The sequence below is a fragment of the Macaca thibetana genome, chromosome 1 (assembly GCF_024542745.1).
Source record: "Macaca thibetana thibetana isolate TM-01 chromosome 1, ASM2454274v1, whole genome shotgun sequence".
Classification (NCBI taxonomy): Eukaryota; Metazoa; Chordata; class Mammalia; order Primates; family Cercopithecidae; genus Macaca; species Macaca thibetana.
In genome coordinates this window covers 123,171,169-123,315,347 of record NC_065578.1, presented here as the reverse complement: position 1 = coordinate 123,315,347, position 144,179 = coordinate 123,171,169, and the positions used below count along the sequence as shown (strand labels likewise).

General features: G+C 42.0%; 3 protein-coding genes and 1 non-coding gene across 11 annotated transcripts; 3 read left to right on the top strand and 1 right to left on the bottom strand.

Annotated features, from left to right (window-relative positions):
- Positions 1 to 7,016: 7,016 nt before the first annotated feature.
- LOC126932751 (cytochrome c-like) lies at positions 7,017 to 7,334 on the bottom strand. Its single transcript, XM_050751882.1, has one exon. The coding sequence runs from the start codon at positions 7,332 to 7,334 to the stop codon at positions 7,017 to 7,019; it is 318 nt and encodes a 105-aa protein (XP_050607839.1).
- Positions 7,335 to 41,146: 33,812 nt separating this feature from the next.
- Positions 41,147 to 107,810, top strand: ARNT (aryl hydrocarbon receptor nuclear translocator). Of its 7 annotated transcripts, none has more exons than XM_050749957.1 (22): positions 41,147 to 41,366; positions 58,983 to 59,094; positions 64,360 to 64,404; positions 69,147 to 69,191; positions 73,644 to 73,688; positions 76,737 to 76,950; positions 79,902 to 80,115; positions 81,737 to 81,839; positions 83,969 to 84,034; positions 84,441 to 84,526; positions 86,382 to 86,458; positions 87,142 to 87,276; positions 89,750 to 89,824; positions 92,965 to 93,116; positions 98,877 to 98,987; positions 99,472 to 99,544; positions 99,703 to 99,823; positions 100,015 to 100,117; positions 100,499 to 100,646; positions 102,666 to 102,828; positions 103,892 to 104,058; positions 105,428 to 107,810. In XM_050749957.1, the coding sequence occupies exons 1-22, from the start codon at positions 41,342 to 41,344 to the stop codon at positions 105,515 to 105,517; spliced, it is 2,370 nt and encodes a 789-aa protein (XP_050605914.1). In that variant the 5' UTR covers positions 41,147 to 41,341; the 3' UTR covers positions 105,518 to 107,810. The 7 variants fall into 7 exon arrangements, with proteins under 7 accessions (XP_050605914.1, XP_050605907.1, XP_050605900.1 ...); XM_050749950.1 differs by having other exon boundaries at positions 81,713 to 81,839; positions 102,669 to 102,828; XM_050749943.1 differs by having other exon boundaries at positions 81,713 to 81,839.
- LOC126944632 (U6 spliceosomal RNA) lies at positions 104,843 to 104,950 on the top strand. Its single transcript, XR_007722142.1, has one exon. It is a non-coding gene; the product is annotated as a U6 spliceosomal RNA (small nuclear RNA).
- Positions 107,811 to 107,919: 109 nt separating the features above from the next.
- CTSK (cathepsin K) lies at positions 107,920 to 121,601 on the top strand. Of its 2 annotated transcripts, none has more exons than XM_050751013.1 (8): positions 107,920 to 109,309; positions 110,966 to 111,086; positions 111,549 to 111,671; positions 111,757 to 111,912; positions 113,530 to 113,748; positions 118,090 to 118,255; positions 118,523 to 118,628; positions 120,912 to 121,601. In XM_050751013.1, the coding sequence occupies exons 1-8, from the start codon at positions 109,254 to 109,256 to the stop codon at positions 121,009 to 121,011; spliced, it is 1,047 nt and encodes a 348-aa protein (XP_050606970.1). In that variant the 5' UTR covers positions 107,920 to 109,253; the 3' UTR covers positions 121,012 to 121,601. The 2 variants fall into 2 exon arrangements, with proteins under 2 accessions (XP_050606970.1, XP_050606974.1); XM_050751017.1 differs by lacking the exon at positions 107,920 to 109,309 and adding an exon at positions 110,431 to 110,648.
- The last annotated feature ends 22,578 nt before the right edge of the window (positions 121,602 to 144,179 follow it).

Here is a 144,179-nt window from a genome sequence, read left to right as displayed (position 1 = left end):
TGGGAGGCAAAAGTTGCAGTGAGCCGAGATCATGGCACTGCACTAGAGTCCAAAAAAAAAAAAAAAAAAGTGCTCGGGCACGGAAGATACAGAGAAGATTAGCATGGACTGTCTTCCATAAAAAAAAAAAAAAAAAAAAAAAAAAAAAAAAAAAAAAAAAAAAAAAAAAAAAAGAGTCCAGAAATAAACCCATATGTCTATGACCAAGTAATTTTTAACTAGGGTACCAAGAACATTCAGTGAGGAAAGAAAACAAATGGTGCTGGGACAGCTGGATCACCACATGCAAAAGAATTAAGTTAGACCCTTATTTTGAAATGAACCCAATAGTCTCATAGTTTTTTTTTGTATCAACAGAAATTGACCCTTCTTGCTGGGTGTGGCGGCTCATGCCTATAATACCAGCATTTTCAGAGGCCGAGGAGGGCAGATCACCTGAAGTCAGGAGTTCCAGATCAGCCTGGCCAACATGGCGAAACCCCATGTCTACTAAAAATATAAAAATTAGCTGGGTATGGTGGCACACACCTGTAATCCCAGCTACTCAGGAGGCTGAGGCAGGAAAATTGCTTGAACCCTGGAGGCAGAGGTTGCAGTGAGTTGAGATCAAGCCACTGCATTCCAGCCTGGGCGACAGAGGGAGACCTCGTCTCAAAAAAACAAACAAGCAAGCAAACAAAAGCAAAAACAAACAAACAAAAAACAGAAAAAAGAAAAAGAAATTGACCTTCTGGTCTTAAAGCTTAAAACTTACATTTGTTTTATTTTGAGTTCCTTCTTCAGGAAAGGACCACCAGGCCTCTCAAAAAAAGTATCAAGGAACTGAAACTCAACCAGATCATCCCATCCTGACAATGAAGTACAAGACCCCTCATTGGTCACGAGTGCTTTCTTGGCCTCCTGAGTTCCTGTTTTCCTATACATCGTTACATTTCTTCTTTACTATATAAACCTCTAATTTTAGTTGGTCAGGGAAATGGATTTGTGACTGAGCTGCAGCACCTGAGTAAAGCCTTCTTCCTTGGCAATACCTGTCGTCTCAGTGGCAGGTACTGCTCATCTTTCTGTGTGGTGAGCAACAGGACATAAACTGAACTCCTGGTGTTTTGGTAACAATTTCACACCACATAGAAAGATAAACTTAAAGTGAATCAAAGACCTAAATGTAAAGATTCTTAGATATGACACCAAAATCATGAGCAACAAAAAAGAGATAAACTGGACTTCATCAAAATTTAAGACTTTTTTTTTTGAGACAGGGTCTCACTCTGTCACCCAGGCTGGAGTGCTGTGGTGCCATCTGGGGTCACTGCAGCCTCTACTTCCCAGGCTAAATTGATCCTCCCATCTCAACCTCCCAAGTAGCTGGGACTATAGGTGCACATCATCATGCCTGGCTAATTGTTTTTTGTTTGTTTGTTTTGGTAGAGATGGAGTTTCACCATGTTGCCCAGGCTGGTCTCAAACTCCTGGGCTCAAGAGATCTGTCCTCTTTAGCCTCCGAAAGTATTAGGATTGTAGGCATGAGCTACTGTGCTTGGACAAAACTTGTGTACTTTTTTTTTTTTTTTTGAGACGGAGTCTTGCTCTGTCACCCAGGCTGGAGTGCAATGGCGTCATCTCGGCTCACTGCAACCTCCGCCTCCCAGGTTCAAGCGATTCTTCTGCCTCAGCCTCCCAAATAGCTGGGATTATAGGCGCCCCCCAGCATGCCCAGCTAATTTTTGTATTTTTAGTAGAGTCGGGGTTTCACCATGTTGCCCAGGTTGGTCTTGAACTTCTAGGCTAAAGTGATCCTCCACCCACCTTGGCCTCCCAAGGTGCTGGGATTACAGGCGTGACCCACCGCACCTGGCCAACTTTTGTACTTTAAGCAGAAGATTATTATCAAGAAAATGGGCTGGACGCAGTGGCTTACGCCTGGCCAGTACTTTGGGAGGATGAGGTGGGAGGATCACTTGAGGTCAGGAGTTTGAGACCAGCCTGGGTAGTATGGAGATACCTTGTTTCTTAATTTTTTTTTTTAATTAGCTAGGTGTGTGGCATGTGTGTGTGGTCCTAGCTACTGGAGAGGTGGAGGCAGAAGGATCCTTTGAGCCCAGGAGTTCAGGGTTATAGTGAGCTATGATCACACCACTGTAATCCAGCCTGGGTGACAGAGAGAGGCCTGGTAACCAAAGTTACAACGGAACAATGAAAAGACAAACAACTCAATTAAAAATTAGGCAAAGGATCTGAATAGAAATATCTTTTTCTGCATAAGGAATATATGCAAATGGCCAATAAACACATTTTTTAAATGGTCAACATAATTAATCATCAGGGAAATGGAAATAAAACTTCAAGATACCACTTCACACCTACTGGGATGACTAGAATCAAGTCAGATTAAGTGTTGGCAAGGGTATAAAGTAATTGAAACCCTCATTGACTGTTGGTGGGAATGTAAAGTAGTGAAGTTACTTTGGAAAACAGTCTGGAAGTTCCTTGAATTATTAAACATAAGAGTTACTGGCCAGGTACGGTGGCTCACGCCTACTATCCCAGCACTTTGGGCAGCCAAGGTGGGTGGAGGATCACTTTAGCCCAGGAGTTCAAGACCAACCTGGGCAACATGGCAAGCCTTCCTCTCTACAGAAAATACAAAAATTAGCTGGATGTAGTGGCACGCACCTGTAATCCCAGCTACTCAGGAGGCGGAGGTGGGAGGATCACCTGAGCCTGGGAGGCTGGGAGGCTGCAGTGAGCTTTGATCACACCACTACACTCCAGCCTGAGTGACAGAGTGAGACACTGTCTAAAAAAAAAAAAAAAAAAAAGCCACCATGTGACCTAGCAATTCCACTCCTATGGCTGTCCCCAGGAGAACTGAAAACATGTAACCACACAAAAACTTACACAGGAATGTTTGTAGTAGCATTATTCATCATAGCCAAAAGGTAGAAACAACCCAAAAGTCCATCAACTTACAAATGGATAAACAAAATATGGTATGTCTACACGATAGACATATTGGCCATAAAAAGGAAGTATTGATACATGCTACTTGGATGAAACTTTTTTTTTTTGGATGAACCCCAGAAGCATTAAGCTGAGTGAAAGAAACAAGTCACAAACTCCCCCAGCATATTATATAATTCTATTCATATGTAAGTCTAGAATAGAGAAATCTATAGAGACAGATTAGTGGTTGCTTAGAGCTGGAGGTGGGGGATGAGGGGTGAAAGTTAAATGGTACAGGGTTTCTTTTGGAGGTGATAAGAATGTTCTAAAATTGTGGTAGTGGGCCGGGCGCGGTGGCTCAAGCCTGTAATCCCAGCACTTTGGGAGGCCGAGACGGGCGGATCACAAGGTCAGGAGATCGAGACCATCCTGGCTAACACGGTGAAACCCCGTCTCTACTAAAAAATACAAAAAACTAGCCGGGTGAGGCGGCGGGCGCCTGTAGTCCCAGCTACTCGGGAGGCTGAGGCAGGAGAATGGCCTGAACCCGGGAGGCGGAGCTTGCAGTGAGCTGAGATCCGGCCACTGCACTCCAGCCTGGGCAACAGAGCAAGACTCCGTCTCAAAAAAAATAAATAAATAAAATAAATAAAATAAAAATAAAATAAAATTGTGGTAGTGGTTAAACGTTTCTGTGAATGTGCTAAAAACCATTCAATTGTACGTTTGAAATGTTTGAATTGTATATGATTATATCTCAATAGAGCTGATTTTTGTAAAGCCTTAGTTCAGTTTTAAATTCCTAATGTTATAGAGGATTCAGAGTTCAATAGCTCTTCTCCCTTTTCAGGCTGCTGCTTCTGCTTTGTATAGGATCAGGAAGAAAGAAAGGGGAAAATGTGAAGTGTTTCTCTATTTAATGAATAATTGTGGCCAACTGTGAGTAGGTGACCTTGTCTTACTCTGGTTAGATCTGGTGGTTTCAGAGTGAAGGATGTTTGTAGTTTTTTGAGTAGCGTTTATCTTCATTCTGGACTTTTCTGTCATTGAAGACCCCTTCGAATGGTGCTGCTTATCGTCTCTTCTCCAAACCTAAACTCAGGTTGGCTATCCCATGACTTGGTACAGTGGTCTCCTGGCACCTCCCACTGCTCCTGCTCCTTCGGAGACACCTGAAGTCCTTTAGGGGGAGTTGCCAGACTGTGATGGGTTGGTGGGATTGGCCACATTTTCTTCCTAGGCATACTTCACCAAGGTACATATAAACCCTGCCAGCACAGATTATTCCAGTGGGCCTTCCACTTTCAGAACTCTCTAGCCAAGAAACTGACATGATTTTTAATGTTTGCACAGGTTAAAAACTCACACCATGCTTTATTCCAACCTGACCAGAGTGGGTTGGCAGGTTCTACAGTTTAAAGCATCTGTCTAGGGAATGAAATATTGTTAGTCTCTCCTTGCTGGTGTCACCAATTGTACCAATGTCTCTCTTGGCATGCCCTCATCTTTGGCTTTGGGAGGAAGGGGAAGTACTTTTATCTTTTTTGCTTAGCATCACAAATACTGTACATCCCATAATGCCAATAATGAGAATTCCCAGTTGTCCTCCCAATTCATTCTTTTTGCTGTTGTTGTTTTTGAGACAGGGTCTCACTCTGCCACCCAGGCTGGAGTGCAGTGGCATGGTCATAGCTCACTGCAGCCTCAGCCTCTTGGGCTCAAGTGATCCTCCTGCCTGAGCCTCCTGGATAGCTGTGACTACAGGTGCCCACCACCATGCTTGGCTAATTTTTAAATTTTTTGTAGAGATGAGGTCTTACTATGATGCCCAGGCTGGTTTCAAACTCCTGGGCTCAAGCAACACTCTGCCCACCTCAGCCTCCCAAAGTGCTGGGATTACAAGCATGAGCCACTGTACCCAGCCCCAGTTCATTCTTTTTTTTTTTTTTTTTTTTTTTTTGAGATGGAATCTCGCTCTGTCCCCAGGCTGGAGTGCAGTGGCACGATCCCGGTTCACTGCAAGCTCCACCTCCTGAGTTCATGCCATTCTCCTGCCTCAGCCACCCTAGTAACTGGGACTATAGGCACCCGCCACCACTCCCGGCTAATGTTTTGTATTTTTAGTAGAGACAGGGTTTCACTGTGTTAACCAGGATGGTCTCGATCTCCTGACCTCGTGATCCACCTGCCTCGTCCTCCCAAAGTGCTGGGATTACAGGCATGAGCCACCGCGTCCGGCCTCATTCTTTATATATACTGTGGTGGGACAAGGAGTGGGAGTTGGTGGAGATATGATTGACTAAGCCAACTTCTCATGAGATTTGGAAGAGGTTCTGGCTCCAATTGTTAAAGCTTTCTTTAGATTATAAGTAGTATTGTGCCTTCAATAAGACTTGACCACAATTCTGGGGCAACAGGGTAAGTTGCACTCATATCTTTTACACTGGATTTTCATGCCACCTCCTGGACTCCACTCACATATGCAGATGGTATGGGCGGATAAGACCAGGTGCCATGGCTCACACCTATAATCCCAGCACTTTGGGAGGCCGAGGTGGGGTGGAATCACCTGAGGTCAGGAGTTGGAGACCAGCCTAGCCAACATGATGAAACCCTATCTCTACTAAAAATACAAAAACTAGCTGGGCATGGTGGCATGTGCCTGTAATCTCAGCTATTTGGGAGGCTGAGGCAGGAGAATCACTTGAATCCGGGAGGTGAAAGTTGCAGTGAGCCAAAATTGTACCACTGCACTCCAGCCTGGGTGACAGAATGAGACTCGGCCTCAAAAAAAAAAAAAAAAATGAAAAAAGAATGGGCAGATTTTGCAAGTTCCTCATGAAGGGTGATGTGTGTGTGTGTGTGTGTGTGTGTGTGTGTGTGTGTGTGTGTGTGGTTTATTTTTAATTATCATAAGTCTTATGATCACACATAATTTTATAATTTGTGTATATCTCCTCTACTTTAATCCTTTGAAGTTGGCAAAAGAATCATTCCCAATCACAAATACATAGCAGTTCTACAGTGTTATGTTTCTGAATGGCTGTTTAAAGACAATCCTAGCCGGGCGCGGTGGCTCAAGCCTGTAATCCCAGCACTTTGGGAGGCCGAGACGGGCGGATCACGAGGTCAGGAGATCGAGACCATCCTGGCTAACACAGTGAAACCCCGTCTCTACTAAAAAATACAAAAAAAAACTAGCCGGGCGAGGTGGCGGGCGCCTGTAGTCCCAGCTACTCGGGAGGCTGAGGCAGGAGAATGGCGTAAACCCGGGAGGCGGAGCTTGCAGTGAGCTGAGATCTGGCCACTGCACTCCAGCCTGGGCGACAGAGTAAGACTCCGTCTCAAAAAAAAAAAAAAAAAAAAAAAAGACAATCCTAAATTATAACTTAGTTTGACTTAGATTGTAAAGCATTCAAGAGTAAAGCTTAACTTGCTACTATTTTAAAAGCATGTGACCTTATAGATCATCTATAAAATGTGAGAAGTGTTAAATAATGTTTGATATTACACATAAAACACACTAAAATGCCTTTCAATAAGTAAAAGGAACCATTTTAAATACAGGGAATTCTAATTAGATTGGCATAGTTAAGGCCAAAAATATAAAGTAGACATGGCTACCTTATTTATTTTCAACCCTTGCCTTTATGAACACAAAACACAGGTGAATCTTGCTTGGTTCTGAGACAGTGAAGGAATTTCTCCAGTATTTAAATACATTCACATAACCAGTTATATAAATCTAAATATAAAACCAATCTCCAGTAAGTTTTAAGATGGCACTCACCATCTTTGTGAAAAGTTTAACATTACTAATGAAGTCTAATCATATCTTTAGAAGGGGTAAACAGTGATAGCATTTACTGAATTGGAATTACTATTAAAATTCAAACACTGAACATATTCATTTAACCACAAGCCAATCTTAGTTTTGAATCAGGACTGCCCAACAAAATATTCTGTCAGTCATTCATGATCTGAATTCTGTTGTATGAGCTCTATTAAAGTATGGTACACATAAACAATTCATGAGACATTTGTTTTGCAATAAATAAGGCAGTGGCCAATTATTACTCATTAGTAGCTTTTTTGAGATAAGCTGTCAAGTCGGCCTTTTCTACCTTATTTTTAATGCCGGCAAAGATCATTTTTGTTCCAGGGATGTACTTCTTGGGATTCTCCAAATACTCCATCAGTGTATCCTCTCCCCAGGTGATGCGTTTGTTCTTATTGGCATCTGTGTAAGAGAATCCAACGGCCTGACCTGTCTTCTGCCCAAAGAGACCATGGAGATTAGGCACAGTCTTGTGCTTGCCTCCCTTTTCCATGGTGAGACACTGGGCACACTTCTGAACAAAAATCTTCTTGCCTTTCTCAACATCACCCATATTTAATTCTCTTTGTCGTCACTGGCGCAATGAAGGTTCCCACTCTGAAGCCGGACATCCCACTCTCTCCATAAAGGGTGATTTTTTTTTTTTTTTTTTTTTGAGACAGAGTTTTGTACTGTCGCCCAGGCTGGAGTGCAATGGCGCAATCTCTGCTCACTGCAACCTCTGCCTCCCAGGTTCAGGCGATTCTCCTGCCTCAGCCTCCCAAGTAGCTGGGATTACAGGCGCCCACCACCATTCCAGCAAATTTTTTGTATTTTTAGTAGGGACGGGGTTTAACTATGTTGGCCAGGCTGGTCTTGAACTCCTGACCTCGTGATCCGCCCACCTCAGCCTCCCAAAGTGCTGGGATTACAGGCGTGAGCCACCATGTCTGGCCAGAAGGGTGATTTTTATGTTTTTTATTTTTTATTATTATTTTTTTCATGTCATACTGCTGTCTTTTAATTAAAAAAAAAAAAATCAAAGAAAACATCTGGCCAGGGCTAGGTTAAGACAAACAGGAACACTTCAGAATCCAAGGCAGGGAAAGGCTGTTGGCCTCCCTTCAGAGGACTGCAGAGGTGGGAAGAGGGAGGGACAGATCATGAACAAAAGTACTTACAAATTACAAACCCACCCCCCACCCCTCAATAAAAAGAGAAGAAAAAGCCCCATCACTTAACAGAAGGGTGATTTTTTAATAAAATATGTTGTTGTGACAGAATGATCAGATTTTCAAAACAAAACATAGGGATTGGCAGAACAGACGCATCAGGTTATTAAAAGGAGACTACTTCTGTTTCAATTACAGCTGTGCCATAAAGGCCAAAATAAAACAATAGATAGCAGGAACCCCATGTTCCAAAGAGGGATCTGATAACCAGGCATTGCAGAGCAAGTAGCTGGACAATTTTTGAAATATTTAGTTAAGTATTCACCTTGAGTGAATAAAAAGCGTTGACAGTAAAGAGGCAATAGGTTTTCTTGGGGAAAGTTGCTGGAATGTTGGTATTTTCCCTCTGTACTCTGTAGGAGAAAGGTGTACAGAGGGAAAATACCAAAGGTGACTGCTTTCCCTTCAAGCTTGATATATGTTCCCCGCAGTTTGTGGGACACAGTGGTCTGCTTTTTTGTCATTTTGTCTTGTTTATATTCCATTTTTAGAGTTTTTGCCCCTACTATTATTGCATTTATTTTTTTGAGTATGTGAAATATTAACATAGTTACCAGAACTATATACAAAAATTACACTCAAAGAGGTATCACCCCTCCCCGACCATTCTTTCCATTCCATTTCACCCACATCTCATCCTTCCCACCCCATTCCTACCTACCTCCTACAGGTGATGAATCTCATTCATTTCTGTCGGTCTGGCTGAGCTGGAGTGCAGTGGCACAATCTCGGCTCACTGCAACTTCTGTCTCCTGCCTCAGCCTCCTGAGTAGCTGGGATTACAGGCGTGTGCCACCACGCCCGGCAAATTTTTTTTTTTTTTTTGAGATGGAGTCTTGCTCTATCGCCCAGGCTAGAGTGCAGTGGAACAATCTTGGCTCACTGCAAGCTCTGCCTCCTGGGTTCATGCTATTCTCCTGCCTCAGCCTCCCGAGTAGCTGTGACTACAGGCACCCACCACCACACCCAGCTAATTTTTTTTTTTTGTAGATATTTTTAGTAGAGATGGGGTTTCACTGTGTTAGCCAGGATGGTCTCGATCTCCTGACCTCGTGATCTGCCTACTTTGGCCTTCCAAAGTGTTGGGATTACAGGTGTGAGCCATCGCGCCCGGTCAAATTTTTGTATTTTTAGTAGAGTCGGAGTTTCACCATGTTGGCCAGGCTGGTCTCGTGCTCCTGATCTCAGGTAATCCACCAGCCTCAGCCTCCCAAAGTGCTGGGATTACAAGTGTGAGCCACCGCGCCCGGCCTTTTTTTTTTTTTTTTTTTTTTAACATCTGCAGAATAGCACTCTATTGTGTGGATAACCACTCTTTTCATACAGGCATTTAATTCTTTTCAATATTTGCAATTATAAATAATGTTAGTGTATATTACTTTTTTTTTTTTTTTTTTTTTTAATTTTTGAGACAGGGTCTCATTCTGTTGCCCAGGCTGGAGTGCAGTGGTGTGATCATGGCCTACTGCAGTCTAGATTTCCTGGGCTCAAGTGATCCTTCCACCTCAGTCTCCCAAGGAGCTAGGACTACAGGCACAGGTCACCACACCTGGCCAAGTTTTGTAGTTTTTGTAGAGACAGGGTTTCTTTTTTTTTTTTTTTGAGACGGAGTCTCGCTCTGCCGCCCAGGCTGGAGTGCAGTGGCCAGATCTCGGCTCACTGCAAGCTCTGCCTCCCGGGTTCACGCCATTCTCCTGCCTCAGCCTCCTGAGTAGCTGGGACTACAGGCGCCCGCCACCTCGCCCGGCTAGTTTTTTTTTGTATTTTTTTAGTAGAGACGGGGTTTCACCGTGTCAGCCAGGATGGTCTCGATCTCCTGACCTCGTGATCCGCCCGTCTCGGCCTCCCAAAGTGCTGGGATTACAGGCTTGAGCCACCGCGCCTGGCCTAGACAGGGTTTCATTATGTTGCCCATGCTGGTCTCAAACTTCTGGGCTCAAGTGATCCTCTCACCTTGGCTTCCAAAAGTGCTGAGATTACAGACATGGGCCACTGGCTGCGGCCCAGTGTATCTTCTTGTGTACATGTATTTCTCTGTGGAAGTGTATCATCAGGGTAAATTCCTAGAAGTGGGAATTTCTGGTCAAAAGATTAATTAATTTGCAGTTTTAGTAGATATTGCTAAATTCTCCTCCACAATGGTTGTATGATTTTGAATTCCCATCAACAATTAATAAGAATGCCAGTTTCTCCACAGCTTTTCCAACAGAATGTATTGTCTGTCATAATTTATAATCTTCGTCAATCTGATGGATAAGACATTGTATACTGGCGTATGGTTTTTTTTTTTTGTTTGTTTGTTTGTTTTGACATAGTCTCGCTCTGTCGCCCAGGTTGGAGTGGAGTGGTGCGATCTCAGCTCACTGCAACCCCTGCCTCCTGGGTTCAAGCAATTCTCCTGCCTCAGCCTCCTGAGTAGCTGGGATTACAGGCCTGTGCCACCACGCCCAGCTAATTTTTGTATTTTTAGTAGAGACGGGGTTTCACCATGTTGGTCAGGCTGGTCTCGAACTCCTGACCTCATGATTCACCCACCTTGGCCTCCCAAAGTGTTGGGATTATAGGCATGAGCCACCGCGCCCGGCCCAAACGGCATAGTTTTAATTTGCATTTCTTTTATTATTATGAGTGATATGGAAGATCTCTTCCTGTATATAAGAGCCACTGTTATATCTTTGTTTTTGGTAACAGCTTTATTGAGATATAATTCACATACTATACAATTCACCCCTTGAAAGTGTACAATTTAATGGTTTTTAGTACATTTAGTACAGAAATGTGCAACCATTATCACAATCAACTTTTTTCTTCACTATCACCCCATGTTACTCCCCCAAGCAACCACTAATCTACTTTCTGTCTCTCTATCTAAATTTCTCATTCTGGATTTTTACAAATGGGATAATTACTTTTACATACACACATACATATATACATATACTTTTTTTTTTCTTTTTTTGAGGCGGAGTCTCACTCTGTCACCCAGGTTGGAGTGCAGTGGCACGATCTCAACTCACTGCAACCTCTGCCTCCCGGGCTCAAGCAATTCTCCTGCCTTAGCCTCCCCATTAGCTGGGATTACAGGTGCATGCCACCATGCTTGGCTAATTTTTGTATTTTTAGTACAGATGGGTTTTCACCATGTTGGCCAGGATAGTCTCGATCTCTTGACCTCAGGATCAGCCTTAGCCTCCCAAAGTGCTGGGACTACAGGTGTTAGCCACCATGCCTGGACTTGTATACATATTTAATATACGTATATGTGTGTGTGTGTATGCACACACACACACACACACATGTATTAGTTTGTTCTCACACTGCTATAAAGAACTACCTGAGACTGGGTAATTTATGAGGAGAAGAGGTCTAATTGACTCACAGTTGTGCAGGCTGTACAGGAAGCATGGCTGGGAGGCCTTAGGAAACTTATAATCACAGTGGAAAGTGAAGGGGAAGCAAGCACGTCTGACCATGGTGGAGCAGGAGAGACAGTGTGAAGGGTGAGGTGCTACACACTTTTAACTGGATCTCATGAGAATTATCATGAGACTAGGAGGATGGTGCTAAACCATTAGACACCACCCCCATGATCCAGTCATCTCCAACACTTGAGATCACAGTTCAACATGAGATTTGCGTGGGAGACAGAGCCAAACCATATCAACATATATATATATATATATAGAGAGAGAGAGAGAGAGAGAGAGTGACTGGCTTCTTTCACTTAGGATATTTTTACGGTTTATTGTGTTGTAAAATGTATCAGTACTTGTTTTCTTTTTATAGCTCTGTAACATTCCATCCTATGTATATATCACAATTTGTTTTTTTTTTTTTTTTTTTTTTTTTTTTTTTTTTTTTTTTTTTTTTTTTTTTTTGAGACGGAGTCTCGCTCTGTCGCCCGGGCTGGAGTGCAGTGGCGCGATCTCGGCTCACTGCAAGCTCCGCCTCCCGGGTTGACGCCATTCTCCTGCCTCAGCCTCCCGAGTAGCTGGGACTACAGGCGCCCGCCGCCTCGCCCGGCTAATTTTTTGCATTTTTAGTAGAGACGGGGTTTCACCGTGTTAGCCAGGATGGTCTCGATCTTCTGACCTCGTGATCCGCCCGCCTCGGCCTCCCAAAGTGCTGGGATTACAGGCGTGAGCCACCGCGCCCGGCCCACAATTTGTTTATTGACTCATCAGTTTATGTACATTTGGGTTGTTTCCACTTTTTGGCTATTACAAGTAATACTGCTATGAACACGAAGTTTTTGTGTGGATATATGTTTTAATTCATCTTGGGTAATACACCTAAGAGTGAAATTACTAGGTTACATAGTGACTCTGTGTTTAACCATTTAAAGAACTACAAAACATTGCTTCACACCTACTATGCTTCACATCTACTACATCGCTTCACACCTATCAGATAAATGTTGATAAGGATGTAGAGAAATCAGAATCCTCATCTACTGCTGGTGGAAACGTAAAATGGTGCAGCCACTTTGGAAAATGGTTTTGTAGTCTCTCAAACGATTACATAGAGAGTAACCATTTACATCTCTCTCTTTTTTTTTTTTGAGACGGAGTCTTGCTCTCTCTCCCAGTCTGGAGAGCAGTGGTGCAATCTCGGCTCACTGCAAGCTCCGCCTCCCAGGTTCACGCCATTCTCCTGCATCAGTCTCCCAAGTAGGTGGGACTACATGCGCTCGCCACCACATCCAGCTAATTTTCTGTATTTTTTAGTAGAGACGGGGTTTCATCGTGTTAGCCAGGATGGTCTCGATCTCCTGACCTCGTGATCCACCCACCTCGGCCTCCCAAAGTGCTGGGATTACAGGCGTGAGCCACCGTGCCCGGCCTTTTTTTTTTTTTTTTTTTAATACAGAGTCTTGCTCTGTCACACAGGCTGGAGTGCAATGGCATGATCATGGTTCACTGCAACCTCAACCTCCCTGGGCTCAAGTGATCCTCCCACCATAGCCTCTGGAGTAACTGGGACTACAGGTGTTCGCTACCACACCTGGCTAATTAAAAAAATTTTTTTGACAGGGTTTCACCATGTTGCCTAGGCTGGTCTTGAACTCCTTCCTCAGTCCCCCAAGGTGCTAAGATTATGAGCCACCAGGTCCGACCCATTTGCATATCTCTTTCTCTGTCTTTTTATTATCTTACAATAATAATAAAAAGACCAACTAACCAAAAGATTTGTAAAAATTTCCTCCCACTCTGTGGGCGGTCTTTTTACTTTCTTGATAGTGTCCTTTGAAGCACAAAAGTATTTGTCTATTTTTCCTTTGGTTGCTTGTGCTTTTCGTGTCACATCTAAGAATCCACTGCCAAATCCAAGGTAATAATGTTTTACCCCTATGTTTTCTTCTAGGAGTTTTGTGTTGAATAGCTTTGTCTCTTAAATTTAGGTCTTCATTCCATTTCAAGTTAATTTTTGTGTATAGTATGAGGTAAGGGTCCAACTTCATTTTTTTTTTGTATGTAGATATCCAGCTTTCCTAGCTTTATTTCTTATGTATGTATGTATGTACATATGTATGTATTTATTTATTGTGATACAGAGTCTCGCTCTGTTGCCCAGGCTGGAGTGCAGTGGTGTGATCTTGACTCACTTCACACTCAGCCTCCCAGGTTCATGCCATTCTCCTGCCTCAGCCTCCCGAGTAGCTGGGACTACAGGCACCCACCACCACGCCCAGCTAATTTTTTGTATTTTCAGTAGAGACGGGGTTTCATTGTGTTAGCCAGGATGGTCTCCATCTCCTGACCTCATGATCTGCCCATCTCGGCCTCCCAAAGTGCTGGGATTACAGGCGTGAGCCATCGCACTTGGCCTCTAGCATTATTTATTGAAAAGACTATTATTTCCCCATTTAATTTTTTATTTTTATTTTTATTTTAGATGGAGTCTCATTCTGTCGCCCAGGCTGGACTGCAGTGACTCAATCTTGGCTCACTGAAAGCTCCACCTCCCAGGTTCACACCATTCTCCTGCCTCAGCCTCCTAAGTAGCTGGGACTACAGGTGCCCTCCATCATGCCCAGCTAAGTGTTTTTGTATTTTAAGTACAGACACGGTTTCACCGTATTAGCCAGCATGGTCTTGATCTCCTGACCTCATGATCTGCCCACCTTGGCCTCCCGAAGTGCTGGGATTACAGGCATGAGCCACTGCGCCCAGCCCCACTGAATGTTCTTGACACCCTAGTTGAAAATCGCTTGGTCATAGATACATTTCTAAACTCTCAATTCTAGTCTGTTTATCTGTATATCTATCCTTACGCCAACATCACCCTGTCTTGGTTACTGTAGCTTTGTAGTAAGTTTTGAAATCAGGACATCTGAGCACCCCACCTTTCTTCATTTTCAAAAGTGGTTATTCAGGGTCCCCGAGTTTCCGCATGAATTTCAGAATTGGCTTGTCAGTTTTTATAAACAAATCAGATGGGATTCTGATACAGATTGTGTCGAATCTGTAGAGCAATTTGGAGAGTATTAACATCTTAACAATATTAAGTCTTCTGATCCGTGAGCATGGGATCTTTCCATTTGCTTAGGTCTTTTCAATTTTTTTCAACAGTGTTTCGTAACTTTCAGAGAATACATTTTGCATTGCTTTTGTTAAATGTATTCATATTTTATTCTTTTGTTATCTTAAATGGGATTGTTTTCGTTGTGTGTTTTTCTGAGACAGGGCCTCACTCTGTCACCCAGGCTGGAGTGCAGCGGCATGATCATGGCTCACTGCAGCCTCAACCTCCTGGGCTTGAGGGATCCTCCTGCCTCAGCCTCCCAAGCAACTGAGACTACAGGTGCATGCCACCATGCCCAACTAATTTGTTTTTATGTAGAGACAAGAGCTCACCATTTTGCCCAGGCTGGTCTCTAACTCCTGGACTTAAGTGATCCTCCCACCTTGGATTACAGGCGTGAGCCACCATGCCCCACCTGGAATTGTTTTCTTAACAGTTATATATTTTATGTAAATTGTTCATGTATTTTGTCTCTTTTTCTATTGAATTTTTGGTCTGCTCCTCCCCTCAATTTTTAAATATTGTTTACACACTAGGGATATTACTCCTTCATATATAATGCAAATATTTTCTCACAATTCGTCAGGGTTTTTTTTTTTGAGAAAGTCTTGCTGTTGCCCAGGCTGGAATGCAGTGGAGCAATCTCAGCTCACTGTAACCTCCACCTCCCGGGTTCAAGTGATTCTCCAGCCACAGCATCCCAAGTAGCTGGGATTACAGGTGCCTACCATTGTGTCCAGAATTGGTTCCTTCTGGTGTGTTCTTGGTCTCGCTGGCTTCAAGACTGAAGCCACAGACCCTCACGGTGAGTGTTACAGTTCTCAAAGATGGTGTGTCTGGAGTTCGTTCCTTCCAATGTTCAGATGAGTCCAGAGTTTCTTCCTTCCAGTGGGCTGGTAGTCTCACTTGATTTCAGGAGTGAAGCCACAGACCTTCACAGTGAGTGTTACATCTCTTAAACAGGGCGTGTCCGGAGTTGTTTGTTCCTCCCGGTGGGTTCATGGTCTCACTGACTTCAGGATCGAAGCCGCAGACCTTTGCCGTGAGCGTTACAGCTGATAAAGGTAGTGCAGACCCTGAGAGTGAGCAGCAGCAAAACTTAGGGTAAAGAGCAAAAGAAGAATGCTTCCACAGCATGGAAAAGAACCCGAGTGGATTGCTGCTGCTGGCTGAGGTGGCCAGCTTTTATTGCCTTATTTGTCCTGCCGATTGGTCCATTTTACAGAGTGCTGATTGGTCCGTTTTTACAGAGTGCTGATTGGTGTGTTTTTAAACCTTTAACTAGACACAGAGCGCTGATTGGTCTGTTTTTACAGAGTGCTGATTGGTGCATTTACAAACCTTTAGCTAGACACAGAGCACTGATTGGTGCATTTACAATCCTTTAGCTAGACAGAAAAGTTCTCCAAGTCCCCACTCCACCCAGGAAGTACAGCTGGCTTCACCTCTCACCATCACGCCTGGCTAGTGTTTTGTATTTTTGGTAGAGACAGGTTTCACCATGTTGGTCAGGCTGGTCTCAAACTCCTGACCTCAAGTAATCTGCCCACCCTGGCCTCCCAAAGTGTTGGGATTACATGCGTGAGCCACTGCGCGAGGCCGTGTTTTCTTTTTGTTTGTGGTGCATATTTTTGCCATGCAAAAAATTTTTATTTAACATAATGAAATTTATTTTTTTCTTTTATTACCTCTGAATTTGGAGTCGTTATTAGAAAAATTTTCTCCATATTCAGTCTATAGAATGCACCCATGTTCTTTTTTTATTATTTGTATGGTTTCATTATTTTCCATTTAGATCCCTGACCTATTTGGAATTTTTTAATTAAAAAAATTTTTTTTTTTTTTTTTTTTTTTTTGAGACAGAGTCTCGCTCTGTCACCCAGGCTGGAGTGCAGTGGCCGGATCTCAGCTCACTACAAGCTCTGCCTCCCAGGTTTACGCCATTCTCCTGCCTCAGCCTCCCAAATAGCTGGGACTACAGGCGCCCGCCACCTCGCCCGGCTAGTTTTATTTTGTATTTTTAGTAGAGACGGGGTTTCACCGTGTTAGCCAGGCTGGTCTCGATCTCCTGACCTCGTGATCCGCCCGTCTCGGCCTCCCAAAGTGCTGGGATTACAGGCTTGAGCCACCGTGCCCGGCCCCTAAAAAAATTTTTTTAATAGAGATAGAGTCTCACTGTGTTACCCAGGCTGGAGTGTAGTAATGCTATTATGCCTCACTGCAGCCTTGAACTCCTGGGCGCAAATGATCCTCTTGCTTCGGCTTCCCAAGTAGCTAGGACTACAGTCACATGCCAATATGCCTGGCTAAAATTTTTTTTAAAATGTGTAGAGATGGGGGTCTTTCTATGTTACCCAGACTGAAGCTCTGGCCTCAAGTGAGCCTCTCACCCAGCCCTCCCAAAGCACTGGGATTACAGGCATGAGTCACCATGCTTAGACTTTTTGGAGTTTATTATTATTTATTTATTTATTATTTTTTTTGAGATGGAGTTTTGCTCTGTCGCCCAGGCTGGAGTGCAGTGGCGTGATCTTGGCTCACTGCAAGTTCCACCTCCCGGGTTCATGCCATTCTGCCTCAGTCTCCCAAGTAGCTGGGACTACAGGCGTCTGCCACCACACCCGGCTAATTTTTTGTAGTTTTAGTAGAGACAGCGTTTTACCGTGTTAGCCCGGATGGTCTCTATCTCCTGACCTTGTGATCCGCCCACCTCAGCCTCCCAAAGTGCTGGAATTACAGGCGTGAGCCACCATGCCCGGCTTCCCCCTCCTCTTTTTATTTTTTGAGACGGAGTCTTGCTCTGTGGCCAGGCTGAAGTGCAGTGGCACGATCTCGGCTCACTACAACCTTTGCCTCCTGGGTTCAAGCAATTCTTCTGCCTCAGTCTCCTGAGTAGCTGGGACTACAGGTAGGCACCACCACACCTAGCTAATTTTTGTATTTTTAGTAGAGATGGGGTTTTGTCATGTTGGCTAGGATGGTCTTGATCTCTTGACCTTGTGATCCGCCTGCCTTGACCTCCCAAAATGCTGGGATTACAAGTGTGAGCCACCATGCCCGGCCAACAAGGGGGATTTTTTATATCTTGAGGGCCAGATATGGACTCCACAGATAGGGTCCAGACTGGGGTCATATAAAAAAAGATTCCACCCAAGAGGGCTTCCTGCTAGGATGTAGTTACTTTAACAGAATGTGGGCCGGGCGCGGTGGCTCAAGCCTGTAATCCCAGCACTTTGGGAGGCCGAGGCGGGTGGATCACGAGATCAGGAGATCGAGACTATCCTGGCTAACATGGTGAAACCCCGTCTCTACTAAAAATACAAAAAACTAGCCGGGCGTGGTGGCGGGCGCCTGTAGTCTCAGCTACTTGGGAGGCTGAGGCGGGAGAATGGCGTGAACCCGGGAGGCGGAGCTTGCAGTGAGCCGAGATCACGCCACTGCACTCCAGCCTGGGAGACACAGCGAGACTCCGTCTCAAAAAAAAAAAAAAAAAACAAAAAACAGAATGTGGCTAGAGGTAAATATATTAGACTCACCATTGTAAAGACCAATCAGAAGAAGGAGGACATTGACTCTGAGTTATCTGCGGATAGATAACCTTAATGGGGGAATTTCTGAGAAACCTATGAAAAGCATATCATGAGAGAAAGTGCCCTGAACATCGTCCTAGAAAGAGAGAGAGAGAAAAAAAAAACACCCCACATCTACAGTGCCAGCTACTTGGGAGGATTGCTTGAGCCCAGGAGTTTGAGGCTAGCCTGGGCAACAAAGCAAGACCCCATCTCGTAAATAGAAAAAAGCCAATAGATTTGTTTTGAAAAGTGGTTTAATGGCTGTTTTGGTTACACACAAGCAAAGCTAAAATCTTGTTTGGTAAAAAGTTAATTGGGATGATGCAGAGCTAAACTGCTCTGTGAAACAATATCACGAGTTGTGGTTATTATGGTACGGAGTTGTACCTTGCCAGAGAATTGCAAGGAAGTGGTCCTAAGACCTAGGATGAGAGAAAAGTGGTCCAGAGTTCCTCCCAATGGCTAAAAAATATGGAAATATTGGTAAATATTTGTACCACCCTTTGGGTATATGTATATTATTTATAGATATATCACATTGTTTATGTATCTTGTCCTTTCTACAGTGCTCTTTCAGAACAAGGTCATATGCATTTTTGCATTCAAAATTGCAGCAATTTCTCACTCCCTGTATCTATTAATATCCTTTTGGAGGCTGGCCTGTGACGGCTCATGCCTGTAATCCCAGCACTTGGGAGGCCAAGGCAGGTGGATCGCTTGAGCTTAGGAGTTCAAGACCAGCTTAGGCCACATGGAGAAAGCCCATTTCTACAAAACATACAAAAGTTAGCTGGTGTGGTGGCTCATGCCTAAAGACGCAGCTACTTGGGAGACTGAGGCTGGAGAATCACTTGAGCCTGGGAAGCAGAGGTTGCAGTGAGCCAATATTGTGCCACTGCACTCCAGCCTGGGCGACAGTGAGACCCTGTCTCAAAAAAAAAAAAAAAAAAAAAAAATTCTTTTGGGCTTATTTCCAAAATATTTCTCACGTAAATTTTCTTCTGTTTCTTTCCAGCCACCTCTGTACTCCAGGCCATCAAATGCCAGACTCCTGTAAATACACTCTGATTTCCTGAAAACACTCTTATTCCCCTCCAAACCGCAAAGAGATCTTTAATAACTGCAAATTAATCAGTGATCTGATCAAAATCCTTTTTCAGCTTCCCACTGTCTTAATGGGGGCTCTTGACAATTTATTCTAACCTTATTTCTTACCTCTCTATCCCTTGTACTTTCTGACTTGGCAATGGTGGGCTTCTCATAGTTCCATGAATTTTGCATGCCCCTCCCTTCCCCTTTGCCTTCAAGCCTTTTCCCTTAACATTCTCTTTGTGTTATTCTCTTCCCTCTATATTCAACTTCTAGGCTTTGCTTAAATATTAATTTTCTAGGGAGATCTTTCAGTAATAATCACTATAATTTATTATATTACTTTAGTCTGTACTGGCTGATAAAATTGTAATCCTTTTTTTTTTTTTTTTTTTTTTTTGAGACGGGGTCTCGCTCTGTCACCCAGGCTGGAGTGCAGTGGCCGGATCTCAGCTCACTGCAAGCTCCGCCTCCCGGGTTCACGCCATTCTCCTGCCTCAGCCTCCCGAGTAGCTGGGACTACAGGCGCCCGCCACCTCGCCCGGCTAGTTTTTTGTATTTTTTAGTAGAGACGGGGTTTCACCGGGTTAGCCAGGATGATCTCGATCTCCTGACCTTGTGATCCACCCGTCTCGGCCTCCCAAAGTGCTGGGATTACAGGCTTGAGCCACCGCGCCCGGCCTAAAATTGTAATCCTTTATGAGAGTAGGGATCATATAGAATTTGTTTATCCTAAAAGTCTGGGATATATTAGATGTTCAATAAATATTTGTTCAATGAATGAATGTAGCACTATATGTTTCTAAAGTGGGTATGTAAAACTGTTTGTTGAATGAATGAATGACTTTGAGATATGGTGTTGGCATTGAATTAAGACAGAAGACTACTGGTGATCTAAAAGGAAATAGTGTCAGCAGAGTAGTGAAAAATGAATCCAGATTTTAGTGGATAAAGCAGCAAAGGACAGTGAGGAAATGAAGACACTAAGATTTTAAATCATTTATGAGAAGTTCAACTAGGAAAGAAAGAAGATAAGTAGAATAGCAGCTGAAAGCCTATTGCAGAATTAAGTGAGGGATTCCTTTTCACAGGCAGAACAGAAAGGTATCAGGTAGGATACTTTTGGTTGCAAGTGACAGAAAAGCCCACTCACATGAGATTTAAAAATAAAATAGAATTTATTGACTCATATGACCAAAAAGTCTAGAGTGAGGCTACCTTTAGCTATGACTGAATCCAGAGATTCAGAGTATCAGGGTTCTGCCTTTATGTGTCTATGGCTTTTCTTAACCCTGCCTTTCTTCTACGTTGATTTAATCCCCAGTTTGGCTTCCTTTACGGTATCAAGAATGGCTTCAGCAAATTCAAACCTCACATATTCCCCCTACCTATCATCTCTCCTACACCTTTCCGGAGGAAAAAAGAACACTTTTATATCAGTTGAGGATTCTTGTTTGCAAGCAACAGGAATGGATTCTCCCTTAAATAGAAAATATATTTATTGTAAAGAGGTCAGATAGCTCTCAGAAAGAGAACTAGTCTTATAAACAGGCAGAAATCAAGAGAAGCCAGCCATCAGGAACCATAGCCAGGGAGAGCACAGGAAAAGTCTGATTAGGGCAACGCTGGTGTTAGATATTGCCACCACCGGACACTGCTGTTGCCGAGCACTGCTGCTACTGTCATTGGAAACTGCTGCCTCTGGCATGGCTGAATTATAAATTGTGTCATCTTTGTGTCACTCAATATTCCAATCTCTGGCTAGAGCATCTGACTGGTCAAGGCTGAGTCATGCACTAACACCTTGGCTGCCAGAGGGTGGAAGAGGGAATATTTGATTTCTCTAGGCCTCTGCAGCGGGAATTGTTTCTCACAGATTCATATAAAGAAAGATTTCTTCATGGCCGGGTGCAGTGGTTCATGCCTGTAATCCCAACACTTTGGGAGGTCGAGTCAGGTGGATCACTTGAGGTCAGGAGTTCAAGACCAGCTTAGTTAACATAGCGAAAGCCCACGTCTACAAAAAATACAAAAAATTAGCTGGGCGTAGTGGTGCGCACCTGTAATCCCAGATACTTGGGATGTTGAGGTGGGAAGATAACTTGAACCTGAGAGGTGGAAGTTGCAGTGAGCTGAGATCGCGTCTCTGCACTCCAGTCTAGGCAACAGAGAGACTTCATCACACAAAAGAAAAAAAAGGAAAAAGAATAAAAAAGAAAAAAAAAATTTCTCCAAACAGGAAGGGTAGTTGAATGTTGGGCAGACAAAAAATGACAAACCTCCATTCTTTGGTCTTGGCCCCAATCTAGCTATAGACTATTTTTTAAAAATTCACCTAAAATTTAAAGACATGGAAAGGTTGAGAATAAAAGGGATAGAAAAAGGCATATTTGGTAAAGACTAGCCAAAATAAAATTGAGGAGCTATATTAATATCAGACAAAATAGAACCAAATACAAAAAGCATTGTATATTTATGTCTTTTTTGTGGGGGGACGGAGTCTCACTCTGTTTCCCAGGCTGGGGTGCAGTGGCATGATCTTGGCTCACTACAACCTCCTCCTCCTGGGTTCAAGCAATCCTCCTGCCTCAGCCTCCTGAGTAGCTGGGACTACAGGCGTGCGCCACCACACCCACTAATTTTTTATTTTTAGTAGAGACGGGATTTCACCATGTTGGCCAGGCTGGTCTCAAACTCCTGATCTCAGGTGATCCACCTGCCTTGGCCTCCCAAAGTGCTGGGATTACAAGCATGAACCACTGTGCCCGGCCACAAAAAGCATTATTAAGGATAGAGAGGATTAGTAAGTAATGATCAAGGGTTCAATTCACTAGGAAGATATAACAGTTCTAAATTATATGTACCTTCTTGGGTACACTGAAAGTCCAGACTTTACCACATTGATATATGCGTGTGAGAAATCTGTACTTGTATCCACTAAATAAAATAAATAAAACAGTCTCAAGATAAACAAGAAAGCAATAGAACTCTAGAGAGAAATAGATATAAACCACCATTATGGTAGACAGAACACGTACTCTTCTCAAGTATTAATAGGTTGACTAGGCAAAAATCAGTGAAGATATAGAATATTTGAATAATACAATTAACAAGCTTGATTTATTGAACATCTATAGAACCTTGTGCCCTATAGTTAGCAAATTCGTATTTTTCCATTGTAGTCTTTAATCCCATTTGAGCTGGGCTTTTTGGTCATGTGTAACTAAGAATCCTACTTCTGTTTTAAATAACTAGAAAGTTTCTATTCCCTGCAAATAAATCCTGATTGACACAAATACCAAGCTGAGTTTTTTCCAGAAATGCAAGGGTAGTTTACATGTGAAAACCTGTAAGTGACATTTAGTATATAGATTAAATGAAAAAATTACCTCAATGATTACAGAAAAAGCATTTGATAAAACTTAATACTAGCCGGCCGGGTGTGGTGGCTCACACCTGTAATCCCAGCACTTTGGGAGGCCGAGGTGGGCAGATCACGAGGTCAGGAGATCGAGACCATCCTGGCTAACACGGTGAAACTCCGTCTCTACTAAAAATACAAAAAATTAGCCGGGTGTGGTGGCCTGTAGTCCCAGCTACTTGGGAGGCTGAGGCAGGAGAATGGCGTGAACCCAGGAGGTGGAGCTTGCAGTGAGCCGAGATTGCCCCACTGCACTCCAGCCTGGGCGACAGAGTGAGACTCCATCTCAAAAAAAAAAAAAAAAAAAATACTAGCCAAGGCAGGAGGATTGCCTGAGTCCAGGAGTTTGAGACCAGCCTGAGCAACATAGTGAGACCCCATCTGTATTTTAAAAAAAAAGAAAAGAAAAAGATACTAATATAAAACACCTATGTTAATATTCTTAGCAAAATAGGGATAGAAAGGAGCTCCTTTAACCCATTTATGCCTGAGGGTGCAATTTTTTGAATTTTTGCAATCAGACTTTGGTGATAACCTTGAGCAGTAGGACATAAACAACTCCCACATGCTTAGGGTTCCAATAATGGAACACTAGGCATAAGTGGGGTTATCCATAAAAAAATGTGTAGACTGGGTACGGTGGCTCATACCTGTAATCCCAGCATTTTGGGAGGCTGAGGCAGCAGGATTGCTTGAGGCTAGGAGTTTGAGACCAGCCGGGGCAACATAGTGAGACCCCTCTCTCTAAAAAAATTTAAAAATTAGCCAGGCAAGATGGTGCATGTCTGTACTTCCAGTTTCTCAGGAGGCTGAAGTGGGATGATCACTTGAATCCCAGAGGTCAAGGCTATAGTAAACCATGATAGCATCACTGTCTTCCAGCCTGGGTGACAGAGTGACACCCGGTCCAAACAACAAAAAAAAGTATAGCAAACCTACTACTTAATGGTCAACAGTTGAAAGATTTTCCTTTTAAAATCAGGAACCAGACAAAAATGTTCACTATATTAACTTTTATGTAACATAATTCTGGAAGTCCCAGCCAATGCAGGAAGATAAGATGAAAAAAAAGAAGAAAACAAAAGTTTGCTATTCACAGACGTCATTGCCCGCAGATGAGTCTAAAGAAAAATATGAGACAATTAGAGCTTAGCAAGGTGGCTGGATAAGATACATAAGTCAATTATATTTCTAAATACCAGCAACACACAAGAAAATGTAATTTTTTTAAAAGCATCATTTACAATGGCATTAAAAATACGTAAGATATTTACAAATAAGTCTAACAAAAGTTGAATAGGACCAGTTTGGAAATAATTACCAAACTTTACTGATAGTCATTAAAGAACGCTTAAGTAAATGAACGGATATACCATGTTTGTGGATTCAGCATAGAAGTTAGTTCTCCCCAGATTGGTCTAAGGATACAATTCAACTCCACCAAAATCCCATCAGGATTTTTTGAGAAAACTGACAAATCAATTTTCTTTTTTTTTTTTTTTTTTTTTGAGACAGAGTCTCGCTCTGTCGCCCAGGCTGGAGTGCAGTGGCGCAATCTCGGCTCACTGCAAGCTCCGCCTCCCGGGTTCACGCCATTCTCCTGCCTCAGCCTCCTGAGTAGCTGGGACTACAGGCGCCCGCCACCGCGCCCGGCTAATTTTTTGTATTTTTAGTAGAAACGGGGTTTCACCGTGGTCTCGATCTCCTGACCTTGTGATCCGCCCGCCTCGGCCTCCCAAAGTGCTGGGATTACAGGCGTGAGCCACCGCGCCCGGCCAGACAAATCAATTTTCTTAAACATATGTAGGAACTCAAAGGCTCAAGAATAGAGAAGATAGAAGCTGGGCATGGTGGCTCACGCCTGTAGTCCTAGCACTTTGGGAGGTTGAGGCTGGCAGATCTCCTGAGGTCAGGAGTTCAAGACCATCCTAAGCAACATGTTAAAACCCCATCTGTACAAAAAATACAAAATTTAGCTGGGTCTGGTGGTGGGCACCTGTAGTCCCAGCTACTTGGGAGGTTGAGGTGGGAGGATCTCTTAAGCCAGGGAGGTTGAGGCTGCAGTGAGCCGAGTTCATTTCATACCACTGCAATCCAGGCTGGATGATAAAGTGAGACCCTGTCTCAATAAAAAAAAAAAAAAAAAAAGACATTCTGAGGAAAAAGAATAGGGTAGAGAGATTTTCCTTATCAGCTATCAAGGTTTATTATAAGGCTATAGGGTTTATGACAACGGGGTAGGCATGTAGGCATAGATACCCCTCGAGAGCCCAGAGACAAATCACACATTTACAGAAACTTGAATTATAACACAGTGGGTATTGTTGGTCACAGGAAAAGCATGAACTATTCAATAAGTGATACTGGAAAATAGGATATTTATTTTTAAAATTGCATTTAGTTATATGTAAAAGGCAAACTTAAAAACCTTTGGAAGAAAATATGGCATATCTTTATAACTTCAGGCACATATTTTCTCATTATTCATCATTACATTCTTCCAAAAAAGACATCTTATTTTACCCTGGCACTTGCAGATCTCACTAGACCTCTTCAGCCTGAATATTTTATTTATTCTCCACCTTTTCTCAATTAGTGCATTTCAAGAGACATCCATCTTTCTTTGATTTCCTTTCATTTATTCTCCTTATCACAAATTTCTAGTATAATTTTATACTAAGTAAACTGTCTGAATCTTATAAAGTTAAAGAGAAAAATAAAAAAATATGTCCTTCCTGAAAGCAAATAATTCCAAAGCAATTTGCTGAGTAAAGTGGGAAAGGAGCCCAAAGGGAAGAATCAAGGGAGGCTTTATTGAAGAGGCCAACACATGAATTGAATTGAGGGCTAAGAATGAGTTTACCTGGCAGCTAAAAGCGGGAAAGGGAAGAAGGAAAGAAGATATTCCAAGTAAAGACATGAAGGTTTAAGGGAGGACAATATAGTATGTTTGAGAAACAGCTATTGTTCAGTAAGCCTTTGAGATTTATTTTACTGAATAGATAGGATTGGTAGCCAAGGCAGCTCACAAGGGACCTTGTGTTGCATATTAAACACTCAGGACTCAACTTTGTAATCAGTGGGGAGCCATTGGAAAGCTTGTAAACATGAAAATTACATCATTAGATGTTTGTGTTAGAAATATCAGATAGGGCCGGGTGCGGTGGCTCACGCCTGTAATCCCAGCACTTTGGGAGGCTGAGGCGGGCAGATCACGAGGTCAGGAGATCAAGACCATCCTGGCTAACATGGTGAAACCCCATCTCTACTAAAAATATAAAAAATTAGCCAGGCGTGGTGGCGGGCGCCTGTAATCCCAGCTACTTGGGAGGCTGAGGCAGGAGAATGGCATGAACCTGAGAGGCAGAGGCTACAGTGAGCTGAGATTGTGCCACTGTACTCCAGCCTGGGCAACAGAGTGAGACTGTCTTAAAAAAAAAAAAGAAAGAAAGAAAGAAAGAAAAGAAATATCAGATAGGCAGGAATATGTAGGGTACGTGAGGCAACAATTAACCTAATATTCTTCTATCAGTATGAGTTTCTACAGGGCGAACATTCATTTCCTGTAGGAAATGTTTGTCAATGTGGAAACTCAATGTCAGAAGGAACATGCTGCTTCTCTTGGGTGTAGGGTATGAACAGTACGACCTTCATCGATTAATAAACTCAGTTGGGAGTGGTATTAGTTACAGAAGTCTTTGTAGAGGTGATGGCTGAGCTCTACTTGAAACAAGAAAAGAGCACTCCAAATAAAGGAATAATGATGGAGACAGGAAGCACTGAAGCTTTTTGGAAAATGATGTTTAATTTAACATAGCAGAACTCACAATGCATGAAAGTGAGGGATATAAAATTTCACATTGGGCTGGGCGTGGTGGCTCATGCCTGTAATCCCAGCACTTGGTGTGCCAAGGTGGGTGGATCAAGACCCAGTTGGGGTCTTGGGACTTCAAGACCAGCCTAACCAACATGGAGAAACCCCATCTCTACTAAAAATACAAAATTAGCCAGGCGTGGTGGCACATGCCTATAATGTCAGCCACTTGGGAGGCTGAGGCAGGATAATTGCTTGAACCCGGGAGGTGGAGGTTGTAGTGAGCCAAGAACGCGTCATTGCACTCCAGCCTGTGCAACAAGAGCGAAATTCCCTCTCAATAAATAAATAAATAAATACATACATACATACATAAAATCTCACATTGGAAGGAAACTTTAAAGGTCACCTTTTACCACCTTCTAATCATTCCTGTAAAGCCCCTGCTTGAGCTCCTTGTGTGACAGGGGCTGGGCACTGACTATCTCCTGGCAGTCTTTCTATTTCAGAAGGTTCTGGAAGGCAGTAATTTTTTACCTTGAGCCAAATCTGTCTTCTTAGTACAGCTTCACTTTTAACTTAGGACTGTATGAGGCAACACATATCTTTTCCATACACAAGAGTTTCAGTAACTTAAAAATAGCTATTAAGTACGTTTGATTGGTTTCTCAGAGGATGTGGTCTACCACTCTACCCTTTTTCTACTGAAGATTTTCTAGTGTGTCTATATTCCTTTTAAAATGTGGTGCCTGATACAGAATACAAGATGCATGCAAACTCAAGATTATTCATCTAGGTACTATACTTCTGTTGCTTAAGGCAGGACCATACTGAACCTTGAAAGTCAGGGCAAGGACTTTGAATTTTGTTCTTTCAGGTATTGGGAAGCAATGGAAGGTTTTGAGCAGGTAAACATTTTGGGAGCGGGGGCCATATCTTACTATGTATATCCCATTGATTCTAACTGGAATGTAAGCTCTAGGTATCTGTCCCATTCATAGCATGGCTTCAGTACCTGGGGAGGGCTGGCATATTTTATGTATTTAATACACCTACATGAATGACTGAATACAAATCTCTATCAGTGTCTGGCACATAGTGTGTACAACAATTCATACTTGTTTAATTCAGGCAGGGAAATGATCAATGCCATACTTCAGGAGGATAACTGGCAAGAGTGCGTAAAAAGTATTGGAGATAACACACACTATAGGGTGAAAACAACAAGAGGAGTTTTAGCAGTCTCAACAAGGGGAAACAAGGGTTAGGATAACATAGTGAGTAACAGAAAAGAAAGAATGGATGTGAGATTGTAAAAGAGAATTTGTGACGACCTAGAAATTAAATGGTCATGTAGAAGGAGGAAGTGATAAAACTCTTGGGCTTGAATTTGGAAAGCTGAAAGAAAAATGTTGCCATTCATAGAAGTTATTTTAGGAGTTGCAGAGTTTTTTTTTTTTTAAATTTTATTATTATTATTATTATTTTTGAGACAGAGTCTTGCTCTGTCGCCCGGGCTGAAGTGCAGTGGTGCGATCTCAGCTCATTGTAAGCACTGTTTCCCGGGTTCACGCCATTCTCCTGCCTCGGCCTTCTGAGTAGCTGGGACTACAGGCACCTGCTGCCATGCCTGGCTAAGTTTTTGTATTTTTTAGTGGAGATGGGGTTTCACTGTGTTAGCCAGGATGGTCTCAATCTCCTGACCTTATGATCTACCCGCCTCGGCCTCCCAGAGTGCTGGGATTACAGGCGTAAACCACTGCGCCCGGAGGAGTGGCAGATATTTTAAGGTATTAGGATGAAATCAGTCTGGGGTAGGCTGAATTTAAATGCACTGACACAATATGCTCAGGAGGCTAAAATGTGGGACTGGAATTCAGAAGTAGAGTGATATCGGCTAGGCACCGTGACTCATTCCTATAATCCCAGCACTTTGAGAAGCTGAGGCAGGTGCTTGAGCCCAGGAATTCGAGACCAGTCTGGGCATCATAGCAAGACCCCATCTCTGCAAAAAAACAAAAACAAAAACAAATTAGCCCGCTGTGGTGGCACGCACCTGTAGTCCCTCCCAGCTACTCAGGAGGGTGATGTGGGAGGATCAGTTGAGCCCAGGAGATCAAGGCTGCAGTGAGCCATGATCGCACCACTGCATTCCAGCCTGGGTGACAAAGCAAACCCCTGTCTCAATAAATAAATAAATAAAATAAAATAAAATAAAAATACATTCTTATTAGAAAGAAAAATGTTGATGTTTTGTTTCTAAGTATGCCATGTATATTTTTTACTCATTTTCATATGCAGTGATCCAGATTTTGCATGGTCTAAAGTTTATACAACATGGGAGTCTTTCTTTAAGGAAAGAATAAAAGATTTAAAATACAAAATTAGGACCAGGTGCAGTGGCTCACCCCTGTAATCCCAGTACTTTGGGAGGCCGAGGTGGGGGGGATCACCTTCGGTCGGGAGTTTGAGACCAGCCTGGTCAACATGGTGAAACCCTGTCTCTACTAAAAAGCACAAAAAATTAGCCAGGTGTGGTGGTGCATGCCTGTAGTCCCTGCTACTCGGGAGGCTGAAGCAGGAGAATTGCTTGAACCTGGGAGGCAGAGGTTGCAGTGAGCCAAGATTGTGCCACTGCACTCCAGCCTAGGCGACAGAGACTCTGTCTCAAAAAATAAAATAAAATAAAATAAATTAGGTAAAATGTTTTCAAAATGGGGGGAAAAGTCACAACAAATTTACTTCTTAGGCAAAATAGCTTTTCTTGAGAAATACACTTTCAAAAATGGTAGAGCTAAAATCTGTTTTTCCAAAGAGAATATCTGTCCTATAATTTTTTTAAGTGGCTTTTAAGGTTCTTGTTTTGTTTGAGATGAGAAGCTGCACTTCTCGGGATTAGAGTAGGAGAAAGGAGGTGTGTTGTGAAGCTATTGGTTTATGTTAAATTTGGACCTACTACAGTAAGAATCAGAATAATGGCATTTACAAATCCTTGGCAACATCAATTCCACTTTCAGTTCCAGAAAGATCCATCACCTTTTCCTTTCTCTGTGTTCCTTTTCCACATCACTTCATTCTTCCCACCTGCAATGCCCTGCCATTCTTGAAGAAGACCAAAATACTAAAAAGACTCAGTTTTTCTCTCCTGGCCATAAGTTTAGTGCAAAGAGAGAGATGATGGTGAAGAAACACAATAATGCAGCTTTTTTACTATAATCCTTAAAAATCAAAGACACTCTCTGGCTAATTAGACTAATCAGAGGTCCCCCCAACTTTCCTCAAAAACAGACTATGCCCAAGACATCCCTTCTCAGATAAAAGTTTAACTTTTCCTAAAAGGCTCTAACGGAAAAGGTCTCAGGCTGAGACAGAAGGGTTGCTTGAGCCCAGGAGTTTGAGTTCAGTCTGGGCATCATAGCAAGATCCTCCTGCCTCTAAAAAAAAAAATAATAATAATAATAAAAAAACTCTTTACTTCCTTCAGTCATTTCCCCCATGATTTCCCAAGTTCATAGCAAGGTGTTATTACACTCAGAAGAATTGCTGGAATTTATCCCAGTGAAAACTCCACCAGGAAGGCCATGTGGGTAGTTACTTACCTTCTGAGAGCTGATATCCAAGGCTAGATTCACCTGTTGCCAGAGCAGTCTCCTCCTACTCAAGTACATCTCTTGTCAGTCTCTGTTTTTGTCAACCTCTTCTCACAAAGGGAGAGTGGTTGGTAGCTCTCTCTCTTCCCCACTCCCAAGCTGAACTCGGAAACTTCATGAATAGTTCAACTGAAACAGGATCAAGTTTCAGACACTCCCACACTGAGAAAATGATCCCACTAGATTAAATTGGAGCCTAGATCAGTGGAGGACTATTTCCACAACTCTGCCAGGGCTGGGACAGCCATCATTAAAAGCTCAGGTAAAAATTTCTTTCTTTCTTTCTTTTTTTTTTCTTTTTTTGAGACAGCATCTCGCTCTGTTGCCCAGGCTGGAGTGCAGTGGTGCGATCTTGGCTCACTGCAACCTCTACCTCCCGGGTTCAAGTGATCTTCTGCCTCAGCCTCCCAAGTAGCTGGGACTACAAGTGCATGCCACCATGCCCAGCTAATGTTTGTATTTTTAGTATAGACGGGGTTTCACCATATTGGCCAGGCTGGTCTCAAACTGCTGACCTTGTGTTCCGCCCTTCTTAGCCTCCCAAAGTGCTGGGATTACAGGTATGAGCCACCATGCCCGGCCTCAGGTAAAAACTTCTAAGTAGGATCATATGAGTGGTAGAGGATGGATTGGTAGCCAGCCTTTTGGTCTATGCAATGGGTCTCTGAATTAGCAGTATCTCCCAGGGACTTGTTAGAAATGCAAATCCTTGGACCCTTATCCTGGTCCTAATGAATAAGAAACATTGGGGGTGTTGGCCTGTGTGTGTGTGTGTGTGTGTGTGTGTGTGTGTATTTAAGAGATGGCATCTCACTATGTTGCCCAGGCTGGAGTGCAGTGGCTATTCACAGGTGAATCACAGTGCACTACAGCCTCAAACTCCTGGGCTCAAGTGATCCTCCTGCCTCAGCCTCCCGAGTAGCTGGGACTATTGGCATGCACCACCACTTCCTGCGGCATTTGTGTTTTAACCAGCTTCTCTAGGTGATTGTGATGTATGCTTAAGTTTGAGAACTACTTGTCAATAGGATTAGTGATGCTTTAAAATGTTTTCCCTCTTTCCTCAGAAGAATTTACTTGACACATTTGATTTAAAAAGTCAAAACTGGCCCAGTCATGGTGGCTCATGCCAGTAATCCCAGCACTTTCGGAGGCTGAGGTAGGTGGATCATTTGAGGTCGGGAGTTAGAGACCAGCCTGGCCATCATGGCAAAACTCTGTCTCTACTAAAAATACAAAAATTGGCCGGGTCTGGTGGTGTGCGCTTGTGGTCCCAGCTACTCAGGAGGCAGAGGTTGCAGTGAGCTGAGATCGCGCCACTGGACTCCAGCCTGGGCGACAGAGCCAGTCTCCATCTCAAAAAAAAAAAAAAAATCTGCTTTATTCTTTTTAATGGCTGCTAAGTACTCAAGTACTCCATTTTCTCTATTGGTAGGCTTTTGTATTGTTTCAAATATCTTATTATAGCAACATTGCAATAAATATCTGTGTGTGTGTGTGTGTGTGTGTGTGTGTGTGTATATATATATTTTTTTTTTTTTTTTGAGATAGAGTCTCACTCTGTCTACTCAGGCTGGAGTGACAGCCTTGTATATATATTTCTCTGTGCACTTGTGGAAATGTTTTTGTGGAATAAGTTCCTCCAAATATTAAAAATGTAAATGATAGGTTGCAGGATATGCACATTTGGAATTTTAATAGATATTACCAAATTACACACTAAAAAGGTTATAGTAATTTACACTCCCATCAAATAGGCATGAAAGTGCCTTTTCTTTTTTTTCACAGCTTCACCAGTATAAGTTACACAGAGTCTCTGAAATATTTGTTGAGCTAATTGGCTAAAAACAATATCTTAGTTTTTAGGCCAGGGATGGTGGCTCACGCCTGTCATCCCAGCACTTGGGGAGGCCGAGGCAGGTGGATTGCCTGAGGTTAGGAGTTCGAGATCAACCTGACCAACATGGTGAAACCCTGTCTCTACTAAAAATACAAAAAATTAGCTGGACATGGTGGCTTGCGCCTGTAATCCCAGCTACATGGGTGGCCGAAGCAGGAGAATCACTTGAACCTGGGAGGGTGATGTTGCGGTGAGCTGAGATCGCGCCACTGCACTCTAGCCTGGGTAACAGAATGAGAAATCGAGACTGTGTCTCAAGAAAAAACAAAACAAAACAAAACAAAACAAAAAAACAAAAAAAACCCACAATATATTTTTGTTTTGTTTCGTTTTTGTTTGTTTTTGTTTTTGTTTTTTTGAGATGGAGTCTTGCTCTGTCGCCCAGGCTGTGCAGTGGTGCGATCTCGGCTCACTGCAAACTCCACCTCCGGGGTTCAAGTGATTCTCCTACCTCAGCCTCCTGAGTAGCTGGGATTACAGGCACACACCACCATGCCTGGCTAATTTTTGTATTTTTAGTAGAGATGGGGTTTCACCATGTTGGTCAGGCTGGTCTTGAACTCCTGACCTCAGGTGATCCGCCTGCCTCGGCCTCCCAAAGTGCTGGGATTACAGGTATGAGCCACCACGCCTGGCCCAATATCTCAGTTTTTAAAAAATTGCATTTCTTTAATTACTATAGTTTTGAATCTCTATTGAGTTACATATTTTATAGATACATACAAACCTATCTTCACCTTACCTATCATTTTCCCTTTTGACTGAGCTATTAATCTTTCACTTACTGATTTGAAGATGTATATCTATCTACAAACATAAGTACACAGTTACATTTTTACACATTTTTTACATATTAATAACTTTTTGTGATATATATGGTTCCCAGTGCCTATCCTCTGCAACCCCAACGCTCTCATTTTTGAATTTGCTATCAACATCAGTTTCCAGAATTAAACCTCTCTTCTCAGTCCAATAACTTCTGACTTCATTTGTTTCCCAGATCAGTCTCATCCCCTTTCAGAGATGTTTAAACTAGGCTCTTCTGTAATTCTAGAATCTTCCATCTTCAAGATACTGATCAGTCCATCATCTCTCCAATTGTGGGCAAACTGTTCACTTTCCTCAGGTTCCTGAGTATTGACAGAAATTACAATGCTCCATAGTTTCATGAAAATTTATGCATTCTAACTTTGTTTAGTTCCCCAGAGCAATTGGTGATCATTTTTGTTTCCTTTTTCTACTCCTGTGGCAGATTATTCACAGTCATTTTGTTCATACCTAGTTGACTTCCCAACCAATTGTTTACAGTTGTGCAGCTACACCCAACCCCATTTCTACCTCTTATTCCCAGCAGAAGTTTTACCTGCTACTTTTCTTTGAGAATCAAAGTCATCACACATGAGTTCCCTTTCCTCCACTTCAAAATGTCTACACATTTTTAGAAAAAGGGTATCTTGGTTTTCTAAGAACACTTTCACATGCTGCCCCAACCCTGTCTCCTTCTCTCCCCTAGTACCAGTCTTGTTTTCTCAGGCATATGTATTTCTTGCATTTATTTATTTTTTATTTTTTGAGACAGACTCTTGCTCTGTCACTCAGGCTGGAGTGCAGTGGCGCAATCTGGGGTCACTGCAACTTCCAGCTCCCGGGCTCAAGTGATTCTCGTGCCTCAGCCTCCCGAGTAGGCAGGATTACAGGCGTGTAACACCACGCCTAGCTAGTTTTTATATTTTTAGTAGAGACGAGGTTTTGCCCTGTTGGCCAGGCTGGTCTCGAACTCCTGATCTCAGGTGATTCACCCACCTTGGCCTCCCAAAGTGCTGGAATTATAGGCGTGAGCCATCACGCCTGGATGTTTCTTGCATTTTTAGTTTGCTCCTTTCCACAAGCTCAGTCTATAGACATATTTTATTATTTCCACCCCTAGCCTAACCCCTATCACAGCCTACCATTTGATTATTTTTCTCTTCATTGTCATGTTTCTTGAAAAAGTAATCTGTGCTAACTAGCTGTGTCTACTTAGTTTCTACTCACTTCTCACCCACTTGCAATCTCGTTTCCATTCCTTAGATGTGCTCATAGGCTGGGCGTGGTGGCTCACGCCTGTAATCCCAGCACTTTGGGAGGCCAAGGTGGTGGTGAGGTGAGGAAATTACCTGAGGTGAGGAGTCCGAGACCAGCATCTGTGAAACCCCGTCTCTACTAAAAATACAATAATTAGCTAGGCATGGTGGCGGGCGCCTGTAATCCCAGCTAGTCGGGTGGCTGAGGCAGGAGAATTGCTTGAATCGGGGAGGCGGAGGTTGCGGTGAGCCAAGCTCATGCCATTGCACTCCAGTCTGGGCAACAAGAGCAAAACTCCATTTCCAAAAAAAAAAAAAAAAAATTATGTGTTGTTTATCCAGCATTCAAATCAAACTGGCTTACCTTTATTTTTATTTGCTAAATCTGGCAACCATACCCAGAGACACTTAATAAAACTTTGGAGGCTGGTCTGAGTGCCTTGGTGTTTACGACTAATTGATCCCAATCAGTTACAGATTTCTTTGTTCCTTCACTTGACTGGTCTTAAACACAAACAAACAAAAACTAAATAAACTAAATAATTAAAAACCAAAAAACTAAATAATTAAAAAACCAGTTTACCATAAAGACTTAACAGAAAAAAAACTGTAATTTTCTATTAATTTACAAATTAATATAAAAATAATAGTAATAGTATTAGTAATGGTTAAATATTGGTAAGCTGAAAATGTGTATAAAAACATGTAGGTCAGACTTCACAGTCAACTGATTTCTTAATTTTTTAAAATTTGCTAACTGGCATCCTGATCTGATCTGTTAATTTTTATTTCTACTAAAATTAGAAAATCTGTATTTACAGTGAGTTTGTCAGATATGGCAAGATGTGTTTGATGGTTACCAGATAATTCTGAATAGTTGGAGCTTACAAGGATCTATTGGAGAATTTCTAGTGAAAGCATTCAGTGGTTTGTCAGATTCTAAGCAGAAGAGCAAAGAGCCTCAAAAGTCAAATGCTTCAATTTGAGAGAGAGCAGGAGTTGTATTCAGTTGCATTGGCTACATTCAGCTCTGGGAAGCATTTACCCCCATTTGGTTGCAACATTTGGATGTGGTTTAGAATATGTTCAATAATGTGTCATTCATTTTTTTCCTCTGATGAAGAAAGAAAATTATCATGTGTTGGGAAATGAAATATTCTTGGCAGTCAAGGCATTTGCATCATAGTCTGGTTTTCTTACAAAATCCTGACCCTTTGTTCTTAACATTAAAAATGTTGGCTTTGTGATCCACCATCTGCAGTAGAACTGCTACCAAGATGCACATTTTTGTAATGCGGAAGTCATCACTGTCTTATTTGTTGGGGTTTATTGGTTGAACTCTCTAATACGATACAAAATGTAAAGCCCTGGCAGGATAAGAAAGGAATTCCTACTCATCAGCAGAGTGATCTTCGCTGGTAAGCAATTGGAAGATGGATGTACTTTGATGACAGTATTCAAAAGGAGTCTACTCTTCTTATTGTGCTGAGACTTTGTGGTGGTGCCAAGGAAGTATTACACCACTCCCAAGAAGAATAAGCACAAGAGAAAGAAGGTTAAGCTAACTGTCCTAAAATATTACAAGGTGGACAAAAATGGCAAAACTAGTTGCCTTTGTTGTGAGTGCCCTTCAGGTGAGTGTGGTGCTGGAGTTTTTATGGCCAGCCACTTTGAAAGACATTTTTGTGGCAAACGTTGTCTGACTTATGTTTCAACAAACCAGAAGAAAAGATGGGTTAATAAAAGGCATGAACTAAAAAGCAAAAACAGGCTGAGTGTGGTGGCTCATGGCTATAATCCCTGTGCTTTGGGAGGCTGAGGTGGGAGAATGGCTTAAGGCCAGGAGTTCGAGGTTGCAGTGAGCAATGATGGTGCCACTGCACTCTAGCCTGGGTGAAGGAGTGAGACTCTATCTCTAAAATGAAAACAAAACTCCAAACCATGACATTCAGAAGTTAAGGTAATATGTTCATGTTAATAAAAATATTGCTCAGATAAGCCATTTGAGCAATCCTACTTAAATCCTATTTATAATAATAAAAATGGTTTATGTTAGTATTATCTATATCATAAAGAAGAGCTTTTTACTTCAATCCTTATTAAAAACTGATAGCATCCCCCCACCCCATTGGCCTCCATACTTAACTGTGGAGAAAGCACCAATTTATCTATTTATTCTCAAAGATTGTGCTCACTGGATGACATTTTACTACATTTATGGTTTGTGCTAATTTGTTCAATGTCGAATCAAAATCAAGAGAAATTTTATTTTTTAGAAATGAGGTCTTGCTATGTTTCCCAGGTTGGCCTCAAACTCCTGGGCTCAAGTGATCCTCCCTCCTCAGCCTGTGGAGTAGCTAGGACTACAGGCATGCACTACTGAGCCTGGCTGGAATAAATATATTTTGGCTATGAACTGTTTTCTGAATAAAATGGAAAGTGGGCCAGGCGCAGTGGCTCATGCCTGTAATCCCAGCACTTTGGAAGGCCGAGGTGGGTGCATTGTCTGAGCTCAGGAGCCTGGGCAACATGGTGAAACTTCATTTCTAATAAGAGTACAAAAAAATTAGCTGGGCAGTGGTGGCAGGTACCTGTAATTCCAGCTACTGAGGATGCAGAGGCAGGAGAATAGCTTGAACCTGGGAGGCAGAGGTTGCAGTGAGCCATAATGCCACTGTACTCCAGCCTGGGCAATAAAGTGAGAGTCTGTCTTTAAAAAAACAAACAAACAAAAAAAGGGAAAGTGGACTGACATTTTTTTTGTAGGAACAGTGTGGAGTGCAGTGGCATGATCTCAGCTCACTGCAACTGCTGCCTCCCAGGTTCAAGTTATTCTCGTGCCTCAGCCTCCCGGGTAGCTGGGATTACAGTCATATGTCACCATGCCGGACTAATTTTTGTATTTTTAGTAGAGATGTGGTTTCGCCACTTTGATCAGGCTGGTCTCAAACTCCTGGGCTCAAGTGATCTGCCTGCCTCGGCCTCCCAAAGTGCTGGGATTACAGCTGTGAGCCACCATGCCTGGCCTGTAACTCCATCAGTTTTGATCCCAAGATATCTTTTTCAGACTTACTCATACCTCACAAAATAATTCTTATCTAAACGAAAAACGTTTTCTTTTGTATCTTGAATTTTTAATGATAAACCAAACAGGAAGTTTTGGGCATTTCTCCTTATGTATTGCCTATATGCTGTAAGCTGATTCATATTGTGTACATCAGTGGTTTCTACTCTTAAACATCTGGTAGCAGGTACAGGGCAGATATTGCCATTTCATGTTTTGTATCATGACTCCATGTGATATTTGACAAATAATTTTGCCAATAGCTTTGTTACACTTTTTTTTCTTTTTCTTTTTGAGATGGAGTCTCGCTCAGTCACCCAGGCTGGAGTGCAGTAGCCTGATCCCAGCTCACTGCAACCTCCACCTTCCAGGTTCAAGCGATTCTCCTGCCTCAGCCTGCTGAGTAGCTGGGACTACAGGCGTGTGCCAACATGTCCAGCTCGTTTTCATATTTTTAGTAGAGACGGGATTCCACCATATTGGCCAGGCTGGTCTTGAACTTCTGATCTCAGGTAATCCGCCTGCCTTGACCTCCCAAAGTGCTGGAATTACAGGCATGAGTCACTGCACCTGGCCAGCTTTGTTGCACTTTCTCCAAACAGAGTATGTTATTAACTTTGTAGCTAGTTGTGTAAGCATCTCTATAACAAAATGATTTCTACCAATTTTTTTCTTTTTGAGACAGAGTCTCGCTGTCACCCAGGCTGCAGTGCAGTGGCATGATCTCCACTCACTGCAAGCTCCGCCTCCCGGGTTCAGGCCATTCTCCTGCCTCAGACTCTTCAGTAGCTGGGACTACAGGCGCCCGCCACCACACCTGGCTAATTTTTTGTATTTTTAGTAGAGACGGGGTTTCACAGTGTTAGCCAGGATGGTCTTGAACGCTTGACTTTGTGATTCGTCCCCCTTGGCCTCCCAAAGTGCTGCGATTACAGGTGTGAGCCACTGTGCCTGGCCGATTTCTACCAATTTTTTTCTACAGAAATGTGACTTGATCTCTTTTAACCACAAAATTTATCCACATCATATGGGAAAATATTTTGCATTTATTCTGAAAAAATCCATTTTACTTGGTAAAGAAGCTACTGCATTTTTTTTTTTTTTTTTTTTAAGATGGAGTCTTGCTCTGTCGCCCAGGCTAGAGTGTAGGGGCACCTCGGTTCACTGCAACCTCTGCCTCCCAGGTTCAAGTGACTCTCCTGCCTCAGCCACTGGAGTAGCTGGGATTACAGGCACGCAGCACCACACCCGGCTAAGTATTTTTAGTAGAGATGGGGTTTCACCATGTTGGCCAGGCTGGTCTTCAACGCTTGACTTCGTGATTCATCCCCCTCGGCCTCCCAAAGTGCTGGGATTACAGCCATCCCGCCCGGCCCAGCCAATGTATTTCTTTTGAGTGGATGATTTTTTTTCTTTTTGGTGAATTATAAATATAACAACAAAATGAAAGAAAAATGAAATTTTAACAGATGTAAACAATAATATGCAAATTATGTTAAAATACCTTTGCAGTGAACTAAATAAGTGGATCAATGTAATCTGTGCAGTACATATACAACTTCTAAGAATACAAAGATGTTCAATAGCATAATTACAATTTTAATTAAATTTGTATTAAACATTTCGTGAGCGATACATGAAAAGACAGTACTTTGTAGTGCTAAAACTGTAGTGCTAAAATAGGGGGATGGGTGGAACAGGTCTCCAGTGTCAGACTCCTTTAGTTTGCCTCCCACATTACTTACCTGCTGGATGTCCCTTGCTTAACCTCTTTGTTTCTGTTTCCTTAATTGCAAAATGCAAATAGTAGTAGAACCTACCTCATCGTTGTTGTGAGGATTAAATGAGTAAATACATACAAAGCATTTTGGACAGTGCCTACCTCAAATAGCTCAATGCTTCCTGAAGGGGTGGCCTGCCTCTCCACACCTGTGGGCGTTTCTCATTAGGTGGAACAAGAGACTTGAGAAAAGAAATGAGACACAGAGACAAAGTATAGAGAAAGAAAAAGTGGGCCCAGGGGACCGGCGCTTAGCATACAGAGGACCCACGCTGGCACCAGTCTCTGAGTTCCCTTAGTATTTATTGATAATTATCTTTACCATCTTAAAGATAAAGGAGTGGCAGGACAATAGGATCATTTTAGGGAGAAAATTAGCAGTAAGACATATGGATAAAGATCTCTGTGACATGAATAAGTTGAAAGGAAAATGCTGTGCCTTGATATGCATATGCAAACATCTCCATAAACCTTTTAGCAGCATTGCTCCAGCAAGTCCCGTCAGCAAGTCCCACCTTATGCCATAAGGCGGTTTTCTCCTATCTCAGTAAACAGAGCATACAATCGGGTTTTACACCGAGATGTTCCATTGCCCAGGGACGGGCAGGATTTTTAACCAGCAAGCTGCCTTCAGGTACTTGTTTAACAAAGACTCATCCTGCGCAGCCCAAAATCCATTAAACCTTGAGTCACCACAGCACATGTCTCTTGCAAGGACAAGGTTGGGGGTAGGGTCACAGATTAATAGCATCTCAAATACAGAACCAAATGGAGTCTCTTATGTCTACTTCTTCCTATATAGACACAGTAACAGGCTGATCTCTTTCTTTTCCCCACACTTCCTATTATCAGGAAACAAAAATTAGCTGGGCGTGGTGGCATGCGCCTGTAATCTCAGCTACTCGGGAGGCTGAGGCAGGATAACTGCTTGAACCCGGGAGGTGGATGTTGCAGTGAGCCAAGATCGCACCACTGCACTGCAGCCTGGGTGACAGAGCAAGACTCTGTCTCGGAAAAAAATTAAGAAAAAAGAAAATAAATCTGCACAGCCATCATCTTGTTGATTCCCTATTAAAAACTCCTCACTGGCCGGGTGTGGTGGCTCACGCCTGTAATCCCAGCACTTTGGGAGGCTGAGGTGGACGGATTGCCTGAGGTCAGGAGTTCGAGACCAGTCTGGCCAACATCGTGAAACCCCATCTCTACTAAAAACACACAAAAAATTAGCCGGGCGTGTGGCATGCGCCAGTAATCCCAGCTACTCAGGAGGCTGAGGCAGAGGAATTGCTTGAACCATAGAGGTGGAGGTTGCAGTGAGCCGAGATTGCGCCACTGCACTCCAGCCTGGATGACAGAGGGAGACTTCGTCTCAAATACAAACAAACAAAACTCCTCATTATGTACCTATCACTGACCAAAGGAAGTTACCCATTCTCAAAATACTTTCTTCATCCACTGCCTCCAGTTTTGGCTGGCAATATCTCCCATACCAAACCGTTAACACCCAGATCCTTTTACACTACCAGTCCCATAGCAGGCATTAAAAAGTTAGTTATTTAACTTTTTTCACCAGGGACAAAAGTCCTTAAAACAGGAAAAAAACTGGAAAGGATTACAAATCACCATGTGAAGTTTAAGTATTAGAGCACCTAAAGAGGATTTACAAGATAAGTTGTCTGCAGGGCAACCACTCAGACGACGAATCCACCACCAAGAGAAGGTTTTTAGTCAAATATCCTTTTTTTAGTAAAATATCCTTTTTTTTTTTTTTGAGATGGAGTTTTGCTCTCGGTGGCCCAGACGAGTACAGTGGTGTGGCGCGATCTCGGTTCACTGCAACCTCTGCCTCCCAGGTTCAAGCGATTCTCCTGCCTCAGCCTCCCAAGAAGCTGGGATTACAGGCATGCCCCACCACGCCCAGCTAATTTTGTATTTTTAGTAGAGACGGGGTTTTCGCCATGTTGGCCATGGCTGGTTTCGAACCCCTGACCACAGGTGATCCGCCGGCCTGGGCCTCCCAAAGTGCTGGGATTACAGGCGCGAGCCACCGCGCCCTGCCTAAAATACCCATTTTAATTGCATTTCAATGACGTTACTCGGTCATTGACCTCTTACGCAAGGAGGGCGGGGTTAGGGAGACAGCTGGACTTCTTCCTCGCCCTCCCTCCACTGGACTGGCTGGCGCAGGGAGTAGCCCTGCCCTTGGTCGATTTGGCATCTTCATTGGTCAATTTTTTCCTAGGAGGCGGTCGTGTGTTGATTCCGCCCACTATATAGGCGGGGTCTCTCCGCCACAGGGGCTGGGATGGTGGGGGCTGCTGAAGCCGCCATCTTGGATTCCGCGGTAGCGGAGGCGGCGGTCAGGCGCCGCTTCTGGGGAGTGGCCTTTCTCTTCTCCTCCCTCCCGGTTCGGTGGCGGCGGCTCCTCCCACTGGGGGGGGGGTGGCGCGGCGGCGGTGGCATCTACGGCCATGGCGGCGACTACTGCCAACCCCGGTGAGGAGACGGAGGACTGGGGCGCCTCTAAAGGGGAGGGGCTGAAGGGGCTGACAACTAAGGAGACCCAGGGCTGAGGGGACGCAGCTGGAGCTGAAGGCGCCGGGGCGGGGCGGAGGCCGCGAGGGACGGTGGGGGAGCGGTGACCTGGGGAGGGGCCCGATCCTGGGGACTTGGGTAGACTCAAGGTGGAGGGAGCGAGGGGGCAGGTGGGAGTTGGGGGCTCCCTCTCCTGACCTCCGTTGGAGCGGCGGCCAGTGGGGGCTGGCTCGCCCTCACTCCTCGGGCGGCGTCTGGTCTGTGATGTGGTCCTCTTTTAACCCTCTGCCCGCTGGAGCCGCTTGATGCCGAATACTGTAGGCAGAGTGGCTCCGTTTACTTTAAGAGTAGTTTGGATTCATAAACCCTGGAACATATTGCTCTTTAGTTGACGTGTTGCTTCCAAACATTTAAAGGTTTAGATTTTAATTTTAAAAATAAAAAATTGACGTTCTTTGATATATACGACATCTCTTTAGGCTGTTACCTCCCACCCGCAACCCCTGTCCCCGTCCCCGGACTATACTTTGAAACTTAGATCTTGTGTTAAGAGGGCCTGTCTGCCTGCTGAGGGCAGGGGTTTGTGTAATGGTTGTGGTTTCGGACAGGTCTTTAGTCCACAGCCCCAGGTTTAAATCTTGTTAGGCCTAGGTCCAGGCAGTTTCCAAACTCTTTCAGAAAAGTTTGATTCCACACCATTTCTCAGTTTCAAAAAATAATCAAATATCAAAAAGATCTAGTCTGTTTTGTCTAAGAGATGGAATAGGGTGTAGTGCAGTTCTAGAGAGATCAGATCTTCAAATTACTAGTCCCACCCTGCCCTCTTTCCTCTATGTTACAGTTATTTCTCCTTAGAAGGTATTTCATTTTAGGGGCCTAGTTTATCTTGCAGACTTTGGTCATTCTTGCAAAATAAAGTCTATCCGTTTCCAAAAACCAATATATTTGATAGCCTTAAAAAGAAAGGGCCTTGAGGTGTGTGTGTGTGTTGCGGAGAATTTCTTGAAAATACAACAGTGGGAGTGATTACCCCCATCCCCACATTGAAATTTAAATTAGATTTTTTTTTCATGTTACTGAAAGGCAGTATTATTTTGCAATATCCAGATTTTGCTGGATAGTTGAATCACTGAAATTTCTTTTCTACCATGTTTCTGGGAAGAGCTATTTTAAGAAATGATTAATTTGTCACATGTCATTATCTGTATTTAATTTTTAAAAATTTTTTTTAAAGGAAAGAGAGGTAAAATTAATGGCAAAAATTACATTGCGGGAAGTGCTGAGTGATAGAATAAAACTATAAAACAGGAAAAATGCCATTATGGCAAACCTGACCTTGTAGTAATATAACCTATCTGTGAACTATGGAATAAATAAACAAGATTTTAAACTGATCACACATTGCAAAATACTTATATAACCCTAGTTAAATTGCAAAGCATTTCTCTTATTAAGAAGTCGCCTGAGTAAACAAGTTTTAGTTCATATGTCAGGAGCTTTTTTCCAGCTGTGTGGGTGGGGTTGCTTTATTTTGTTTTGTTTTTTAAACAGCAGCAACCAGAATGACAGCCTCTTGACCATATCTTCATAAGCTGATCAATATCAGCTTAAATCTCAGCAGAAAATAGCATGTGTTTGTGTGTATGTGTGTATGCAGAATCCTTGTTAATGAAACGCTTTGTTTACTATGCTTTGGCTGCTTGGTTCTGCAATTTTTAGATTTCCTTTTTCTTTTTCTTTTCCTTTCTCCTCTCCCCTGTCCCCTCTTTTTCTTTTGATGCAGGGTCTTGCTTCTTGCTCTGTCGCCCGGTCTGGAGTACAGTGGCAAGATCACTGCTCACGGCATCTTCCACCTCCGGGGCTCAAGTGATCTTCTCACGATCAGCCTCCTGAATAGCTGGGACTACAGGTGCCTTGCCACCATGCCTGGTTAATTTTTAAATTTTTTTGTGGAGACAGATGCCTTGCTATGTTGCTCACGCTGATCTTGATCTCCTGGTCTCAAGCAAGCCTTGCCTCAGTCTCTCAAAGTTGGGAATACAGGTGTGAGACACTCTACCTGGCCAGATATCTTTTTTGATATTAAAAATTTCTTCCATCTCTTCTAACTTATCGATTCCATGTTCAGTTCAATCAAATCAGAAGATATGTTTTCTTTTTTCTTTTCTCCCTTTGCACTTTTATATCAAGAGGAAGAGAGCATAGATACATTGTGGATTTTTTCAGTAGTCTATTGCATTTTGGGAAATGAGATTAATGAATGGAGGGACATTAGGTGGAAATGTACTGTGCTTAGTGAAAGTAAATGTTTTCAGGTCAGAATTCTTTGCTACACTGTCATACCTTCTTTCCTTAGAGCCATTTTAAGGACTAGGGACACCATGCCTATTTCTTTGAGTTTTTTCTACTTTGTATTTTTGCTGGAGTACTAATTTTTTTTTTTTTTTTTAACAATTCTTGTTAGTTTTGTCAAGACGATTTAAAAAAAAACTTCACTCTTTAAGCTTCACTTGAGTTAATCCTTTTTAAAAATATATTTATTTTTATTTTTGAGACAGGGTCTCGCTCTGTCTCCCAGACTGTAGTGCAGTGGTGTAATCACAGCTCACTGCAGCCTTGAACTCCTGAGCTCAAGTGATCTTGCAGCCTCAGCCTCCTGAGTATCTGGGTCTACAGACACACACCACCACACCTGGATACATTTTTTAACTTTTTGTAGAAATGGGATCTTGCTATGTTGCCCAGGCTGGTCTTGAACTCCTGGCCTCAAGCAATCCTCCCACCTCACCCTCCTAAGCTGCTGGGATTATAGGTGTGAGCCACTGATCCGGCCAAGTTAATCCTTAGGGTTAGTAATAGTGCTTAAACATGTTAATTGTGCTGGTGGCCCTGCAGTGTTTTTCAAGGGGACCAGGTTCTTCTGCATTTTTCACTGTGGTGCTGCATTAGAAGAAGAGCAAAATATGGTTGATACTCTCTAAGAGTTGTGTTGAAGTAATAGTTCCAATGTGATTTTTTTTTGTCAAATTGATAATTCTTCATATTCTATCATTTTTCACTGGTTCTACTTATCACTGGCAAGTAGAACTCCGTGGGTAGGTGGTCCATGAAACTTTAGGCTATTTCTTTCTTGTCTATGGACTACTAACAGTTTTGAGGAACACATTTTTTTTCCCCATAGGAGAGGGTCTTGCTCTGCCACCGAGGCTGGAGTACAGTGACACAATCATGCCTCACTGCAGCCTTGACCTTCTGGGACCATGTGATCCTCCCACTTCAGCCTCCTAAGTAGGTGGGACCACAGGTGTGCACCACCATGGCTGGCTAATTTTAAATTTTTTTTAGAGACAGGGTCTTGCTATGTTGCCCAGGCCCGTGTTTAACTCCTGGCCTTAAGTGATCTTCCTGTATTGGGCCCCGCTAAGAGCTGGGATTATAGGCATGAGCCACCATGCCCAGCCAAGGTGGAACACTTTTTAAATTGAATGTGTGGCCGGGCGCGGTGGCTCAAGCCTGTAATCCCAGCACTTTGGGAGGCCGAGACGGGCGGATCATGAGGTCAGGAGATCGAGACCATCCTGGCTAACACGGTGAAACCCCGTCTCTACTAAAAATACAAGAAAATTAGCCGGGCGAGGTGGCAGGCGCCTGTAGTCCCAGCTACTCGGGAGGCTGAGGCAGGAGAATGGCGTGAACCCGGGGGAGCGGAGCTTGCAGTGAGCCGAAATCGTGCCACTGCACTCCAGCCTGGGGCACAGAGCAAGACTCCGCGTCAAAAAATAAATAAATAAATAAATAAATAAATAAATAAATTGAATGTGTGATTTGTAATGCATTGGCTGAGGGAATAGTTGGGAGGAGATTCGGTATTTGATTTACAGTTCCAAATTCAGACTAGAGACGTTGAATTAGTTTGTAGTAAATGTAGGTTTTTTCCTCTCTTGATTCTGGTATTCTCATTAGTAGAGAATTCTTTTTGTGCTATTATGTATAAGTTACGGTGGATGGAGAATGTAGTAGAAGGAAAAGGGTAATACCGTTTGGGTTTGCAAGGCTGTCATTTAGGAAGAAATTTTTTTTTAGCTAATTTTCACCTATGTAACTTACAGTTTTAACTGCATCAATTAACAAAATTCTTTTTTTTTTTTTTTTTTTTTGAGATGGAGTCTTGCTCTGTTGCCCTGGCTGGAGTGCAGTGGCCGGATTTCAGCTCACTGCAAGCTCCGCCTCCCAGGTTTACGCCGTTCTCCTGCCTCAGCCTCCCGTGTAGCTGGGACTACAGGCGCCTGCCACCTCGCCCAGCTAGTTTTTTGTATTTTTTAGTAGAGACGGAGTTTCACCGTGTTAGCCAGGATGGTCTCGATCTCCTGACCTCGTGATCTGCCCGTCTCGGCCTCCCAAAGTGCTGGGATTACAGGCTTGAGCCACCGCGCCCAGCCACAAAATTCTTACCTGTTACCTTTATTTACCTTTTTCAGATATGGGAAAATAGGAATTCATACAGTGTAAAGTTAAGATGTCAAGATATTCTTTTATGGCCAGGTGTGGTGGCTTGTGACTCTAATCCCTTTGGGAGGCCGAGGCAGGCAGATGGCTTGAGCCCAGGAATTTGAGACCAGCCTGGACAACATGACAAAACCGCTTATCTACAAAAAATACAAAAAATTATCCAGGCACTGTGGTGTACTTTTATAGTCCCAGCTACGTGGGAAGCTAAGATGGGAGTATCACCTGAGCCTGGAAAGTTGAGACTGCAGTGAGCTGTGATCATGCCACTGTACTCCAGCCTAGGTGTCACAGTGAGACCCTGTCCCCCAACAAAAAAAGAGATATTATTATATTGCAAAGGCCTTTTTTTTTTTTGAGACAGGCTCTGCCTGTGTCACCCAGGCTGGAGTGCAATGGCGTGATCTTGGCTCACTGCAACCTCTGCCTCCTGGGTTCAAACAATTCTTCCGCCTCACCCGAGTAGCTGGGATTACAGGCACCTGCCACCACGCCGGCTAATTTTTTATTTTTAGTAGAGACGAGGTTTCTCCATGTTGGCCAGGCTGGTCTTGAACTCCTGACCTCAGGTGATCCGCCCGCCTCGGCCTCCCAAAGTGCTGGGATTACAGGCGTGAGCCACTGCACCTGGCCACCATCTTTTTTTTTTTTTTTTTTTTTGAGACAGAGTCTCGCTTAGTCGCCCAGGCTGGGGTGCAATGGCGCGATCTCGGCTCACTGCAAGCTCCGCCTCCCGGGTTCACGCCATTCTCCTGCCTCAGCCTCCCGAGTAGCTGGGACTACAGGCGCCCGCCGCCTCGCCCGGCTAATTTTTTGTATTTTTAGTAGAGACGGGGTTTCACCGTGTTAGCCAGGATGGTCTCGATCTCCTGACCTCGTGATCTGCCCGCCTCGGCCTCCCAAAGTGCTGGGATTACAGGCGCGAGCCACCGCGCCCGGCCTTTTTTTTTTTTTTATTATTATACTTTTAAGTTCCAGGGTACATGTGCATAACGTGCAGGTTTGTTACATATGTATACATGTGCCGTGTTGGTGTGCTGCACCCATCAACTCGTCAGCACCCATCAACTTGTCATTTACATCAGGTATAACTCCCAATGCAATCCCTCCCCCCTCCCCCCAACCACCGTCTGTTTTTAAGAATACTGCCTTGGCTGGGCGCGGTGGCTCATGCCTGTAATGCCAGCACTTTGGGAGGCCGAGGCAGGTGGATCACCTGAGGTGAGGAGTTTGAGACCAGCCTGACCAACACGGCAAAACCCCATCTCTACTAAAAATACAAAAATTAGCTGGGCATGGTGGCAGGTGCCTATAATCCCAGGCACTTGGGAGGCTGAGGTGGGAGAATCGCTTGAACCTGGAAGGTGGTGGTTGCAGTGAGCCGAGATCATGCCACTGCTCTCCAGCCTGGGTGACAGAGCGAGACTCCATCTCAAAAAAGAAAAAAAATAAATAAATAATGCTGCCTGATATGCCATAATGACTTTAGTAAGTAGACATCAGTGAATCTTCAGGTTGGAAATATGACAACGCCTATCATTTTACACTTAAGGAGACACCCAGGGAAAGGAGTGGATAATTAAGTTCCTTCTGTATGCCAGGTTACACTTTCCTATTTTGTTGACTAATCTTTATGTCTAGTCTGTAGCAACTGTCTCCAACTTTTCACATAAGTTCTTCAAATTTAGGTCACTTTTCATAATTTTGTCAATGTATTTTCTTACTTGTTTTAAAGTTTTTATTATTTTACGTAGTGTCTGGGTCTCACTATATTGCCCAGGCTGGTCTCAAACTCCTGGGCTTAAGCAATCCTCCTGCCTCGGCCTCCCAGTGTGCCGGGGTTACAGGTGTGAGTCACCCTGCCAGGCCCGTTTTATATTTTCCCTCCATCTTTTCATTGTAGTTGAATGGAGAAGTAAGTTTATGGGTTCAGCAGTATACTTAGGGCTGGACGTGGTGGCTCATACCTGTAGTCCTGGCACTTTGGGAGACTGATGTGAGTGGATTGCTTGAGCCCAAAAGTTTGAGACCAGCCTGGGCAACATGGTGAAACCCCATCTGTACAAAAAAATACAAAAAATTAGCAGGGTGTGGTGGCATCCCCTGTAGTCCCAGCTATGCGGGAGACTGAGATGGGAGGATGACCTGAGCCTGGGAGGTCGAGGCTGCAGTGAGCCGTGATTGTGCCACTGCACTCCAGTCTGGGTGACTGGGAGACAGCGTGAGACCCTGTCTCAAAAAACAAAACAAAACCAGCATACTTAGGATGTAAGTTCCATGAGAGCAGAACTTTTGCTTTCCTTGTTTGCCAAAGTACTGCAGTGCTTACAGTGGGTGCCTAGTATATTGGATTAGAGTTCAATATATGTTTGTTGAATAAAAATGAATGTAAAACTCACTGTTAATATGAAATACCTTTGAAGGGATAAGACTAATTAAGCCATTGACATCATGAATTTGTACGAACTATAATAATATCTAATATTTATTAGTAATATGTACTAACTGTTCTCATTTAATTTTTATGACAATTGTATTAGGTAAGTATTATTATCCTTGTTTTACAGATGAGGAAACTAAGGCACAGAGAGTGAATATGTAACTTGTCTGAAGTCACATAGCTACTAGAAGGTAGAGACAGAATTTTATTGTTGGCAGTCCATCTACACAGTCATCATTCTTAATCTCTAAGTTATTATTTTTTCCATTGTGACCTAGAGTCATCTTCCTACTGAAATGTAGTACAATGGGTATCTTTTGAGAAGGAGGTAGGTGGAGTATTGTCTTTTTTGCAGATGAAAAGGGTGAAATACCACATTAGATAGCCTGGGGCAAGGTATTGCTTGGTTGGAGAACCAAGTGCAAGGTGCTGAAAAAAGGAGCTAGAAGAGTAGTTTCCAGGCTGAGTGTGGCGGCTCACACCTGTAATCTCAGCACTTTGAGAGGCCAGGGTGAAAGGACTGTTTAAGCCCAGAAGTTGGAGACCAGCCTGAGCAATATAATGAGACCTTGTCTCCACAAAAATATGTATATAAAAAATTAGCTAGATGTGGTGGTGGATGCCTATAGTCCCAACTACTTGGGAGGCTGAGGTGGTGGGAGGATCTCTGAGCTTGCTAGGTCAAGGCTGTAGTGAGCCATGATCACGCCACTGGACTCTAGTCTGGGTGACAGAGTGAGCCTGTCTCTAGGAAAAAAAAAAAAAGAGTAGTTTCTTAAAATCTTTTCTGTAACATTCTATATTTGTTTTGTTTTGTTTTGTTTTTTTGAGACGGATTGTCCCTGTTGCCCAGGCTGGAGTGCAGTGGTGCGATCTCAGCTCACTGCAAGCTCCGCCTCCCAGGTTCATGCCATTCTCCTGCCTCAGCCTCCCCAGTAGCTGAGACTACAGGCATCTGTCACCACGCCCCGCTAATTTTTTGTATTTTTTTTTTTTTTTGAGACAGAGTCTCGCTCTGTCACCCAGGCTGGAGTGCAGTGGCGCGATCTCCTCTCACTGCAGGCTCCCCCTCCCGGGTTTTATGCCATTCTTCTGCCTCAGCCTCCCAAGTAGCTGGGACTATAGGTGCCTGCCACCACGCCTGGCTAGTTTTTTGTATTTTTTAGTAGAGATGGGGTTTCACTATGTTAGCCAGGATGGTCTCGATCTCCTGACCTCGTGATCCGCTTGTCTCGGCCTCCCAAAGTGCTGGGATTACAGGCTTGAGCCACGGCGCCCGGCCAGTTTTTTGTATTTTGAGTAGAGACAGGGTTTCACCATGTTAGCCAGGATGGTCTCGATCTCCTGACCTCGTGATCTGCCCGCCTCAGCCTCCCAAAGTGCTGGGATTACAGGCGTGAGCCACCGCGCCCGGCCTAACATTCTATATTTCTTTCTCCTAGTTCTGTGTTTCAATTCTTTAAATACTTTTAAGGTTTTTTTTGAGACAAGGTCCTGTTTTGTCAGCCAGGCTGGAGTGCAGTAGCATGACCATAGTTTGCTGCAACACCTCCAATTGCTAGGCTCAAGTGATTCTGCCTCCTCAGTTTCCTGAGTAGTTGGGACTGTAGGCATGCACCATCATGCCCAGCTAATTTTTTAATTTTGTAGAGACAGGATCTCGCTATGTTGCCCAGGCTGGTCTTGAACTACTGTCCTCGAGTGATACTCCTGCTTTTGGCCTCCCAGATTGCTGGGATTACAGGCATGAATCATTATGCACTGCAGCTTTTAGGGTTGTTGTTAGAATCCTCTCCAAGTTCTTGGTACTCCACAATTGAGCCTCTCCTAGAAACTTGGTTTCAGAGACACTGTGTTGCTTGGTCTTTATCACTGATTGTTCCTTCTTTGTCCTTTTTGCTTGTTTTTCTGCTTCTTTCTTTTTTTTGTTCAGTGTGCTTCTACTTTTCTCTTCTCATGCTTGAGGCGAGAACTGTTTTTTGAGTCAGGGTCTTGCTATGTTGCCCAAGTTGGTCTTGAACTCCTGAGCTCAAATGATCCTCCTGCCTCGGCTTCCCGAGTAGCTGGGATTACAAGTGTACACCACAGTACCCGGTTTGGGGCTAGAACTAAATAGTAAACCAGGCAATTTCCTTCATTTCTTCCCATTTGCCTACCTACCTGCCTTCCTAGCTGCTTGCCTTCCTACTTCAGTTTGACATTCACTTGGTACCTACCATAATCCCCTTCGCTTTGTATTAGTCCATTCTCACACTGCTATAAAGAACTACCAGAGACTGGATAATTTATGCAGAAAAGAGGTTTAATTGACGAGCAGTTCTGCACACTGTATGGGAGGCATGGCTAGGGAGGCCTCAGGAAACTTGGAATCATGGCGGAAGGCTAAGGGGAAACAAGCATGTCTTCACATGGCTGGCAGGATAGAGGGAGAGAAGGGGAAGGTGCTACACACTTTCAAACAACCAGATCTCTTGAGAACTGTATCATGAGAGAGCACTAGGGGGATGGTGCTAACCCATTAGAAACCACCCCCATGATCCCATAACCTCCCACCAGGCTGCACCTTCAACACTGGGGATTACAATTTGACATGATATTTGGGCGGAGACACACAGAGCCAAACCATATCACCCTTCATTTAGCTTTTATGTATAAAAGACTCCAAAAATTTCATTCCTGGCTTCTCACATAAACTGCTTTCCTATATTTTTATCTATTTAAAAGATCTCTCTCTTTCTCTCTCTTTTTTTTTTTTAAGTTGAGACAAGGTTTTACTATGTTGCCCAGGCTCATCTTGAAATCCTGGACTCAAGCATTCCTCCCACTTCAGCCACCTGGACTACAGGTGTGTGCCATTGTGCCTGGCTGCATCTCTGTTTGAATAGTTTTTTTTTTTTTTTTTTTAATTTATAGAAACGAGGTCTCACTGTATTGCCCAGACTGGTCTTGAACTGCTGAGCTCAAGTAGTCCTACCGCCTTGGTCTCCCTAGTAGCTGGAATTGTAGGTGTATGACACCATGCCCGGCTCTATTTGAGTAATCTTTTTTTTTTGTTTGTTTTTGTTTTAAAGACAGAGTCTCTCTGTGTTACCCAGGCTGGAGTGCAGTGGTGCGATCTTGGCTCGCTGCAGTCTCCGCCTCCTAGGTTCAAATGATTTTTGTGCCTCAGCATCTCGAGTAGCTGGGACTACAGTGTGCCACCACGCCTGGCTAATTTTTTGTATCTTTAGTAGAGTTGGGGTTTCACCATGTTGGCCAGGCTGGTCTCGAACTCCTGTCCTCAAGTGATCTGCCCGCCTCGGCCTCCCAAAGTGTTGGGATTACAAGTGTGAGCCATTGCGCCCAGCCTCTATTTGAATAATCTTTAACATCCTATATATGTATGTTCGCACCAGTATTTCCTTCAAATCTGCTGTCTTTCCTACCTTTCGGTATCTTTCATGACTATCACAATTGAGTTTTTCATTTCCCCAGTCTAAGGAACTGTAAGTGTTTGCATTTTACTTTTTATGTGTTTATCTGGGTTATTACCTCTTCTCAGGTCTTTTGCCAAATATTTGTGTGTGTGTGTGTGTGTGTGTGTGTGTATGTATGTATGTGTGTATACATACATACATAAAAAATATTTAAATCGGGCCGGGCGCAGTGGCTCAAGCCTGTAATCCCAGCACTTTGGGAGGCCGAGACGGGCGGATCACAAGGTCAGGAGATCGAGACCATCCTGGCTAACACGGTGAAACCCCGTCTCTACTAAAAAAACAAAAAACTAGCCGGGCGTGGTGGCGGGCGCCCGTAGTCCCAGCTACTCGGGAGGCTGAGGCAGGAGAATGGCGTGAACCCAGGAGGCGGAGCTTGCAGTGAGCTGAGATCAGGCCACTGCATTCCAGCCTGGGCGACAGAGCGAGACTCCGTTTCAAAAAAAAAAAAAAAAAAATTATTTAAATCAAAACTATACATGCATATTTTAATATTTAAAGACTTAGTTTTATAATGTTTGTTACAAAAATATTATAAGGGAGTCCTCTGCTCCCTTTCTCTCATTTCCTTCTCTCCAGTGGCATCATTTTTATTTCTTTTAACATAATTCTTTATTTCTGTTTAAATAAAATGTCCCCGTGAAAGACATTAGTTTCCAGATCGAAGGGGCCATGCACACATCCAGGCCCATTATGCTGAAATTTCAGCATCAGATAGAAAGAGAATATCCTATAAGCTTCAGAGAGAATAAAATTATTCACATTCAGAAGATTCAGGAATCAGATTGGTCTTTTTTCTCAGTAGTCATGCTGAAAAGTAGAAGACCTTGGAACAGGCTGGGTGTGGTGGCTTACGCCTATATTCCCAACATTTTGGGAGGCTGAGACGAGTGGATCACCTGAGGTCAGGAGTTTGAGACCAGCCTGGCCAACATGGTGAAACCCCATCCCTACAAAAATACAAACATTAGCTGGGCATGGTGGTGCATGCCTGTAGTACCAACTGCTTGGGAGGCTGAGGCAGGAGAATTGCTTGAACCTGGGAAGCGGAGGTTGCAGTGAGCCGAGATCACGTCACTGCACACCAGCCTGGGTGAAAGAGCAAAGACACTGTCTCAAAAAAGAAAAAAAGACTTTGGAGCAATGCCTTCAAAATTCTGAGGGAAAATAAGTTCTAATTTAGAATTCCATACCTGGGCAAACTATCAATTAGTGAAATAGAGTAAATATTTTCATACCTCCAAGGCATTTCTTACACCTTTTCAGGAATCCACTAGAAGATAGGCTCCACCAGTAGGAGAGAGTAAACCAAGAAAGTGGAGATACGAAATATAGGAAATAGGCAGTATAACAGAAGAAAAATGAAGCATGTAGTATACATACGTTGGTGTTAGTTTTCCTGTTTTCAATATGGCTCCCTTACTTCACCTTTACCTGGTGTTCACTAGACTGTGAGACCTTTGATTTACACTCTCCACAGAGTAAATCTGTCTTTTGTCAGAATGGTGAGGGGTAGTTGCCTTGGTTAGAAGGAATAGAGAAAAGGATCTAGGAATCCATCTCTGTAGTAAACAGATGCTGAACGAATTCTCCTTATTTTCACTTCATTCACCCTACCCTGCATACCCAGAGTTACCTGGACTCACCAGCTTCTGAGACTTTGGGGGAATTCCATAGTGTAAATTAAGTTGGTTTTCTACTTTTTCCCTTGTCACTTTAGGATTTAGTTTTTGTCCATCTCCCAAGGCAATAGTCCATTTTATCTCTAGTTTCAAAAAAATTATTGCTCTTCCTTTCCATCCTTGTGGTTTTGTCTTGTGTAAAAATTTTTTCTCTTTTAAAAAAATTTTTCCTGTGTATGAGTGAGGAGAGAAGAGAGTAGAAATAGATAGATACATTTAATTCACTATCCTTACTGAGAAGTTGCATAGTTTAAAATTTTAAAAGTAACTACCTTTTCGTCATGCCATCCTCATTTAGGCCTTTATCACTTTGTTTTTGATTAATCTTGTCTTCCTGCTTCTATTACTTCAAACTTTAAATCTGTCAGATTAATTTTAATTTATATTTTCATCTTGTTACTCAGACTTAAAGTTGTATGTTTGTCTTTGTTCAATCTGATCCAGGTGTTTCATCGTGGCATTCAAAGCTTTCTCTCAGTTAGCACTTCACATCTTACCTTTTTAGGTCTTTTTCTTTACGGCTCTTCACAGTTGCTGTTATGTGTCACCTAATGACGCCTTGCTCATCAAAGGACTGCATATATGAATGGTGGTCCCATAAGATTATAATGGAGGTGAAAAATTCCTATTGCCCAGTGACATGTAGTTGTCATAAGGTCTTAGCACAACACATTACTTTTTCTATGTTTAGGTACATAAATAGTTACCACTGAGTTATAGTTGCCTACCGTATTCAGTATAGTAACATCTTGTTAGGACGGTTGGGAGTACTAGGCTATTACTGGGAGTAATGGGCTACATATAGGTATGTAGGCTATACACCTACATACCTAGGTGTGTAGTGGTTATACCATCTAGATTTGTGTAAGTATACTCAATGATATTCACACAATGTTGAAATCTCCTAATGACACATTTCTCAGAACGTATCCCTGTTGTTAAGTAATACATAACTGTATCTTCATGTCTCCCTTTAGACTTGCTTATGTACTTTTATCTATGTAGAATGCCTTTTTCTTCTTCTTTACTTTTTTTTTTTTTTCCTGAGACAGAGTGTTGCTCTTGTTGCCCAGGCTGGAGTGCAGTGGCACGATTGGCTCACTGCAACCTCTGCCTCATGGGTTCAAACAATTCTCCTACCTCAGCCTCTTGAGTAGCTGGGATTACAGGCACCCGCCACCACGCTCAGCTAATTTTTTATATTTTTAGTAAAGACGGGGTTTTACCATGTTGTTCAGGCTGGTCTTGAACTCCTGACCTCAGGTGATCCACCCTCCTCGGCCTCCCAGAGTGTTGGGATTACAGGCGTGAGCCACTGCTCCCGGCCTCCTTTACTTTTTTTAAGGCCCAGCTTGATGTACCTTTTTGAAACTTCCCCATGGGCTAGTTGCCTGCCTTCCTTATTTCCTTCAGTTTCCTCTTCATATTAAACATCTTCTCTGCAAGGGACTATGCCAGGCCTTGATTTAAACCAGGATTATCTTTTCTTTCTCTAAATTTCCCTGGCACTCTTTTTTTTTTTTTTTTGAGACAGAGTCTCATTCTGTTGCCCATGCTGGAGTGCAGTGGCGTGATCTCAGCTCACTGCAACCTTTGCCTCCCAGGCGATTCTCTTGCTTCAGCCTCCCAAGTAGCTGGGATTATAGATGTGCACCACCACACCTGACTAATTTTTGTATTTTCAGTAGAGACGGAATTTTGCCGTGTTGGTCAGACTGGTCTCGAACTTGATCTCAAGTGATCTACCGACCTCAGCCTCCTAAAGTGCTGGGGTTACAGGCATGAGCCACTGTGCCTGGCCTCCATGGTAATCTTTTTTTTTTTTTTTTGGAGACGGAATCTCACTCTGTCAGCCAGGCTGGAGTGCAGTGGCACGATCTCAGCTCATTGCAACCTCCACCTTTCGTGTTCAAGCGATTCTTCTGCCTCAGCCTCCTGAGTAGCTGGGACTACAGGTGCGTGCCACCGTGCCCAGCTAATTTTTGTATATTTAGTAGAGACGGAGTTTCACCATATTAGCCAGGCTGGTCTCAAACTGATGTCGTGATCTGCTTGCCTCGGCCTCCCAAAGTGCTGGGATTACAGGCGTGACTCCATGGTACTCTTATATCCTATATAAACCTATTACTAAAAGAATGAACTTTTTTTTTTTTTTTTAATAGAGGCAGGATCTCACTATGTTGCCCAAGCTAGTTTTGAACTCCCGAGCTCAAGCAATCCTCATGCCTTGGCCTCCCAAAGTACTGGGATTATAGGCATGAGCCACTGCACTTGGCCCTGAACTTTTTTTTTAATGGAAAAAAATGTTTTTTCTTAGGAAAGTAACATATGCTCACTCAAATTTATAGGCTGAAATAGAAAAATTAGCAGTAACAAAAATATGCTCAGCCTTAATGTGTGCTAAACTAACAGCAATAATTGTCTTTCACCAAGAAAATGACCAGAAATTTGAAGGATTCCCAAAACACAATGCTGTTGGAGGTGTGGCTAAATTGATGCAGTGGATGAGGCTCTAAATTGGTATAACCTCCTTGGCAGATAATGGGCAATCAAAGTTTTAAATGTGTCTACCCTTAGGCCCGAGGAGTCATTTTCAGAAATAATATGGGAGTACTGGTATGAAGTACTGTGCATGAAGATACACAATGATGTTCACTGAAGCATAATTTATGATAGTGAAGGTTTGAATGTTGTAGCTATGCATTTATAGTACAGAGTACTATGTAACTGTTAAAAAGAATGATCTACATGTATATTTATTGCCATAGCAATATATTGTTACGTGGAAGAGAAAAAGTTCAGAATAAGTACAGATGCTCCTTGACTTATGGTGGGGTTATGTCTTGATAAACCCATTGTAAATTGAAAATATCCTAAGTCAAAAATACATTTAATACACTTAATCTATTACACATTATAGCTTAGCCTAGACTACCTTAAACATGTATAGAGTACTTACATTAGCCTACAGTGGGCAAAATAATCTAACTTAAATTCTACTTTATAATAAAGTGATCCTCCTGCCTCAGCTTCCCAAGTAGCTGGGACTACAGGTGGGTACCACCACACCTAGGTGATTTTATTTTTATTTTTATTTATTTATTTTTTTGTAGAGACAGGGTCTCACTATGTTCCCCAGGCTGGTCTTGAACTCCTGAGCTCAAGCAATCCTCCCACCTCAGCTTCCCAAAGCACTGGGATTACAGGCATGAGCCACTGAGCCCAGCCTTGAGTATATTTTATCTCTTATTTTTTAATCTCAGTTTATATATACCTAACTCTGTAATCAAAAAGAGGTGCAGGCTGGACATGGTGGCTCATGCCTGTAATCCAAGAGCTTTGGGAGGCCAAGGTGAGCAGATTACTTGAGCCCAGGAGTTCGAGACTAGCCTTTGCAACACTGTGAAACCCCATCTGTACAAAAAATACAAGTTAGCCAGCATGGTGGCCCATGCCTGTAGTCCCAGCTACTTAAGAGGTTGATGTGGGAGGATCACTTGAACCTGGGAAGTCGAGGCTGCAATGAGCTGTGATTGCACCACTGCACTTCATCCTGGGCAACAGAGCGAGATCCTGTCTTTAAAAAAAAAAAAAAAAGTGCATTTTTTTCTTAGTAAAAATGGAGGCCTGATCTTCAACTTGCTCGTCATTTTAATATACGTCATGAATATTTACACACATATCTCATTGTTTTTTGTTAGTTCATACTGTATGATGTACAATATTTTGTGCATCAAATAACACTACCAACAGAGTGAAAAGGCAACCCATGGAATAGAAAAAAATTTTTCTTTTTTTTTTTTTTTTTTTTGAGACAGAGTCTCACTCTGTCACCCAGGCTGGAGTGCAGTGGTGCGATCTCCGCTTCCTGCAACCTCTGACTCTCAGGTTTAAGTGATTCTCAAGCCTCAGCCTCCCAAGTAGCTGGGATTACAGGCATGCACCACCACGCCCAGCTAATTTTTGTATTTTTATTAGAGATGGGGTTTCCCCATGTTGGCCAGGCTGATCTTTAACTCCTGATCTCAAGTGATCTGCTCACCTCAGCCTCCCAAAATGCTAGGATTACAGACGTGAGCCACCATGCCCAGCAGAAAAAAAAATTTCGAATCATATAAACAACACAGAGTATCCAAAGTATATAAAGAGCAGCCAGACACAGTGGCTTACACCTGTAATCCCAGCACTTTGGGAGGCCAAGATGGGCTTATCACCTGAAGTCAGGAGTTCGAGACCAGCCTAGCCAACATGGTGAAATCCCATCTCTACTAAAAATACAAAAATTAGCCGGGCATGGTGGTGGGCGCCTGTAATCCCAGCTACTCGGGAAGCTGAGGCAGGGAGAATTAATTGAACCCAGGAGGTGGAGGTTGCAGTGAGCCAAGATCATACCACTGCACTCCAGCCTGAGCGACAGAGAAAGACTCTGCCTCAAAAAAATAAACAAAAAATAAAACAAAATATATAAAGAGCTCCTACAACTCACTTGAGCCCCGGAGGCTGAGGCTGCAGTGAACTGTGATCATGCCACTGTACTCCAGCCTGGGCTGGACAAAGTGAGACCCTGTCTTTAAAAAAAAAAAAAAAAAGTACTCAGCTGTTAGTAATGGTTACTGCTGGGGGATGAGATTGAATTGGAAGGAGAGAGGAAAGGTACAGGGAGGCAGGAAAGGGAGACAATAATGAGGGACTTTCAGTTTTACTTTACATAATTTTCTTTTAAGTATTGGAATTTAGGTGATTTTTCCTTTTGGGTTTTTCTGTATTTTCCAATCACGATAAATAAAATAAATTATAAATATTTGTTGCATGAATGAAATGTATAAACCCATTTATATATGTTTTTTAAATTAGTGTATTATTAAGTGTATACAATATTAGTATATTGTTAACTATGTACAAGCTTTTTAACATGAAGGTTGCAGAATATAGTACTTCCAAACTCTGTGATGTGGGGAGAACTGAAGTATGGGGATATCTTGTACCAGTGTAAGAATTTAAGAAGAGACCATGTGTGGTGGCTCATGCCTATAATCCCAGCGCTTTGGGAGGCCAAAGTGGGACGATCACTTGGAGCTAGGTGTTCAAGACCAGCCTGGGCAACATATCCAGACCCCATCTCTAAGAAAAAAAAAAAAAAAAATTTAGCTGGGTGTGGTAGTGCGGGCCTGTAGTCTTAGCTACTCCAGAAGCTGAGGTGGGAGGATTGCTTGAGCCCAGGAGTTTGAGGCTATAGTGAGCTATGATTATACCAGTGCACTCTAGCCCAGGCAACAGAGTGAGACCTGGTCTCAAAAAAAAAAAAAAAAAAAAAAAAAATCAAGTAAGAGCAATCTGGATATGAGCATTTGGGATTTTTAGCAAACTGCTGAGATTTTGTCTATAGCTTGAACATTTCTTTTAGCTAACTTGATACTGCTGATACGCAAGGACCATCTTTTTAAAAATGTTTACTTCATTATTTTCCTGACAGAAATGACATCAGATGTACCATCACTGGGTCCAGCCATTGCCTCTGGAAACCCTGGACCTGGAATTCAAGGTGGAGGAGCCATTGTCCAGAGGGCTGTTAAGCGGCGACCAGGGTGAGTTTGAGTGTAGTGTGTTATGAATGTCTCTCCTATAAACCAACTTTAGTTGCTGAATTTATTTAGTTGCTGAACTCACTTGGCTATTTCTGACCGTCTCACTTCAACTTGATTACTTACTACACTACTGTCATATAAGTCTCCTTAGTCCCTGAATTTTTCTTTATGAAGAATTTATGTTTTTATCCAAGTTTTCCATAAGCAGTTCTTTTTTTAAACCAAAATTTCTGTAAGGTAAAGGACTGTAGCTAAGCCGGGAGATTTTACTGTGCCTGAGAAAACTGTTTGCTGCTTTCATTAAGCTTTGTTTCTGTTTTCCCAAAATCATTTTGATAGGCTGCTTTTCTGAATTTAGAGAATGCTGAGCTCTAGAATAGCTGTCTTCTAAGTTATTGATATGTTGCTTGGTTTGGAATGCAGAGTCTATTGAGCTCCAAAAGTATTTATTAAATTCCTAATTAGTGTTATGGCATTGTGCTGATTGCAAGTAGGATGCAAAGATGAGTAAGTCACAGTCCTTCTTTCTAAGTTGGTTGTGTTCTGATAGAAATAATTATTATACACACGAATATATGATAGAATATGCCTAGTTTTGTTAGAAAGGAATAAATTTGGTGCTATGTTTTTCTGTGTGTGGAAATAATACATTTATTGGTAAACATTGAGAAAAGCTTCAGAAAGGAGGTTGCCTTAGAGGGGCCTTGAAGAATGGGCACTATTTTATTTACTTTCTGGTATTAAATTTTCCTTTTTCTTTCTTTTTCTTTTTAAAAATTGTGCAGCTAATTATAACCAGTCTTTAATTTTTGTCCCACCAATAGTAATGGAAGAGTGATGCCTAGGCTCAGTGGTAACATGAGTAACATATTAAGACTTGCTATGTGTTCAGTAGCTTTAAACATTTGAACCATTTGCTGAAGTGTAAGCTAAATAAGTAACTTTCTAAGATTGTAAAGCTGATAAATGTCAGATATAGGATATGAACCTTGGGGGTTTGGCTTTGTAGCTTACTCTTTAAACACTGTGTTATGGTTATGTATAGTAACAAACAATTAGAAGTATTATAAATACCAAAATTAGGGCATCACTTGAGAAAGTCATAGTATATTTAAAATGGAATGCTATGTAGTTAGAAGTGACAAATATGTTTCAGTATAGAAAAATGTTTACAAGCTATTAAGAAAGGTTACAGTATTATGGTATTTCACTGTCAAAAAATATGTATAATATGTACACAGGAAAAAACTGAAAGAATATATATCAGATTTCTGGGTAATAGTATTATGGGTGACTTATGGTTTCTTTTGTTTTTGATGTTTCAGATTTTCTGAAATGAACATTTATGATTGGTAATCAGAAAAAATATATTAAAGGAAGTCTTTAAAAATTTTCTTTTTAGTTTTTTTAGAGACAGGGTCTTGCTCTGTTACCCTGGCTGGAGTACAAAGGCACAATCATGGCCCACTGCAGCCTCAAACTCCTGGCCTCAAGCAGTCCTCCTGCCTTGGCCTCCCAAAGTACTGGGATCACAGGCATGAGCCACTTCACCTGTCCTAAAAGAAGTCTTTTAATATTTCTTTTATTTATTTATTTATATTTGAGATGGAGTCTTGCTCTGTTGCCAGGCTGGAGTGCAATGGTGTGATCTCGGCTCACTGCAACCTCCGCCTTCCTGGTTCAAGGGATTCTCCTGCCTCAGCCTCCCGAGCAGCTGGGACTACAGGCGTGCACCACCACACCCAGCTAATTTTTGTATTTTTAGTAGAGATGGGATTTCACCATGTTGGCCACGCTGGTCTCGAACTCCTGATCTCAGGTGATATGCCCACCTTGGCCTCCCAAAATGCTAGGATTATGGGCATAAGCCACCATGCCTGGCCTAATATTTCTTTTAAAGAAAGATTGGAAAATACCGAAAGTTAGAAAGAACAATACAAAGGCCAAAATCTACCGTTTTTAAATTGTATTTCCTTCAGTCTTTGTATGTAAATTGTTTTTAATAGTTATGTAATTATATAGTTTTATATAGCCTAGTCTTTTCACCTTATATAAATAATAAGCAATATACACACACACACATTTTAAGCAATACACATACACACATTTTGGCACCTTATATAAATAATAAGCAACACACACACACACACACACACACACACACACACACACATATTTTGGAGACAAGAGTCTTGCTCTGTTGCCCAGGCTGGAGTGCAGTGGCACGATTATGGCTCACTGTAGCCTCAACTTCCTGGGCCCAAACAATCCTCCCACTTCAGTTCTCCAAGTAGCTGGGACCACAGGTGCATGCCACTATACCTGGCTAACTTTTTTTTTGTTTTTAAAGACAGGGTCTCACTACATTGCCCAGGCTGGTCTAAAACTCCTGGGCTCAAGCAGCCCTCCCATCTCGACGTCCTGAAGTGTTGGGATTACAGGCATGACCTACTGTACCCGGCCCTTTAAAAAAAATATTGTTACATATTCTATATAAACATACTTTTTTTTTTTTATGAGGCAGAGTCTCGCTCTGTCGCCCAGGCTGGAGTGCGGTGGTGCGATCTTGGCTCACTGCAAGCTATGCCTCTGGGTTCACGCCATTCTCCTGCCTCAGCCTCCCGAGTAGCTGGGACTACAGGTGCCCGCTACCACGGCCGGCTAATTTTTTTTTTTTTTTTGTATTTTAGTAGAGACGGGGTTTCACCGTGTTAGCCAGGATAGTCTCAATCTCCTGACTTCGTGATCTGCCTGCCTCGGCCTCCCAAAGCACTGGGATTACAGGCATGAACCACCACACCCAGCCATAAACATAATTTTTAATGGTTGCATGAAAGGATGTACTTAACTTCCTATTTTGTGACATTTAAATTGTTTTGAAGATTTTACTGTTATATATAATGCTACAAATAACTTCTTTGTACCTAAACTTTTTTTTCCTATTTCATATTATTTCTTTAGATTCTTAGAATTGGAGTTATTGGGCTGAGCACAGAGGCTCATGCCTGTAATGCCAGCACTTTGAGAGGCTGGGTAGGAGGATTACTTGAGCCCAGGAATTTGAGACCAGCCTGGGAAAAATGACGAGAGTTTTTTTTCTTTGATTTAGAAATTATCTTTCTTTTCTTTACTTCCTTCATTTTTTTTGTTTGACTTAGCAATTACCTTTCCCTCCCTCCTTGCCTCCCTTCCTCTCTTTCCCCTTCCCTTTTTTTTTTTTTTTTTTTTTTTTTTTGAGACATAGTTTTGCTCTTGTCACCCAGGCTGGAGTGCAGTGGCGCAATTTTGGCTCACTGCAACTTTCACCTCCAGGGTTCAAGCGATTCTCATGCCTCAGCCTCCTGAGTAGCTGGGATTACAGGTGCCTGCCACCACGCACAGCTAATTTTTGTATTTTTAATAGAGACGGGGTTTCACCATGTCAGCTGGGCTGGTCTTGAACTCCTGACCTCAAGTGATGCACCTGCCTCAGCTTCCCAAAGTGCTGGGATTACAGGTGTGAGCCACTGTGGCTGGCTCCTTTTCTTTTTTGAGACGGGGTCTTGCTGTGTCACTCAGGTTAGAGTGCAGTGGCCCAATCTCAGCTCACTGCAGCCTTGACCTCCCAGGTTCAAGGCCTGCAGCCCCTCCTGCACCCCCCAACCCAAGTAGCTGGGACTACACATGTGCCACCATGCCTGGCTAGTTTTTGTATGTTTTGTAGAGACGGGATTTCACCATGTTGCCCAGGCTGGTCTTGAACTCCTGAGCTCAAGCAGCCTGCTCACCTTGGCCTCCCAAAGTGCTGGGACTACAGGTGTGAGCGACCATGCCCAGCTGAGATTTTTTAAAATAAAGAAATTTAGTTGGGTGCAGTGGCGTGCTTCTATAGTTCCAGCTAGTTGGAAGGCTGAGATGGGAGGATCCCTTGAGCCAAGGAGCTCAAGGCGGCAGTGAGCTATGCCACTGAACTCCAGCCTGAGCAACAGAGTGAGAGCTTGTCTCTTAAAAAGAAAGAAAGAAGGAGAAGAAATAAATAATTTGAGATACTGGGTAGATAGGTAAGATTTTACAGGTGATCAGATTAGGGGATTCAGGAAGGAGGAAGAGGAACAAACACTTTCAGGATTGATGCTGTATGTGTACTTCAAATGCGACCCATGTAGAGGCCCATAATATCAAGGTATCCCACTAGTAGAAGTAAAAAGAGTGATCGCTAGGTTAAGGTGGTAACATGAGCAATATTTTAGTTCAGTAGTGTACAGAGATCAGCCTATTTTATTATTTATAATCCTTCCTAATCTCCTTAAATGAAATTCACTTCTTTCACTGAATGTCTGTAACATGTTGATTGTACCCCTTATGTGACACTTTCCTATTCTCACTTGTTTTATATTTGTATTTCTCTAGGTAAAGAGCCCCTTGAGGGCAAGGTTCTAGTTTTTACCTCACCTAGCACAGTGTCTTGAATGTAGAATATATTTCATGTTTATTAGATCAATGAAGGAAAGAAACATTATCTAACAATCTTCGTAGTTGTTAAGTTACTCTTTTATGTAAGATCACTGCTTTGAAAGATGTTTCAGAAATTCGGTAACATGGCTTAGAGCAGGCTATAGAAATGAAACATGGATCTGAATTATTTATGTTAATTTTTTTCTTACCTTTTCTGAGTGGATTCCTGCTCCCTTTATAGAGGTTGTAGTCTGATGCAAAACTTTGGCAAAAATTGACTGCTACTCTAGGAAAGTGTTAGGGTAGCAGAAGGTACTTTTTTCTATTACCCAGTTTTGTACTTTTTTTTTTTTTTTTGAGACGGAGTCTCGCTGTTGTCACCCGGGCTTGAGTGCAGTGGCGCGATCTTGGCTCACTGAAACCTCCACCTCCCGGGTTCTAGCAATTCTCCTGCCTTAGCCTCCTGAGTAGCTGAGATTATAGGTGCCTGCCACCATGCCCAGCTAATTTTTGCATTTTTAGTAGAGACGGGGTTTCACCATGTTGGCCAGGCTGATCTTGAACTCCTGACCTCAGATGATCCACCAGCCTCAGCCTCCTAAAGTGCTGGGATTACAGGTGTGAGCCACCACGCCCGGCCCCAGTTTTGTTCTTCTTTGCTTAGTTTGGGACTATGAAGAAGAGGTAATGTAGCTTTGTTTGACTTCTGCGCTTCCTCTTTTCATTTTTCCATTTGGGTGGGTGTACACGTAGCTTGTGTTGAGAAATTTTAACTTGTTAATGTTTTGTATTATCAGCAGGCTTAAAGTATTTATTGTTGGCTTTCCTCAGGCTGGATTTTGATGACGATGGAGAAGGGAACAGTAAATTTTTGAGGTAAGAGACTGAAAAACTTTCCTTAGATGTCTGATATTAAAAATTAGTTTATGATCTTTATACTTCTGACTTGTAAATTTTTGTCCTTAGGTCTAAGAAGAGTACTTCATCACAAAACTATAAATATTCCTATATCTCAGAAAATTTTTAAGCATTCTGTTAATATATCTAGAGAAAGGATCTCAGTGAGAGAAAGGATCTCAGTGAGGATAGGACAGCATTTACAAACCCTCTGTATCAGTTCTGTATTACTTCATAGCTTAAAAAGAACAATAGTTTGTTATTTCTCAATTCTGTGGATTGACTGCACGTTTATTCTGCTTATCTCACCTAGACTCATAAGACTGCATTCTCAGCTGGTCTGCTGAGAACTGGACTCAGCTGGGATGGCTGGGTATTTCTGTCTATGTGGTTTTTTTATCCTCAAGGAGGCCAGACTGAATTTTTTCATGTGGTGATAGCTACAATCTACAGCACAAATCCCAGTGTGCAAGTGCTTATCAAACCTCTGCTTATATGACATTTGCTTATGTCCCATTGGCCAAAGCAAGTCATATGTTCCAGTTGTGAGTGTATGAGGGTTACACAAGGGAGTACATACTGAGAGGTGTAATTCATTGGTTGAGGTATCATTAATCTATGACTCTGTCATACCCTCTGACACCTGTTGACTCCTCTTATAGGTAGCAGGAATTGGAATTTGTATTTTTTTTTTTTTTTTGAGATGGAGTCTTGCTCTGTCACTGGGAGTGTAGTGGCACGATCTCGGCTCACTGCAACCTCCCCCTCCCAGGTTCTAGCGATTCTCCTGCCTCAGCCTCCCGAGTGGCTGGGACTACAGGTGTGTGCTACCACACCGAGCTAATTTTTGTATTTTTAGTAGACACAGGGTTTCACCATGTTGCTCAGGATGGTCTCGATCTCTTGACCTTGTGATCCGCCCTCCTTGGCCTCCCAAAGTGCTGGGATTACAGGCATGAGGAATTTGTATTTTTGAGTAATTAATGTTCTGTAGTTTTTAAAATGGACTATTTGTTTGTTTTTTTTGAGACAGTCTTCCTCTGTCGCCCAGGCTGGAGTGCAGTGGTGCAATCTTGACTACTACAACTTCTGCCTTCCAGGTTCAAGTGATTCTCATGCCTCAGGCTCCTGAGTAGCTGCGACTACCACACCTGGCTAATTTTTGTATTTTTAGTAGAGACGAGGTTTCACCATGTTAGCCAGGCTGGTCCAGAACTCTTGGCCTTAAATGGTCCATGCGCCTCAGCTTCCCAAAGTGCTGGGATTATAGGCGTAAGCCCCCATGCCTGGCCTATTTTCTTCTTCTTATTTTTTTGAGACAGGGTCTTACTCTGTCATCCAGACTGGAGTGCAGTGGCATAGTCTTGGCTCACTACAGCCTTGACCTCCAGGGCTCAAGCAGTCCTCCCACCTCAGTCTCCTAAGTAGCTGGGTCTACAGATGTGAGCCATAATACCTGGCTAATTTTAAAATTATGTTGCCTAGGCTGGTCTTAAACTCCTATGCTGAAGCGATCCTCCCACCTTGGCCTCCCAAAGTGTTGGGATTACAGGCATGAGCCACTGTATCCGGCCTGCAAATGGACTTTTTAATGTATTGATGAAGGAGTTCTTTCAGAAAAGGGGGATATTCTTGCTGAAGACCGATTGTTTGTCTTGTTTTCAAGTAAGGAAAACAGTAAGACTCAAAGAAAGGAAGAATATTACCCCGGTAGCCTGTACATTGCTGAGTAACAGACATTTGATAAAGGAGCCCAATTCAAAAAAAATGATTTGATTGTGTGGGTGCCCAGATTTAATATCATTTATTTATTTTCCTTCCTTCTTTCTTTTTTTTTTTTTTGATTTTTGCTCCTGTTGCCCAGGCTGGAATACAATGGCATGATCTCAGCTCACCACAACCTCTGCCTCCCGGGTTCAAGCGATTCTCCTGCCTCAGCCTCCCGAGTAGCTGGGATTACAGGCATGCACCACCACGCCCGGCTAATTTTGTATTTTTAGTAGAGACGGGGTTTCTCCATGTTGGTCAGACTGGTCTTGAACTCCCGACCTAAGGTGATCTGCACACCTCGGCCTCCCAAAGTGCTGGGATTATAGGCATGAGCCACTGCACCTTAAACTTATTTGTTTGTTTTATTAACTAAGTTTTTTCTTTAATTGGGAAAGTAATATAAGTGTATTTTATTATAGAAATTTCAGGCTAGGCATGGTGGCTCACACCTGTAATCCCAGCACTTTAGGAGGCTGAGGTGGGTGGATCGCTTAAGCTCAGGAATTCAGGACCAGTCTGGGCAACATGGCAAAACTCCACCTGTAAAAAAAAAAAATTACAAAAATTAGCTGGATGTGCTGCTGTGTGCCTGTCGTCCCAGCTACTCGGAAAGCTGAGGTGGGAGGGTGGTTTGAGTTCTGGAAGCAGAGTTTGCAGTGAGCCGAGGTTGTGCCACTGCTTTCTAACCTGGGTGACCTTGCTTCAGAAAAGAATAAAAAAACAAAAACAAAATTTCAAATAGTACAGAGTTATATACAGTGAAAGCACATCTTCTTTTCACTTTGGACCTTCAGAACTCTTTTTTTTTTTTCTTTTGAGATGGAGTCTCGCTCTTGTTGCCCAGGTTGGAGTGCAATGGCATGATCTCTGCTCATTGCAACCTCCGCCTCCCGAGTTCAGGCTATTCTCCTGCCTCAGCCTCCTGAGTAGCTGGGATTACAGGCGCCTGCCACCACGCCTGGCTAATTTTTGTACTTTTAGTAGAGACAAGGTTTTGCCATGTTGGCCAGGCTGGTCTCAAACTCCTGATTCACCTGGCTCGGCCTCCCAAAGTGCTGGGGTTACAGGTGTGAGCCCCTGCGCCTGGCCTAGACCTTCAAAACTCTTCAGACAACTGCAGTTTCCAGTTTGTTGAGTATCCTTCCAGAAATATTTAGTGTATACACAATTATATATAGATGTGTATATGTGAACATACACACACTCATCTCAGTTTTTGTTTTTACACAAAGGATGTCCATACTGTAAATTGCTTGCCATTGTTTAGTTTTATAATGCTTCATACAGTTAATAGCATCTATCTTCTTTTTTTATAGTAACATTTAAAGTTAAGGCTCATATTTCTGGCTACTGACTAGATGAACCTTGCCAAATACTCTTGAAAACAAAACCGTGACTTGGCCATCACAAAGAAATAGTTGCAAGTGGAAGTATAATTCTCTAAGAGGTCTCTTGAGACTTAATGAGTCTCAATAAATGTGAAGAAGGGAAGAGATTTCAATTTCTGGAGAAGACAGACTTTTTCAAACAACTTTATTGAGAATTCCTCCTATTTTAATCCTGAATTATAATGATATATGCTATTAGTGGAACTTCACTGTGTTTATGAAAGATATGAGGGTAACCACTAGTCTTTTTTTATACCTGTGAATTAGCTCTAACCATGAGTCATTGCTTCCACAAAATCCAGTAGTCACAACTACATGCAGATCCAAAGAGAAGTTCATTTATCCTTTTCCTAGTCATAAAAAAAGACTATCATAGTTTATCTTACCAAGTCGGGTTGTTGTGCCTGAGAAAAGCACCACCAAATTCACTTTCCCCCTTCTCTTTTTTTTTTTTTTTTTTTTTGAGATGGAGTCTTGCTCTGTCACCAGGAGTGCAGTGGCATGATCTCAGCTCACTGCAACCTCCGCCTTCAGGTGATTCTCCTGCCTCAGCCTCCCGAGTAGCTGGGATTACAGGCGCGTGCCACCACGCCCAGCTAAGTTTTGTATTTTTAGTAGAGATGGGGTTTCACCATGTTGGCCAGGATGGTCTAGATCTCTTGACCTGGTGATCTGCCCAGCCTTGGCCTCCCAAAGTGCTGGGATTACAGGCATGAACCACTGTTCCCAGCCTCCCCCTTCTTTTTTCTGGGTATATATATACAAAATAATTGAAGGCAGAGTCTTAAAGAGATATTTGCACACTCATGTTTATTGGCCCATTTTGTGCAATAGATAAGAGGTCGAAGTAACCCAGATGTCCACTGACAGATGAATGGATACAGAAAATGTAGTATGTACCCACAAGGGAATATTATTCAGCCTTAAAAAGAAAGCCTGTCATATGCTGCAAGATGAATCTTAAGGACATTATACTGAAAGAATAAGCCAGTAACAAAAAGACAAATGCTGTATGATTCCACTTACATGAGGTATCTACAAAGTAGTCAAATTCATAGACACAGAAAGTAAAACGGTGGTTGCTAGGGGTTGGGGTGAAGGAGAAATGAGAAAATGGTGTTTAATGAATATAGAGTTTCAGTTTTGCACGATGAAAAACTTCTAGATATCTGTTGCACAACAATGTGAATATGGTTAACACTAAACTGTACACTTAAAAATGGTATGTGGTAAGTTTTATGTGTTTTTTGCCATAATTAAAAAAAAATCCAAAGCTATCCCTTACTTTAGAATTGTGCTGACAGACCAGTCAGCTGTGTTGTCATTAGATCATCATCTTTTTTTGGTGTGTCTGGTAAGGGTAATGGAAATACCAGAAACCTGACAAATAATAGTTGTGGGTCTTTTAAGTTCTGTGGGGTGCTGCTATTTCTATCACTTTGTGATGCTTTTCCATTAGCTTTTTTTCTATTGAATAGTTTCACCCCTTTCTAGTTTTCATTTCAGAGTGAAATAGATATAACAAGTGCAATGCTTTGAAACAATCCTTTTTTTCTCCTTCAGGTGTGATGATGATCAGATGTCTAACGATAAGGAACGGTTTGCCAGGTAATATAGTAGTAGGTAATATATCATATAATATGATCCATGTTGTAGAACCAGACAATCCTAGCATATTAACTTTTAATTTTTTCTGGATGAGACTGAATTTCTTTGTCCAATCTCTTTCCTGTTTGGAAGTATGGGAAACTTAGTATTGTAACTATCATTTATGTTCAGGTGACATGGCTTCAGACTGGCAGTATATTTTATACAATGTTTTTCTGTGTATGTGATAACTAAAGCAATGTGCTTGCAAGGTTTCCATAGGAACACAAATTATGGATTTTGTGTTTGCATTTATTATTAAATAGATTTACAAAAATAGGAATACAGATAATGGTTCTGTTATTTTATTTAATTAATTTATTTATTTTGAGGCAGAGTCTTGCTCTGTTGCCCATGCTGGAGTGCAATGGCGCCATCTCGGCTCACTGCAACCTTCACCTCCCGGGTTCAAGCGATTCTCCTGCCTCAGCCTCCTGAGTAGTTGGGATTACAGGTGCCTGCCACCACGCCCAGCTAATTTTTGTATTTTTAGTAGAGATGGGGTTTCAACATGTTGGTCAGGGTGGTCTTGAACTCCTGACCTTGTGATCTGCCCGCCTCAGCCTTCCAAAGTGCTGGGATTACAGGTGTGAGCCACCGCGCCCAGCCTATTTTATTTTTTTGAGATAGAGTCTCACTCCGTCGCCCATGCTGGAGTACAGTGGTATAATCTCAGCTTACTATAACCTCTGTCTCCTGGGTTCAAGTTGTTCTACCACCTCAACCTCCCGAGTAGCTGGGAATACGGGCATGTGCCACCATGCCTGGCTAATTGCTAATTTTTGTAATAATTTTTTTTTTAGCAGAGATGGGGTTTCACCATGTAGGCCAGGCTGGTCTCGAACTCCTCACTTCAAGTGATTCACCCATCTCAACCTCCCGAAGTGCTGGGATTATAGGTATTAGCCACTGTGCCCAGCCTATTATTTTATTTTAATATGTGTATATTTTTAGAGACATTTAATATATGTATATTTTTAGAGACATTTTAGAGACATTGTTTTCACTGTGTTTCCCAGGCAGGAGTACAGTGGCATGATCATAGCTCACTGCAGCCTCAAACTCTGGGGTTTCAGTGATCCTTCTACCTCAGCTTCCCAAATATTGGGATTATATGCATAGCCACCATGCCTGGTTGGTCCTGTTCTTTTAAAAATGACAGTAAGAGGCCAGGAGTGGTGGCTCACGCCTGTAATTCCAGCACTTTGGGAGGCAGAGGCGGGTGGATCACTTGAGGTCAGGAGTTCAAAACCAGCCTGGCCAACATGGTAAAACCCCATCTCTACTAAAAATATAAAATATATAAAAATATAAAAATTAGCCAGGCATCGTGGTGGGTACTCTTAATCCCAGCTACTCTGGAGGCTGAGGCATGAGAATTCCGTGAGCCTGGGAGGCGGAGGTTGCAGTGAGCAGAGATGGCACCATTGCACTCCAGCCTGGGTGACAGAGCAAGACTTTGTCTCAGAAAAAAAAAAAAAAAAAACGACAGTAAGGAAACAGTTTTTGTGGCAAGTAAAGTTTTGAGTGAAAAAACTTAAATTTGTTTAAATTGCCTATCAAGATGATGAAATATACTGTTTTTTATTAAATTCTTCTTAACTTAAATTTGTTTAAATTGCCTATCAAGATGATGAAATATACTCTGTTTTTTATTAAATTCTTCTTAACTCAAATGTCAATTTTCTTTTTAGAAAGTTTTTATTAAATATTAGGCAATAGGCCGGGCGCGGTGGCTCAAGCCTGTAATCCCAGCACTTTGGGAGGCCGAGACGGGCGGATCACAAGGTCAGGAGATCGAGACCATCCTGGCTAACACGGCGAAACCCCGTCTCTACTAAAAACACAAAAAATTAGCCGGGCGAGGTGGTGGCGCCTGTGGTCCCAGCTACTCGGGAGGCTGAGGCAGGAGAATGGCGGGAACCCGGGAGGCGGAGCTTGCAGTGAGCTGAGATCTGGCCACTGCACTCCAGCCTGGGCGACAGAGCGAGACTCCGTCTCAAAAAAAAAAAAAAAAAAAAAAAAATATTAGGCAATAAATTATTTCTTTTTTATAAATTAAGTTTGCAGCTACCTCAGAAAAATGAATAATCTGTTATTTCAAAATCCAGTGATTAACTGAGCACTTAGCATTTAGTATTTATTCATTGCTGATGCTCCTGGTCTCGGGAACATACTTTGAGAACCATTGATGTAGAGACATAAGAAATATCAGGGGAAGTAGTTAAAAACTATTCTGAAGTGGTGAGATGCAATCTCAGGCTTTGAATTAGAGGATATTATATAAAATGCATTGTAGGGATATTTCTCTGGTAGCAGTTATAGAATTGATTAAAGGGATGGACTGTTGGACTATAAGGAGATAGATAGGAAGCTGCTGAAATAATAAGACAGCTATAAAATCTTGAGGGCCGGCCGGGCGCGGTGGCTCAAGCCTGTAATCCTAGCACTTTGGGAGGCCGAGACGGGCGGATCACGAGGTCAGATCGAGACCATCCTGGCTAACACGGCGAAACCCCGTCTCTACTAAAAAATACAAAAAAACTAGCCGGGCGAGATGGCGGGCGCCTGTAGTCCCAGCTACTTGGGAGGCTGAGGCAGGAGAATGGCGTAAACCCGGGAGGCGGAGCTTGCAGTGAGCTGAGATCACGCCACTGCACTACTCCAGCCTGGGCAACAGAGCCAGACTCCGTCTCAAAAAAAAAAAAAAAAAAATCTTGAGGGCCTGGGCTAGATTGGCAGTGGCAACAGGAAAGGAGTGAAGTTGAGAGGTTTTTGAAGAATAATTTGTTTATCAAAGTTAATTGAAGTAGACACTTGTCTTTAGAATGTGAACCATCTCTAAAATGAGAAGTTAATCATAGATATTTGGAGGATAGTTTTTCAACCTTCATTAAAAAGTCAGACCATCAATATTATTGGTAGTAAAGGTCCACAGTATCTTGATGAAATTTCAAAAAGCCATGAAAACATGGCGTGAATGATTTTAGTCTTCGTTTGTCCTGCTTAATGTGCATATATTTCATTCAGAAATACTGGGGTGGATAAGGGATTGTGGATCTGTAGTAGTAGGGGCAGTAGAAATAGGAATTTTAGATGCTTAACTTTTTTTCAAACAACAGAATTCATTCATATGATTTGTTAAGGTAGTGCATCTCACATATCCTCCTTGGGAATTCAATAGAGGGTCTTAAAAGCTGAAAATTGCTCAACTTTTTGAAAAAAAAAAGTTTGTAGTTTGTTAAGGAACTATCTAGAAGAAATAACCCAAGGAATGTAAAACTCTAAACTGCTGAATATCACTTATTTCTCCTTCTCTTGTCCTCAGAATATATGCGTAAATTTTTACATTCTTCTTCCTTGTTACTGTGTTATTTTCTGTCTATTGACCATTTTATAAAAACATTCCCATATATTGATAAGGCTATTGTATTCGTCATTTTTAATAGCTAAATAATCTTTTAGCTTGTTAACCTGTCATACTTAGACATTTTATTCGAGGCTTCTTTATCTATATAAATGTATTTAAAATGGAATTGACACATTCCTGATACATTGGCCTGCTAACACCTTGCTATTTCTTCAGTTGCCACCTATCATTACAGTATCTCAGTTTTCTGGAAAAATTTAGTGATGGTTCTTTGTATCCTTCTCCAGTGGAGGGGGAATTGTTACTTTTGATCCATTCCTGTGTGGCTATACTGCAGAGAAATGGCAAAGGGACTGAATCAAAGTTAAGAATTACTTTAGGAACAAATCAGTAATAGAGGACATGCCAGAAACCTAGTTCTTAGAGTTATTTATATAATTTCTCCAGTGAAGTCTGGTTGGTTATTTTGTCATTGTGTGGCACATGCATGTGTTGTTTGTGTGAGAGACAGAGAGATTGTATTTGTGATCACTTGTTTGATACTATCATCTTTAATTTACTCTGTCTTTAATTTTGTCTTTATAGAATAGCACATGTGGCTATCATTTTCTTTCCAGATTGGGAGCAGTGTATGAAAATGGTATTCCTGAATTCCCTTTGTTTGTTCTTGTTCAGACTCTGTATATCTTTGGTTCCTACAGAGATCGATTGGCAAAATGCTTCCTGTGTTTAGATCATGTTAATTTACAATATATATTGGCTTTGCTTTTATGTTGACCTTTATCTTGTAAGTTACTTTTTCTTTATCCTAACAGATGACTTTGTAGAGTTACAGGCAAGGTTCCTGCCTATAATTCATTTCCCTCCTCTCTTCTCTGCATCTGTTTAGTTCTATATACTTTTCTCTCTTCTTTCTCCTTTTCTTTTTTTATCCTCCCTCCATTTCCTTTCCCTTCCTCCTTCCTTTTTTCCCTTCTTCCCTCCCCCCTTCCTTCCTTCTTTTTTATTTTAATTTTAGCTTAGTTCATTAATTCTATTTTTAGGTCGGATGATGAGCAGAGCTCTGCGGATAAAGAGAGACTTGCCAGGTAGGAGAACAGTGTCTTTTAGCATGATGAAGCAGATGCTGCTGCTTTTTCTATCCTTTTTCTTACTCTATCTTTTCTTCCCCTTTCTCTTTGTATTTTTCCTTATCTGTGGCAAGAGAGGACAATATTTTTTAGAAGTTTGAGTGTAACAGGAACTTTGGCTTTCCCCATCAGAAAGTGGGTGAGTTGAGGGAACTTTGCTTAGGGATTTAAGAAATTGCTATTAAGTTTTTTTCTTTTTTTCTTTATGTCAGTACTAAGTTTCACGGAACAAAAAGCTCTTAGAAGTAATGCAGCTGTGCCAGTTGGTGCTTTAACAGGGAAATACTCTTTTTATCAGAAAACCACAAATATATCTGTATTTGTGATTAGCTCCCAGTATTTAGGCCTCAGCATTTACTCCACACCTCTAGGAAACTCACACCTATTTTCTTATGAAGACTCACAGCCTAGATTATTCTCACAACAGAACTAGTGTTGCTTTGGTGATCTAATCCTTTCTTGTGGTAGTTTTCTAGAAAAGTTTTAGTTTCCTTGATGTGGCTATTTAAAAGACCAGGTTTCTGTACTTACGTGTCAGAAATCTGTCAGATACTAGGAAGATGAGTGCTTTATGTTTGAGAGTAGAATTTTATGTCTTAGGCAAAGTGTAACTAAATATGGGCCTATGTGTTGAGACCCTTTTTGCCATTTAGAAAGGAGACTCTGGAATTCTCTTTGGAGACTGTTGTTTGTAATGCAGAAATACTGCAGAAGAAATATGCATAGACTTTTCTGTTTTCTAGTATCCGTGATTTGGGGGCGACTTAGGAAATAGATCATTGATGCTGATACCTATTTTTACTATTTTCCCCCTTTTTTCTACTATTTCCTCTTTAATCTGGGCCACAAACTCATTTTGCTGCCAGTTTAACTCGAGCTTCTTACTAACCCTTTCACTATTCAGAAAATGGATTTGGCATGATGTGGTGGAGAAAACATCGTATTGGGAAGAGAGTAGCCTAGGGCAAGTCACTTACGTACTTGACCTCCCTTTGTTCTTCTCAGAAAAAAGAGATTTATGTTAGATTTTTAATTTTTTCTTTTTTTTTTTTGACAAATAATTTTTGTTCAAGTAGAATTCTTAGGTGGTAACAGAAATAAATAAAAGAGATAAAGCAAGCCGGGCACAGTGGCTCATGCTTGTAACCCTAGCACTTTGGGAGGCTGAGGCGGGCAGATCACGAGGTCAAGAGATCGAGACCATCCTGGCCAACTTGGGGAGACTCCATCTCTACTAAAAATTAAAAAAAAAAAAAATAGCTGGGCGTGGTGGCGTGCACCTTTAGTTGCAGCTACTCTGGAGGCTGAGATAGGAGAATTGCTTGAACTCAGGAGGTGGAGGTTGCAGTGAGCCGAGATCCCGCCACTGTACTTCAACCTGGGTGACAGAGCGAGATTCCATCTCAAAAAAAAGAGAGAGCGGCCGGGCGCGGTGGCTCACGCCTGTAATCCCAGCACTTTAGGAGGCCGAGGCGGGCGGATCACAAGGTCAGGAGATCGAGACCACGGTGAAACCCCGTCTCTACTAAAAATACAAAAAATTAGCCGGGCGCGGTTGTGGGCGCCTGTAGTCCCAGCTACTCAGGAGGCTGAGGCAGGAGAATGGCGTGAACCCGGGAGGCGGAGCTTGCAGTGAGCCGAGATCGCGCCACTGCACTCCAGCCTGGGCGACAGAGCGAGATTCCGTCTCAAAAAAAAAAAAAAAAAAAAGAGAGAGAGAGAAAATATTTCTAGCAAATATTTGAGTAGAAGCAGAAATGCAGCATGTTGCTTGGTTATCTCCTTGAGGCATCCTGATGGAGGACACTGAGAAATTTAATGGGCTTTAAAAAATTCCTGTTGGAAAACTACTGGATTATTCCTGTTAACAGTGATATCTTTCTGTCTTAATTTTGAGGAAGTCAGTGTTGGAGCTGTGGTCTGTTTACCTGGGTGAGATTCAAATTGTCTCTTGCCAGACCTTTAATCATCCTCCTCTCCACTCTACTCCTGCTCTCCAGTTAACTTCGTCCCAGACGGGGGACCCATATAGGACTTTTAGTAGATGGTGTATCTTAAGTCTTGTAAGAAGTTGAGTGCACTGGCAGCACACCCAGATAAAGAAGGTAGGACTTTGTGCATTAATGGGCCAAATAAAACTTCAAAATCTTCAAATTCTGCCTTTTAATGTTGCAAATAAGAGAGAGACTTACCATATTTTATAGACCAAGGAAATCTATACCATCAATTCTTGTATCAGCTGTGGAGCTACATACTTGAGTTGGCAAAAATTGATCCTTTTATTTTCTGGCCTTTAAATAGTTGAATTAGTCAACATGGGAGTTAACCAAGCTGAGGTTATATGTTCCAATGGAACTTAAGTGAGTAAAATCAGCATTTAGAAATATTGTCATTTCTTTCTTTCTTTCTTTTTTCTTTTTGAGATGGAGTCTTGCTCTGTCACCCAGGCTGGAGTGCAGTGGTGCAATCTTGGCTCACTGCAGCCTCCACCTCCTGGATTCAAGTGATTCTCCTGTCTCAGCCTCCTAAGTAGCTGGGATTACAGGGGCATGCCACTGTGCCCTGCTAATTTTTGTATTTTCAGTAGAGACAGGGTTTCACCATGTTGGCCAGGCTGGTCTTGAACTCCTGGCCTCAAGTAATCCACCTTCCTCAGTCTCCCAAAGTGCTGGGATTACAGGCGTGAGCCACTATGCCTGGCCTGTCATTTCTTAAAACAGCTTTTTTTCTGAGGGAGTGGTAATTTGCAAATGATGTGAAGTTTCCAGGAAATAGGGGGAAGGGAATTGTATTATCTGCTTGTTCTCTGTCTGCCTTATTAGTTCTGTTTCATGCTTGCTTTGCATGAGAAGGTTGGCAAACCTTATTTTAACTGCTGAGACTTAAGCATCACTAAATCTGAATACCACATTCTTCAGCAGCACACTTGGTGTCCATATCACTCTCCCTGCTACCAAATGACCAGATGTGACCACCTGGATGGGGCTTCTCTCTCTTTCCATGCAGGGAAAATCACAGTGAAATTGAACGGCGGCGACGGAACAAGATGACAGCCTACATCACAGAACTGTCAGATATGGTACCCACCTGTAGTGCCCTGGCTCGAAAACCAGACAAGTTAACCATCTTACGCATGGCAGTTTCTCACATGAAGTCCTTGCGGGGAACTGGCAACACATCCACTGATGGCTCCTATAAGCCGTCTTTCCTCACTGATCAGGTCTCTGGGACTTACAGTTCTGAGAAAGTCTATAATCTGGGTGAATCTCTTGAAAGTTTTCGTTTTTTGGACAAGAATTCAGCTTTTCAGGAAAAAGTCAGACAATGGGAAAATGAATTTCAGTTCTTAGTTATAACATTAATTAGCATTGGGACAATTAGAAGTAGAGAAGAGTTGTGAAAACCATTTAACAAACTAATAAGTATTAATATTTGAGAACTTGACTCATGAATATAGCATATAGGATGGAAGAAGAACAGTGGACTCACAGAGGGAATGACTATGTCCATGGAACCAGTTTTCTTCCTTGCCTTTAGGGTTATAGAAGATGGAAGAAATCTATTTCTTATCCCTGAAGCAGCTTCTAGTTTTAGTAATAGAATGAATCTGTCCCTCTTTTGGTGATACAATAACTGAGAGTCTAATTGTTGCTTGGGATGTGCTCTGTTACATTTGATGCACTATGCAAAACAGAAGGCATAAAGATTTTCTGCCTTTTAGGAGCTTCATCTGAATATAAGTACGTGAGTGGCAGGATACAACAGAAAATGACAGGAAAATGCATAAAGAGAGGAATTGTATTTTTTAATTAGTAATTTTATGTGGGACTAGATAGACATATACCAAAGGGATGGCTAAAGTGAATAGAATGGCTAGACTTGAGTGAGGATGGTTAGGGAAGACTTCTGAGGGTAAGGAAGCCATGTTCTATTTTGGTTATTAAAATAACATGATCATTACAGAAAAATTTGGAAAATGTAGGAGGTATAAGAAAGAAAAAAATTTACTTCAGTATCAATCAAGTATGCCCTTAATGTCACCAATTTAATCAAATGATTAGAAAGGAGGAGAGAATATAGTTTGAGAAAATGGAATAAGAATTTTTCCAAATAGGATGGTCTACTTAAAAGTACATGCTTTATAGTTACATACATTGAAATAGTTAATATGCTTTAACAGTACATGTGCAGGTATTCAACAAACTCCAGTTACGCACCTTTTGTGGGCAAACCAGGTGTGTTGTGCTGTGAGAAATAGAAAGAATGGTAAGAGAAATGGTCTTCTGGTGGAAACAGACATGTAAATAAATAAATTAAACATAGAACTAGTTCTATAACGGAAGTGCAGTAATGAATCCTGTAGAAATGCAGATACGGAAAATGAGTTGGGGAGTAGTGTTGAGGATTTTGGGAATCACTTGAGCAAAAACTTAGAAGTGTGGAATAATTGGGTTGTGCAAAGAAAGTCAAGTGTTTTAGCATGTTTTTGGGAGGTAATAGGAAGGCAGGCTGGGATCTAATGATGGAATGTTTAGGTGTTAAAGAATTTAGATTTTAATTTTTATGCAGTGGGGAGACATCAAAAATGTATTAGCAGATCTGGTAGCATTTTAAGGATGGATTGAAAGCAGGGCAATTACTTAATTAGTTTTGGCAAAAGATGACTAGGACAGTGACAAAGCATTGGAAAGTAGAATTGATAAAACTGAGTTATCACTGGAATGTGAGAGAATAGTTAGATTTTGAGGCTTCCAGCTTGGGAGGGTGCTGTTAAGAAAGAATATTGGAAGAGCGTGGCAGGTTGTTTTTTTAAGAGGGAAATAATGATTCAGGTTTTGGAATGTTGATGTTGAGTTGCTAGTAGAATATTTATAAATGTTTTGCAGATACTTGAAAGTCAAGTCTGCTGAAAGCTCAGGAAAAAAAAATTAGTCAGGTCTAGGGATATAGACTTGGGTATTATTTCGTAGTGGGGAAGAGTGAATATGATTTCCCAGGAAGAAAGTATGGTGTTAATAAAGAGAACTTAAGATGAACTTTGGAAATGTCTACATTTAAGACTTGAACAAAGGAAAGGAAGTCTGAAACAGAAGAGGAAGCAAAAATTGGAATACAGCCTCATAGAAGGAGGTAGGAAAAAATAAAATGTAAAGGATAAGATGGACAAGATTGTCAGATTCTGCAGAGAGGTTGAATAAAGTGATGAAGACCCAGGAGAAGGGACTTGAATTGGTATTTAGGAGGACATTAGTAACCTCCTTAAAAATATATGTATGCTGTTCCTGGCAGAACAAAAACCAAACCGAACAGGAAAACAGTAGTTTAGAGTGCAGATTGACGTGGGATTGAGAAATAATTGAAAGGTAAGAGGATAAAGCCAGTGAATATAACATTATTCTTAGTATAAGCTTCCTGCTGAAAAAGAGAGATGAGATGGGTCAAAGTGAGGGAAGATTTACATAGAATTGAGAAAACCTGATCATTTTTATAGGCCTCAGGGGAAAGAGAGAAAGTTGGAATATTTGTCAAGCAAGATCCTAAAAAGAGACCAGACAGTATGGAATTAAGAAGTCAATTATTGTTCATGGTAAGCCTTTTTTTTGAGACAGGGTCTCTTGCTCTGTCACTCAGGCTGGAGTGCGGTGGTGTGATCTCAGCTCATTGCAACCTCTGCTTCCCAGGCTCAAGTGATCCTCCCACCTCAGCCTCCCGAGTAGCTGGGACTACAGTCATGTGCCACCACACCTGGCTAGTTTTTTTTGTGTGTTTTGTTTTGTTTGTTTGTAAAGACGGAGTTTCGCCCTGTTGTCCAGGCTGGTCTTGAACTCCTGGATTCGAGTGACCCTCCCACTTTGACCTCCCAAAGTGCTGGGATTACAGGCATGAGCCGCTGTGCCTAGCCCAAGCCTTATTATTCTTCTTGAATCCTGAGATAGAGAGGAAGAGGTGGATAGTGACAGAGAAAGTGAAGAAATATGTATTAGAAAAAACTTTCTTATTTTTGAAGGTAACTACGTTTAGGGTGGAAACCTGTGACTATGGATCAGGTGTGAGCCAGCAGTTGCTTATGGAGAGATGCATATGGCCTGAAGTGTCTTACTTCTTCCTGTGAATAGAAATACTTGTTTTTTCAGAGTTCAATATTAACTTCTATTTCTTTTTCTTGGGCAGGAACTGAAACATTTGATCTTGGAGGCAGCAGATGGCTTTCTGTTTATTGTCTCATGTGAGACAGGCAGGGTGGTGTATGTCTCTGACTCCGTGACTCCTGTTTTGAACCAGCCACAGTCTGAATGGTTTGGCAGCACACTCTATGATCAGGTGCACCCAGATGATGTGGATAAACTTCGTGAGCAGCTTTCCACTTCGGAAAATGCCCTGACAGGTGAGAGTTATGTGTATGGGAAATGAATGAGAAGCCCTTTCTTCTTTTTTTCCTGAGGCTTAAGAGATGTTTTAGCCTTTAAATTGGTTTGTTGACTCTGGCAAGACTTCAAGAATTTTCTCCTTTAATGAATATAAAGGAGTTCTTTTTATCCATATGAGATTATCTACTTTGTGGCTCATCCTTAGAAAATATTTCATTAATGATAATATTTTACATTTATCTTAATATTAGTGTAAATAGAACAGTAAAAGCCAAACTTACAGTACTTTTTTTTTTTTTTTTCCATTCTAAGGGAATTACCCATGCTTTTATCTCATTTGTATGGATAATTATCTGGTATTTTTTCTACCTCCTAGTGCTTGGCTTTGTGCTAGGTTCAATGATAACAGCTTTTTATTCTATAGATATGGTCATTGGTCGGTGTACAAGGTGTTTTATGTTGTTGTTTGTATCTGTACTGTTGTTCTTTTTTTCTCCCCTATTTTATTATGTTCAGTCTTTTGGCCAGAGTTTGGCTAGAGGAAACAAGTCATATCTATTCTTGAGCAACTCTAGAAAAAAATTTAAAGTGGAAGCAGATAAAAACTGGTAGTTAAAATGCAAGAAATTTCAATATACTCATATTAGTGTTGTTGATCTTTAGTTTTTCTCCTTTTTTTCCCCCCCAAAAAGAAACAGGGTCTCACTCTCTTGCCTAGGCTGGAGTGCAGTGGTGCATCATAGGTTACTGTAATCTTGAACTCTTCTGGGCTGAAGTGATCTGCCTTCTTACAGCTTCTTGAGTAGCTAGGAGTAGTTCATGTCACCACACTTGGCCAATTTTTAAATTTTTTGTAGAGACAGGTTCTGTCTGTTGCCCAGACTGGTCTCAAACTCCTGGTCTTCAGCATTCCTCCCACCTTGGCTTCTCAAAGTGCTGGGATTACCGGCATGGGCCACTGCACTTGACCAGTTTTCCCCTCCTGTATGTTTTTATGATTTCATTTTTCTAGTTCTTCCTTTTCCCCAAAAGTTGTTCTTCGTTTCTATATAATAAAGAAGACAAACAGATATATATGTTTCTATAACATATAAAATTACTTGGTTTTTTTATTTGTAAAATTTTTTATTTTTGTTTTGTTTTGAGACAAGGTCTTGCTTTATTGCTGAGGCTGGAGTACAGTGACTCTTCACAGGCACAGTCATAGCACACTATAGCCTCAAACTCCTGCGCTCAAGCAGTCCTCCTGCCTCAGCCTCCTGATTAGCTGAGACTACAGAAAATTACTTGTTTTTCAACCACTGACGTTTACTCTGTATGTATGTCTGTATGTGTATACAAATAATCAGGCATGAGAATATAGCCTTGCCTCTTGTTTTCTAATACTACTTTCCACTCCTACTTTTCCTTGCACAATGTTATTTTCAGTGCTGCCTTTGAACTTAAGAGTGAGATTCATTGATGATAATTGAAGTATTTTAGACTTAAAAAAAAAAAATCATCTCCTGCTTGGTCAGTTCTAAGCAAGGAGATTAAGGGCATGAATAGGATGCTTACTTATCTTTGCCTTCAGTGTCTCTCCCCCTCTTCCCCACACACAAAAATGCACTCCAGACTGCTCTTCACATCCTCCTTCAGGGCGTATCCTGGATCTAAAGACTGGAACAGTGAAAAAGGAAGGTCAACAGTCTTCCATGAGAATGTGTATGGGCTCAAGGAGATCATTTATTTGCCGAATGAGGTGAGTGTCAAGCTGAGGATTGTGATTTGGTATAGGAAGGATCAAGAGCTGAGAGTTTTATTTCTGTTGGAGTTAAGTTGGATTAGCTCCAGTGGATTAAATTTAACTCTCCCTACCCGGATGGATTGTAACACAGAATAAAGTATTTGGTAAAGGAACTAATGTTTCTGAACTTCCCAGACACTATGATAGGTGCTTTCTGTCATCTTATTTCATCCTCACAATTGCCCTGTAGTGTAAGATTGATGGTTACCGTTTTGCAGATGGAAAAACATATATAAAGAAATGAACTTGGCTGGGTACAGTGGCTGAAGCCTCTAATCCCAGCACTTTGGTAGGCTGGGGAGGGTGGATCACCTAAGGTCAGGAGTTCGAGACCAGCCTGGCCACCATGGTGATACCCCATCCCTACTAAAAAAAAATACAAAATTCGACGGGTGTGGTGGTGTGCACCTGTAATCCCAGCCACTCGGAGGCTGAGGCAGGACAATTGCTTGAACCCAGGAGGCAGAGGTTGCAGTGAGCCGAGATTGTGCCATTGCACTCCAGCCTAGGCAAAAAGAGTAAAACTGTCTCAAAAAAAAAAAAGAGAAAAAGAAATGAATTTCCCACTATTACATAGTGTTTGATACAGGATTTTGTTTTAATTCATAGTTGTCTGACTACAAAACCTGTACTTTTTCCCCATTAAAACACAAGGCAATATCCATTTACTCAGACCATTTCTTCTTTTTGTTTTTGGTTAGAAATTTGAGACTTCCTATGTCTTTCAGTTAGTGTTTAGTGTTTATAAATGATATACTGTATATTTTAGGATTCTGTAGAAAAGATGGTGGTCCTTTCTAAACAGGTACAAAAGACATCTTGGGGTCACAAAATTCAGGTTATATAATGGAAATTGACTACATTGTACGAAAAGGATGGTTGCTAGAAATTATGGGTAGGATATTAAAGGTTTGCTTGGAGAGGCACAAAATTGAACATTATGTGGTTTAGTGATTTATTTTTATTTTTATTTATTTATTTTTTTGAGACAGAGTCTTGCTCTTTTGCCCAGGTTGGAGTGCAGTGGCATGATCTTGGCTCACTACAACCTCTACCTCCTAGGTTCAAGCGATTCTCATGCCTCAGTTTCCTGAGTAGCTGGATTGCAGGCGCATGCCACCACAGCTGGCTAATTTTTGTATTTTAGTAGAAACAGTGTTTCACCATGTTGGCCAGCCGGCCTCAAACTCTTGACCTCAAGTGATTCGCCTGTCTCGGCCTCCCAAAGTGCTGAGATTACAGGCCTGAACCACTGTGCCCAGCTTGTAACTTAGAGTAGCTTCTAGACTCAGACTGCTGGATTTTGTTTTAATCCATATTCTGTGGATTTGAATTCTAGCTTTGATGCTATCTTCTGAAACCTTGGATGATTACATGACTATATTGTGCTTTGATTTAATCATCTCAATGGCGATAATGTTAATACTGACTTTATAAAGTTGTTATGAAGATTAGATGAATTAATATATGTAAAGATATTTAGAACAGAGCATGACATGTATTAACCCTATGTAAGTTTTATTTTTATTTTATAGAATGGGGAGAGGGAAAGTAGCATTGGCAGGAGTATCCCAATATGTGGACATGGCTAATGCAAAGACATAGGCAAGAGTGAGATAATAATGAACTATAGCAATTACATTAAGTTGTGGTTAATGTAGAGCAGGAGTAAGCAAACCACAGCCCTTTGTTTGTAAATAAAGTTTTATTGGAACATAGCCATGCCCATATTTTTACATATTATCTATGGCTACTTTCATGCTATAATGCTAGAGTTGACTAGTTGCAACAGACCTTCTGGCCCATGAAGCTGAAAATACTTACTATCTGGTACTTTACAGAAAAAGCTTACCAACTCTTGTTGTTGAGAATATTTGCATTTGAAGAATATATGGAACATTTTGACTTCAAATTCTAAAAGTTCTAGAAATACTAAACCTGACTTACCTTTATCCTTCATTATTAGAAGCATTACCAATTTTCTATGTCTAATTGTATCCAGAGCCTGTTATTCTGCTATTACTGTGGAAAGTTCTTTGATAGTGCAGCCTGATTGCTTTTAATCTCTTTGTTCTTTGAAACAGGTGTGGCAGTAGCTCTGTGGACCCAGTTGCTGTGAATAGGCTGAGCTTTGTGAGGAACAGATGCAGGTGAGATCCTAAGTGGTGAAAACCAAAGGGATGGCCAAATACCAGTAGAGATCATCACATTTTTACCTATCTTACTGTAGTTGTTCCTTCAGCAGCCCTCACTTTCATCCCTTACCTCCCAGTTACTTTTTTTTCTGGCAATATTTTCCTAAACTTCTAAAACTTCTCTTGAAAATCCTGTTTAAGGAAGTTGCTATGCTATTTTACCTGCTTTCCTCCTACTGCATACCTTTTGGTTACTTTACTTTGGCAAGGGTAAAAATGTGGTGGTCATTTTTGGGTGGGAAAGCTGATTATCCTGTTTTGTAAACTCCTAAGAGCCTAAACTTAAAGGTACTAAGCCAGCATTGCCCTTTGAGTTTTACTGGGTAGATTTTTTTTTTTCTAATTCCTGTAACTCTTCTAGGAATGGACTTGGCTCTGTAAAGGATGGGGAACCTCACTTCGTGGTGGTCCACTGCACAGGCTACATCAAGGCCTGGCCCCCAGCAGGTAAGAAAGTGAAACAGTAGATATTTCCCCTTAGAACCGTTGGTTTCTCACAGAGTCCATGAAAACTAATATTTATTATATACCTGGTATATGAAATGTACTTTTGTATAATATGAAAGAAAATAGGAAAGTAAAATACACAATCTTTCCCTTCCGTTATTGAGCTTTTATTCCAGTTGAGGAGATAGATAATTCAGGCTGGAAAATGATTCAGTGTTGGCTATGTCACAGAATGTGGTCTTTAATGCACAAATTTATACTGAACATATGTGTTCTAAGCACTTCTTGCAAAGAAGCATAGACATTGAATGCAGTTAATTTGAGAAAGCTTTCTAAACTAGGAACAAGACTTTGAGGGAAAAGGGGGAAATGCCTTTATTGTAATAACTTATTGAGGATATTCTCTGCAAAGGCTTTAAATCAAGCTTTGAGCAGATTGGCTTTACTAGAACTTGAGGTCAAACACGGAATGTGAGAAAGGTGATTGGGTTGCAGGGATCAACGTTTTAAGTTGGCTTGTCAGAGTTTCCAAATCTTAGCAACTTTATTACTTCCCTGCCGCATGGATATTATTGGAAAGTAGGGATTTGGGGGAGACAGAAACTAAGAGAAAAGAGAAGCAAGGTGATGTGTTTCAGAAAGAGGTTAAACTTTGGACGTGGAAAAACCTGGGTATGATTCCTGTCATTGTTATTTATTAGTGGCATTGCCTAGGGTAAGTTGCTTGACCTTTATAAAGCTCAGTTTTCTCATCTGTAATTTGGAGTTAGTACATCCTGTATAGGGGTTTTGTGAGGATTAGATTTAATTTAAGGAAAGCATCCAGCCCAGTGCCTGGCATGTGGCAGGTACCCAATAAAAGTAGTTAATGTAATTAAAAAAAATTTCACTGAAGTAGTAATGACATTTGAATTACTTAGTCTATATACTACATAATCCATACATTTAAAGTATGTTATCTTTCATACCTCTGTGTAGCATCAAGGAGTACTATTTTTCTGGATAAAAAGAATATAACTGTGCAAACAATAGGGGAGAAATGCAGTCTTCTTCCTTTTCTCTATAAAACATTGGTTTCTCTCTTTTCCAAGGGACATGAATAACTATTGATGGTTGGTATAACTTCATTTTGGGTTGCTTGCTAACTTTAAAAGTCACAGATTAGGCAAAGCATACATTTTCTGCCTATAACACGGTCATAGAATGGATGTCTTCATATATGCCTTATTTGGCCAGCATAGTTTTTTAGAATACTCTGGGTAGGACTTGTATTTCCAGTTTACTATAATTAACATGGGTAAAAGGTAGGAATCCATATATATGTAAATACTTAAAACAATGACTGGCATATATGGTAAATTTTATGTAATTGTTTATTTTTATTCTTACTTATCATTCTCTATTGCTTTATGCTTAGCCTCTTCATAACTGGATGTATTTTGTTTTGTTTTGCTTTTTGTTTTTTTTTTTTTTGAGAGGGAGTCTCACTCTGTCTGTCACCCAGACTGGAGTGCAGTGGTGCGATCTCGGTTCTCTGAAGCCTCTACCTCCTGGGTTCAAGTGATTCTCTCTCCTCAGCCTCCCAAGTAGCTGAGATTACAGGCGCATGCCACCACGCCTGGCTAATTTTTGTATTTTTAGTAGAGATGGGGTTTCACCGTGTTGGTCAGGCTGGCCTCAAGCTCCTGTCCTCAAGTGATCTGCCCACCTCGGCTTCCCAAATTGTTGGGATTACAGGCGTGAGCCACGGTACCTGGCCCATAAATAGGTCTATTTTGAATCTTTACTTGTCTGAGTTTTGAAGGCATTTGAGTTGGAGGTCCCTGTTAAACCTTTTAACCTCACCTTTCTGAAGGTGTTTCCCTCCCAGATGATGACCCAGAGGCTGGCCAGGGAAGCAAGTTTTGCCTAGTGGCCATTGGCAGATTGCAGGCAAGTATGAATTTTCCACATGTATATCCCCTTTCAATTAGAAAAAATCTTCAGGACTCATTCCTGTTAATTTTCTTTTACTTTCTGAATACAAATGAAGAATTCCACAAAACTGTAAAAATTTGAAGGAATATGGCATTTATAGTGACCATTGCTATTCTTGGACTTAAGTAGAAGTTGAAAAGCATGAGAGGAGGGAGATCTTTTTCCCCTTGTCTTAATTTTAGCTTTACTATGCTTAATTTTCAATTGCCAGTTAATCTCCTTTCCCCCTGTACAAAAGAAGAAAGATCCTTTTCATTTTATCATTACCTGACTAACATTAGAAAAGTGGAATTATTTTGATTTTTTTTCATAAGTATAGATAAGTTTCTTGGTTACTTGTACCATATCAGCCTGAGTAATGAGCTCAGCCTAGCTAGATGAAAGTATGTGGATTTTGGGTTGAATAAACTTTATTCTTACTTTACTAACTTGGTAAAGTGTAAATGTTTGGGAGTAGAGCTAGACCTTATGCCTTGTCTGATTGTGATTGTCATTTTTTTTCCTTTTTGGATAAAATGTGAACGTTTAGAAAGTCCTAAAATGGAATCTTATGTGTATGCAAAAGACCATGAGGAGATAGGAAATACATCTGTAAAGACTGGTGTCATTTTACCTCATTTTTATCTCTTCACTCTCAGGTAACTAGTTCTCCCAATTGTACAGACATGAGTAATGTTTGTCAACCAACAGAGTTCATCTCCCGACACAACATTGAGGGAATCTTCACTTTTGTGGATCACCGCTGTGTGGCTACTGTTGGCTACCAACCGCAGGTGAGGAGCTGGAGCTATTACATCACTAATACCTAGGCCTCCATTTTCCTATGGCTGTTTGGAGATTATGTAATCATGTAGTTCCTAAGATAGCCAAAACATACCAACCTCAGTTGAGAAAAAGAGATCATCATATTCTGTTAGTACCTAACATTATTTTCAGCTTCCTATTAGGACTGTCATCTCATGTAGAGAAATACGGCTTGTCAAACCAGGTGGGAGCAGCAGGTACAAATATGTATTTATTTTTTGTTATTCATATTAATACAGATAATGATTCAAAGGTACTCATATTAATTAGTTACACCAGTATAGCCACATTTAGATAATTCACGTAATTACCTAAATGAATAATGGCCCATAAAACATGCAGATTTAGCACCAGTTATTATAATTTACTCGTGCAACAGACCAGTTAGCCATCTCTGAATTGACTCATCATATAAACTTTTAAAAGGGTTGTGGGAAGGAAAGACTTCTGGCTGTGGCTATGTGAAAGAGGTTGGTGAAAAAGAGGTCTTGAAAACAAAGAACAAAGAGAATGTACACTACCTGATTCAACACTAACTATAAAGCTATTACCAAGACAGTGTGGTGTTGGTGTAAGGATAGATACATAGATCAATAGATCAGAATAAGGTCTATTCTTATACTTGTCAACTAATTTTCAGCAAAGGTGCCAAGACAATTCAATGGATAAAATAAATATTTCTAACAAATGGAACAATTCGATATCTGTATGCAAAAAAAATAAACCACACCCAAAAATAAAAACACATAGATCTTATCTTATACAATTTACAAAATCAGCTCAAAGGCCTAAATGTGTAAGAGCTAAAGTTACAAATAAACTCCTAGGAGAAAATCTCTGTGATTTTGAGTTAAGGAACAGATTTCTTACATGACACTAAAAGCATGATTCACAGAAGAAAAAAAATGATAAATTGGATTTAATTGTAATTAAAGTTTGCCGTCTTTAAAGGATATTATTAAGAAAATGAAAAAAACCAGACATAAATGGAGAGAAAATAGTTACAAATCATATATCTGAAAGAGGCTTTGTACCAGGAATATATAAATAACTCATTAAGACAAACAGCTGGTAAAAAAGGGCACAAGACTTGACATTTGACCAAAGAATAAATATGCATTTATGCACATGAAAAGATGCTCAACATCTTTTTACCCTTAGGAAACTGCAAATTAAAATCACAATGAGATACCCACTAGAATGGCTATAATCAAAAAGTATTGTTGAAAATGTGTAGAAGCTGGAAGGAACCCTCATACATTGCTGATAGACTTGTAAAATGGTATAGCTACTTTGCAAAAGCATTTTGGCAATTTCCTACAAAGTTAAACATACTCTTATCCTATAACCTAGCAATTTCATTCCTAAGTATCTACCTAAGAGAAATGAAAACATGTTCACACATAGATTTGTACATAGTTGTACACAGTTCGTATCTGTATTATTCATAATAGCCAAAAAATGGAAACTATTTAAACGTCCATTAACATTTTGTAAATGAATACACAACTGTGTTGTATCCATGTTAGAATACTACTCAGCATAAAAAGGAATAAACTACTGATAATGCAACCATGTAGATGAACTTCAAAAATACCATGCTCAGTGAAAGAAGCTAGACCCAAAAGACCACATACTGTTTTGTTTTATTTATATGAAATTTGTAGAAATAGCAGAACTAGAGAGGCAGAAAGCAGATTTGTGGTTGGCTGGGGAGGGGAGTGGGAACAGAGAGTGACTGCAGATAGTCCAAGGGAACTTTTTGAGGCAGTGAACGTGTTCTAAAACTGGATTGTGGTAATCATTGCACAATTGTATAAATTTAGTAGAAGTCATCAAATCATACACTTAGAAAGGCTGAATTATGAATATAAATTATACCTAAAATTTATAATCTCATTAAAATAAATATATAATATTCTGAAAAAGAAAAATGTTTTAGAAGCCAGCTCCTTAACAGATTCTGTCTTCTTTTAGCATATTTCATCTTTTGTTTATTGTCTTATTTTTCCCTCCACGCTTAACTATAATCTTAGGATCAAAACAGAAGAAATAAAACCCAGGTCCCCAGCTGATGGGCCAGGCCAGTTAGATGACCATAAAAGTATATATCTTGGCTGGGTATGGTGGCTCACACCTGTAATCCCAGCACTTTGGGAGGCCGAGGCAGGTGGATCACTTGAGGTCAGGAGTTCGAGACCAGCCTGACCAACATGGTGAAACCCTGTCTCTACTAAACAAAAATACAAAATTAGCCAGGTGTGATAGCACATGTCTGTAATCCCATTTACTTGGGAGGTTGAGGCAGGAGAATTGCTTGAACCCAGGAGGCGGAGGTTATAGTGAGCCAAGATCGCGCCATTGTACTCCAGCCTGGGCAACAAGAGCAAAACTCCATCTTAAAAAAAAAGTATATATCATACTTTTCTTTCTCTCTTCTAGGAACTCTTAGGAAAGAATATTGTGGAATTCTGTCATCCTGAAGACCAGCAGCTTCTAAGAGACAGCTTCCAACAGGTAACTTTTTTCCTGGTTTGGTTCTGAATAAATATGTATCATATTCACTCCATAAATATTGACTACTGATTAACTGAACACTGTGGCAAGCACTACAGTTTTATGTTCTTTAGTACTTAATCTGCATTTTTAAGAAATAGAAAAGGATTAATACTTTGAAATTATGGATAATCCCCAAGGTATTTCTGTTTGGCTTTGGCTATTTACTGTCTTGTATTCAATTAACTGTATCCAAGGAGCTGTCTTTAAGGTATTTAAACTATTGGGCCAAGCATGGTGGCTCATGCACCCAATCTCTGTAGATGCTGTGAAAATAGATGTTCTCATCTGGGCGCCGTGGCTCACACCTATAATCCCAGCTCTCTGGGAGGCTGAGGCAGGTGGATCACTTGAGGCCAGGAGTTCAAGACCAGCCCGGCCAACACAGTGAAACCCCATCTCTACTAAAAATACAAAAAATTAGCCTGGTATGGTGGTGCATGCCTGTAATCCCAGGTACTCGGGAGGCTGAGGCACAAGAATCACTTGAACCGGGGAGGCAGAAGTTGCAGTGAGCTGAGATCATACCACTGTACTCCAGCCTGGATGGCAGAGCTAGACTCTGTCTCAAAAAAAAAAAAAAGAAAAAAAAAAAAAAACGGTATACTTCACTAAGCTTGTAGTAGAAAAATTCATTTTATACAGTTAATTTTTTTTTTAGGAGTCTAGCTCTGTCGCCAGGGTGGAGTGTAGTGTGTGATCTCGGCTCATTGTAACCTCTGCCTCCCGAGTTCAAGCGATTCTCCTGTCTCAGCCTCCCAAGTAGCTGGAATTACAGGCATGCGCTGCCATGCCCAGCTAATTTTTGTATTTTTAGTAGAGACAGGGTTTCAACATGTTGGCCAGGATGGTCTCAATCTCCTGACCTTGTGATCCACCCGCCTCAGCCTCCCAAAGTGCTGGGATTACAGGCGTGAGCCATTGCGCCCAGCCTAGACGGTTCTTTTATGGATCAGTGAGAGTTGTAATGAATTATATAAGCTGACTGTTAATTGTCATTCTCAGGCTTCAGCTTCTGAAAATATCTGGTGAATTTTATAGACGGCTTTCGATAACGGTTTTTACTTTGTATTAGACAAGTTAATTAACCTCTTTAAGTCTCAGTAGTGTCCTTACTGATACAATGAATATATTAATAGTACCTTAATTCAGATGGTTGTTGGGAAGATTAAATAAGGTAATGAATATAAAACACATCACCCAGTATTTGATACATAGTATTACAAAATAGGTGGTTGGCTTCTAATACTGGTTTTTTATTTTTTATTTTTTAATTTTTAGGAATATAGAGTTAAAAGATTATTTTCTATTCCATGAGACTAGTGTGTAAAATAACCTAAAATTGGCTGGGCATGGTCACTCACACCTGTAATCCCAGCACTTTGGGAGGCTGAGGCAGGTGATCACTTGAAGCCAGGAGTTTGAACCAGCCTGGCCAACATCTTGAAACCCTGTCTCTATTAAAAATACAAAAATTAGCCAGGTATGGTGGCTCATGCCTGTAGTCACAACTACTTGGGAGGCTGAGGCACGAGAATTGCTTGAACCCAGGAGGCAGAGCTTGCAGTGACCCAAGATTGCCCCACTACACTTCAGCCTGGGTGATAAAGCAAGACTGTCTAAAAATAAAATAAAATAAAAAATAGAATAACTTAAATTACTTTTAAAAAGCAAAACAAGACTAAAGCCAACTTAATTTTATTTATGGAAGCCTCTGTAGATACTGTGAAAACAGATGTTGTCTGGGCGCTGTGGCTCATGCCTATAATCCCAGCACTTTGGGAGGCCAAGGCAGGCAGATCATTTGAGGTCAGGAGTTTGAGACCAGCCTGGCCAACATGGTGAAAACCCATCTCTACTAAAAATACAAAAATTAGCTGGGTGTGGTGGGGCACACCTGTAGTCCCCAGCTACTCAGGAGGCTAAGGCAGGAGAATCACTTGAACCCGGGAGGCGGAGGTTGCAGTGAGCCAAGATTGCAGCACTGCACTCCAGCCTGGGCAGTAGAGTGAGACTCCATCTCAAAGAAAAAAAGAAAAAAAAGAAAAAAAATGAAAACAGATGTTCTCAGATTTCAGGGGAAAAAATAGGACTGAAGAGCAACATGTAAGCTATATTCAGTGTCATTAAACTTACCAAATTTCTGGTATAGACTTGTAAAGGTAGCTCAGAGTATTTTTAATGGATTTCCCAAGGGAAGTAGGGAAACAGTCTTTTCCTTCCTGGAAATAAGTATTATTCCTTTTTGACTAGAATAGTAATAGGTTGGTGCAAAAGAAATTGTGGTTTTTGCCATTTTTTTTTTAATGGCAAAAATGCAATGACTTTTGCACCAACCTAATAAGAAAGCTTGAGTCTCTGGCCGGGCTCAGTGGCTCAAGCCTATAATCCCAGCACTTTGGGAGGCCAAGGCAGGCGGATCACGAAGTCAGGAAATTGAGACCATCCTGGCCAACATGGTGAAACCCTGTCTCTACTGAAAATACAAAAATTAACTGCGCATGGTGGCACGTGCCTGTAATCTCAGCTACTCGAGAGGCTGAGGCAGGAGAATTGCTTGAACCAGTGAGTCGGAGGTTGTAGTGAGCTGAGATTGCGCCACTGCACTCCAGCCTGGTGACAGAGCGAGGCTCCGTCTCAAAAAAAAAAAGGCTGGGCACAGTGGCTCACGCCTGTAATCCCAGCACTTTGGGAAGCCGAGGCGGGTGGATCACGAGGTCAGGAGATCAAGACCATCCTGGCTAACATGGTGAATACACCGTCTCTACTAAAAATACAAAAAATTAGCCGAGCGTGGTGGCACGTGCCTGTAGTCCCTGCCACTTGGGAAACTGAGGCAGGAGAATCGCTTGAACCTGAGAGGTGGTGGTTGCAGTGAGTAGAGATCGCACCACTGCACTCTAGATGAAAGGAAGCATGAGAAATATGCTTCCATATTGAATCACTTAGTTTTTACTCTCGTTTTGTTTTAATATTGAAAAATACTGGTGCCTCAAGGACAATGACAAGAGTTTTAGGGTTGTAGAAATGGGAAAATTTTTATTTATTTTTGTAATGAAAATTTTCTATGAGTTCCACTGATGGCATGAAAACTTTTTCAGGTGGTGAAATTAAAAGGCCAAGTGCTGTCTGTCATGTTCCGGTTCCGGTCTAAGAACCAAGAATGGCTCTGGATGAGAACCAGCTCCTTTACTTTCCAGAACCCTTACTCAGATGAAATTGAGTACATCATCTGTACCAACACCAATGTGAAGTATGTGTTATACAGGAGTGTGAAAAAACTGTTTTTCCTCTACTCTCCCAACACAAAATACTTCTGATGCCCTATGTGAGGGGTAAACAATCAAGCAATAACACAAAAATTAGCCAGGCATGGTGGCATGTACCTGTAGTCCCAGCTACTCGGGAGGCTGAGACAGTAGAATCACTTGAACCTGAGAGGTGGAGGTTATAGTGAGCTGGGATCACCCCACTGCACTCCAGCCTGGGCTACAGAGTGAGATTCCGTTTCAAAAAAAGATAAAAAAGAAAAAAAAAAATCAAGCGATCAGTTCTGCAGTGGACACCAACTGGGTGTCCTTCCATTCAATTCAGTTCACTATCTACTCGGAGATAGCATCAGATCCCCCAATTTGTGGATGCAGTACCACAAGACTGCTCCCACTTCCGATGCCAGTTGCAAGCCCCAGGTTGTTTTACCTGTGCATCTGACTGACCAGCTGTCTCCCATGACCCCCTACTTGGGTTCAGTCAATTTGCTTGAATGGCTCGGGGAACATTTACCTATGTTTACCAGCTTATTATAAAAGATATTACAAAGGATACTAGTGAACATCAGATGAAGAGATAGATAGGGCAAGGTAAGGAGGAAGGAGCACAGAGCTTTCAAACTCTTTCTGGGTGGACTACCCTCCAGGGATTTCCATGTGTTTACCTATTAAGAAGCTCCTCAAACCCAGTCCTTTTGGGTTTTAATGGAAATTTCATTATGTAGGCATGAGTGATTAAATCATTGGCCATTGGTGATCAACTTAACCTTAGGTCCCACTCCCCTCCATGAGGTTGCAGGTTAGGGCTATAAGTCCCAACCCTCTAATTTTGCCTTGATCTTTCCATGGACGAGCCCCCATCTTGAAGCTACCTAGGGGTTGCCGGCCCTCAGTCAACTCATTAGCGACAGAAAGACACTTATCACACTGAAGATTCCAAAGATTTTAATTGGTAAAAATCCAGGTCCACTTATACATGGATTTTTTTCAGTAAATATTTTGGAAAATTCTTTTGATATTTGTGACAATTTGAAAAACCTGAAAATAAGCTACATAGCTTAGATGTATTGAAAAAATTAGAAAAAGTTAGGCATGTCATGCATGAATATATTAAATACATATAAATTCTAGTCTGTTTTATCATTTACTACCATACAACATATACAAATCTATTATAAAAAGTAAAAATGCTGGCCAGGTGCAGTGGCTCACACCTGTAATCCCATCACTTTATCACTTTGGGAGACCGAGTTGAGCAGATCACTTGAGGTCAGGAGTTTGAGACCAACCTGGCCAACGTGGTGAAACCCTGTCTCTACTAGAAAAAAAAAAAAGAAAATACAGAAATTAGCTGGGCATGGTGGCACGTGCCTATAGTCCCAGCTACTTGGGAGGTTAAGGTATGAGAATCACTTGAACCTGGGAGGTGCAGGTTGCAGTGAGCTGAGATCGTGCCAGTGCACTCCAGCCTGGGTGACAGTGAGACTCCATCTCCAAAAAAAAAAAAAGTAAAAATGCATCACAACGTATACATACACACCATTTGTACAATGGAACCATTTGTAGTTGAGAGAAATGTAAACAAATGTAAAGATGCAGTTTTAAATCATAACTGTGTAAAGTTAACGGTAGTATATACTATACTATTGTAATAATTTTGTAGCCACCTCCTATTGCTCAATTGTTGCCAGTTTGCTTAAAATTCTGTGTGATGCCGGGCGCGGTGGCTCACGCCTGTAATCCCAGCACTTTGGGAGGCCGAGGCGGGCGGATCACAAGGTCAGGAGATCGAGACCATCCTGGCTAACACAGTGAAACCCCGTCTCTACTAAAAATACAAAAAAATTAGCCGGGCGCGATGGCGGGCGCCTGTAGTCCCAGCTACTCAGGAGGCTGAGGCAGGAGAATGGCGGGATCCCGGGAGGCGGAGCTTGCAGTGAGCGGAGATCGCGCCATTGCACTCCAGCCTGGGCGACAGAGCGAGACTCCGTCTCAAAAAAAAAAAAAAAAATTCTGTGTGATGCTAATCATCTCTTCATGAGCAATTCACTCCCATAAATTGCATATTGCAGTAAAAAGTGAAATCTCATGGTTCTTGCATATTTTTCATCATGTTTAGTGCAATACTGAAACCTTGAATAACATTTGGGAACAGTATGAAGTGCCACTAGTGATGCTGGAAGTCTTCCCAAGAAGCAGGGAAAAGTCATGACATTATAAGAAAAAGGTGAATTGCTTGATATGTACTGTAGAATGAAGTCTGCAGCTGTGGTTGCTTGACACTTCATATAGATGACTCATCTTGTAAGTCATCTTGTAAGATGATATAAGCTTATGATAAAGGTAAATACAGTACAGTGCTGTAAATGTATTTTCTCTTCCTTAAGATTTTCTTAATATTTTCTCTTTAACTTTATTGTAAGAATACAGTACATAATACATACAACATACAGAACGTGTTAATCAACTGTTTATGTTATTGGTAAGGCTTCTGGCCAACAGTAGGCTATTAGTAGTAAAGTTTTGGGAGAGTCAGAAGTTACAGTCGAATTTTCGACGGCACAGAGGTGGGTGCCCCTAGCCTCCATGTTCAGCAATCAGTTGTATTTCATAATATCACACAGGCATTTTCCAATGTTGGGATTTCTAATGTACCAGCTCTTCTTAGTCTTATCAAGCTATTCCCTTCTCCTCACTTTTCTAGTATTAAACACCATTAGTTTGAAATTCCTCATTTTCCAACTTACAGGATTTGGGATAGCTGATCAGAGTAGAGTGAGGTTTTTTTGTTTTTGTTTTTGTTCTGTTTTGTTTTGTTTTCAGAAAGGGTCTGGCTCTGGAACCTAGGCTGGAATGCAATGGTGTGATCATGGCTCACTGCAGCCTCAACCTCCCAGGCGCAAGCGATCCTCCCACCTCAGTCCCCCAGTAGCTGCGACTACAGACATCCACCAAGATGCCTGGCTAATTTTTGTATTTTTTGTAGAGATGGGATTTTTCCATGTTGCAGAGTCTGGTCTTAAATTCCTGGGCACAGGCAGTCCGTCCTCCTCCCAAAGTGCTGGGATCACAGGCATAAGCCACTGCACCTCGCCAGAATAAGATTTTACAAACAATAATTTAGAGACTAGGTCCTGAGATGGAAGGGTTTATGTTTCAATTCTATGTATCAACTCTTTCTGGAAAAGATTATGTTTTGTACACCAGTTTATTGCTCTAGTCTGACAGGATTTTCTTCTGGAGCAGGGGTAGGCAAGCTCTTTCTGTAAGGGGGGCTAGATAGTAAATATTTTAGGCTTTGTGGGCCATGTGGTCTTTATTCCACCTACTCAATTCTGCTGTAGCATGAAAGCAGCCATAGACAAATGAAAGAATGTGGCTGTGTTCCAGTAAATCTTTATTTAGAAAAACAGGCAGTGGGCCTGATTTGGTCAGTTTTCTTTAGAGCATAGCTACGTCCTCCTCTTTCATTAGTTACTGTTCCTCTCTTTTGCACTTTTCTATTTGACCTTTCTTTCGCAGCTGCTTTTTAAAAAAGTTTTATGAGATATATTTCACATACCATACACCTCACCCATTTAAAGTATACAGTGTTTTTTAGTATATCACATAGTTATGTAACTCTTACTGCAGTCTAATTTCAGAATATTTTCATTCCCCCAAAACAAATTCTAGATCAGTTAACAGTCATTCCCTGTTCTTTACCCCCGCTCTGAAGTTCTATATAACTATGAATCTGTTGTCTTTATAAATTTGTCTATTCTAGACATTTTGTATAAATGGAATCACAGACTATGTAGTTCCTTTGTAACTGGCCTCTTTCACTTAGTATAATGTTTACAAAGGTTATCCATGTTGTAGCATGTATCAGTACTTCATTTCTTTTTTTTTTTTTTTTTTGATGGAGTCTCTCTCTGTCACTCAGGCTGGAGTACAGTGGCGTGGTCTCAGCTCACTGCAAGCTCTGCCTCCTGGGTTCACGCCATTCTCCTGCCTCAGCCTCCTGAGTAGCTGGGACTACAGGCACCCGCCACCTCGCCCGGCTAGTTTTTTGTATTTTTAGTAGAGACGGGGTTTCACCGTGTTAGCCAGGATGGTCTCGATCTCCTGACCTCGTGATCCACCCACCTCGGCCTCCCAAAGTGCTGGGATTATAGGCGTGAGCCACCGCGCCCAGCCTACTTCATTTCTTTTTATTGCCAAATAAGATTTCATTGTATGGATATACCACATACTGTCTGTGTGTTCATTAATGGACATTTGGTTGTTTCTACTTTTTGGTTATCAAAAATGCTTCCATCTGTAAAATAGGGATAAGGAGCTGAAAAAATGCTTTCATGAATATTTGTGTACTAGTTTTTGTGTGGATATGTTTTTATTCTCTTGAATTCCACCCAGGAGTGGAATTGCTGGCCACATAGTAACTCTGTTTTACCTTTTGAGGAATTGCCAAACTGTTTTCCAAAGCTGCCCCATCATTCTGCATTCCCAGGAGCAGTGTACAAGGGCTCTGATTTCTCCACATCCTTGTTAACACTTGTTACTGTCTTTTTGTTTATTATAGCCATCTAGTAGGTATCAATTGTCAGGTTACCACCTTGCCATTTAATCCTTTTTCTGTAGAATTGGCCTTGAATCCAGCTCTTTAGATTATGACTACGTAGCAAGTATGAATAATACCTGGTGACAACAGTATTGTCCAATTCAGTCTTTAGAACTTGTAAAGTTTAATTCTTTGCTAACTTTGTATAACAGAGTGGATTGAGTTAGAAATTTTTATTAACTTAGGACTCAAGTGGATGGTCATGGTCATTGTAGCTCTTTATTTTTGTCTTTTTGCATCTTTATATTACACAACAACCATCATTTTTGTGTTTCCATTTTGTTTAAGTTTTTAAAAATTTAAGCCGTTTTAAGGACTTGAGTTTCTGGAAATAATTGCTTTCTCCATGTTTATGTATCATTTTCCCTGCCATGATTAATTTTAATTAGCTTTTAGGGATTTGTTTGTTTGTTTGTTTCATTGAGACAGTGTCTCACTCTGTCACCCAGACTGGAGTGTGGTGGCGCGCTCTCAGCCCACTGCAACCTCCGCCTCCCAGGCTCAAGCGATCCTCCCACCTGTCTCCTGAGTAGCTGGGACTACAGGAGCCCACCGCCATGCCTGCTAATTTTTGTGTTTTTTGTAGAGACGGGGGCTTCACCATGTTGCCCAGGCCAGTCTCAGACTCCTGAGCTCAAGCAGTCCACCCTGCCTCAGCCTCCCACAGTGCCAGGATTACAGGTGTGAGCCACCGTGCCTGTCTAGTATTTTATTTTTAAATAAATATTCTTTATAGAAAATGTGGAAAGTATGGAAAAATACAGAGAGAAGGAATAAAATTTTCACACTCCAGATAGTCTTTGTTAATGTACAGTGTACGTACTTTCAGTTTTTTACCTATGCTTTTAAAAAATACCTTATATGAATATGTACACACATCCACAACAACCAGGTTTTGAATACCTAGAAGGAGTTAGAACCCAACAAGATGACCCCTGTGTCATAGAACATAGTTTCTATTTGCTGAAACTGACACCCTAGATTAACTGTAGGATTGGACTTTAATGAAGGATTTATTGATTGTTCCACCTACAGATTAATCTATAGAGCTTTACATACAAAATCTGATTCTTCTCTTTCTCTCTCTCTTCCCCCTTCCTCCTCCTCCACCCCCGCTTTACTGTCTACTCTGTTTTCCTAGGAACTCTAGCCAAGAACCACGGCCTACACTCTCTAACACAATCCAGAGGCCACAGCTAGGTCCCACAGCTAATTTACCCCTGGAGATGGGCTCAGGACAGCTGGCACCCAGGTAAGAAATGGTCAAATAATCATCTGTTGAGCAGTCACCCAGGGGGTGGTCATTTGCAATCCCATATATTTTTTGTTTGGTTGGTTGGTTAGTATTTTATTTTATTTTTTTTTGAGAAGGAGTTTTGCTCTCATTGCCCAGACTGGAGTGCAATGGCATGATCTAGGCTCACTGCAACCTCTGCCTCCTGGGTTCAAGTGATTCACCTGCCTCAGCCTCCTCAATAGCTGGGATTACAGGTGCCTGCCACCATCCCCGGCTTATTTTTTGTATTTTTAGTAGAGACAGGGTTTCGCCATTTTGGCCAGGCTGGTCTCGAACTCCTGACCTCAGGTGATCCACCTGCCTCAGCCTCCCAAAGTGTTGGGATTACAGGCGTAAGCCACCATGCCTGGCCTGTTTGATTTGTTTTAAGGTTCTTTCTCCAGGTTCTTTAAAAAAAAAAATTTTTTTTTTCTATTCTCAACTGGCCTTTGACATATAGGCAGCAGCAACAGCAAACAGAATTGGACATGGTACCAGGAAGAGATGGACTGGCCAGCTACAATCATTCCCAGGTAAGTTGTGTCCTCTTCGCTGAAGAGGATAGGGAGTATTTACTTAGGAAGTGTTCTCCAGTACTAGTTAGAATGTACATATGTTTTATATGAATTTTAGGGTTATTGAATCATCATGTTAAATCTTTAATGGTTATTTTTATCATTGTATTCCACAGGTTGTTCAGCCTGTGACAACCACAGGACCAGAACACAGCAAGCCCCTTGAGAAGTCAGATGGTTTATTTGCCCAGGATAGAGATCCAAGATTTTCAGAAATCTATCACAACATCAATGCAGGTATGTTTCTTTCTCATTATCCTTTTAAATTCTCATTTAGATCACTTACTGATGGGCATACCACTGCCCAATCAGTAATCTTCCAGTGTTTTTCCACTTAATTGTAATACCACCTGAGTAAATAGGAACTTGCTGAACTAATATACTACAGCCCCTTGACTGGCCCTCCCCCAACTCCTTTTGGTCCACAGATCAGAGTAAAGGCATCTCCTCCAGCACTGTCCCTGCCACCCAACAGCTATTCTCCCAGGGCAACACATTCCCTCCTACCCCCCGGCCGGCAGAGAATTTCAGGTGAGCCCCGTATATATGTGCTGCTTTACAGGGCCCTAAGGGATTCAGCTGCTGAATCCAAATTTTATTCTTCCCTTGCTTTCTCTGGTTATTTCAGAAAAAGCAGTGAAGCTTGCAGGGCCTAGCGTAAGGCAAACAAGCTGCTTTTCCTCCTTCTATTTCTTTGCACCTGTCCTATTGCCATGTTCTAGGCTCCATCTCTGTGTGTCCTGGTCAGTGTGTGACTGTCAGTCTTTCTTGTCTTTTCCAAATTGTTATCAAATTTTCCCTAACCTGCAAGAAGTCAGAGGGATCTAGGGATAGCACTAGATTGTCCTTTGATTCCTGGCTTCTGTGATAAATCTATCCCTTTAATCCTTTACCTCATTTATTCACTCCTAGGAATAGTGGCCTAGCCCCTCCTGTAACCATTGTCCAGCCATCAGCTTCTGCAGGACAGATCTTGGCCCAGATTTCCCGCCACTCCAACCCCACCCAAGGAGCAACCCCAACTTGGACCCCTACTACCCGCTCAGGCTTTTCTGCCCAGGTAAAACCTATCATCTGTTTGTTCCCTGTGTATTATTTTTTGTTTGTTTGGGCTTTTTTCCCATATGTAAAATCAGTGTTTTTTATTTTAAATACCTTCTCCACAACCCCTGTTCTCCAGTTTCCAGTTTCCATCTTTGTTGAGAGTAGCTAATTAAAAATCACAGATAATAAAAAAATCTCAGTAGAGTCTGTGGTTTTTATCTTAAATATTCACCTTAAATCATAATTGCTCACTTGGAACATTTTGAGCGCGTCCGATTTTCAGATTTGTTTTGGAGTAAATTCTAAGATGTTTCCTCTTTGTTTAGGACTCCATAAGGCAGGAAAAAAGGAGAAAATTAATGACTAACTTACAGTGATGTCTGTTTACAAAAAAGTTCAAACATTCTTTTTTTTTTTTTTTTTTGAGATGGAGTCTCGCTGTGTTGCCCAGGCTCTAGAGTGCAGTGGCGCGATCTCGGCTCACTGCAAGCTCTGCTTCCCGGGTTCATGCCATTCTCCTGCCTCAGCCTCCCGAGTAGCTGGGACAACAGGCGCCCGCCACCATGCCCGGCTAATTTTTTGTATTTTTGATAGAGACGGGGTTTCACTGTGTTAGCCAGGATGGTCTCAATCTCTTGACCTCGTGATCTGCCCGCCTCGGCCTCCCAAAGTGCTGGGATTACAGGCGTGAGCCACTGCAGCTGGCCGAAAAATTCTTATATAATATTCATATATGTAATATAATGCACAATAAATACATTGTCTAAAGAAATATTATTTAATATTACTATATATTTATGTTATACAAGTAATAGTTTTAAAAAGTGAAAACCAAAAGCAGGCTGCAGAATGTTATATGCAATCTGATCTCAATTGTGTACAAAATGCACGAGAAAATAGAAACTGGAAGAAATTATCCAAACATGTTTACCATGGAATTACGAATGATTCTTATTTTCTTTATATTTTCCTTCACTTTCCAAATAGTCTATAATGCATATACACAACTCTTGTGAGAAAATAGTTTTTATAAAAAATACATCATTAGGAACAAATGAATGCAGAACAGACTGAATAATGGTGCAGAATATTTTTTCTCTGCATATAGTACTTTTTTTGTTGTTGTTATTTTGAGACAGAGTCTCACTCTGTTGCCCAGGCTAGAGTGCAGGGGTGCAGTCTTGGCTCACTGCAACCTCTGTCTTCCAGGTTCAAATGATTCTCCTGCCTCAGCCTCCTGGGTAGCTGGGATTACAGGCACATGCCATCATGCCCAGCTAATTTTTGTATTTTTAGTAGAGACAGGGTTTCACCATGTTGGCCTGGCTGGTCTCGAACTCCTCACCTCAGGTAATCTGCCTGCCTCGGCCTCCCAAAGTGCTGGGATTACAGGCATGAGCCACCCCGCCTGGCCTGCATATAATACTTTACTGTTACGAATGCCTCTAGTTTTGTATAACTTCACAGTTTATAAGATGCTTTCATTTAATTCTTTTTTTTTTTTTTTTTGAGACGGAGTCTCACTGTGTCTCCCAGGCTGGAGTGCAGTGGTGTGATCTCGGCTCACTGCAAGCTCCGCCTCCCGGGTTCATGCCATTCTCCCGCCTCAGCCTCCCAAGTAGCTGAGACTACAGGCACCCGCCACCACGCCCGGCTAGTTTTTTGTATTTTTAGTAGAGACGGGGTTTCACCATGTTAGCCAGGATAGTCTCGATCTCCTGACCTCGTGATCCACCCACCTCGGCCTCCCAAAGTGCTGGGATTACAGGCTTGAGCCACCGCGCCCGGCCTCATTTAATTCTTACAACTTTTATTAATCCCATAGTTCATTGCTTTTTGTACCTTTATCTCAGCTGCCTAAAAAATAGTGTCAAGAGAGATTGAGAGTTAATTGGAAGAAATATACAATAGGAAATAAGTGATGAGCTTGGTTCAGAAGGATGCAGTGATTGACAGTGTTGACTCTCATAGGCATGGTATGTGCAATGATGTTAATGCTGTATTTGTTCTGTATCCCCTCTCCATCTCTTTTTAGCAGGTGGTTACCCAGGCTACTGCTAAGACTCGTACTTCCCAATTTGGTGTGGGCAACTTTCAGACTCCACCCTCCTTCAGCTCCATCTCCCTCCCTGGTGCTCCAACTGCATCACCTGGTGCTGCTGCCTACCCTAGTCTCACCAATCGTGGATCTAACTTTGGTGAGTCCAGACCACAAGGAGAGTAACAGTTTGAAAATCGCACTGCTAAAGAGAAAGGATTTGGTAGTTAAAGTTGTTTGCCTGTGTTCTGGGCACACTGACCTAATTGTAGGGAAATGCAACGTGACAGTCTATTTAGAATTTTTTCTTTTTTTTTTTTTTTTTTTGAGACGGAGTCTCGCTCTATCACCCAGGCTGGAGTGCAGTGGCCAGATCCCAGCTCACTGCAAGCTCCGCCTCCTGGGTTCATGCCATTCTCCTGCCTTAGCCTCCTGAGTAGCTGGGACTACAGGCGCCCGCCACCTCGCCCGGCTAGTTTTTTGTATTTTTTAGTAGAGACGGGGTTTCACCGGGTTAGCCAGGATGGTCTCGATCTCCTGACCTCATGATCCGCCCGTCTCAGCCTCCCAAAGTGCTGGGATTACAGGCTTGAGCCACCGCACCCGGCCAGTCTATTTAGAATTTGCAACCTACCAGCTGGGCATGGTGACTCATGCCGGTAATACCAGCACTTTGGGAGGCTGAGGCAGGTGGATCACCTGAGGTCGGGAGTTCAAGACCAGCCTGACCAACATGGAGAAACCCTGTCTCTACCAGGCATGGTGGCACATGCCTGTAATCCCAGCTACTCGGGAGGCTGAGGCAGGATAATCGCTTGAACCTGGGAGGTGGAGGTTGCATTGAGCTGAGATCGCGACGTTGCACTCCAGCCTGGGCAACAAGAGTGAAACTCCGTCTCAAAAAAAAAAAAAAAATCTACCCACATGAAAAATACTTTAGCACATATAACAAAAATCATAACAAAAATCATGTACATTTTTATACATTTAATAGTGTACACATTTAACCTAAATGAGTAAAAGACTCTATGGAAAGGCTGCCTGGAGAAGAATAATTAATTTAGGGCTGAGTTTTGAGATAGAAAAGGCATTGATTGGTGGAGAGAAGAACAGAGTTATCCTAGGTAAATTAATGGCTTACCTATAGTTGTTTACTTGTGGCATTAGTACACAGTGGAATTGTGTAGATTGGCGTTGTTTATTCTTCCTTGCTGTATTTCTAGCTCCTGAGACTGGACAGACTGCAGGACAATTCCAGACACGGACAGCAGAGGGTGTGGGTGTCTGGCCACAGTGGCAGGGCCAGCAGCCTCATCATCGTTCAAGTTCTAGTGAGCAACATGTTCAACAACCGTCAGCACAGCAACCTGGCCAGCCTGAGGTCTTCCAGGTAAGAGAGTAAAAAGACTTTCGAGCCGGGCGCGGTGGCTCAAGCCTGTAATCCCAGCACTTTGGGAGGCCGCGACGGGCGGATCACGAGGTCAGGAGATCGAGATCATCCTGGCTAACACGGTGAAACCCCGTCTCTACTAAAAAAAAAAAATACAAAAAACTAGCCGGGCGAGGTGGCAGGCACCTGTAGTCCCAGCTACTTGGGAGGCTGAGGCAGGAGAATGGCGTGAATCCGGGAGGCGGAGCTTGCAGTGAGCTGAGATCCGGCCACTGCACTCCAGCCTGGGCAACAGAGTGAGACTCCGTCTCAACAGCAACAAAAAAAAAAGACTTTCGAAAATTAGAAGCTGGGAGAGAAAGGGTCAGGGAGGAGGAGAGACAGTGAAGGAAGCATGCCTGGATTTAGGTGTTTGGTTGGAAGTATATGTGAGAAGACAGAGAGGGATAAATGAAGGGATCACTGTCAGTTATTGAATATATTGCGGAAGCTAGAGGCAGTAGTGCTTGTGTCTATAATGTCAGCCCCTTAGAAGGCTGAAGCAGGGGATCACTTGAGGCCATGAGTTCAAAGCCAGGCTGAGCAACTAGCCTGATCCTGTCCCTGTCAAACAAACAAAGAGTATGAATTGAGTGTAATGCATACCATTTAACCAGAACAGACAAATTTAGCACTATAGGAAGATGCCAAAGAAAGTTACTTTAGCTCATTCAAATAGCTCCACATACCCAAGTCATAGTAGCTTTGGGTTTAAAAGAGACAGAATGATTAAAAATAAAAAGTAGTGCTCACTTCAGCAGCATATATACTAAAATTGGAATGAATATAGAGAAGATTAGCACGGCCTCTGTGCAAGGATGACACACAAATTCATGAAGTGTTCCCTTTAAAAAATTATAAAAAGTAAATGAAATAGAACATACTGATTATAGCCATAATGGTCTATTCACACAATTCCTGAGGGACTGCAAGAGTGAATGGAGTAATCTTAGGCAGGACAAAGGAAGAGCTGGTTTAAAGCAAAGATTGAAAGAAAGCAAAACAGGTCTTGGTGGAAAACAAATAAGATAAGAGACTCCATATATGTCTATAGGGGGTTATATGAAATACAGCAAGCAGATTTTTCTCCCTTTGAAAATATTGGGAACTAGGAAAAGGAAAAAGGTGGAACTCTAGGAGGAAGACAGAAGGGATTAGGAAAAAAGGCTGCGATCTAAAGGAGTCAAAGTTGTTGGAAGTAAGGAAGGCTAAGAGAGCACAGCAAAGACTCGGGGTCAGGGATGGTAGTGCAGGGGAATGGTGGAGTAGAACTTGGTAAGTTTAAGAGATCAGGGTGTGTGACCCAAACTTAATCTTTTTCTTTTATCAGGAGATGCTGTCCATGCTGGGAGATCAGAGCAACAGCTACAACAATGAAGAATTCCCTGATCTAACTATGTTTCCCCCCTTTTCAGAATAGAACTATTGGGGTGAGGATAAGGGGTGGGGGAGAAAAAAATCACTGTTTGTTTTTAAAAAGCAAATCTTTCTGTAAACAGAATAAAAGTTCCTCTCCCTTCCCTTCCCTCACCCCCGACATGTACCCCCTTTCCCTTCTGGCTGTTCCCCTGCTCTGATGCCTCTCTAAGGTAACATTTATAGAAGAAATGGAATGAATCTCCAAGGCTTTTAGGACTCTCTGAAAATTTGAGGCTGGGTGAAGTTAAAACACCTTTCCTTATGTCTCCTGACCTGAAATTGTATAGTGTTGATTTGTGCTAAGATCAAGGGGCAGGTTAGAAGAACCTGACATCCACTGTTTGCCTTGGATAGTATGGCTTGTTTTTGGAAAGAAATTCTGAAGAGAGTGGAGGAGAGGAGAAATGTCCTCATATTTGAGGACCATGAAACGTGGTAGGTATATATGGGGCTTTAGCAAGTGAGCATAGGCTTTTTTTGCTGCCTGTGAGCAATCCCTCTGGAAAGAAACGTAAGTGAGAGAGTGTGTATGTGTGTGTATGTGTATGTGTGTGTGCGCACGTGCTTCTGTATTTCACTCTTTCTCCCTATTAGGGAGTTATGCAAAATTTGTCCCAGATTTTATCTTTGTCTTTCTGTGTACTTTTCAAAGAGTCCTAAGGAGTTAAATCTTCCAGGTATTTTCCACTTAGTATTGCAGCCAAAGAATATTTAAATAAATGTCTTTGCTGCGCTCACATCCATGCCCAGCCAATATACAACTGTAAAGCAAATATAGAAAGTCAGCTGTTGATACGGTTGTCTGTTATCGAACACATTCAGTGATAAAGCTGGGTTACTCCTGCTTTTGGTGCTCTCACCTTATCTGGAAGATCTGCAAACATTACCTAAATAGACTGGCAAGATAAACACTTTCTGAAACCCAAGACTTGGCCATAAAGATAATGCTGCATTTTTCTGTCAGAATCACATATGATGTGTGTTCTGTAGAGGTTATTTCTGCATGGAAACTCAACTTCTTGGATTAGCCGTCCCAGTGAAAATCCTCACTGTTGGAGTGTAAACCAAATACGAAGCCCTCTTGCAAAGTAGCCTCTTTCATCCCGTACTCAAAATACCCAGTTTAGCAAGAAACTGAGATTTAAGTCTTTCGGGCCCTAAGAGGTTTTTCATCTTTGCTCCCTCCAATCTTGAGATTGGGTTTTGCTTTAGTGCAAGTATAATAATTCCGTATGATAGATGGGGCCTGGACACCCATCTCAACAGGGTCACTTGGTAATTAACAATAGCCATATAAATGCGGATACAGGTTACTACCCTCACCCTTTACCTTCCTCAGGTAATAGTCGAAGATACCAGCTTTTTTTTTTTTAAATTGGCTTTGGCCAGTAGCTAAAGTGCAAGACTGAATTAATGAGAAGATATATTAAATGTAGTCATAGGGGACTGAGGAGCAAGGATGGCCTTGAAGAGGCCAAAGTAATGTCCATTTGCTGGGTTTCCCTTCCTTTTGTCTCCAGTCCGGTGCCAGGTAGTGGAGTAAAAAAGGAGACAGTTTATTTTTTTATTCTATGTGCACACTTACAGTATACATATATATTTATATCACAATTTATGAAACCAAAAAGTTGAGTTTCCAATGGAACCCTTGTTTTTTAATAATCGACTGTTTTTAAATGTGATCAGGACTATAATGTTGTACAGTTATTATAGGGCTTTTGGGGAAGGGGAGGATAGCGAGAAGATGCTCTGGGGGTTTTGTTTTTGCTTTTCCTTCAGGGTTTTATTTTTGATTGTTTTGTTTTCTTGTTGGCCATTTCTGTATTGCTGGCATCTGTGCTAAGCCTTACAGTGGCAAAAATAATGACATGTAGCAAAGATTTTGAAACAAAATATTTTTTTCCTTTTGTAAAATTTATTGTGTTGTGTGATCTTGATTGCGGCTTTATCATTCCTTTCCAGTTCATAAACAACAGGCACCCACAACTAGAGGAATCTATAGTTTAAGCTCCAGACATACAAACATAAGGCACATTGTGTCTTTAATTTCAGGAATCAGAAATCATAGGGTTCTGATCACACTGCACGCCTCCCCCTCACTTGTCCTCCTGATCCTGACACATTCTGAGTAACATCAGCAGGAATGCTCTGATCATAAGGTGGGGATTTTGGGGTGGGCACTGCCTGGGTTCTTGGGAGAGAGGGAAAGAGTTGGGACTTGAAAACCACCAGGGCACATCTGGATGCCTTCCCCCAGTGTGTCCTCTTCTGGATTAAAATGAGTGAAATTTAAACTGTTTAAGTCTGGACCTGGTTTCCCTCCAGGAGACTATGTTGGTTCATTAGCAACATATATATATATATATATATATATATATATGTTTTTTTTTTTTTTTTTTAATGAGAGAGAGAATCTCACTCTGTCACCCAGGCTGGAGTACAGTGGCATTATCTTGGCTCACTGCAACCTCTGCCCTTTGGGTTCAAGCAATTATTCTGCCTCAGCTTCCCAAGTAGCTGGGACTGCAGATGTGTGCCACCATGCCCAGCTAATTTTTGTATTATTTTTAGTAGAGATGGGGTTTCACTATATGTTGGCCAGGCTAGTCTCGAACTCCTGACCTCAGGTGATCCACCTGCTTTGGCCTCTCAAAGGCCTGGGATTACAGGCGTGAACCACCGCACCTAGCCCATTAGCAGCTCTTAAAATCCAGAGGCATAAGCCTGTACTCTTGAGGGTTTATGCATTGAATCCAGCTAGAAACTGAGTCTATTACAGATCCCATTTATTATCCTTTCTATTCCAAGAAGCCTTTTTTCCTCCTTCCCCACATCTGTTTATGGAAGAAAATGAAGTTTGGGGTGTGGTTTGAGGACTCAGCGAGATTCTTATGATCTGTCACATGCCTGGATGTTGGGGAAGCATTTGGAGAAGCTCATGTGACTTGTCCTAGATTGGGGATTTTAATTGAGACAGATGATGTTTATCGGGCATCCCACCACCTGAGGGTTTTAGCAACAGAGTCACATGGGAGTCCATCAGAACTTATGGCACTGATTCAAGTGCTGTCATAGATAACCAGGACTGCTGTTTTTGGTTACTTTTAAAGACAGTTTCATCTGGACTTTCTGGGTATATCCTTCAGCAAAACCACATTAGGCTGGGAAAGCTATTCTCCTTCCTGGAAGTAATGACAACTTGCAACCAACAAGCTTACAAAAATACAAAGAATTCTGGAGCGTATGGCTTCCATTATATTATTCTTTTATAGCCTTTTATGTTCATTCCCGCATCCCAGAGGTGAGGGTCAGACACAAATTTGAAAATAGGTTTCAATGTTGGAGAGGTAAATCATAACAGGAAAGGGGTAGGAAAAGATGTAATCCCCCAGTGTTATAATAAAGATATTGAAGAAGAAGGATGGGAGAGACTAGGGCTGTGTCCTTCCTTTTACTCACCAAAAGAGAAGGTAAGCTCCTATTTGAGTCAATAGATACTGAGGTCTTGTTATTTGCCACCAAAGACAGTCTTGTGAGATTAAATACCTAGCAACTCCCTACCCTGGCACACATGCTGCACACACACACAAACACTACAAATCCACTGACTCCTTCCCTCCTCCCTACCCTTCCTTCTCTCAGCATTTCTATCCCCGCCTCCTCCTCTTACCCAAATTTTCCAGCCGACCACTGGAGCTGACTTCCGCAATCCTGATGGAATAAATCTGGCACCCCTGATGGTCTGCCCACACTTCGCTGCCGAAACGAAGCCTGACAACAGTTCCATCAGCAGGTAACATTTGCAACTTCCTAGATCTTTTAGCTTTTCATTCCTGTCAATTCTCTAAGAGTATTAGGGATGTAGTGACTTGAGAATCACAATGAACTTTTAGCCTTTGCAGATGAAAACTGAGATGCACTTCTTAGATCATTCCCTGGCTAAATAAAATCTGCCTGGAAGTCTGTAGAATTCCTTGTATGATTTATATATATATATATATACATGGTTGTAAGTAAAAGCAAAGTATATAGGGAATCATTTGCCTATCCTTCAAGGGTGGCCTTTCTGCAGTGTTTTCTACTTTGGCCAACAAGGATCAAAAGGGTTAACTCCCTAGTGAGGAGGAGGAGGAGAGTGGTATGGGGAGGTGGTAGCTCAGTGCTTCCTGTTTGCTGAAACATCTCAAAGCCCTTAACACTCTAACTTTTAAGTGTCCTACTGGACATTTTGCCAGTTTGAAAAAATTACATGTAAATGGACTATAAGCAATTGTGTAAGCCATATGACATGCTGCAAGCTGCAAATTGTTCTTAAAATGGAGGAGTTGTAATTAAGCAAGCCAATGCAAGAAATGAGTGAAGCTAGCTAAACTTATGAAAAGCTGTGAATTTAATAATCATAGAACATTGCTTTTCAGTCTGAACATTCTTCTAACAAACCTTGGATCTGAGGCTCCTTGTCCTGTGCGGCAGCCACAGTGGTTTTTTGTTGTTAGGGGAAAAATAAAAAACCTTGCCTGCAGCATCTGGTTAAGATTAGGGCAGTTTCCTGCCTAAGGAGGGAGGGGAGAGCAAAAGGAGGAAGAAATGCATAAGGAGAATGAGGAGATAGAAAATGTCTCAGGGCTGGGTGCGGTGGCTCACGCCTGTAATCCCAGCGCTTTGGGAGGCCGAGGCGGGCGGATCACAAGGTCAGGAGATCGAGACCACGGTGAAACTCCGTCTCTACTAAAAATACAAAAAATTAGCCGGGCGCGGTTGTGGGCGCCTGTAGTCCCAGCTACTCGGGAGGCTGAGGCAGGAGAATGGCGTGAACCCGGGAGGCGGAGCTTGCAGTGAGCCGAGATCGTGCCACTGCACTCCAGCCTGGGCGACAGAGCGAGAGTCCGTCTCAAAAAAAAAAAAAAAAGAAAATGTCTCAGAAAACAGGAAACATTGTCATATTTTCCCTTGTCCTCTTCTGACAAGATCTGGGAAAGTACCAGAATTTAGGCAAGAAAGAGAAAAATGCCTCGAAGAAATGATCAGGAAGCAAAACTTAGATGGAAATCTCTCCTTTGTGTATTCTGAACCCCACTACCACCTTGCTCTTTATCTGTCTCCAAGCCTGCTGAGGACCCTGGAGGAAACAGGCACTGAGCCCATTCTGATTGTCCAGTTTCTATCCTATTTCTGGTTGTGTAAGTGTGTGTGTTTGTGTGAGAGAGAGAGAGAGACAGAGAGTGTGTGTGTGTTGGTTAAATCTCCCGAGAGAGAGAGAAATGGCTACATCTGCCTAGATCAAAACTTGGAACCAGATGTACCAGCACCCTATCTAAACACAGGTCCCTCCTGACTATCATTGATTTATCACCCTTTCTCTGTCTACCTTCCTCTTCCTCATAAAGCCTAGTTTTCCTTGGTTTCCCTGCCAAATGGAAGAGTTTTCCCTAATTACATTCTTCTGCAGGATGTGGGGGCTCAAGGTTCTGCTGCTACCTGTGATGAGCTTTGCTCTGTACCCTGAGGAGATACTGGACACCCACTGGGAGTTATGGAAGAAGACCCACAGGAAGCAATACAACAGCAAGGTGCCTGGGGTCCTGAAGGGGGCATGGCAGGAGGGCTGAGACTTGAGCTCTCCCATCTTAGCTGCAGACTCCCTTCTTCAATCCAAATGCTTTATTCCTAGCAAATCAGTCCCTCTTTCCTAACTCACGTTAACATACGGTTTTCATTCCTATGCTTCAAATCATCCTCTGTCAAATTGTATCCTTCCTTTGCTTTATAAGTGTGTTACATTTCTCTTTTGGGAAGATTTCTAAGATTAATGCTATTCATCTATAAGCATTTTTTCTGTCTCTCCAGAGCTTTGTGTTGTATTTCTTTACGTATTATCTCTTCTTGCAGGCCTTAATAATTCCATGGTTAGTTCCCCAACTAAACTGTAAAGTTTTATGATTGTGAGTTTCCTTTATTCTCCTAAAACCCTTCACAATATGACATATGTAACTGTACACGGTCTATACAAGTACTGACTATGCTTTGTTTAGGTGGATGAAATCTCTCGGCGTTTAATTTGGGAAAAAAACCTGAAGTATATTTCCATCCATAACCTTGAGGCTTCTCTTGGTGTCCATACATATGAACTGGCTATGAACCACTTGGGGGACATGGTAAGTACAGCCTCAGCTCCTGTCCCACCTGCACCGTTTGCTTTAGTTCCCTGCTGATGCCTGGCCTCTTTCTTCTTTGTCTCAGACCAATGAAGAGGTGGTTCAGAAGATGACTGGACTCAAAGTACCCGCCTCTCATTCCCGCAGTAATGACACCCTTTATATCCCAGACTGGGAAGGTAGAGCCCCAGACTCTGTCGACTATCGAAAGAAAGGATATGTTACTCCTGTCAAAAATCAGGTACTCTCCTTTCTTCTGGGTGTGCATATGTAATCTGGCATGACCTTTTCCTTTTTCTGCTGCTTTGTTCTTGAGGTGAAAGGGCACCAGGAAGAGAGGGCAAGGGATTAAGGTACATCTCCCCATTCCGTTATTTAACCTCATTTGTTTCTGTACATTTGGGTTGTTTCTGGTTTTTCTTTTTCCTTTCCTTTTTTTTTTTTTTTTGAGATAGAGTGTCACTCTGTCGCCCAGGGTGGAATGCAGTGGTGCAATCTTGGCTCACTGCAACCTACACCTCCCGGTTTCAAGCGATTCTCCTGCCTCAGCCTCCCGAGTAGCTGAGGTTACAGCACGCACCACTACGCCTGGCTAATTTTTCTATTTTTATAGAGATGGGATTTCACCTTGTTGGCCAGGCTGGTCTTGAACTCCTGACCTCAGGTGATCCACCTGCCTTGGCCTCCCAAAGTGCTGGGATTACAGTCGTGAGCCACCGCGGCCTGGTTTTTCTTTATTACAAATAGTGTTGCAATAAGCACCCTTGTGCATATATTTTTGTGCACATGTACAAATATTTATGCAAAACAAGTCCTAAAATTGGAATTGCTGGGTCACAGTCCTTTCCCCCCGCAAAAAATTATTATTATTGTTATTTTTTTTTTTGAGACAGAGTCTCTGTCACCCAGGCTGGAGTCCAGTGGCACAATCATGGCTCACTGCAGCCTCAACCTCTCAGGTTCAAGTGATTCTCCAACCTCAGCCTCTCTAGTAACTGGGACTACAGGCACATGTCACCACACCCAGCTAATTTTTAAAAAATTTTTTGTAGAGACAGGGTTTTGCCATGCTGCCTAGGCTGGTTTCAAATTCCTGGGCTCAAGCAATCTGCCTGCCTCGGCCTCCCAAAGTGCTAGGATTACAGACATGAGCCACAATACCCAGCCCCAAAAAGTTTTTGCAATCTTACATTCTTACTAGCATGAGAATGTCAGTTTTTTCACAGCCCAAACAACACAGGATTGTATCAGCAAGATAAACAATTGATTTAACATTCATATAACAAACACTTTTTGACCCCCAGAACCAACCAGGTGCAGTGTTAGGCAGCAGAGATTCAAGATGACTAAGACACAACCTGTGTCCTCAGGAAATCTCAATCTAAAAAAATAGAATAGGAAAGAAAGAAAAACCTACAATCTAGCTGCATGAACAATAATAGCTAATACTTCCTGAGATTTTATTGTGTGTCAGGAACTTCTTAGCTCTTTACATGACTTAAATATTTTAATCTTCATAACAATATTTTATACATAGAGAAACTGAGACACAGGCAAGTTTAGTAACTTACCCAGGGTCACATAGCGACTGGGTGGCAAAGTCAGGGTTAGAACCCAGGACAACTGCCTCCAAAGCTGGTACTGTGCTCTGCTTTACTGTAGCTAATAGTAAAAATGGTAGCAAACATCAATAGCAGTAGAACAATGCATCAGATGTTAAGGGGAAGAGAAAGACTCACAACAAAGACAACATTTGTGCTGAAATTTTTAGAACACATGGAATTTCTTCAGGCAGGTAGAGAGAAGATATAGAAAATATAAACAGCAAAGATTGATAGTTTCTCTGTATGCCTCTCAGGGTCAGTGTGGTTCCTGTTGGGCTTTTAGCTCTGTGGGTGCCCTGGAGGGCCAACTCAAGAAGAAAACTGGCAAACTCTTAAATCTGAGTCCCCAGAACCTAGTGGATTGTGTGTCTGAGAATGATGGCTGCGGAGGGGGCTACATGACCAATGCCTTCCAATATGTGCAGAAGAACCGGGGTATTGACTCTGAAGATGCCTACCCATATGTGGGACAGGTGAGATTGCTCCACACAATTATACAGCTCTGTCGGCTCCTCCTTCCCCAGCATGATATTTTGTACTAGAAACAATTCCAGAAATACTGTTTTCTGTTACCCTACCCTGCTTTCTTGATGGAATAATTTCCCACAGAAGACTAAGAAGATTTCCACAATCTGGGGGAACTTAGGGAGCTTAAGCTACTATAGTTCCTATTTGCCTCTCTGCCATGGAGAGAAAATAGAGGCTAGGCCACCTACCCCATAGACTTCTGAGCAGGGTTCTATAACCCTTTGCTCAATTCCTCACTCCCACAACAAACCCACAAACCCACCATGCCATTGTGTGGCTTTATTTTATATGATCTCAGTGTGAGTTTTCAGAACATTTAAGGAAGTTATGTAAGTTTACATGCTAACATGTAAAAAATGAGAGAAAAAACAAGTTGCTTCATATTAGAGATAAGGGATTAATTCAGTTCCTCCTGCATGATCCTCTAGTCATAGGAAGGAAATCGTATCTGAAAGGGAGGCAACCTGAGGGTCTTTTTATACACATAGGGCTGGGACTGATAGATAATATAATGTGGGGCCTTCACAACAGAAACCTCTGAAATAGGCATAGCAAGTTTGAGAATAAAAATGATGGCTACTGTGTTCTAAGCCATGTCCTTAGTGCATTTTTTCTTTTTCTTTTTTTCATTTAATCTCATAACAACTCTGTAAGGTAGACTTATCTTCAATGTATATGTGAGGAAATGGACACTTAAGGAGATAAGACACTGTAATTCATACCAGTAGTATGTAGCAAAGGTAAGATGTATCTACTAGGGATGTTTATCTTTAGCAAACATTCCTAGGTATGTCTCCCATACACATGTGCAAGAATTTCTTACTAGGATATAATGACTTGGAACTGAATTATCTGGGTCTTAGGGTATATCTATTTTCAACTTTACTACATAATGTCAAATTGTTTGCCAAAATATTTGGAAAAATTTATACCTGCAATGTATAAGAAATCCCATTGAATCACCTTTTTATCAGTGTGTTTATCTGGCCATTTGCATTTCTTCTTCAATGAATTAACTATTTTTATCTTTTGCTCATTTGTTTTTCTTTTTATTTATTTGAAACAGGGTCTTACTGTGTTGCCCAGGCTGGAGTGTGGTGGTACAGTCATAGTTCACTGCAGCCTCCACTTCCTGGGCTCAAGCAATCCTGTCACCTCGATCTCCCAAATAGCTAGGATATAGGTGTATGCCGTCATGCCCACCAATTTCAAAAATCGTTGAATTTTTTTTTGTTGTTGAGGCTAGGCATGGTGGCTCATGCCTGTAATCCCAGCACTTTGGGAGGCTGAGGCGGGAGGATCACTTAAGCCCAGGCGTTCCAGATCAGCCTGGTACAACATAGCAAGACTTCATCTCTACAGAAAATCTTTTTAAAAGTAGCCAGGTATGGGCCGGGCGCGGTGGCTCAAGCCTGTAATCCCAGCACTTTGGGAGGCCGAGATGGGCGGATCACAAGGTCAGGAGATGGAGACCATCCTGGCTAACACGGTGAAACCTCGTCTCTACTAAAAAATACAAAAAACTAGCCGGGCGAGGTGGCAGGCGCCTGTAGTCCCAGCTACTCGGGAGGCTGAGGCAGGAGAATGGCGTGAACCCGGGAGGCGGAGCTTGCAGTGAGCTGAGATCCGGCCACTGCACTCCAGCCTGGGTGACAGAGCGAGACTCCGTCTCAAAAAAAAAAAAAAAAAAAAAAAAAAAGTAGCCAGGTATGATGGCGTGCACCTGTAGTCCTAGCTACTCAGGAGGCTGGTTGGGAGGACAACTTGAGCCTGGGAGTTCAAGGCTGCTGTGAGCTATGATCATGTCACTGCTCTCTAGCCTGGGTGACAGAGTGAGACCCTGTCCCGAAAAACAATAAAAATTTTTTTTGATAGAGACATTGTCTCACTACGTTGTCAAGGCTGGTCTCAAACTCCTAGGCTCAAGCAATCCTCCCACCTCCCAAAGTGCTGGTATTACATATGTGAGCCACCATGCCTGGCCTACCTCTTTTTTTTTTTTTTTGAAATGGAGTTTTGCTTTTGTTGCCTAGGTTTGAGTGCAGTGATGCGATCTTGGCTCCCTGCAACCTCCATCTCCTGGGTTCAAGCGATTCTCCTGCTTCAGCCTCCTGAGTAGCTGGGATTATAGGCACCCACTACCATGCCGAGCTAGTTTTTGTATTTTTAGTAGAGACAGGGTTTCACCATGTTGACCAGGCTGGTCTTGAACTCCTGACCTCAGGTGATCCACCCGCCTCGGCCTCCCAAAGTGCTGGGATTACAGGTGTGAGCCACCGTACCCCACCTCTTACCCATTTTTAATTGGGTTGTTTTTTCTCTTTCTTAGCAATTCTTAAAAGTTTAAAAAGACTATTTGGATACCAGTACTATGTACTTAAAAGTTGAGGTTTGTCTTTTCATTCTCTTTATGTCTTTCAATCTAGAAAAGTTAATTTTAATATAGTAAAATGATTAATTTTCCTTTGCAATTTTTGCAATGTGTTTTATTCATTTATGAATGGAGAAAGGTAAGAAAAAACAAAATTTAAAAAAGAAGAGATCTGGCCAGGTATGGTGGCTCACACCTATAATCCCAGTACTTTGGGAGACTGAGGCAGGCAGAGCACTTGAGGTCAGGAGTTTGAGACCAGCAGGGATAGCATGGTGAAACCCCAGCTCTACTAAAAATACAAAAATTAGCCAGGTGTGATGGCATACACCTGTAATCCCAGCTACTCGGCAGGCTAAGGCAGGAGAATTGCTCAAACCCAGGAGGCAGAGGTTGCAGTGAGCCAAGATCATGCCATTGCACGCCAGCCTGGATGACAGAGACTCTGTCTCAAAAAATAAAAAGATAAAAAAGAAGAGATCTGATAGGGCAGCAGCCAGATAACATTTTAAAGGGATGGTATTATAAGTTTGTTCCAGCTATAATGCAGGTTATTCTGACTTTAAAGTATCATCACATAACATCTTTTTGAGTCAGTTTCCAAGATATTCTGTTTCACTTGTAATTCTGTGTAGTTTTTGGCACCAGGAGGCATCAGGGATTTGGAGCACATGGCAGAAACAAAGGCATATTGAAAAATATCAAGGCAGTAGACCACTGTAATCTTAAAATAGCACAGCAAATGCTGCTATTGCTGTTAATATTTAGATAATGTTAGATAACGTATTTTTTTAGAGGATATTTCACTATCTTACACAGGCTGGAGTGGAGTGGCTATTCACAGCAGGATCATAGTACACTAAAGCCTCAAACTCCTGAGCACAAACAATCCTCCTGCCTCAGCCTCCTGAGTAGTAGATAGTATATTCTTGTGGATGCAACCTTAGGGTTCTGAAGGGGTAGTCTGTAGGAAAATGAATTGCTGAAAAGAATACACCACCTTGACATGGGCTATTATTCGATTCCATAATTGTGGCTTCCCAACGAAATATTGCTAACTACCTGTAAAATATAGTGTTGGAAGTCATAGGCTAAATTGCTAAGTTCTTTAATCTATTTTAGCGTCATGTTATGTACTTTCATATTTCGTCTTTGATGAGAGCACAAGGATCACACCAGTTCCCCTGATATAGGTGCAGAGGGCCCAGGTCTTCCCTCTAGCTAAACCTTGACCTTGGCCTCCTGTCCACACAGAAGCTGGTGCCTTCCTGCCCCCTGAGGCTAATACATACTATGTGGCCAGAAGATGGTTTATGCTTTTAAAAAAAATCTTATTTCAGAAATCTTTCCCTACTGTTTTACAGGTTTTCCTCCCACATTTATGTCTTAAAACACCTGTAGTTGATTTTTTTTTTTTTTTTTTTTTTGAGCTGGAGTCTCGCTCTCACCCAGGCTGGAGTGCAGTGGCACGATCTTGGCTCACTGCAAGCTCTGCCTCCCAGGTTCACGCCATTTTCCTGCCTCAGCCTCCCGAGTAGCTGGGATTACAGGCACCCACTACCGTGCCTGGCTAGTTTTTTTGTATTTTTTTTAGTAGAGACGGGATTTCACCGTGTTAGCCAGGATGGTCTCGATCTCCTGACCTCGTGATCCACCCGCCTCGACCTCCCAAGGTGCTGGGATTACAGGCGTGAGCCACCGCGCCCGGCCTGTAGTTGATTTTTATGTGTGGTGGAAGGCGGGAATCCTCTTTTCATATTCTTTTTTGTGAGGAAGAACAGACCCTCTCTGGAAACCCTAGACTGCTGCCTCTGTTAGTTCACTGGCATCACTCAAAATATTGGTTGAGTTTCTCACTCACTGACTCATTGCCTATTGCTTTGTCCTACTTCTATTACAATCTTGTTTCTTCCAGGAGGAGAGCTGTATGTACAACCCAACAGGCAAGGCAGCTAAATGCAGAGGGTACAGAGAGATCCCCGAGGGGAATGAGAAAGCCCTGAAGAGGGCAGTGGCCCGAGTGGGACCTGTCTCTGTGGCCATTGATGCAAGCCTGACCTCCTTCCAGTTTTACAGCAAAGGTAAGAAGCTGCTGATCCTATAGATCACTGTCTTTTATGATACAAGCTTGATGGCTTCTCGAAGGACCTTGGGTATTTTCAGTACTAGTTTTTGTATTCAGATAGAGGCAGCCAGAGAGAAATTAACAACTGCTGCAGTACGGAGCAGCATCTCTGTGGTAAACCCTCCTGACAGGGATGGAATTCTAGAGAGTCTCCTGGACTGGGAGATCCCACAGGGTGACCCTTGGATTGCATAGAGCCTCACACTGATAGTTTGTATTCTAGGTGTGTATTATGATGAAAGCTGCAATAGCGATAATCTGAACCATGCGGTTTTGGCAGTGGGATATGGAATCCAGAAGGGAAACAAGCACTGGATAATTAAAAACAGGTAATGATGGGAACACTACTTTTGTTATTCAATCACCCTTTTAACACTCAACCTCACCTCCAGCTTCCCGATATTCCTTTCTCTGTCCCAAATCAAGAAAAAATTATCTCAGGCTTCTCACTTCTATCTTCTCAGTCAGAGGCTCTTAATTCTGAGTCCAACACTTAATGGCCAGTGTGTTAGTCCATTTTGCATTACTACAAAAGAATACCCGAGACTGGGTAATTTATAAAGAAACGAGGTTTGTTTAGCTATACGAAGCATGGCACTAGTATCCGCTCAGCTTCTGATGAGGCCTTGGAGCTTTTTCTCATGGCAGAAGGCAAAAGGGGGAGCAAGCATGTCACATAGTGAGAGAGGGAGCAAGAGAGAGAGGGAGGTGCCAACTCTTTAAAGAACCAGCTCTTGCATGAACTAATAGAGTGAGAACTCACTTATCACCAAGGCGATAGCACCAAGCCATTCATGAGGAATCCACTCCCATAACCCAGACACCTCCCACTACACCCCACCTCCTACATTGGGGATCACATTTCAGCATGAAACTGGGAGGGGACACACATCTAAACCATATCCGCCAGACAATAGTGCTCAATTATGTGCTGGGCAGATACTCCCTGTGTGCAAGATGCTTAGTGACATACACAAACCAATGAGCAGGTGACACCTTCAGTGAGCTCAGAGCCCAGTAAGATAGACGTAACTAACCACGAGATAAAGCAGTACAGAGAATCAGCAGGAGCTTTGAAATTACATATTTTTACTTTCTTTTGTCGCTAATATGATCAGTTTCTTAGGGTGGTTTCCATTAGCAGTCTGTCTTTAACAACAGGGCAACAGCGTAAAGGTTTAATACTCCTTTGAACAGTTTTTTCCCTTCAAGATACACTTAGGATACACGTATATAAGAACTTGCCAAAGATTGTGAAGAGAAACATTTTTTAGAAATAAGATATAAACAAAAAAAGTTGGTGTTTACTTTCCTGTGTTGGGGAACAAAGAAAACTCCAGGGTACCTTGTTTTCCATTTCTCTTTAGCACCTGGTGACTTTTGGGGAGGGGCAGATTGATAAGAATTATAGTTTTCCTTTCCTGGCTGATCACCATTAACCTGGCAGCAGCACTGGCTAAATCTGCTGTCCTTAGTGCCCTCCAAGGAACAGGAGCCCTAGACTCTGGGGAGCTCACAGACTCACGCAGTGGTGTTGTTCAAACCTGAAGCAACTTTTTATATCACAGTTCCAACTCAAGATGAACCTGAGCATCTTCCCAAGTCTCCCACAGCTTCTGTCCTGTGTTGTCCCTTCTCTTGACTCCCAGCTCTAAGCACTTACCCTGTTCTTTCATGATCAGGTGCCATGTGTGGAGATACTTCCAAGAGAGCTGGGAGGAAGAAAGGACACACCCGGGCAGGATCAGGAACACTGAGGGCCCCTAGAGAAGGGGAGAGTGGGGATAGAGTACAGGTTTTAAATAAAATGTATTGGGTAATTAGAGAAGTTGCTGCTTGGGGAAAGAGGACTGAAAACAATTCAAGAAGATATACAGACAGTCTCTCCTCTCTCCTCTTTCTCTCTCCTGTGTCTCACGTCATCTCTCATGTCTTCTAGTCTCGCCACTCATTTCCTTAATAATCTCATCTACTCTCATAGTTTCATCCATCTCTTCTATAGGGTTTACTCCCCAATCAAGATCACCAGCTTCAGCCTCTTTCTTATGCTCTAAACTTACATTTTCAAGATTAATCTTCCCCAAATACAGCTCTGATCACATCACTCTCCCACTCAAAATCCCTTACTGGCTCCTCCACTATGATGGGTCACAGAGTAAAGGTGAAGCTGTTTAACCTTGCAGTAAAGGTAATTCAACCTGGTCTCAATCCGCCTTTCCAGACATCTCTCCCACTACACCCTGTTAGGCACACTGTTTTTCAGCTACATGATCCTAACAGTGCCCCACACTTTCCTGCCTCTATTGTTCATTTCACACCCTTCCACTGGCATCCCCTTCCCACAGGTCGAAATTCTACTCAGCCTTTTGGCTCAGCTTAAATGCCATCTCTTACATCAAGCCTCTGAGATTCTCTTGATCAGAAGGAATCTTCCCTCCTTTGATACCTGTAGTATTATGCCTTCTTCCTATTTCTTGACTTTAAACTCTTTAAAGGTAAAAACCATCATATTCATTTTTGTGTACCATCAGTATCTCACACAATACTCAGTAAATATTTTAATGAATAAATAAACTAAGAGTACTAAGTACTTTTCTTGATTGGTCTTACAGCTGGGGAGAAAACTGGGGAAACAAAGGATATATCCTCATGGCTCGAAATAAGAACAACGCCTGTGGCATTGCCAACCTGGCCAGCTTCCCCAAGATGTGACTCCAGCCAGCCAAACCATCCTGCTTTTCCATTTCTTCCGCAATGGTGCAGTGTAACGATGCACTTTGGAAGGGAGTTGGTGTGCGATTTTTGAAGCAGATGTGGTGATGCTGAGATTGTCTGTTCAGTTTCCCCATTTGTTTGTGCTTCAAATGATCCTTCCTACTTTGCTTCTCTCCACCCATGACTTTTTTCACTGTGGCCATCAGGACTTTCCCTGACAGGTGTGTACTCTTAGGCTAAGAGATATGACTACAGCCTGCCCCTGACTGTGTTGTCCCAGGGCTGATGCTGTACAGGTAGAGGCTGGAGATTTTCACATAGGTTAGATCCTCATTCACAGGACTAGTTAGCTTTAAGCACCCTAGAGGACTAGGGTGACCTGACTTCTCACTTCCTAAGTTCCCTTCTATATCCTCAAGGTAGAAATGTCTGTGTTTTCCACTCCAGTTCATAAATCTATTCATAAATCTTTGGTACAAGTTTACATGATAAAAAGAAATGTGATTTATCTTCCCTTCTTTGCATTTTTGAAATAAAGTATTTATCTCTTGTCTACAGTTTAATAAATAGCATCTAGTACACATTCATTTTGTGTTGGATACTGTGCTAGGTGCTGGAAGAAAAAAGATGAATAGAACGTTTTCTCTGTACTTGTTGCACTCACGGTCTGGTTGTAGAGACTGTCACATAAACAATTCATCCCAATTCATTTATTTGTTCATTCCTTCAGCCAATATATATTGAGTGCTTACTCTGTACCAAGAACTGTACTACATTTCTGGGATTAAGTGGATATAAGGAAATCTCAATGTTTAATTCTGCCTGAGGGGAGACATGAGGCGTGACATGGAAACTTGAGTCTTGAAAAACATTGTAAGGTTAGTTTTTCTTTTCTGTCTCTCTCGCTCTGCCTCTTTCTCTCTCTGTCGTCAGGGTCTCCCTCTGTTGCCCAGGCTGGAGTCAGTGGCACTCATAGCTCACTGCAGCCTTGATCTCCTGGGCTCAAGAGTTCTTCCCACCTCAGCCTCCTAAGTAGCTTGGACTACTGTGAACACCGCCATGCTTAGCTGATTTTTAAAAAATTATTTTTTGGGAGACTGAGGTGAGAGGATCACCTGAGCCCAGCAGTTTGAGACCAGCTTGTCTCCCTATGTTGGCCGCCTCGGCCTCCCGAAGTGCTGGAATTATAGGTGTGGGCCACTGCATCCAACATGACACTGTTGTTAATATGGCTATAATCCCCAAATTGATCTACAGAATCAACACAATTTGTATTAAAATCCCAGCTGGCTTCCTTGCAGAAATTGGCAAGCTGACTCTAAGATTCATATGGACATTCAAGGGCTTCAGAAATAGCCAAAACAACCTTGAAAAAGAACAAAGTTGGAGGACTTGCACTTCTCAGTTTCAAAACTTAACTTCATACCAATAGTAGTCAAGACAATGTGGCATAGGATAGGCATATAGATCAATGGAATAGAATTAAGGGTGTAGAAATAAACCACATTCAACTGACATGGGGTGCCAAGACAATTCAAGGTGGGAAAGAATAGTCTTTTCAAAAAATCATGCTGGACAACCAAATAACAACATGGAGAGGAATGAAGTTGGAACACTACTCCATCTCATATAAAACATTAATTCAAAATGGCTAAAAACCTAAAGGTAAAAGCTAAAACTCTTAGAAAACACAGGGGTAAATCATCCTGACCTTGAATTAGGCAGTGGTTATGACACCACAGCACAAGCAACAACAACAGAAAATTAGGGCTGGGCGCCGTGGCTCATGCCTGTAATCCCAGCACTCTGAAAGTCTGAGGTGGGCAGATCACCTGAGGTCAGGAGTTTGAGACCAGCCTGGCCAACATGGTGAAACCCTGTCTCCACTAAAATACAAAAATTAGCCAGGCATGGTGGTGGGCCCCTGTAATCCCAGCTACTTGGGAGGCTGAGGCAGGAGAATCACTTGACCCTGTGAGGCAGAGGTTGCAGGGAGCTGAGATCACACCACTGCACTCCAGCCTGGGTGACAGAGCGAGTGCTTAATAAAAAAAAAAGAAAAATTAGGGTGCTTAATAAAAAAAAATTAGGGTGCTTAAAAAAGTTAGATGATTGGACTTCATCAAAATTAGAATTTTTTGTGCACCAACGGACACTATTAAGAGAGGATAAAGACAATACAGAATGGGAAAAGATATCCACAAGTTATATATCTGATGAAATAATTAATATCCAAAATATGCAAAGAACTCCCACAACTCCACAATAAAAATAAAGAATAAAAAATGGGCAAAGGACTTGAATACATATTTCACCAAAACAGATATACAAATGGTAAATAAGCGCATGAAAATATGCTCAACATCATTAGCCTATAAGGAAATGTAAACCAAAACCACAATGAGATACACTTCATACCCATTAGAATGGCTGTTACGACAACCACAAAAATCCAGAATGTAACAAGTGTTGATGAGGATGTGGAGAAACTGGAACTCTTGTACATTGTTAGTGGGAATGTAAAAGGGTGCACTTGCAGTGGAAAACAGTGTGTTGGTTCCACAAAAACTTAAACATAGAATTACCATATAATCCAGCAATTCCACTCCTAGGTATAGATCCAAAATAATTGAATGCAGGGATTCAGATACTCATACACCAATGTTCTTAGCAGCATTATTCACAAAAGCCAAAAGGTAGCAACAACCCAGTGTCCATTAACAGATGAATAAATAGCTTAATGTGATAATATTTTACACAATGGAATATTATTCAGCCATAAAAAGAAAATCCTGGCTGGGACCGTGGCATGCCTGCATAGTCCCAGCTACTAGGGAGGCTGAAGTGGGAGGATCGCTTGAGCCCAGAAATTTGAATCCAGCCTGGGCAACATGGTGAAACCCCATCTCAGGTAAAAGAGAAAGAAGAAAGAAAGAGGCCGGGCATGGTGTCTCATGCCTGTAATCCCAGCATTTTGGGAGGCCGAGGCGGGCGGATCACTTGAGGCCAGGTGTTCGAGACCAGCCTGGCCAGCATGATGAAACCCTGTCTCTACTAAAAATACAAAAATTAGTTGGGTGCAGTGGCTCATGCCTGTAATCCCAGCTACTTGGGAGGCTGAGGCACAAGAATCGCTTAAACCTGGGAGGCAGAGGTTGTGGTGAGCTGCAATCGCACCACTGCACTCCAGCCTGGGCGACAGAGTGAGACTACATCTCAAAAACAAACAAACAAAAAAAACCACTTTATTACTTAGCCTTGTGATTCCAAATTAAATATTAATCATTTTGTTGTTACTCTTCTCTACTTCTCTTATGGTCCATATTAGCAAATTCTGTCCCTGCCTCTTCAAAATATAATATGAATCTGGACATTTCTCTCTCCCTCTACCATGACCACACGGTTTAAGCTCCCTTCGTTGCCCCCTAGTCTTATGTAATAGTCCTATAACTTCCCTACTTCCACACTACACTCTGCCCTACAGTCTATTTCTCCCTGTACAAAACTCTCCGTTACTTTTTCATTTATTTAACAAATGTTAAGTCTCTACTATGAGGCAGGCACTGTTCTGGTAATTCAACAGTGACAAAAATTCATAACCTCATTGGGTTTATATTTTAGTGAACTTAGAATATAATACAAAAGTCTTAAGTGGCCTACAAGCAGAATGATCTGGTCCCAGGCTTTTTTTTTGGTCGGGGGGGATGGAGTTTTGCTCTTGTTGTCCAGGTTTGGAATGCAATGGTGTGATCTCAGCTCACTGCAACGTCCGCCTCCCGGGTTCAAGCGATTCTCCTGCCTCAGCCTCCTGAGTAAGTGGGATTACAGGTGCCCACCACCACGCCCGGCTAATTTTTGGTATTTTTAGTAGAGACAGGGTTTCTCCATGTTGGTCAGGCTGGTCTCCAACTCCTGGCCTCAAGTGATCACCCATCTCGGCCTCCCAAAGTGCTGGGATTATAGGCGTGAGCCACCAGGCCCAGCTGTTTTTTGTTTTTTGTTTTTTTAGGATAGGGTCTCATTCTGTCACCTAGATTGGAGTGCAGTGGAGCAATTACATCTCACTGCAGCATCGACCTCCTGGGCTCAAGCGATTCTCCCACCTCAGCCTCCTGAGTAACTGGGACTGTAGGCACATGTCACCACGCCCAACTAATTTTTGTATTTTTTGTAAAGATGAAGTTTTGCCATGTTGCCCAGGCTAGTCTCGAATTCCTGGACTCCAGTAATCCACCTGCTTCAGCCTCCCAAAGTGCTAGGATTAACCACCGTGCCTGGCCCAGGCCACCTGTCTGACTTCATTTCAGCCTGTGGTGTTATGGAAAGTGGTTCCCTAAACAAAATTAGAATGCTGTTAGAAATAAGGAGTTGTTCAGAAAATGTTCCTGCCTGTATAAAAGAGTGCTTATCAACACCTCTTCCTCAGTGAGAGACAACCCAGGGCCTCATTTGGTTACTGTGTTCAACTCTAAGACCAGGATTTCTGGCTGATGATTTCTTTCTGATTTCTTTCTCAAATTTGGATATGGCTCCTTGAGGCCTGGCAAGCAGATGCTTAATATTTGTTAAATAAATGAAAGAGTAATGGGAGAGTTTTGTACAGGGGAGTGATGTGACCTGGGGTACAGGGAAGAATAGACTGTAGGGCAGAGTGTAGCATGGAAGTAGGGAAGTTAGAGGGCTGTTACGTAAATCTAGTGGGAACTTAAACTGTGTGGTCATGGTAGAGGGAGAGAGAAGTGGTCAGATTCGCTTATACTGGGTAAAACTTAAACTATCTTAGCCAATATATCTTAAAAAAAAAAATGGAGAGGAACCGAGTAATTATAATGAAAACTCTAATTCTGGAAAGAGGAGAATGGATGAAAAATAGCACACAGTTATCGTTGATCTGTAGCATAAATTATGTCCTGCTAGGCAGGAATATGGAAGACTTCCTGCCTGGCAGTAGAATGAGTTCCTTGGCGAGGTAACTGGGAAACTCGAGGCTCGCTTTCTATGAGGATCTTCTTTATGGTCTAGCATGGCTCCTGCTTCTTCCTGCTAGAGGATCTTACTTGTCTCTTATTCTTCATGGCTATGCCAGAGATGGGCACATGGAAATGCCCTTTCTGGGCATGCCCTATTCAACTTTAGCTGTGGTACAAATTGGAAACCTAGAAAGTACAATAGATTGCTGGGCCTGGGGTTTCTTTGGCAATACGTTCCCATAAAAGTTCAGTAGCTTTTGGTCTGAGTTGTCACACCCAAAAAGTGTTTTTCTAGATAAAATGTTTAAATCTGAGAATTTCAAACTCCTAGGAATCAACCTCAATGCGGTGCCATCCCCCTAACCTCCATTTAATGGTACTTGTCCTAAGAAGCTCAAAATAAAAGCCGTAAGAGCAGACGTATACCCATAATCTGAGCTATGCCCTCTTTTCTGGGAAAATGCTTAGCTGGAGGTGCATGACAAAACCCTGGAACTCTGGTCTTATTTCTTGCTGAATCTTTTGCCTCCTTGCCTCTGCATTAAGTTTAGTTTGGTGCTTTTTATTTTGTACTTTTTTGAGATGGAGTCTTTCTCTGTTGCCCAGGCTGGAGTACAGTGGTACAATCTTGGCTCACTGCAGCCTCTGCCTCCTGGGTTCAAGCAGTTCTCCTGCCTCAGAGTAGCTGGGATTATAGACTCCCACCACCACACCCGGCTAATTTTTGTATTTTTAGTAGAGATGGGGTTTTGCCATATTGGCCAGGCTGGTCTCAAACTCCTGATCTCAAGTGATCTGCCCACCTCAGCTTCCCAAAGTGCTGAGATTACAGGTGTGAGCCACCATGCCTGGCCAGTTTGGTGCTTTTTCTACCCTATAGGGCTCTAAACGATGGGATTTGATATTACAGGCTATAGGCAGAGAGAACTTCACTTAGCAAAGTGATATATTATTCTTTCTATGCTTTTAGATAGAACACTTTCAGATTAAGTTACTAAGTAACTTTCTTGTATCCTTTCTTTTTTCTTTCTTTCTTTTTTTTTTTTTTTTTTTTTTGAGACTAAGTCTTGCTCTGTCGCCCAGGCTGGAGTGCAGTGGTGTGATCTTGGCACACTGCAACCTCTGCCTCCCGGGTTCAAGCAATTCTCCTGCCTCAGCCTCCTGAGTAGCTGGGATTACAGGCGCCCGCCACCACACCTGGCTGATTTTTGTATTTTTAGTAGAGACAGGGTTTCATCATGTTGTCCAGGCTGGTCTCGAACACCTGACCTCAGGTGATCCACATGCCTTGGCCTCCCAAAGTGCTGGTATTACAGGTGTGAGCCACTGTGCCCGGCCACTTTCTAAAGCCTACAAAAGAAGCCAACATATGCCAATATGCTGAATTTTTCCTATCATTTCTTTTTCTTCTTCTTCTTTTTTTTTTTTTTTTTTTTTTTTTTTTTTTTGAGACAGGGCCTCATTCTGTTGCCCAGGTTTGAGTGCAGTGGCACAGTCCTGGCTCATTGCAGCCTTGACCTCCTGCACTCAAGTGATCCTCCCATCTCAGCCTCCCGACTAGCTGGGACTATAGGCGTGTGTCCCACACCCAGCAAGTATTTTGTAGAGAAGGGTTTTGCCATGTTGCTCAGGCTGGTCTCTAAATCCCAGGTTCAAGCAATCCGCCTGTCTCCCAAAGTGCTGGGATTACAGGGGAGAGCCACTGCGCCGGGCACTATCATTTCTTCTCATACCACACTCCAGTGGGCCTGTGGTCTTACCCCAAAACAATAGGCAACAGATATTTCAGGAATTCATAATTTCCAGTTTGGACTAGAGTCCTCATTGCCCTATCCCCACGCCCTCCATTCAGCCAATTCCACATTTTAGAGTTTGTAACTTGTACCAAATTTTGAGTCAGCCAAAATTGACTACTCTTCTTTGCAACAAAGAACCTCGTGATACAGGTCTTGCAGGCTGTGATTGTGTCACATGCTCATTCCCCAACCAGTCATTGTAGCCAGAGGGATACAAAGTTTTGACAGGCTGACCTTGGGACCTATGCCCACTCTTGAAGCTAGGGGTAAGATTGGTTCTATCTTAAGTCCAGGAGTGTCGGGGTTTCCCCATTTTAAAATCAGAGTGCTGTTACTACGAGGAGGAGGAATGGAAGCTGGAGAAAAAAAATATATACTTCCAACATCTTTTAGCTTAGCTATTCTCAACTTTCCCATATTACTATAGAGAGGACAGATTTTGTTCACATTTCCATGGACACGCTCACAAAATAATGTCAGTCTCTGGTAGCTACCCATAATTCTCTCCTTCTCTCTCCCAGAAAGCATGCTGGAATGCACATACATCAACATAATATTATTATAGGGATCATCTGCTGAATCGGCTCTAATTGTTAAACATATCACTTTCAAATGTTGGTACTTTTTTATTAGTAACAAATTTCTCGTGACTTACCTTGTAATTAATGTAACACATCAAATATGTCACACCAATTGTTGTTATTCATTTGTTAGGGGAGGGAGCTTATCATTGGCTTCTAGAGTACTCACTAATCATGTCTTATTTTGTTCTCTTGGTAAAATTAAGTTCCTTTGAGCACACATTGCTAGGTGACAGGGAGTACTTGTAGGATAATGGGGGATGTCTACTAGGATCAAATAATGCACCAAGCAGATAAGCTATACAGAATATCAGAAATAATATATATTTCAATTCAGAACATTCCTATTTTCCCTAATGACTCAATAATTCTGTTTTCTTTCTTCAGAAATAGTTATTGCATAATATTAACATAAAGTTAATTGAGGAGGAAACTCAACATTATGGTAAAATTATCTTTTCTAGTCCCGTATTCTCCTACAGTCCATGAAGGGTATTCCTCACCTCACCTCCGTCCTTTTCTTGGACAGTGGGGTCAGTAAGAAGTGAGCTATTTTATTACGAAAATAATGTCTGTTATTAAATTCCTAGCACACTTGGGTAAATTAACAGAGACTAGAGCTAGCATCGGTATCATCCTAAAATTCAAAATCCTCTTCTTTAAGACTAAATAAGGATAGGGCACAGTGGCTCACGCCTGTAATCCTAGCACTTTGGGAGGCTGAAGCAGGTAGATCACCTGATGTCAGGAGTTCAAGACCAGCCTGGCCAAAATAGCAAAACCCCGTCTCTACTTAAAAAAAAAAAATACAAAAATTAGCCAGGCATGATGGCGTGCCTGTAATCCCAGCTACTGGGGGGACTGAGGCAGGAGAATTGCTCGAATGTGGAGGTGGAGGTTGCAGTGAGCCAAGATTGTGCCACTGCACTCCAGCCTGGGCAACAGAGAGAGACTGTCTCACACACACGCAAAGACTAAATAAGATAGAGAAACTTTAAGCAGCTGATTTTCAGGGGGCATGAAACTAAGAGATGGTGACTTCAAAAGCTGGAGAAGGCACAACTGTAACAGGTGGGGACAAAGCTTCCTTATTTTGCTTTCATTTCTCCTTTTCCACATTATTCAGGAGATGTTTCCTTGTTTGTGATAAAAGGGAGTCAGCATTCCCAATAAGACTTAGTGTTGCACAGCATTCTGGATAAGACTTAGTTGTTGTGCAACTCTTGTGCAAAACATTTGCCTTGTTTTTTTGTTTTTAATTGCTACCAAAATAAATTTGCAACAAGTGTGCCCCATTTCAGGGCAATTTACTGTGCAAAAATCCAATTTGCAGCTTTGGAATGTCACAGGATGATGTTTAAGTTTATAAAATACCTTAAGTGATACAAGAATAGATTATCTAATGACATGTTCCCCTAATGTATTCAAACACTGTATGTGTTTACAGACTTTTACATACCAGGAGGAGATTCAAAGAGAAACATAAGGCTTAAAGCCTCAGAAGCCACTGCCAAATCATGATGAACCAGAAATGAAGACAAACCATATAGAATATTATAATTAGGAAAAGTTAATTCAATAAATGTTTATTGGTTATTATCTAAATATGTGTTAAGCCACAGTGCAATACAAAGATAAGTAAGACAAGATCCTGTGTTTTCAAGTTAGCTAGTGAGATAAAACTATCTTATGTGCTACAAATACAGAATCAGAATTTCGTGGTACAATTTGTGTCATGAAAGCGTAGCTGGAGGGAAGAGGAGTTGGGGTAGTTAGAGAAGGCTCTGTGAGGAGCAGTACTCAAGTGGATCTTGCAGAACAAAGAGGCCAAGGAATGGAGAGAGCCATTCTAGAAAGGAGACAAGAATGATTGGGCAACTGGGGAGGTCCATGGGACCAGCCTGGCTACAGCAGAGGCTGAGTTTTCAAAATCTGGGGTTTTGTTTGTTTGTTTGTTTTTGTTGTTGTTGTTTTTTGAGACTAGTCTCGCTCTGTCACCCAGGCTGTAGTGCAGTGGTGCGATCTCGGCTCACTGTAATCTCCGCCTGCTGGATTCAAGCGATTCTCGTGCCTCAGCCTCCCAAGTAGCTGGGACTACAGATGAGGCATGAATTTTTGTATTTTTAGTAGAAACGTGGTTTCACCATGTTGGCCAGACTTGTCTAAAACTCCTGGCCTCAAGTGATCCACCAGCATCGGCCTCCCAAAGTGCTGGGGTTACAGGCATGAGCCATCAGATTGCCTGAGCTCAGGAATTCAACACCAGCCTGGGCAACACGGTGAAACCCTGTCTCCACTAAACTACCAAAAATTGGCATGGACACGTGTGCCTGTAATCCCAGCTACTCGGGAGGCTGAGGCAGAAGAATTGCTTGAACCCAGGAGGTGGAGTTTGCAGTGAGCTGAGATCGCACCACTGCACTCCAGCGTGGGCAACAGAGCGAGACTCCCTCTTTAAAACAAAAACAAAAACAAATTGAGTAAAATGCTCAGGAAAGGGGGCCAGAGCATGGGGAAACAGCCTTGGAAGGCAGGGTCCAGGACTTCATGCAGCAGGCAACAGAGAACATTTCTAGAAAACGGCATGATAAAAATGTGTTTTAGGAGCACAGTTTGGCAGTGATGTGCAGGATGAGATTACACAACAGACTGGATTGAAGGTGCTGAAATAATTTAAATCATCAGAAAATACTTATTTAGTGTCTGCTTACCATCGCATCATATACTGTGGAGGATACGAAGAAGAGTAGGGCCTACAGGGACCCTGTACTTTATGGGCTAACAGGTAGTTACATAATGCAAAAATACAAATAGTTATCATAATAGGCAGAAAATTAAGAGGATGGTTTTTCTGCACTCAGTCTATGTGTCTGCCACAAGGAGCCTCAAAGCCTCAAAGCTTGGTAGAAGCTCAAAAAGTGACATCAAGTTGGGGATAAAGAAAGTCTTTTTGTTTGTTTTTGAGATGGAGTTTCACTCTTGTTGCCTAGGCTGGAGTGCAATGCGTGATCTCGGCTCACTGCAACCTCTGCCTCCTGGGTTCAAGCAATTCTCCCACCTCAGCCTCCGGAGTAGGTGGGATTACAGGCGTGCGCCACCACACCCGGCTAATTTTGTATTTTTAGTAGAGACGGAGTTTCACCATGTTGGTCAGGCTGGTCTTGAACTCCTGACCTCAGGTGATCCACCTGTGTCAGCCTCCCAAAGTGCTGGAATTACAGGTGTGAGCCACCATGCCTGACGAAGAAAGGCTTTTTGTAAGAGCTATTTTCAGAAATGGTCCATGAAGGAGAAGCAGAATTTCAAGAGGCAGAAATGAGAAAAGGAAGTTCCAGAAAGAGGGAGGCAACATGATAATTTTAGAAATGCACTACTTTAAAAACAAGGTTGGTTCTCTTCTAGGTCAGTGGACAGTTCCGTCCTCTTAAACAACTTAGCCTCTCAGAACTTTAACTTCTCCCCTGTAAAATGAAGATAATAATATCTACCTCATAGAGTTGTGAAGATTAAATAATAATGCACAAAGAGTCTAGCACACTCATTGGCATATAATTGGCATCCAACTAATGTTAGCTAGGATTATTATGATCATTAAGTGAGTCAACAGTGCAGAGGGTGACAAGCATAGATGATCTGGAAATATGAAGAAAACTAGTTGCTTGGAGTATAAGGTTCTTGTGTGAGGATAGCAAAGATGAAACTGTAAAGATACGGCAATGCTTTTGTACAGCATCTGAAATACTGGAATAAGGACTTTGGTTCAAATTAGTAGGCAATATGGAATTATTGGAGAGTTTTGACACAGAAAATATTTTTGTTTGTTTTTATTCTTTTAGAGAGAAGGTCTTAGTCTGTCACCCAGGCTGGAGTGCAGTGGCAACCTCCTGAGCTCAAGGGATCCTCCTGCCTCAGCTTCTCAAGTAGCTGGGACTACAGGGGTATACCACTGTGTCTGGCTTTTATTTTTTGTAGAGACAGGGTCTCACTATGTTGCCCAGGCTGGTCTTGAAAACTCCTGGCTTCAAGGGATCCTCCCTCCCTTGGCCTCCCGAAGTGCTGGGATTACAGGTTGTGAGCCACAGTGCCGAAACCGGAAATAGATAATTGTATTATAATATATTTTAAATATATTATTCCATCTCTCTCTCTCTCTCTCTCTGTCTCTCTCTCTGTATCTACCTCTATATCTTTTGAGATGGAGTCTCATTCTGTCACCCAGGCTGGAATGCAGTGAGTGACATGATCACGACTCACTGCAGCCTTGACTTCCTGGGCTCAAACAATCCTCCTACCTCAGCCTCCTTAGTACCTGGGACCACAGGCACATGCCACCACACCCAACTAAATTTTGTATGTTTTGTAGAGATGGGACCTCACCATGTCACCCAGGCTGGTCATGAACTCCTGGGCTTAAGCAATCCTCCTGCCTCAGCCTCCCAAAGTGCTGGGATTACAGGCACGAGCCACTGCACCTGGCCAAAACAGGAAATCTTTTGATCAGAACTCTGCTTTTGGAGAAGCGATGAGGGCTTAGACCTGAGTAGTCTAATACAGTAGCCATTAACTGCAAGAAGCTATTGAGCACTTGAGATGTGACACTGAAAAGTTCAAATTGAGATGCGCTATAAGTATAAAATACAAAACTGGATTTTTTTTTTTTCCTGAAACAGGTTTTTATTAAATGGCAAAGCAGAATTGCAGCACAATTTAAATGCCTGTAAATGAGGTCACAAAAGGGATGCAAAATGTTTGCAGTTTGAATATTATAATTCATACAGGTAAAGTCATTCATCAACTCTTACACCAATACATAAGATTATTCCATGATTAAAAGTAGCCCAAATCTAATAACCATAGGCTATATTAGTGGATCTCTTTTCCTATTATAAGATTTTAGCATTACTTCTGACACTGATTTCTTTACCAAATGGAACCTACAAATTTTTAAAATTTGAGGCCAGGCTGGGCGTGGTGACTCATGCCTGTAATCCCAGCACTTTGGGAGGCCACAATGGGCAGATCGCTTGAGGCTAGGAGTTTGAGACTAGTCTGGGCCACATAATGAAACCCCATCTCTACAGAAAATAAAAAAATTAGCCAGGTGTGGTGGCACGTGCCTTTAGTCCCAGCTACTAGGGAAGGTAAGGTGGGAGAATTGCTTGAGCCTGGGAGGCAGAAGTTGCAGTGAGCCGAGATTGTGCCACTGCACTCCAGCCTGATGACAGAGGAAGACCCTGTCTCAAAAAATAAATAAAATAAAATTTGTTAAAGGATAACAACAAAGGATGACTACAAATTAAGTAGTTGAGTTTACAGAAAGTTCTGAGAGAACAAGTAATATAAAATACTGAGCAAGATTGTCAATAAGCATATATGTGAAAGGCTCCTATTTCATTCATAATTCTTTTTTTTTTTTTTTTTTTTTTTTTTGAGACTGAGTCTGGCTCTGTCGCCCAGGCTGGAGTGCAGTGGCGGGATCTCAGCTCACTGCAAGCTCCGCCTCCCGGGTTTACGCCATTCTCCTGCCTCAGCCTCCTGAGTAGCTGGGACCACAGGCGCCCGCCACTTCGCCCGGCTAGTTTTTTGTATTTTTTAGTAGAGATGGGGTTTCACCGTGTTAGCCAGGATGGTCTCGATCTCCTGACCTCGTGATCCGCCCGTCTCGGCCTCCCAAAGTGCTGGGATTACAGGCTTGAGCCACCGCGCCCGGCCCATAATTCTAATAATACTGCACTGCAAAGGAATTTTGCAAAAGTTGATCTGCTGGGTACAAATAAATCTAGAGACCAAAGTCTTTGTAACTGTTTTCTTCTAGATGTGGCTTACATAAGGTAGTCAAACTTAATCCACTTTCACATATATTTCCTAAAAGATCTGCTCTGTGCCAGAGATAACAAAATCTGGAGTGAAAATATTTCCAGTTCGTTGCTACTGTTTACCAAGTACTTTTTCACCCTGTTTCTATTTTTCCTCCAAATTTTCTATTTTAAACATACACATGACCAACTTATCTTTCCAGATAAGAGGAAGTGAGTTACTTTGTGCAAAAACAAATTTTTAACAACAAATCTTCCTAAGTTGACAATTCAGCTTCAAAGAAAAACCTTTATAGCTTCCCTCTGTTTTAAATGGATTAAAGAAAGACCAGCATTCCTGTCTTAATACTAAATATCAAATATGACAAGCCCTAGCTGTTTCTCAGATACAGATATTTTCTGTATCTTATTTTGGTTAAGTTTCAACAATTAAAGCACAGGTTACTCTCTGAGATGATTAACTATTAAAATGACTTTTACAAATGTGAAGCCAATTTTTTCCTTCGAGGAAGGGAAAGAGGAAGAGGCAAGTGGAGAAGAGGTGTAAGACGGTGGACAGGGTACATGAGGCTGCGCATTCAGTGTGTGATTCCGGTTACCTTTTCACAACATGTGGTTATTTTTCTTGTATATTTTAGTAACCCTATAATAAAAGACAGTGCTAAATCTACAAATCAAGGCAAATTTGATCAAACATTCATCTTTAAGTTTCATAAATATATGCAATTCTTTTTTTTTTTTTAATGCAGTCTCACTCCATCGCCAAGACTAGAGTGCAATGGAGCGAACTTGTCTCACTGGAACCTCTGCCTCCCAGGTTCAAGCAATTCCCCTGCCCCGGCCTGCCGAATAGCTGGGATTACAAGCATGAGCCACCACGCCCGGCTAATTTTTTTGTACTTTTAGTAGAAACAGGGTTTCACCATGTTGGCCAGGTTGGTCTCGAACTCCTGACCTCAGGCAACCCGCCTGCCTCCGCCTCCCAAAGTGCTGGGATTACAGGCATGTGCCACTGCACCTGGCCAATATGTGCAACTGTAATGATAAAGTCTCTACAATTCATTTGCATGTTTTCATAGACTAATATAATATACAAACTTAGGGAAGTCTCCTGTTAATGCTGTTGATTTTGGCTACACCTGACATTTTCTTCATAAATATTCAATGAAGCCACAAACAAAGGTGCTGTAACTTTTTGGAATCTGTCCAAGTTTTAAAGAAAAAAATTATCAGCAGCGATTCTATAAAACAGAAGTGTGTCAATTCCTTATTTTCTTTTGCTTTCTGTGTCAGTTGTTTGAAAAACACTAGAAGCTGATACGAGATTTTCTATGTTGTCCAACAAATTGGTTTTCTGATTTTAGCTTCAGATTTTCTTCCTTACCTGCATTTGCTCTTGCAGAGAGATCTTCAAAAAAACACAACTTATTAATCAAGTGTGGAAATATATATATATGTGTATATATGTGTGTGTGTATATATATGTCTGTGTGTGTGTGTGTGTGTGTGTGTGTGTGTGTGTGTGTGTATATATTTTTTTTTAGTGGAGACGGGGTTTCACCATATTGGCCAGGCTGGTCTCAAACTCCGGACCTCGTGATCTGCCTACCTCAGCCTCCCAAAGTGCTGGGATTACAGGCGTGAGCCACTGCGCCCGGCCTAAAATGTGGTTTAAAATCAATGTTACCTCGCTTTTTTGTTTTGTTTTATTTTGTTTTGAGATTGAGTCTCGCTGTTACCCAGGCTGGAGTGCAGTGGCGCGATCTCGGCTCACTGCAAGCTCTGCCTCCCGGGTTCACACCATTCTCCTGCCTCAGCCTCCCGAGTAGCTGGGACTACAGGCGCCCGCCACCACGCCTGGCTAATTTTTTGTATTTTTCAGTAGAGACAGGGTTTCACCGTGTTAGCCAGGATGGTCTCAATCTCCTGACCTCGTGATCCACCCACCTCGGCCTCCCAAAGTGCATGTTTTGTTTTACATTTTTTTTTTCAGATGGAATCTTGCTCTGTTGCCCAGGCTAGAGTGCAGTGGCGTGATCTCGACTCACTGTAACCTCTGCCTACTGGGTTCAAATGATTCTCATGCCTCACCCTCCTGAGTAGCTGCGATTACAGGTGCCCACCACCATGCCTGGCTAATTTTTGTATTTTTAATAGAGACAGGGTTTCACAATTTTGGCCAGGCTGGTCTCGAACTCCTGACCTCAGGTGATCCACCAGCCTTGGCCTCTCAAAGTACTGGTATTACAGGCGTGAGCCACCGCGCCCGGCCCGTGTTTTACTTTTTAAATACAGCCACTAGAGAACTTAGATTTACTGTGTGCCTTACACTGCATTTCTGTTGGATGGCGCTGTTTCAGAGGTTATGGAGGATGGTAAAATCGTCAATCAAGGACTCAGGGACTTGACCTTCCAGCATAGTGAACTACATAATTCAGACCAGCCTTCCCACTGAGGACAAATAGAAAAGCTGGAAAATACATCAAAAGTATCTGCTTGAAGGCCTCAGAGACTTAACAAAGTAGCAAGGACTTACTGGGACAGATTGAAACCTTACATGGTATTGCAGCTTGTAAGTGTAAAGATGGAATATTTAAACAACCAGGGAAAGGCTAGCATCTTCCTAGCCTCAGTAGAAAATTCCATCTGCATCTTTATTTTATTTTTTTCATACCTGCTTCTGGATACCTTGCATCTTTCTACTGAATACCTTTTTACTCTAGCTATCATAAAAGTACAAAAATGAATTTGTAAGACCCCCATCACTCAAAGCAATAATAGTTTATTACTTATATTCAATAAAAGAAAAATTTCTGAGTATCTGCTCTATAGAATTGCATTATTGCCTACCATACCAATACCCTCAGGAATTACTTTCCCTTTCCTCTCTATTGAATTAAAGGTTGATATCAAAGAAGTCAATTATATTTTAGTGAAAGGCAACGTAACATAGTGGTTAAGAGCATGAACTCTGGTGCCAGGCAGCCTGGATCCTGATCCTGCCTCTTCCATTTAATAGCAGGGTGATCTTGGGCTAGGGTTAGGGCTTTTGTAAAATAGAGAAAAATAATGCCTACCTCGCAGGATTTTTGTGGTGATGACATGAGTCAATATATGTAAAGTGCTTAGGACAGTGCCTGGCCAGAGTCAGTGTCTGCTACATGAGAGTTGGCTACCACTGTTTAATCAGAGGGAATGAAATTCAGGCTCATTCAATAGAAGCCCAGTCTCAGGAGCTGCTGGAACAAGTCCAGTTGGGTCAAGTCTATTATGTTTACAGCAATATTTCTAGTACAGTTTTCTATTGCATACACATACTTTTTCAGCTACATTATAGACTAAATCATACTAATTTTATTGACATGTTTAAGAAACAAATAACCACTTTATAATACTTCTTTCTTAGGAGAGTATATTTTTGGTTTTTTGTTTTTGAGATGGAGTCTCTGTCGCCCAGGCCGGAGTGCAATGGCGCCATCTTGGCTCATTGCAACCTCTGCCTCCCAGGTGCAAGAGATTCTCTTGCCTCAGCCTCCTGAGTAACTGGGATTACACGCATGTGCCACCACACCCGGCTGATATTTGTATTTTCAGTTTCACCATGTTGGCCAGACTGGTCTTGAACTCCTGACCTCAGGTGATCCGCTTGCCTCAGCCTCCCAAAGTGCTGGGATTACAGGCGTGAGCCACTGCTCCCAGCCTCTATTTTTGGTTTTAAACAGCCTCTTTACATGTGTTTTAGAACACAACCCTTTTACAAGTTGGAAACTGCTTGTATGTATAGGACTTAAAATACACTGGTTAAAGAAGGCTATTACTGGCCTGCACTTGCACTTTACAAATAAAACGAAGCAACCATAATTCATCTTCAGCCTTAGCACCACCTTAGGTATCTTCACTTCCTCTGCCTCTTCTGTTATTGCTGCCATTGGTAACAGGTGCCTGTACCAAAGGGCTGGGCTGACTTACCAGGTAGATGTAAGAAAGAGAAATGATTTGAAGGAAAGTTGTTCTGTGCTCATGTTTCCTGTTTTTAATGTTTGTGGCACTATGCCCACACTTCCACCACTTCCTTCCACAATGATCTTGCTTAAGCCTCTCTAAGTTCCGGTTTCCTCATCTATAGAAGAGGGACACCGTTGCTACCAACACCATCTCATTGGTACAGTTATAATTGATGTTTGCAATGTCCCTGACAATACAGTTAAATAGAAGCTTCAGAATTCTGCCTCATCATCGTACGTTCAAAAGCTTTCATTCTCATTGGTTCTGCAGATTCCTAGGGAAAATTAGTGAACCATGAAAAGACTCTCCCAATTTCTAGCAAAGGCATTTCTAATATCTTGAATAAAGGCACGACATAGTTCTCTTAAAAGTAGAGCAACTATTTTGATAATAGTTGTCCTTGAGATTAAGCCATGTTTAGGCATCCATCTTCTATAACTCCCAACTAGATTTTCGCAACCTAAGATAGGATTTGTGCATTTTTTTTCTTTCATATTTCTTAAATAATTCAAATATGTTAGCTGACTGACTAGCCAAGATGCCAAGTTGGGTAGCTTACACCACTCGTGGCCAAACTTTGGTCACCAGATTCCTGCAAATCTTTCATTCTTTCATCAAATATTTACTGAGTGCTAGATACTGTGTTATAGGTGCTTGAGATACATCTGAACAAACAAAAATCCCTGTTTTGTGGGATATTTGTCCTTGATAATATTTTCATTAGTCTTCAGTTAAATGATTAAAATATAGACAATAGAGTGAGACTTTTTTGTTTTGTTTTGTTTTGTTGTTTTGAGCCAGGATCTGTCTCTCACTGTCACCCAGGCTGAAGTGCAGTGGTGCCATCATGGTTCACTGCAGCCTTGACCTCCAGTGCTCAGGTGATCCTCCCACCTCAGCATCCTGAGTAGCTGGGATTACAGGCACACACTACCATGCCCAGCTAAAGTTTTTGTATTTTTAGTGCAGACGAGGTTTCGCCATCTTACCCAGACTGGTCTTGAACTCCTGGTCTGAAGTGATCTGCCTGCCTCGACCTCCCAAAGTGCTGGGATTATAGGCGTGAGCCACCACGCCCAGCTGGAGTGAGTTTTTAACAAAACCAAATATAATCGACTTCTAAATTCTGAGATTATTTCCTTTCTATCCTTTTTTCGTGGTAAAATGCTCCTTCAATTTTGAAATGATGATGAGTGAAGATAATACATTTTAAATATCCTTATTTGATAAACTAAAAAAAAAAAAAAAAGCCTTAAGTTGGCCCTCTAATATTTTCTTCAAGTTTTGCTATTCCGTAAAATCTGAAACTGAGAAACTATAGTAATTCAAGCCAGTATTGCCACTTCTTACAATGCCAAGTCTTGAACAAAATAAGAAAGATGCAAAGAAGACGAACTTAAGCGGATGCTGTGCCTTCTGAGTCCAGCCCAGTTGCATGCTGGTAAGTGTTTAACAACTGGCTCTCCAGATTAAAACAATAAATAGGCCAGGCGCAGTGGCTCACATCTGTAAACCTAGCACTTTGGGAGGCCGAGGCAGGCAGATCACTTGAACTCAGGAAGGTGGAGACCAGCCAGGCAAATGTGGTGAAACCCCATCTTTACAAAACAATACAAAAAATTAGCCGGGTGTGGTGGTGCATGTCTGTAATCGCAGCTACTCAGGAGGCTGAGGCAGGAGAATTGATTGAACCCTGGGGACAGACGTTGCCGTGAGCCGAGATCACGCCACTGCACTCCAGCTTAGGCGACAGAGTAAGACTCTGTCTCAAAAATAAAAATAAAAATGAAAAAAATTAGCCGGGCATGGTGGTGGGCGGTTGAAGCAGGATAATCACTTGAACCTGGGAGATGGAGGCTGCAGTGAGCTAAGATCATGCCACTGCACTCCAGCCTGGGTGACAGAGTGAGACTGTCTCAAAAAAATACAATACAATACAATACAATACAATACAATACAATACAATACAATACAATACAATACAATACAATACAATGCAATAAAATAAAATAAACCTGATTTGTGAAGTTTGCTTATTTTAAACTACCAATGCAATGCTACTAAAGATGGAGTGAGGATGAAGTGGGTATAAGTAGTTTTCGTGAACGAGTGTCAATACAAGCCAGCTCCAAGACACCACTGCTCCAGCCTGGTAAGAAATACAATATCTAGCCCAGGCAGCAAGAATGTTGAAAATGGTGTGGACTTCAAGTTCCAGTTCCACCACTTATTTCCACAATGGTTTTAGACAAGCCTTTCTAAGTCCCAGTTTCCTAATCTATAGAATAGGGATACTATTGCTACCACTACCACCTCACAGGTTGTTGGGAGGATCAAATAAAATAATGGGCGGGAAAGAGCTTCAGTGCCCTGTACGATGCCTGGCACAGAAGATGCATAATATTTAACTCATTAAAACATGTCAATTTGGGTATTTCCTCTTTTCCATATTTGCTAGAAACTTCTTATTTTGAAAACAAACAAACAAAAAAAACAGTTTGAGAGTTCAAAGATAAAATGCACAACCTAATATCATTTATTGAAAGCACAATTTTGCTACAAGTGCTTTTCTAAAAAGAGTACTGCCAGAGTAGCTCAACAGTCTTTATTTAGTCCAAAAGATGGCCAAGCGCAGTGGCTCACGCCTATAATCCCAGCATTTTGGGAGGCCAAGGCGAGTGTATCAACTGAGGTCAGGAGTTCAAGACCAGCCTGACCAACATGGAGAACCCCCCCCCATCTCCACTTAAAATACAAAATTAACTGGGTGTGGTGGTGAACACCTGTAGTCCCAGCTACTTGGGAGGCTAAGGCAGAAGAATCACTTGAATCCAGGAGATGGAGGTTGCAGTGAGCCAAGATTGCACCACCGCACTCCAGCCTGGGCAACAGAGCAAGACTTCATCTCAGAAAAAAAAAAAAAAAAAAAAGGGAGGGGGGAAATATAGAACATCAAAACATCTCCTCTGATGTTCTTCCTTTTGCTTCTCAAGGTGGCAGCTTAGACCACTGATTTTTGGCCATTTTTCTTTTCTAATATATGCATTAAAAAGTTATAAATTTCTTTCTAAGCACTGGTTTAGCTGGATCTCACACATTTTTATATGTCATTTTAAAAAATTATTGCTCGGTTCAAAATATTTTCTAATTGCCATTATGATTTCTTCTTCTTAATAACCATAGTTATTAAGAAGTATATCACTTTAAATGGGAGGTTTTCTAATTACCTTTTTGTTATTGGGCCTAGCTTAATATCACCGTGGTCAGAGAACATACTCTAAATAATCTGAATATTTTATGGCCCAGCACATACAGAGTCAATTTTGTCAAATATTCTGTGTGCCCTTCAAAAGAAATTTTCTGAGCCCAGTGCAGTGGCTTGGGTCTGGGGTCCCAGCTACTTGGGAGGCTGAGATGGGAGAATCACATGGGCCCAGCAGTTCAAAGCTGCAGTGAGCCATGATCCTGCCTCTGCTCTCCTGCCTGGGTGAAAAAAAAAAAAAAAAAAGGATTCTGTTGTTGAGAACAGGCTGTATAAGTCTTAATTAGGACAAGTTTGTTAATTGTGTTATTCAGATCTTCTATATCGTTATTAATTTATTCCATTTGCTTATTCTACAAGCTATTGAAAGAGGTATCTCAAAGCCTCCCACTATGATTGTAAATTTTGTCCATTTTTCCTTTTAGCTCTGGCAATCTTTGCTTTATGGAACTCTGAGGCCGTGTTTTGAGGAGCATACAGATTTAAGATTTTAATCTCTTCCTGGTGGATCTCTTTATCATTTATTTCTTTATCATTATGAAAGTTCCCTCTTTAGCCTCATAATGCTTCTTGCTTTAAAGTCTACTCTGACTGATATTTGAATAATTATACCCGCATTTTGCTATTGCTTGCGTTTGTGTGATCTAGCTTTTAGCTTCCTATTATGGTCAACCTTTCTGTGTTTTTGTATTAAAGATGTTTTTCTTGGCCAGGTGCAGTGGCTCACGCCTGTAATCCCAACACTTTGGGAGGCTGAGGCGAGTGGATCACCTGAGGTCAGGATTTCAAGACCAGCCTGGCCAACATGGCCAACATGTCTCTCCTAAAAATACAAAACTAGCCAGGCGTGGTGGCACGCCCATAATCCCAGCTACTCAGGAGGCTGAGGCAGGTGAATCATTTGAACCCGGGAGGCAGAGGTTGCTGTGAGCCGAGATCGCGCCACTGCACTCCAGCCTAGGCGACAGAGCAAGGCTCTGTCTCAAAAAAAAAAAAAAAAAAAAAAAAAAAAAAAGGCCAGTAGCATTAGTATTTCAAATGAATATCCTAAATGGTAGCACTTGCTCATAACCATCTATCTTAATACTGAGTACTTTATTAGAAACTTGTTCTGCAAAAGGAACGGACTTAGGAATAATTAGTTGGAACTGTAAAATCTTACATTTTACAGGGAGCAATATTATAATTACATTCTAATGCTGGTGTCTTCTACTGTTTAGTTGCCATTAAGTCAGCATTCTCTTACTTATGCCTAGGGAAAGTGAGCCACGGGCATGTTAACTTACTTGTTCCAGGCCTTATAACCAATAGATGGTAGAACCAAGACATATGCAAAAGCTTTTAGGCTTTTTACTCAGCCCACGTCCTGACAATAGAAAATACAATAGCAGTTAATATGTCACTTGTTCTTTTTCTCACAAAAGGTAATTCATCTCTATTCTCCCTGCCTTCCATAAGTAAAATTTTTGTTTCTTCTACAACCTACATATTAACCAGGGGTCATGTGTATCAACAGTCTCTGCTTACTTATTGAGTCTGAAGGCAGGCTGGGAAGAAGTGGGTATGTCCCTGAGAGCCCTGTTCAATTTGGGGACCAACTCAACTTAGTTTCTTGGTAAATTTAGAATTAATTTATGGATTTAGAGATAAACAAGGGAAGGCCGGGCGCGGTGGCTCAAGCCTGTAATCCCAGCACTTTGGGAGGCCGAGACGGGCGGATCACTAGGTCAGGAGATTGAGACCATCCTGGCTAACACGGCGAAACCCCGTCTCTACTAAAAACACAAAAAATTAGCCGGGCGAGGTGGCGGCGCCTGTGGTCCCAGCTACTCGGGAGGCTGAGGCAGGAGAATGGCGGGAACCCGGGAGGCGGAGCTTGCAGTGAGCTGAGATCCGGCCACCGCACTCCAGCCTGGGTGACAGAGCGAGACTCCGTCTCAAAAAAAAAAAAAAAAAAAAAAAAAAAAAAAAATAAACAAGGGAAGACATTTAGATGGCCATTGCCGTCCTGAATCCGGTTTAGAGTACCACTAGAAAACACAATTAACCTCGAATTTTTTTCCCACTTGGTAGAGGATTACCGGAAACAGCTAGAGACATAATTTCATACACAATTCCATGTAGGCAATACCCAGGAATGGAGGCAGAAGGTGTGCCGTTGTCTAATCACCACATTTATGCTCTGTACTAAGTGTAGATTTACAGACCTCGTCAGACAGAGAAATAATGACTGGAAAAATACATGATCCCTTGTAAAAGCAGTTGTCTACCATTTTAATCTTGATGGAAAGAAATTTGTTCCTCTGCTAATTTCCTCATTAAGGAAATTGAACTATATATTTCTGTGGTTAGAAATACATATAAAGGAATCAAGGCTAAAAGCAAAAAACATCAGATATGAGATGAGACATGTAAAGAAGAATAGCGAAGGCAATCTGAAATTATTGAGAGCTCCACAATAGCTCTCTTCTTGACTTTCCTGTTTGCAGCCTGAGAAAAGCACCTTCCCCATTCTAGCTTCTGACACTCCACCCTTGTTTTTCCAAACTCAACACAGCTGTGGATGTCATTACCGGGTTCATCTAGCTGGGTACTACAGTTTATTTAAAATGTGCAGGAAGTGGCCGGGCGCGGTGGCTTGTGCCTGTAATCCCAGCACTTTGGGACGCCGAGGTGGGCAGATCACCTGAGGTCAGGAGTTCCAAACCAGCCTGGCCAATGTGGCGAAACCCCAT

Bases quoted from the DNA above. Each gene is read 5' to 3' on its own strand.
- LOC126932751 (XM_050751882.1), bottom strand. From the start codon at position 7,334: ATGGGTGATGTTGAGAAAGGCAAGAAGATTTTTGTTCAGAAGTGTGCC.
- ARNT (XM_050749943.1), top strand. From the start codon at position 41,342: ATGGCGGCGACTACTGCCAACCCCG. The intron at 59,095-64,359 runs GTGAGTTTGAGT...GGCTTTCCTCAG, and splicing joins GCTGTTAAGCGGCGACCAGG to GCTGGATTTTGATGACGATG. The intron at 99,824-100,014 runs GTATGTTTCTTT...TTTGGTCCACAG, and splicing joins CTATCACAACATCAATGCAG to ATCAGAGTAAAGGCATCTCC.
- CTSK (XM_050751013.1), top strand. From the start codon at position 109,254: ATGGTCTGCCCACACTTCGCTGCCGAAACGAAGCCTGACAACAGTTCC. The intron at 111,087-111,548 runs GTGCCTGGGGTC...TGCTTTGTTTAG, and splicing joins GGAAGCAATACAACAGCAAG to GTGGATGAAATCTCTCGGCG. The intron at 111,672-111,756 runs GTAAGTACAGCC...TCTTTGTCTCAG, and splicing joins TGAACCACTTGGGGGACATG to ACCAATGAAGAGGTGGTTCA.